The 144,179-nt window shown below is 37.5% G+C and overlaps 6 protein-coding genes, 2 non-coding genes and 1 pseudogene across 10 annotated transcripts; 5 read left to right on the forward strand and 4 right to left on the reverse strand.

The window, feature by feature from the left end:
• Positions 1 to 3,709: 3,709 nt before the first annotated feature.
• Positions 3,710 to 18,834, forward strand: LOC149811289 (putative protein phosphatase 2C 39). 2 transcript variants are annotated; one of them, XM_089993319.1, is made up of 4 exons: positions 3,710 to 3,802; positions 16,395 to 17,693; positions 17,797 to 18,061; positions 18,374 to 18,834. In XM_089993319.1, the coding sequence occupies exons 2-4, from the start codon at positions 16,425 to 16,427 to the stop codon at positions 18,499 to 18,501; spliced, it is 1,662 nt and encodes a 553-aa protein (XP_089849445.1). In that variant the 5' UTR covers positions 3,710 to 3,802; positions 16,395 to 16,424; the 3' UTR covers positions 18,502 to 18,834. The 2 variants fall into 2 exon arrangements, with proteins under 2 accessions (XP_089849445.1, XP_089849444.1); XM_089993318.1 differs by lacking the exon at positions 3,710 to 3,802 and having other exon boundaries at positions 16,368 to 17,693.
• Positions 18,835 to 20,182: 1,348 nt separating this feature from the next.
• Positions 20,183 to 20,899, reverse strand: LOC149811290 (pentatricopeptide repeat-containing protein At2g01510, mitochondrial-like). The gene has a single exon (XM_089993844.1). It carries the CDS (start codon positions 20,897 to 20,899, stop codon positions 20,183 to 20,185), a length of 717 nt encoding a protein of 238 aa, XP_089849970.1.
• Positions 20,900 to 39,267: 18,368 nt separating this feature from the next.
• On the forward strand, positions 39,268 to 43,899 carry LOC149811291 (uncharacterized; annotated as a pseudogene).
• Positions 43,900 to 44,595: 696 nt separating this feature from the next.
• Positions 44,596 to 55,331, reverse strand: LOC149811292 (NADH-ubiquinone oxidoreductase B8 subunit). Its single transcript, XM_089993840.1, has 3 exons — positions 55,130 to 55,331; positions 54,892 to 54,998; positions 44,596 to 44,977 (listed from the first exon to the last, which is right to left on the reverse strand). Exons 1-3 carry the CDS (start codon positions 55,213 to 55,215, stop codon positions 44,877 to 44,879), a joined length of 294 nt encoding a protein of 97 aa, XP_089849966.1. The 5' UTR covers positions 55,216 to 55,331; the 3' UTR covers positions 44,596 to 44,876.
• Positions 55,332 to 64,870: 9,539 nt separating this feature from the next.
• On the forward strand, positions 64,871 to 67,723 carry LOC149811293 (large ribosomal subunit protein uL16-like). Of its 2 annotated transcripts, none has more exons than XM_089993841.1 (2): positions 64,871 to 65,287; positions 66,930 to 67,723. In XM_089993841.1, exons 1-2 carry the CDS (start codon positions 65,201 to 65,203, stop codon positions 67,611 to 67,613), a joined length of 771 nt encoding a protein of 256 aa, XP_089849967.1. In that variant the 5' UTR covers positions 64,871 to 65,200; the 3' UTR covers positions 67,614 to 67,723. The 2 variants fall into 2 exon arrangements, with proteins under 2 accessions (XP_089849967.1, XP_089849968.1); XM_089993842.1 differs by having other exon boundaries at positions 64,875 to 64,927.
• LOC149811294 (small nucleolar RNA Z159/U59) lies at positions 65,475 to 65,559 on the forward strand. The gene has a single exon (XR_016428644.1). It is a non-coding gene; the product is annotated as a small nucleolar RNA Z159/U59 (small nucleolar RNA).
• Positions 66,273 to 66,355, forward strand: LOC149811295 (small nucleolar RNA Z159/U59). Its single transcript, XR_016428646.1, has one exon. It is a non-coding gene; the product is annotated as a small nucleolar RNA Z159/U59 (small nucleolar RNA).
• A 26,752-nt stretch (positions 67,724 to 94,475) lies between the features above and the next one.
• LOC149811296 (uncharacterized) lies at positions 94,476 to 95,700 on the reverse strand. The gene is made up of 3 exons (XM_089993701.1): positions 95,559 to 95,700; positions 95,369 to 95,444; positions 94,476 to 95,189 (listed from the first exon to the last, which is right to left on the reverse strand). The coding sequence occupies exons 1-3, from the start codon at positions 95,580 to 95,582 to the stop codon at positions 94,585 to 94,587; spliced, it is 705 nt and encodes a 234-aa protein (XP_089849827.1). The 5' UTR covers positions 95,583 to 95,700; the 3' UTR covers positions 94,476 to 94,584.
• A 41,071-nt stretch (positions 95,701 to 136,771) lies between these two features.
• Positions 136,772 to 138,728, reverse strand: LOC149811297 (putative BOI-related E3 ubiquitin-protein ligase 3). Its single transcript, XM_089992586.1, has 4 exons — positions 138,452 to 138,728; positions 138,266 to 138,351; positions 137,841 to 138,172; positions 136,772 to 137,713 (listed from the first exon to the last, which is right to left on the reverse strand). The coding sequence occupies exons 1-4, from the start codon at positions 138,505 to 138,507 to the stop codon at positions 137,156 to 137,158; spliced, it is 1,032 nt and encodes a 343-aa protein (XP_089848712.1). The 5' UTR covers positions 138,508 to 138,728; the 3' UTR covers positions 136,772 to 137,155.
• Positions 138,729 to 144,179: the final 5,451 nt, after the last annotated feature.

A 144,179-nucleotide genomic window follows, 5' to 3' on the forward strand; every position in this document is an offset into this window, starting at 1 on the left:
TCTTCGGAGCCATGCTTCTACAAAGAATGTCGGATCTCTCCACACTGGTTGTCGAATCCTTGCTCCAAAGCTTCAACAAGGCTTTGGTACTAACATGTCACTGGCTTAAAAATGAAGGCCCATGCGATGTTGCCTGGGTAAATCTTAACATCGAGAGCAGGCCTTTCAAGCACACAAGCGAGCTCTCAACATGTGCAAGAGCAGAAGCAAAAATACGTGCATGAACAAACACATACTGAGATCAAGGAGATATTAAGATATAAACTTATTTATAATAATTGTGAGTAAATACAAAGAGAGAGGGAGAGAGAGAGGAGGAGAGGGACCCGTTACTAAAGTATAGGGGGATTCTTAGGCCAAAGGCCATTTATAAGCATTGGAGATTGCCAAAGAGTTATATACATCATATGCAAAAAGCAAAAAGCAAGGTGATCCGGAACAATAATATTGTTTGTCAATAAAATTATTTCACATTATTCATCAAAAAATAAAAAAGATATTGCTCTTTTATGCACTTGCTTTCACACACTATCATTAAAGCTCCACCTTCAATTTTAAGGTGAGCTGGATAAGTGGTTTTGATCTCAGTCAGAAATTGGGTTAAGCAACAGTGTCGTGGTTTAGTTGGTCATCACGTCAGTCTAACACTCTGAAGGTGTCCAGTTCGAGTGTGGGTTTTAGTATTGCTCCCCACGATCGGTAGAGGTGTGAAAATAAAAAAAAAGGAAATAAAAGTGCAACTAGCAAGCATCTGTTGGCAATTTGTTTAGTTAAAGCTAATATTATATGCAAGATGACGTCATTTGAAATTATGTCATTTTCCAACTCCATTTGTTTTTGGCATATTGCACTTTTTCTTTCTGGTCCTTGCCAAATTATTGCATCATACGGCAAAACGTAGGTTTGACAAAGGAGGCAATCTTTTCAAATCTTGCAACTCTATAGCGACACCTAATATTATTAAATCCCGTGGTAATTGTCCTTAGCTCATTTGATTTGTTTACAAATATTTTAGTAGCCTATGACCATCTTTTCATTTGTCAAAAAAAGGAAGAAAAGAAATAACTTATCACCATATTTTCCTTATTTTGCTAAGCATGGTTTTCAGATCTAAATCATGACATCCAAATTGTGCCCACTATCGTTGAAATTGAAAAAAGAAAACGCAGTGTCACGATTGTAGGATCTCACGATACACTCAGCCTTCCGTTTTCTCCACGCTACCGAATGGAAGTAGCCACTATAGAGCCGATTCTCATATATCGTAGATGATAGCCCACTTTACACGCTCCTATATGGATCTTTAACTCGGGAAGCCTTCTGTTCCGTCTTTCTTTCTTTACGAGAACTAGGGGTGGGAATCGGGTCGGGTTGGCGGGTCAGCATACCTCAACACCAACCGGCCCATTTATTAAACGGGTCGGCTGTGGCAAACACGAACCCGACCCATTTATTAAATGGGCAACCCGACACGACATGGTTAACCCGTTTAATAAACAGGTCGGGTCGGGTAAACGGGTTGGCGGGTTAGCGGGCGGGTTGGCGGGTTGGGTTTGGGTAAACGAATTGACCTGCCTGCCTAACCCGTTTATTAAACGGGTCAGTCGGGTTGGCGGGTTGGCATACCCCTAACACGAACCCTACCCATTTAATAAACGGGTTAGGCGGGTCGACCCGTTTATGACACAAACCCGTTTAAGCCAAACCCGAACCCGCCTAAGAAGCGGGTTGGCGGGTTGTGTCAGATTTTGCCACCCCTAACGAGAACCTTGTGACATATTGGGTCAGTAGCTGATGCTGGCTAGAGGTTGATGCATATCTATATGGTTTTATTTATATTTTTTAGTACATACTGAGATGTCAACCCAAATTGCGGGATATGGACCAGGATTTTAGCAATATGGATCAATGTGCGGACCAGAAAAGTGCACCTTGCATTGATCCAGGCCTAAGCCACAAAGAACCGCAGAATGTGATTCCTTTTTATTCCACGTATCTTGTTCTTTGGACTTTTGAGTTCCCAATCTCATATCGTTGAGGTAGAGATGACCCGGAGATGAGATGTAAATGGGTACATGCTAAATGAAATATACTAAAAATGAAACGTGCTAAATGGGTTTTTCTACTCTTCAGTGTTTTTTTTTTTCAGTTTCCACCTTAAAAATGCATTGGGCATGATCGATTTACAAAGAATCCACACCTGGATCATGTAAATTTTTTTTTATAAAAAAATGATATTTAAAGCCTAAAAAATTTTACAAAGATTTTGGACCGTTGATTTTTCCAACATTATAAAAATCCACTTATATGTCGGAATTGAACAGTTCAGGAGCTGATCCCTATAAAATCAAGTACTGTATGGTCAAAATTTAAAAAAAACTGAAAAAACTTAATTAGCATGTTTACCCATTACTCTCTAAACTTATAGATGTGAGAAGGGAGCCCATATTATCTGTGCTCTGGAGATGGGATTCTCCAAGTGAACGCGGATGAGGTGGCAGAGTGGACCCAGAAAGAGCCATCAGAGGCACAGGAGCGTGGAAAAGAGAAGGAATCGGGCATAAGGGAAGGGTGAGGGCCCATGGATAGCTCACACGTGGACAGAAGATACGGGGTCGAGAAAGAGCAACCAGCAGTTAACCCAAATGTGGGGGCCCGTCCGCCGCAACCAATGGGGCTGAGCTCTCCCGGGCCGTGGCCCACCCTCCCTCGCTTCGCTTCTTTTTGGCTCCACACCCTGGGACTGGACCAGGCGGTCCGACCTGTTCCCCAACATCCATGCCACAAAAACTTTTTTGTTTTTCAATAACAAATCTTCATTTTCGAATTGGCACTAAAATTTTCAACATAATTCAAGAATGCACCTATGCAAAAAAAAAAACCACCTAAATATTGTTGTGGTTAATAAAAAAAACAAATGCAATTTTGGAATCATATTTATAGAAAAAATCTCAAATATGACGTTTAAAAACATATTAATCACTTTTCTTCTATGAAGTTCAATCTCTCTTTCTCATAAGTTAACCAATTTGCTGTGGCATGAAGATAATGATGGTGATCTAATATCGAGGTTTTTTTAAGAATAACTAAACAGCAATAGATTCAAAGATCGAGAGAGGAATATATCAAATCAAAAGCCACATTTGATAAGCCATGTAAACCCACATTGCACATATAAAACTAAAGACATCTTCTAAGTTTTGGAAGGTAAAACAGCAGTATCCTTTTGCCAACCCCAAGATAGGTTAAGGGTGCCTTTGATTACCTTGGATCTCTGAGGAGAACTGAGGTTTTGTGGATCGAGGCATGGGGTCCATACCTTGATCCAACCTCCATACAAACAGAGGATTCTAGGCCACCTCCGCCCCCTCCCTCCAAATCCATGGATTTGAAGTTGTATTGGGGGGGGGGGGGAGAAGAGGGGATTATGTCAGACTTGAGAACCTTGGAATCTTAGATCCAAGGTAATCAAACACACCTTAATAGTGATTTCAGTTAATTTTATAAGTCTGTCTTAGATCCACCTAAACAAAACTATGTTTACATTTGGAAAATTTGAAAAATACTTGGGTCCTTTTGGAGCTATGCCAGAAAAGTTGGGTGCCAATTTGTAAACTCTCCTGACAATAATTATAGAATTATTAAAATAAGAATTATAATATTATTTTCCTTGTTTTTCTCCCCACCCCCTTGTTCTTCCAATTTTTTGATTTCACATTAATGAATGCCGTTAAATACCAAACCCTGAGAGGAAGGTCAACTCACTCTCCTCCCTCTTCCACTCCTTCCTTCCTCCCCAAAGGTAGTTTCTTTATTTTTTATTTTATTTCCTTGTGTATTTTCTTCTTCTGCCTTTCTTTGTAATCTTTTTGAAACTGGGGCTGTTTGAGATCGAAATCGGGGCCATTCTTCTCTTTACGGTGAATTTTCTTTTGGTTTCTTGTTTTTTTTTTTTTACTTTTGTGATCTGAAAGACGATTATTATGCGATGCCTTTCGTTGGTGATGTCTTTAGTGAAGTATCGTCGTTTTTCTTATCTTGATCGTTTCTTGACGAAGAGTTGTATCGGAGGAACTCTTCGGGATTGTGATCAGGAATAGGGCGTGTGCGGATCTCTGTAGGGGGATCGAGATTGGTGATGAATCTTAAAGGAGGCTGTGTTGGAACTTCTACTGTGGTAGTTAGTATTAGGTTCTGATTCAACGTACACAGAGAACGATGTGTGGAGGCTTAATTTCTTTGTTTCTACTAAAACTTCTCATTTTTATTCTCCTTGGAAATCTTCTTAAGAAACATTGATCTTTGGGGAGGAAAAAAACTTATAATGTTCATTTACTCATTAAAATGAAAAGAGGGATTAAATTGATACATTTATATGCGCTAAATTGAAGCTTTTCCTGTTATAGGACAGGAATTTTACCTTGTAAAAATGTTTAAGAAAGATCAGCCACACTTAAAATCTCAGATATTTTAGCGAGAAACCAATGACACCTTGATCAAAATTGTCTATTTTTTTTTTTGTTTTCTGATGGTATGACTATTGGCGTTTGTGTGCAGCGGAAGAAGACTCCGCTCAAGGGTTTCTGTGGAGTCTTCTTCCGCTGAAACACAAACGGACTCCCCCCTCACGTTGAAAAGGAAAGAGAGGGCAGTGTTTGCGTAGCCATGGTGGGGCCCGCGGAAATGCTTCGTGCTTTGTGCATTTCTGCGGAAACCCCCCTGTTTCCGTGGGACGCAAACGTGCCCTTGATTCATTTAATTTTGAAAATTTGGGTCTTTTGGGTGTACTTCAGGCCAATCATAAGCATCTCCATCTATAGCATTGGCTGTTTTTTGAGAGAATGAATGAATCAGAGAACACAAAAGGGAGAGGTGGGGGCTGACAAGTTGCCTTCGACTTGGATCACAAAGAATGAAAGAAAAGGGGAAAAGAAAAAAAGTGAAAAAGAGGATAGAAAAACTAGGCAGAAACTGTAATAGAACCTTTAAACACAATCTATCAGATAGCAATTTTAAGAGAGAACTTCCTTCATGGATCATTAGTCGGCCTTCTATCTTGACCACCTTCATCTGACTCTGGTTAGTGGAGTTGTGGCATCAGTCTGTTGTTGATCTGACTTTGGTTAGTGAAACTGGATCATAGGAACAGTTTCTCCATGGTTTGATCTGACGGTTCTGCCTGCATTATTTGCTTGATCTTGTTGGATCTCAATAGCATAGTTTCCCATGTGAGTCATCCACTACAGACTAGTTGGTTTCCAGTGAGGGCTCTATCACATACATCTTCTCACAAGACGTTTTGCCTACTTCATTACATTTGCAAGAATCATTATTATTTTTTCTTCTCTCAGACACTTTCAATCACTTTCCTTTCCTTCATTAATCACTATTGGCACTTGTATCTTGACCACCTTCATCTGACTTTGGCTACTGATAGCTATGGCTTCATTTTGTTGTTCCAGATGACTGGATCATGGGAAACAATCTCCGTGGGTTGATCTGACCGCATATGTTTTGCTTGATCCCATTGGAATATTGATAAGTAATAGAGATGCTATAGTACTTTTGATTTGTAGTTGTTGCCACTTGAGAACGAGGACTCTGTCTCATGTCCTCTTGTAAGATGGTTTACTTCATGTTCCTTTGCTTGCAAGCAGTCACAGTCTGGATTAAGCCTTTAAGCCTTTTCAAGCTATTGCTTCAGTAATTATATCATAATATTCTTTCTCGAAAAAAGAGCTATGTTTTTGTATAATCAGCTATTTCATGCAGCAGGGGAATTCGTTTGTCATGCTGCTTGCATACACAGCATGCAACAGTTTTCCTGATTTGGTCAAAGATGGTGCAGTTCCTGCATACTGCATCTGAACTATGTTACTTTAAGATGCTGATGTCGCAATCAGATTGTTGGGCTTTGTCAAAGCAGAAAAAATCTGTGATAAATCAGCAGGTGTGGTGGGTGAGTTCTTGTGCATTACAAGAAATGCCCATTCATGAAAAATGGCTGGCCATGCTGGCATTGAATAATGGCCAATGTGGCAAATTAACCATTGGTCAACGTTTTTGATTGTTACCTATCAGTTGCCAAGCTGGGAACAGGCAACACTTCTCAGAGTATTAACTGGAATTTTTTGTGCTGGTGAGCATTACAAGTATCTAAGAAGGAAAAAGGATAAGGTATAAGCATTTGAATAACATGAAAGGCACCATTTTTAAGTTGTATTTTTTGTTATGAGTTGGTTTATAAGGAAAAATTGGTGTGAGATGCTATTTTGGTGGCAACCAACCCAGTTAACCCACTTGAATTGAAAGTTTGTTTGGTGGGGTTGGAGAGTTGGGTGGTCGGGGCATGTAGATCTTCTCCCACGGGGTCAACCTGTTCCTTCTTTTCCTTCCTCACTCTTATCTTGTTCACATAAATGCAACCACCATTCAAACATAGGGTGGCAAAACAATAGCTGAGAGCAAGTTGAGCAGTGCCATCTGACATGGGGAGTACCACCCTGGTCAGTATCTGGTGTTTTCTCTGCCACCAAAAGCTGGAAAGTGGCTGTGGTTAGCTCCATCAATGTGTCCAAGAGGGACGGAACCACCCCAGCCACTGAGAGAGAGAGAGAGAGAGAGAGAGAGAGAGAGAGAGAGAGAGAGAGAGAGAGAGAGAGAGAGAGAGAGAGAGAGATGATAATCTTAGTGATGGTGAGGAGGGGGAAAAGAAAAATGTAGATAATGATGTTGAATTGCAAGAAGAAGAAGAAGAAGTGATGATGATGATGATACAAAAGAAGGCGATGATCATATGATGATGAATAAGATGCGACAGAGGTAGTGGTTGTCTTTGATGGAACAAAAAGTGGTGGTGGCGTTTGATGGAACAAAAAGTGGTGGTGGTTTTTGATGGAACAAAAGAAAAAATGTTGATGATCGTGATGATTATAATGTGTATATAAAAGAAAGTTAGAGACTATAAAACATGGATATGTGTCATCTGAACAATCATAACTGTTTACTCAATATTCTTAAAAAAGTACCCGTCCATAAATCCCATTATAGGGTAAAAAACTTAACTTTTGTGTCATCAAAATGCACCCTAGATTGTTTTTTGGTGGTTATCCAAAAGTTGACCAACTTAGTTATTAGGTTTTAAATTTGTACAACTTTGGTTTCATGATCCTCTATTGTGGAGTTTTGCATCTCATCCATACGATCATGGTTTAAGCAATTTAAGGAGCTTAAAACCCCATGCCAAAAAATGCATAGAAAATTTAAAGTTACACAAATCGAAGGCAATGTTGTAGTTTACCTTCAATTCTGTCAAAATATGAGATTCTCTAACAACAATGGTTTTATATTTTCCGACCATTATGAGCCATTTCTTACAGTATTGTATCTTTTGAGTAAGAAGAAAAATGGACTGTGTTATGTTTGTAACCAAGAAATAGTTATATGGTTTTTAAGATTGTAGCAAACCGTATGTTCAGTTAGGTTCCTCCATATGATGCAAAAGGAGGTAGATTGTGGAAATTAAGATATACTTTAAGTCATGAATCTAATTAATTATTTGCATTAACTGTTATGAAAGGCTAATAGTTGTTCTAAACATATCTCATAAACTGCATATACGTATATATCTTTTACATATGTAAAACTTCAACAAATAATCTATTACACATATTTTAGTTCAGAAAGCTATTCTTTTTTAAATTGATTACATTCTGACCATGCACATATATACAAACTTTTGGGGGTTTTCTAGAGCAAAACTTGGAAGTTAGAACCCCCCTTATTTGGTATAACTACTTTAGCCTGATGAGTGGAAACCTTCTCATCCGATTTCTAGGGTGGGGGGGAAAGGATCCTATAGGAACCTATCCTATTTTTTCTTTTGCTAGGCTCATAGCTAAAAAAACTACTATCTTAAACGGAACTGGGAACGAAAAATAGGAATGCCCAGCGTTAGTATTGCTATTCACCATTAAGAAGTTGCGGCACCACTTCTAGCCAGATGGGTCCTACTTCTGAGCTAGCTATCTCCAGCGCAGAGGAAGTGTGCTACCGCGCACTCCTGCTATGATGCCTACAACTGGAGCTACCCAAGCTGTAACTACTGATGAAGAGATTGAAGCAGCTTTTGTAGTCTCTGAGCCTAAGCACAAATGCCTTTGTTTAAAAGAATAATTTTGGAGCAGGAAGCATCGAAGTCAGGGTCTTTTGCTGCATGGATTACTTGGAAAGTGAAGTCATAGGCACATAGATTCAAAGCCAGACCAACTACCCCAAAAAACACTCGTCCATTAATTGGTGACTTTTGTACGTATATGAGAGTTGTTAACTTCCACTTTACAAGTTCACCAGTCACCACCAATTTAAACCTTTAACATATTTGAAATTGACTTGAAACTTTGATGCACTAATTGCCACATACCACCGTAGGTATTTTTATTATATTATGTGAATGCTTCATAGCATGTGTATCTTGGATGGACATGACACACCATGATACTTCATGGACACAGACAAACGTGTGTTAGACTTAGACACAATCAACACCATGTTTGTAACTTCTACCTTTTTGTGATCTTGATGCTTTAATTTGTGGTTACTTGCATTTTTTACCTTTAAGATGTCTCAATGATCACATTGTTAAAATATATGTAATCAATATATATATATATATATATTTATCCACCTACCCGATAAGGGGTAGTTCTGTAAATTTGCCCAATAGGGGCATTGTAGTCTTTTTCCCCTTTCTTTTTCCTTTTTTTCTTATTTCTTTTTTGTTTCTTTTTTGTGCATTAAATGCACATCCATTGGGGGGCCCAACAAAGAGTCGTTGGGCCCCCAACAGTCACAATTGTGACCGTTGGGAGCCCAACGACACCTTGTTGGGACTCCCAATGGTGCCTCTATCTCTCTCTTTTCTCTAACTCTCTCTCACTCCTCTCTTGCCTATAAATAAGTGGGGTCTCCCCCTTTGTAATGTGTGGCTTCTTCAAGCCTCTTTGTGCCCTTATAAGATTTTATGCTTTCTAGCCATTATTGGCTTTTGTATATGTCCTCTTTTGGACTTGTTCTTTGATTTCTATGTGTGAATGTCTATTGTAGGACATATATTTCTTTTCCGCATATTTCATTACATGGTATCAGAGCCTTGGTTATGCTCTTGATTCGTATAGCTAGTTGACTAGTTATACCTCTCTCTTGGTTTGTCCTCCATTCTTGATTCTATGATGGAAGGAGAACAAAAGATTGATCTCTCCTTCAAGCTTAATGGTACTAACTACATGATGTGGGCCGCCGCCATGGAGCACAATCTCAAAGGTAAAAAACTTTAGGGATATGTTATGGGCACCATTAGGGAACCTCAACTTCAACTTACGAAAAATGGATGGTGATCAAGAAAAAACTCTAGAAGGAAATGCTCGCATGAAGGCTATTGAAGATCACCAATCTAAGGTCGAAGATTGGGAAAGTAAGCATGCAAAAATTCTTGCATGGTTCATGAACAACGTGGAGCTAAAAATTTGCGCCAACATTGCTAAATTCCGCCTAGCAAATGAAGCATGGTTCTTTATGAAAGGTATGTATACTCAAAAAGACCTTGCTCGTCAATTCTTTATCCAAGAAAAAATCCGTACCATTAAGCAAGGTGAAATGAGTGTAAGAGATTACTATAGCACTCTTGGACCTTTATGGGGATGCACTATCCATTCTAGAACCAAAATGGGTGTCTAGTGAAGATGTGGAAATGAGAAGAGAACAAATGGAAAAAGAACACTTTTTCCAATTTTTACATGGGCTTAGGCCCGAATATGAACAAGTTAGGTCCTCCCTTCTTCATAGATCTAAACCTCTTCCATTGGAAGATGCCATAGCCGAAATATGCCAAGAAGAAACGCGTCTTGGCATGATTAAAGGAGGAGATGAAGTTCTAGCCGTGTCTAAACCCGGCAATCATATGAAAGTTTATAAGCCTCCACACTTTGGGAGGCAAAATAACTATAATGACAATTATAGAAAAGCCATTTGCCGTCATTGTCAAGAACCAGGTCATATAAGACCTAATTGTCCGAAGATAAATGAACCTCCAAAAGGTAAAGTTGCTATTATTGAAGAAACCTCACAAAAGAAGGAGGAGCCAATGAAAGGGAAAGAGTCATTTCCCCTTGCTCAACTATCCGAAGCACTTCAAATTCTACTCAAATCGCCGTCAACTTCGGGAGCCGCCATTACCTCTTCTTCTCCTCCAGGTATGTGTTCTGGGATTCTTGATTTTGGAGAATCCTTTCATATGACCCCTATTGAAAATGGACTATCCAATTTATATATCAACTCCAAAAATTCTTTTGTTTTCACCGCCGATGGTACCTCTTTACAAGTTAAAAGTTTTGGAACTTTAGACTTTTCAAAAGATTTTTTTGTGCCAAACGTAAGGGTAGTACCTCAACTTAATTTAAATCTTTTATCTGTTTCTCAAATATGTGATCATGGATGTGAAATCTCCTTCTCAACCAAGGATTGCTCTATACAGGATCTCCAGTCCGGGAAGCGGATTGGGCAAGGCCACAGGAGGGGAGATCTCTACTACATGAACAATTTGAAACTTCCCACTAACTCATTTTGTAATCATGTCCAAGATAAAAATATTGAAACTTGGCATCAAAGACTTGGACATCCAAGCTTCTCAAAAATGTACTCCTTTCCCTTTGGAAAGAAATTTTATAATGAGAAACATTTTGTTTGCAAGAGTTGTAATTTTGGAAAAATGAAATCCACCCCTTTTCCAAATAGAACATTTGTGTCCAAAAGACCCTTTGAATTAGTCCATTAGGATGTTTGGGGTCCTTCTCCGGTCATATCAAAAGGAGGATACTCCTTTTATGTTACTTTCATTGATGACTACACTCGATATGTGTGGATCTATTTTCTCAATCTAAAATCCGAAGTTTTTAATTTCTTTAAAAAATTTCATATGATTGTCAAAAATCAATTTTTAAGTAATATCTCCATTCTTCGATCCGATTCCGGTGGAGAATATCTATCAAATGAATTTCAAGAATACTTGGAAACCAATGACATTTGTCATCAAAGGTCATGTCCTAAGACTCCTCAACAAAACGGTCTAGCCGAAAGAAAGCATAGACACATTTTGGAAACCACTAGGGCTCTTCTCATTTCCAAAGAAATTCCAAAGTGCTATTGGGCTGAAGCCGCCTTAACTTCCACTTATTTGATAAATAGAATGATATCCTCATCCCTACAAAATATATCTCCATATGAAAAACTTTTTGAAAGAACACCCGATTTTAATAGATTAAGAATTTTTGGGTGTAAATGTTTTGTCCTTCCACATAAAAGAGATAAGTTATCTCCAAAAGCTATCGAATGTGTGTTCTTAGGATACGGAGAAAATTAAAAAGGTTTTAGATGCTTCGACCCCAAAAGCAACAAACTATATATATATATCCAAAGATGTTGCCTTTTTAGAAAATGAGAACGGCTTTGAGAAAAATAAAGATATTGATGAAAGCGAATATGCTTTCTTATTTGATCTTCTCTCTCAAGAAAATGTGACTCCTCACGAAGAGGAAGTTCCTAATGATTTAGAGGATACTCCTCTTAGTAATGTTGAAAATGAAAGTAATAATTTTGAGAATAGGTCAATTGAAACCTATGCTAGGCGTGGTCAAGAAGCTCCCATAAGTGCTTTAGAAAAATATTCTCAAAATTCCAACATAGAAGAAACCTCTTTAAGGAGATCTAGCCGAATCTCCAATCCTCCTAATAGGTTTAATTCCTATGAGTCCCTAACACCTAAATATAAGGCATGCCTAATTGCATTACACTCTTATCATGAACCATCACACTATAATGAAGCAAAAAACATTCCTCAATGGGTTGAAGCCATGAAACTTGAACTTAGTGCCCTTGAAAAGGCTAAAACTTGGGAAATAACTTCATTACCCACTGGAAAGAAGTCTATTGGATGTAGATGGGTCTTCAAAATTAAAACTAAAAGTGATGGGTCATTAGAACGTTGTAAAGCTAGGTTGGTAGCCAAAGGATATGCTCAAGAATATGAAATAGACTATGAAGAAATTTTCGCTCCCGTAGCTAGAATGACTAGTGTTAGGACTCTTATTGCGGTTGCATCCGTTAAAAAATGGCCTATCTATCAATTAGATGTTAAGAACACATTTCTTAATGGTGAATTAAGTGAAGAGGTTTATATGGATCTTCCACCAGGAGTATCTATTGGTGAAAATAAAATTCTTAAACTTAAAAAGACACTATATGGGTTAAAACAAGCTCCAAAGGCTTGACATGACAGATTTAGCAATGTAATGACTAGCTTAAATTTTCGTTCATGTTATACTGACACTACGTTGTTTGTGAAAAGTGCAGGGTCCTCAGTAGTTATTCTACTACTATATGTTGATGATATGATCATCACTGGAAGTGATGAGCAAGAAATCCATGATATTAAGAAAATTTTAAAAGAAAATTTTGACATGTCTGACCTTGGTTTCTTAAGATATTTTCTAGGTATTGAGGTTGCATATTCTCCCCGAGGGTATATTCTCTCTCAGATGAAACTTGCCGCTGACATTTGTTCCAAGTTTGGAATTTTGGATGATAAGAAGACAAAAACCCCTGAGGTTATCAATGTAAAGTTAAGGTTGGAAGATGATACACTTCTCGAGAATCCTACTCCCTACCGTCAACTTGTTGGGTCTCTAACATACTTATCCATCACTCGGCCAGACATAGCTCATGCAGTTCACTCCGTCAGTCAGTTTCAACATGCACCTACAACTGTGCACATGAGTGCAGTCTTAAGAATTGTCAGATATATTAAAGACATCATAACTAAGGGAGTTTTTCTTTCTTCTTCATTATCTCTTGATTTAATTGCTTATACTGATGCTGATTGGGGAGAAAATCCCAATGATAGAGTCTCAACTACAGGTTTTTGTGTTTTCTTAGGTGACTCTATGATTTCTTGGAGATGCAAGAAGCAACACAAAGTGTCATTGTCCTCAACAGAAGCAGAGTATCGTGCAATGGCCACTACAACCATGGAGCTTGTGTGGCTTAGAAGTCTCCTCAGTGATATGGGCATAGTCATCTCAATTCCTTCGAAGATGTGTTGTGATAACAAGAGTGCTATCTATATTGCAAGCAATCACACCTTCCATGAGCGTACTAAACACATAGAGATGGATTGTCACTATGTTCGAGATGAATACCTAAAAGGAACCATAGCACTGCCCTACGTCACATCTGAGTACCAGTTGGCGGACTTATTCACCAAAGCCCTTGCTGCTCCTCGTTTCATGTTTCTTCTCAACAAGCTTTCGGTTGTATCCCCGTAAAGCTTGAGGGAGGGTGTTAAAATATATGTAATCAATATTTATATATATATATATAAATATATTTATCCACCTACCCGATAAGGGGTAGTTTTGTAAATTCACCCAATAGGGGCATTGTAGTCTTTTTCCCCTTTCTTCTTTTTTCCTTTTTTCTTATTTCTTTTTTGTTTCTTTTTTGTATTTTTTGTGCATTAAATGCACATCCATTGGGGGCCCCAACAAAGAGTCGTTGGGCCCCCAACAACACCTTGTTGGGACTCCCAATGGTGCCTCTCTCTCTTTTCTCTAACTCTCTCTCACTCCTCTCTTGCCTATAAATAAGTGGGGTCTCCCCCTTTGTAATGTGTGGCTTCTTCAAGCCTCTTTGTGCCTTTATAAGATTTTATGCTTTCTAGCCATTATTGGCTTTTGTGTATGTCCTCTTTTGGACTTGTTCTTTGATTTCTATGTGTGAATGTCCATTGTAGGACATACATTTCTTTTCTGCATATTTCATTACACACATATGTTTTAATCTTTAACTTGGATTCATTATTTAATATCTATTTATCATAACCAATTAGAATTATGTTCCAAGAATTTTCTGTTAAGAGATAACCAATGAAATCAAGAAAGGCAGTTGGCCCAGATGGTATACCTATCGAGGCTTGGAAATGCTTGGGAGAGAAATTTTTAGAATGGTTGAAAAATCTTTTTAACAAGATTTGGTGGACAAATAAGATGCCTAATGAGTGGAGGAAGAGTACTTTGGTGCCTTTTTATAAGAATAAGGGTGATATACAAGATTGCACAAACTATCGTGGTATAAAACTCATGAGTCATACTATGAAACTTTGGGAGAGGGTGATTGAGTCTAGGTTGAGGAAGGTTGTCATGATATCGGAGAATCAATTTGGTTTTATGCCTGGAAGATCAACTATGGAAGCTATACATCTTCTTAGACAACTTATTGAGAGAAATAGAGAGAGGAACAAAGATTTGCATATGGTTTTTATTGATTTGGAGAAGGCATACGATAGAGTACCTAGAGACGTTCTCTGGTGGACAATGATGAGGAAAGGTGTTTCTCTCAAGTACATTAGTATAATTAAAGATATGTACGGAGTAGTAACCAATGTCCGCACTTGTGGAGGGGTGACAACCAATTTTCCTATAACGGTTGGGTTACATCAAGGATCTGCTTTAAGCCCTTTCTTATTTGCTATAGTGATGGATGATCTTACGAGATCAATTCAAGAAAATGTGTCGTGGTGTATGTTGTTTGCTGATGATATTGTTTTGATTGATGAGTCTAGAGTTGGGGTTAATGCTAAGTTAGAATTATGGAGACAGACATTGGAAGCAAGAGGTTTTAAGTTGAGTAAGAGTAAGACAGAATATATGGAATGTCGGTTTAGTAAGCAACAAAGTAGTGATAGGAGTGTAGTGAAGCTTGGTGAGCAAGAAATACCAGTGGATGATTGTTTCAAATATTTGGGATCTATCATTCAAAAGTATGGAGAAATTGATGGAGATGTAAATCATAGGATAAAGGTTGGATGGATGAAATGAAAAAGTGCAACTGGAGTGTTGTGCAATCGTAGAATGTTATTACGGTTGAAGGAAAAGTTTTATAGGACGACTATTAGGCACATTTTACTATATGGTACGGAATGCTGGGCTGCCAAGAGACATCATATTCAAAAAATGAGTGTAGCTGAGATGCGTATGCTTAGATGGATGTGTGGAAATACAATAAAAGATAAGATTCAGAACAAGGAGATACGTAAGAAGGTAGGCGTTGCACCCATTGAAAATAAGATGAGTGAGAATCGTTTACGGTGGTTTGGACATATTCGGCGAAGGCCTAATGATGCTTCAGTTGGAAGGATGGAGAAATGGAAAAATATATTAGTTAAAAGAGGTCGGGGTAGGCCTAAGAAGACATGGATGGAGATGATAGGAAAGTATATGAATGCTTTGAACCTCACCGAGGACATGGCATTGGATAGAAATGATTGGAGGAGAAGGATTCATGTGGAAGACCCAGAATGATTTTCTTTTTTGGTTCATATCGCCGACCCCAATTGTTTTGGGATGAAGGCGTAGTTGTTGTTGTTGTTGTTGAGATATTCATTCTTATTGCTTTAGATCATAGATTATATGTGTGTGTGTAATTCACAATCATATCTCCATGTCCTAGTTTCACTAGACTTTTCTTTCATACCAAGTGTGTCCATGTTTGTTCCCTATCAGTATTCCTATCTATGTGAAATATGTTTCAATTACAAAAATTACTAAAATACCCATAACTGGTGATAATTATGCATTTAAGTGCCATGCCATTTTGAAATTTATTAGGGATGTAAATTCATGGTGAATCTGTTAATATTCATGAATAGTCACACACATACACACACACACACATATATATATATATATATATATATATATATATATATATATATATATATATATATATATATACACACACTTTGAATTTGTGAAGGGAATTTTCAGTAAAGGATAGTTATCTTCGCCATAATGGACATTCTGAAACTGAATAATAACATTATTGTGAAAATGTGGAGAAAGGGTAATAACTTTTTATCAAAGTTGCCAGTGAAGCAGGAAATTCTGATAAGTGGGAGCTTTCATTGACATTAGTTAAAGCACCAACCTGCAATGCATTGGGAAAAATATTAGCAAATTTTCTTTTATTTGTATTATCTTGTATTTTTAATGTTTCAAAAATGCCAAGATCACATAGATCTTCTAGAGGACTATAGGCAAATGTATTGTATCACAAGAAATTGTCTTGCAAAGATATAGCTGAAGCCAATATTGGTGACTAATTCTGAAATATTATGGAATACTCAGATGTCTAATTGGTTACATGCATTACACTTAGTACCTCCTGCAGACATGTAAACCGTACTAGTTCAGGTTCAAAGAGACATCTTAAAGAATGGAAACTTTAAAGTACAATATGTTTGTACAAGCTAGTGACTGTCTCTTTTGGTCATCTTTTACATGCAGTCAATAAGCCCCTTCGACTCTGGATGGAATATGGGATCAGGCATTTATATTGATGAAAGTACAGACCTTACTCAGCACAGAAAGAAAAAAGTTTCATCCTTCCTGTCTGAAGAAATGTTAGGATTTGATGATACTTTTCAGCCATCAGCTGAACTGTGTGTTAGTTTTGAATACCAATGTAACGTTTATTCTAAAGACACCTCTGTGAATTTTGATGAGCTTGAGAATATAGGGATCAAAATCCCAAATCCCATCAGAAGGAACAGCAGCTTTTCTTGTTTGTCTGGTGCTGCACTAAGTGCTAATGCCACTTTAGCAAACACAAATATGCTGAATGGTCTCATTGGGGAAGAAATATTACCTGGTTTGGATTCCCCAAATTCATTTCGACCACTGTCATCTTCTCCATCTCTCTCAAGGTTGGATCCTTTATCATCTTCGCAAAGCAATATCTCAGCCTTTCTTGGGAGTGTATCTACTGACAACGATTTCCTTGAAAGCGATAAAGATTTGTCAAGAACTATGAGTGTTCCTGCAAGTGTTGAGGCGTCAAGCTTTCTAAATGCTATGATGGATGTACAAGTGGCTGGTGGAGCTGCAGGTGAAGACAGAGTCCAGGCTGTTTGCTCTGAAGATAATGGATGGCTATTCTGTGGAGTCTATGATGGTTTTAATGGACGTGATGCAGCTGACTTTTTGGCTGTAACCCTCTATGAAAACATTGGGTTTTACCTGCATTTGTTGCAGAATCAGCATCAAGGGGATATGTCTTTAACCCTGAAAAGCTCTCTTGAAAATTTAGAAGATAGAAACATGAAAATCAATTCTGCTCTTAAGGTCCACAAACTTGAGGCTTCTGATAATGTTCTGGAGGGGAAAACATTTCCACAATCTTCTGAAGAACCATCATCAGAGCCATTTCGTCAAGGTGTCATGGATTGCTTGAGGAGTGCAGTTGCTCAAGCAGAGAATGATTTTATGCATATGGTTGAACAGGAAATGGAGGAGCGCCCTGATTTAGTATCTGTTGGATCGTGTGTGCTCATTGTACTTCTTCATGGTAAGGACCTATACACACTGAATCTTGGTGACAGCAGAGCTGTACTGGCAACCATCGATGCATCTGGAGATGGTCTATTGAAAGCTGTGCAACTGACTGAAACACATACAGTTGATAATGAAGCAGAGCGTGATCAGCTCTTGGCTGACCATCCCGATGATCCATCAACAATAGTTGGGGGAAGAGTGAAAGGCAAACTGAAACTAACCCGTGCTTTTGGTGTTGGTTACTTGAAAAAGGTCAGTTCAATCATGTTGATCTCATACTAAGGCATTTTTATGTTTTGAATATTTGAGTGCTTTTACATTCTCTAAACATTGATATTTGTTTTTTCTTTTTCAGAAAATATTGAATGATGCACTGATGGGTATTCTTCGAGTTCGCAATTTGCGCAGCCCTCCATATGTTTCTATTCAGCCATCCATAATGAACCATAGAGTGTCAGATAATGATCTCTTTGTTGTTATTGGAAGTGATGGACTGTTTGATTTCTTCACCAATAATGAAGTTGTTAATCTGGTATACCTTTTCATTCGGAATAATCCATTTGGTGATCCAGCGAAGTATCTGCTGGAGGAGCTGTTACTAAGAGCTGCTGAAAAAGCAGGTCTGTTCTTTACTCACATTTTTCTTGGGGTGCATTGCATCATTTTGAATATGAACTTTTTCCATGTGCTCAACACACATAAAGGGGATGTGCATTTTCTAAGCATTCAATGAGCGGCTGTGCTGATTTATTTTGTTCTTTTTGTTCGAAGCAACTCAAATCTTTGGATCTTGATCTAAATGTTTGCTATTCTATATTACATTCACTGTATTCTGTCCTTAATTTCCATATATTTTTAGCTTGTTTGGTTGATTCACACCATTATAAATTTCCTTTACTGTGTGTATCATCATCCTTGTTTTTCTCTTTTAGGTATGACTGCAGAAGAATTGATGAGGATTCCTGCAGGGAGAAAAAGAAAGTATCATGATGATGTCACAGTTATCGTTATAATGCTTGGAAATGCACAGCGGACAATGACTGCATCAACAACATTGTAGATGTGCTTGTGTTTTAGATGCTATCAATATACCGAAAGATGACATGAAGTATATTGATTGTATGGTTCCTGGAACTAGTTAGCAAAAGGTATTTGGATAGGATCAGATAATGGAGTGCTTAAAGATCATTTTGCCATTACATGGATTAAGTGGTGTAAGAGGAGATGACTGTATATGTGCCATATGTACTACTTTTGGTGTAGTAGGATAGCACTAAGTTTGAGCAAAAAATCGTGTAAATGTTGTTGTGAACTGCACTGTTGGAATTGAGATTTATGTAAGTTGACTCCATCCACTTTTACTGGACAATAAACAGTCAGTTTTTTCAAGAAACCAAGAGGGGATCCTCCTCCATCATGGCTGTAAGCAAATTTGTGAGTTATCGTACTCTTGAGGCAACTATCTTGATGCTTTGGCATTATTTGAAAATTTTCATTGTGTCAATATCATAGTCGCTCTGTAAAAAAAATCATATCAAATTATGAACAGGGGACCACATTGAGATGTTGGCAGCTGTTTCAGAATATAAATGGGAAAATTCCCTTTCTCAATGGTTGAAAGTTTTATGGCAATACTCTAGAAAATTGTTTAAGAGAAGTGTGCATTGATAACGATTTTATCAATGCATTTGAAATGTTTTGGACATATTTTGAGATATCTTATTCTTTGGTTCTCTTCAACAATAAATTAATTGTTGGGGATGGCACCGTCTGCTCACGATTGTCAGTCTCTGGCCTTGCTACGGCGATAAACTACATGGCATTCCTCTACTGGTGCTGGACGACGTGAAGGGGTTGGAATTGGGACCTGCTGTGAGCCCTCCGCCCGCCAATTGAGTTTTCGACGCTAGTGAAGCTGGAGGGACTGACACTCTCCTGGTCCAGAAGGATGCCATCACCAGGTTTTGGTTTGAGTTTTTTTAGTTCAGGTGTTGGGGAGGGTAGTTAATAATTTCTTTGCAGTTCTCTGCCGTGGTTACGGTGGGTTCATTCTGAATGCATGAAACTCATCGTGAGTTACTCCTTGTCTTACATTTTTACCTTTATCCTAGATGTGGATAGACAGATCTTATTTGGAAAGAGGGAATCGTCGTAACTAAGAGCAATGTGATCTTATCTGTTTTGCTATGTTGGTATGATATTAGTTGCAGTAGTAGTCGGTCACATATTAGTAAGATATTAATTGCAGTAGTGGTCAGTCACATACTTTTGCATATATGTGAAATACCACCATATCGTTGTTATCTCGGATTTGCTTTGAAAACTACGCACAAGTTGGAATGTCTCAACCCATTCTCTTGCAGTTTCCTCGTCTACATTACATGGGTATTAGTGAGAGCCTAACGTAATCTGTTTCTAAAATATTAGTAAATTGAAATTAGCATCGGTGCTGAATGGTAGGAAAAATAGTAGTATATTGAATAAGGAATTCATTCCAGAACAGTGACTTCTTTAAGTTCTATTGTACATACTTCCCATTCACTGGACTTGGGATGTTATATGTCAATGATGCATCACGGGTGACAATGAAAAACCCCAATAAAGAATGAAGAATGGTCAAAGAGAAAAATAAGAAAGGGCCATGGCCGAGCCATCTTGAGCAAGAAACTCTGAGAACCGCACAGCATAAGACAGATAGAATTCCGGTGTCAAAAGTAGCGAAAGGCTAGACAATTTGAGTCTTAACAATGGTCCCTGCATGAGCAAATACCATTCTCGAAATGATGGAAACGGTTTGCATCTCTTAAGGTGATCTTACTCCTGTACATGTCCGAAATAAACTTGAAAGCAGAATGGCAATCACAGCAAACCTTGAGATTGTTGGTTACCTGTATCGGTGTTCCAGGACTTGTACGCATTAAACCAAAGGCAAGAGCTAGCTTCTCACTGTGAAAGCTGAGAATATGTTCTTTATCTTCCTCAACATCATGCAGTACGCAGCTTGGCTCTGGCACATATCCGAGCTCTCTTATTTCGGTGATCAACGTCTCTGTTTTTCTATACAGCTCTCCTAATTCAGGATGAGTACGATCTGATGAATAGAATGCATGAACTTCACCAAACTCAATCATGCTACTCGCAGCTGGTTTCTTTAATCTTTTATACTTCATCAGTTCTCTCAGTTTCCCCACTTCGTCCCATTTCCCAGATGCAGCGTAAACATTAGACATGAGAACATAATACCCAGGCTGTTCTGGCTCCACATGAAGCAGATTACTTGCTGCATATTCTCCTAGTTCCAAGTTCTTATGGATTCTACATGCACCCAGCAAGGCTCCCCATACCCCGTCATTTGGTTCTGATTGCATCTCTGATATCAAGTTGCAAACTTCGTCCAAAAACCCTGCACGGCCAAGCATGTCGACCATGCAAGCGTAATGCTTCACTGTAGGTGTCATGTTTATATGCTTCATGCGATAAAAGCATTCCTACCCTCATCCACAAGCCCAGAATGGCTACAAGCAGAAAGGAGGCAGGTAAAAGTAATGTGATTTGGTTCAAACCCTTCGTCTTGCATGCGATAGAATAATGCCACCGCATCTTTCCCATATCCATGCATTCCATAACCTGAGATCATCACGTTCCGCGAGGTGGTGTTTATTTCATGCATGGCTTTAGAAGTTTTTAGGTCTCCACATTTTGCATACATGTCCAGAACTGCATTCCATAATGTAGTATCAAACTCGATTCTGCTATCAACGATAAACTTATGAATTTCCTTGCCCAGGTGCAGAGATCCAAGGCATGCACATGCAGATACCACAATCAACATAGTGACCGAGTTGGGTTTGACACCAGAAAGCTTCATTTGATTAAAAGAAACAGGGCTTCTTTGGTGTACCCATTTTGAATTCTCGAGTGTCAACAATTTTGTCATATGATAGTCCTGACCTGTCAATAATATTTGAAGCAAACTTTGTTTGTCACAATATGTACCCCTGTTAGAGTATGATACTTCTATACCAAGAAAGTATTTTAGGAACCCAAGACCTATCATTTTAAAAGAATTTTTTAAAAACTGTTTTAGTTTCTTGATTCCTTCTTTGTCACTACTTGTAATCAACATATCATCAACATATAAAAGTAAAATTAGAATACTTGCAAAAGATTTCTTAATAAACAAGGCGGTATCAGTGTAGCATAGTTTAAAACCATATTTTGTAACGACATTGTTAAAAGTATAAAACCAAGCTTTAGGTGCTTGTTTGAGCCCATACAATGCCTTTTTTAATTTAAGCACTTTTCCTGAAGGAATTATTAATTCAGGTGGAATATCCATATATACTTCTTCATTGAAATTTTCATTTAAAAATATATTTTTAACATCAATTTAAAATATATTCTAATTTTTAATAGCTGAAATAGCTACAAGCATTCGAACAGTGGTTATCCTGGCAACAGAAGCAAAAGTTTCTTCGTAATCTACTCTGTATTCTTGAGAGTATCCTTTGGCAACTAACCTGACTTTATATCTTTTCAAGGATCAATCACTTTTAGTTTTTATTTTAAAAACCCATCTACAACTTATGGTCTTCTTTCCAATGGGTAAAGTTAGAATTTTCCAAGTATTAGCTTCTTTAAGAGTATCTAATTCTATATGCAGCAAGTACAACAGTCAATTAATGACTGTTAAAAGACTGTACAGAAAAGACAAAAAAGACTAAAAACCATAAAAACAAAAAATTACATAAATAAATAAAAGACAGATTACAAGAATATACATATATACTTTTAAATATGTATTTATATACACATGCTTATACATATACATACTCTTGTATTAAGAAGAATATATATATATATATATGTATATATTCAAGTATATACATATATGTATTATTTTTCTAACAGTTTTATGCTATGGGTTTTTGGTAGCATTTGTAGAAGCGTGTACCTGCTGTTAATGGTAGCCATTCTTCCTCATTTTTTGGTCGAATACGTGTGACCATGCTCACCTTTTTGACCAATGGGATATATTCAGGCTAATTCATTGGAAATTTTTTATGCAAGTGGCATGCAGACTATGTAAAATCTGCTTGGGGGGGTTACAAGATGGGGGGTTTCTTTTATGCGTGCACATTTTTTTGTAAAGTGGATGTGTTTTCCGACAAGCTTTCTTTTCCGGATATTATCTACAAATGTCTTTAAGTTTTATCTTTCCCCATAAACCATTGTGAACTTAATTCAAATATCGGCACTTTTTTTTTAATTTTAAGCAATGAATAAAAGAAGAGATTTACTTTAAAGAAAGGATTTGGAACCTAGACCTGTTTGCATATTGTGCATTGTGAAGAGTGAATGGCAGTATATGAGCCTTTCTGTCACAAGTTTGTGACCTTAGATACCATAAATATTGGAAAAGAACTACCTATCACTAGCTGGTGGTTTGGTCTAGTGTTGTAAGTATCGTATCTATGGGATTTTCCGATACAATACACACACATATCTTGATACGAGTGTATCTTTCGATACACTCCGATATGGGGCATATCTTAGGATACACTATAAATGCAATTTAAGTGAACTCATTTCAATTTTTTTTCAAAAGCATAGAAGGTCCCTTGGGGCTATTTCATATTTATCCCTAAAGAGCTTAAGAGTGACTTAAGGAGAATTTTTTCAAAAAAAAGAAGAGAATAATGATGATGATACTTGACATTATCTAATTCATTTTCTTTTTTTGAATTTTAAATAAATTTGGTTATGTAAAATTTTTAAGTATTAAAAAAACACTTTATTACATTTTTTTTATGTAAACACATTATTATGAATCTTTTTACTTATTAGCTTAGATTCATTATTTAATGTGCATATTAATTCATAATTTACATTGTTCTGGTTAGATATGCATGCCATTTATAGCATATTATTTTGATTATTGAATCTTCGATGCCTTATGCGTGTCATTCATTGCACATAATTGTTTTGATATGTGATATTGTAGTTTTATCTTATATTATTCATCATTGTTTCTTGTGTTATGAATTATTTTTAAATTTTTCCTGATTTTTTAATTTTTTTTATTTAAAACATACAATTTTTTACTATGTGCTACAATACATATCTTGTTTGGATTAATTGAAAAATGCTATTGAGAATTTCCAGTCTCTAATAGTAAAACATGACTAGCATTAGGGTTGTTGCAGAGAGGAAGCAATTGAGAGATAGATAATCTTTGTCGGAGTCGAAGAAGAAGAAGAAGAAGAAGAAGAAGAAGAAGAAGAAGAAGAAGAAGAAGAAGAAGAAGAAGAAGAAGAAAACTGAGATGAAGCAATTGGGACCAGGTGAGATACCTAATATCTGTTGGAGAAGAAGAAGGATATGAAGCAGAAAAAAACTTTGAGATGAAGCAATTGGGAACATGTAAGAGATTAAAGAAGAAATTGGGAGTAGGTGAGACACCTAATTTCTGTTGGAGAGGAAGAAGAAAACTCTGAGATGAAGCAATTGGGAGCAGGTGAGGGATACCTAATTTCTGTTGAAGAAGAAGAAGAAGAAGAGTCCTTTCTTTCTTCCGCTCAGTGTTTGCACTGTGTTGGAGGGTGTTTCATGCTATGGGTTTTTGGTAGCATTTGTAGAAGCGTGTACCTACTGTTAATGGTAGCCATTCTTCCTAATTTTTTGGTCGAATATGTGTGGCCATGCTCAACTTTTTTTTACCAATGAGATATATTCAGGCTAATTCATTGGAAATTTTTTATGCAAGTGGCATGCAGACTATGTAAAATCGGTTGGGGGAGGTTACAAGATGGGGGATTTCTTTTATGCGTGAGCATTTTTTTGTAAAGTGGATGTGTTCTCCTACAAGCTTTCCTTTCCAGATATTATCTACAAATGTCTTTAAGTTTTATCTTTCCCCGTAAACCATTGTGAACTTAAAATATGGGCACATGTTTTGGGATAAAAATGACAGAAAAAGTCATCAGAGATAAAAAAAACTCAACAATTGTGTAGAAGGGATTTTGGGGACTGTGAAGAACCCTAGATTTTGTTCTTAAAAAAAGCAAAAATTTTGAGTCACTGGTACCAAATCGAAAATAACCATGAGAAAAAATAACCCTAATCTAGACCTGGTACTAGCATCTCAATTGCAGAAAAAAGATGCACGTTTTAAATTTTAAAAGACATTCACAAATTTTTTATTTTATTTTTTTATGCAAAGTAACTTAGGTATTTACACAGTTTCTTGGTTTGAGTTAAAAAAAATCATAGATTTTTATGCGAATTTAGGATTTTTTTATGTGAAGTAACTCCAGTATTTGTGATGTTTGGAGGTTCGAGATTAAAAAAAAGTTCGCTTGCACATATTTTATGCGACATTATTACATTTTTTATACGAGGTAACTCAAGTATTTAAGAGGTTTGAGAATATGAAATGACTATACAATCCCTTTTAGACTGTATTTATTAGAGGATATAAAATGACTAAAATGCCCTTAATATACCTATATTGAATAAATATACGTACATCAGCTATATACAAAAACATATACACTATATTTTAATAGTGTCATGTGTCAATAACCAATATCGTAACTGTCATAGGCATAGAAATTTTTGCAAACCCACGACGCATCAGATTGCCTAGTGTGGCCAGCCTAACGGTCAAGGGTCGCGCACCAATACTTTTTCATGTGTTGAATTATTTCATTAGCCCTGTGCACTACTCCGTGCATAGTTGCCTAGCAAAAGCTGATCAAGCGCATCTCCAAATGCGTATTCTACCTGGTCCATGCCACTTCCGTGCATAGCCATCCCATACCGACTAGCACCTCCAAACAATGCACAAATGCCTTAGCCTCACCTGTCATGGAGCGTATCATGACCCCATAGGCACGCCCCCAGCATATCCTTACCATCAAAGGGACAAGGCCTTACGACCTCCAGTCCGAAGACCAATTGATGATTCCATGTCATAATGAAGAGCACCACCTAGACCCGTTTGCCGGTGCCTAGGCATTCACTCGCCTAACCTCCAAGTCACCATACTCGGTTGGAACCACCTAAGGTGATCTCTGAGAAAATTATTCCTAACTCACATGCACCCCCGTGCGTCCAAACACTACAGGTGGGAGCAAGTCAAGAGGTCCTTAACCAAATTCTTAAAGGCAACATCCTCTAATCCGCTGGCACTGCTTAACCAAACAACGCTCCATATTTGTGTTGTCACACGCCGTCGCACCAATGACGAAACTGCTGCCTATCTCATGCCATGCTACCACCTCACGTCACCGATCAAGCCAACGCATACTGTACCTTCCTATACTCGATGCATTTTTCACTCAATAGAGCTCCTCACTGCACATGCCCCATTTCGAAGGCTCGGTCTGTGACAATAACTGTCACAGGCTTAAAAGCAAAGGCCCTCATGACATAGCTTTGGGTAATCACAAACATCGAAAGTAGGCCTTTTAAACGCACAATCAACTCACAACACACGTAGGAGCAGAAGCAAGAGTATGAAAGGAAATAGAGCCTCAAATGGAAACTCTAAAAGCAAGCTCACAAAGGATCTCTTAATGAACACAAGAGTTCATTCAATATACTCACAAAGAATACTCAAAAGAGTATATACACTAAGAGGAAAAAAGAAAATACTTCATTCAAGTGGGGAAAACCCACATTCAAAAAGAATACAAAAGCATGGGGTGTTGCCCTATATTTATACAAGTGTTAAAGTGGCTTAGAGAGAGTTGTTGGACTCTCCAACGACTCTAATAGAGCCGTTGGAAGGTTCAACAACTCTTTCTTGAATTATGCTTTTTGACTTAGTCAAAAAGCATAAGTTTAAGTTTGTCTTATTTGGCTTTTGCTTTTTGACTTGATAAAAAAGCATAAGCTCAAATTAGTCCAAAAAGTAAAGAACTAAAAAAAAACTAAACTACCTATTAACTAGTTATCCTATTGTAACTAAAGTGGAAAAAGATTACATATGATGGGATTTTAATATATGAGATTGTCTATGAGATTATAGCTTGTAACACTCCCCCTCAAACTTACAGTTGGACAACCGAAAGTTTGTCCAAAAGAAAATGAAACCGTGGAGCAGCAAGAGGTTTGATAAAAAAAAGTCTGCAGTTGATATTCTGAGGAGACATATGAATACTCAATGGTGCTATGTAAAAATTTCTCATGCACGCAGTGGCAGTCCATTTTGATATGCTTGGTTCATTCATGAAATGTCCAATTACTGGCAATGTAAATGAAACTTTTATTGTCACAACATAGTCGTGATGCTTTTGTGCTCTCAATACCCATATCTTGAAGCAGGCGCCTCAACCAGACTACTTCCATGGTGGTTGTAGCAATGACTCTGTACTCAGTTTTGATTGATGAAAGAGAGACCTTTTGTTGCTTCTTATATCTCCAAGAGATCAAAGATTCTCCTAAAAACACATAAAGCTCAGTAGTTAAGTGTCGATCATTTGGATCACCTCTCCAATCTTCATCAGTATAAGCAGTTAGTTCTAATGAGGAAGAAACAGACAAAAAAAGTCCTCTACAAGTAGATGTTTTAAGATATCTAATAATTCGCAATACTGCTCCCATATGAACAGTAGTGGGTGCATGCTGAAATTGACTTACTGTGTGGACAACATGTGTAATGTCAGGTCTTGTGATGGAAAGGTAAAACAATGCTTCAACAAGTTGTCTATAAGGTGTTGGGTTCTCAAGAGGTTTCCCATCATCAATTTTCATTTTGATGTTCACAACTTCAGGAGTTTCAATATGTTTGTCATCTGTGATTCCTGACTTGTCAAAAATATCAAGTGCAAATTTAGATTGAGTTAGTAAGTAACCCCTAGGAGAATAAGCTACTTCAATACCAAGGAAAATTTTACAAAACCTAAATCACTCATTTCAAAGTTGGTTTTGAGAAATTTTTTGATATTGTCAACTCCCTGTTTATCACTTCCTATGATAATCATATCGTCCAGATAGAGAAGAAGAATGATGATCCCTGCATTAGATTTCTTAATAAACAAAGTTGTGTCAGTAAGATAAAATTGAAAGCCAAAATGAAGCATAACCTTACTGAATTTATCATACCAAGCCTTAGGGGTTTGCTTAAGACCATATAAGGCTTTATGTAACCGAAAAACTTTTCCTTGGAGAATGTCTATGCCAGAAGGTGGTTCCATATAAACTTCTTCTGCTAGACTTCCATTGAGAAATGCATTCTTGATATCCATTTGAAAGATATGCCATTTCTTTATGGAAGCAAGGGCTATTAGAGTTCTTACAATGATCATTCTAGCGACTGGTGTAAAGATTTCTTCGTGGTCTATTCTATATTTTTGAGAATAGCCTTTGGCGACTAGTCAAGCTTTAAAGTGTTCAAGAGTGCCATCACTTTTAGGTTTAATTTTGTATACCCATCGACATCCAATGGGCTTTTCCCCAAGTGAAATATCTTGAACAGTCCACGTGTTTGCCTTTTTCAAGGCATTTAACTCAATTGTCATAGCTTCGACTCATTCTGAATGTTCTTTTGCTGAATTATAGTTTGAAGGTTCTATATAGGAGTCTAATAGCCCAATATATGCTTGATGTGTTGGTGAAAAAGATTCATAGGATACAAATTTTCCAGGCACTCTTGACACTCTAGAAGATTTTCTGGTTTATATTTGATCATGTGCTTTAATATATTTTTCTAAAGCACAAGGTTGCTCTAGATTTCCATGCCTAAAGTATTGAATGCAATCTGGATGAAATGTTTCAATGTTGATTATACTATTTTGATCTTCTTGATCAACTTTTTCTTCATTAATTTCTAGAACTAAGTCCAACAAGAAGGATTATTCATCAACCTCTCTAGGGTTTTTAGTTTTAAAGAAACTTTCATTTTTAAGAAAAGTGACATTTCGTGAAACATATAACTTCGTAGTTTTGAGTTCAAGGCATCTATAGCCTTTCTAATTGCTTGCATAACCAAGGAATGCACAAGGAATTGTCCAAGGGGAAAGCTTGCCATTTTTGTTGGAGAAAATAAAATATTTGCAACCAAATACTCTTAATCGTGAATAATCTAGAATTTGTTTGAAAAGTTTTTCAACAAGTGATATATTTTTTAACAAAGATGATGACATTCTATTAATGAGATATACTGCGGTTAGCGTAGCTTTGACCCAAAAAATTTTAGGAACTTGATGAGTATTGAGTAGAGTTCTTGTTGTTTCTATAATGTGTCTATGTTTTCATTCTGCTAAACCATTTTGCTGTGGAGTATATGGACATGACTTTTGATGTAAAATACCATGTAGATTAAAATAATTGCTAAATTTTTTTGACAAAAACTCTCCCCTTGAATCATTGTGAAAGATAGAGATATCATTCTTAAATTGATTCTTAACTAGCTTATGAAATATTTGAAAGTGAAAAAATACTTCAGATTTATTTTTTAGAAAGTAAATTTAAGTATGCCTTATAAAATCATCTACAAAAATGACATAATATAAAAAAAAACCCTTCAGACATAACTGGTGTAGGACCCCATACATTTGAATGCACTGACTCAAAAGGTCAAGATGAAACAAAATTTCTTCCTTGAAAAGGTAATCTCTTTATTTTTCCTAAAATATATTCTTCACAATTAAATGTTTTAGATTTACAAAAATTTTCCATATTTAGAAACAGATGAAGCTTGGATATGCTAGGATGACCAAGTCTCCTAAACCATATATTCAAGTTCATTTTCTGAACATTACAACAAAATATATTCTTGAGAATTTCCAAAAAGTCCATGTAGTATAAGCATCCTTCTCTATGACCTTCCTCAATCAGCTTCTCTGACTGGTGATCCTGCACTCGACAACCACGAGAGGAGAAAGAAACATTATATCTATGGTAAGATAGCTGAGAAACAGACAATAAATTGAGATTTAATTTGGGAATATATCTAATTCATGGAATATGAAATCCTTTTAAGTTTTGAAAAACTTTTTCAAAATTCCTTATTGCTTCAATTTCTAGTGATGTTCCATCGACAATAAAAACATTGGATCCATTTGAGTTATGACATTCAGATAATATTTTTATATTTGGAGTCATGTGAAAATAAGCGCCTGAATCAAGAAGCCATAGAGTACCTGGATCAGAGGTGCTTATGGAAGAGACTGTGGCTCCTATACATGAAGATGCTCTCTTGAGTAGAAGTCGAAGTGCTTCCACCAATTGAGTGAACATACTTTCAATTGAGGTTTCGCTATATTCTTGTGGTGGTCCGACGTAGGCAATTTTTTTCTCATAAGGTCTCTTTAATTTTGGACAGTGAGTTTTCACATGTCTAGGTTCACAACAATAGTAGCAAATGATTTTTTTTCTCAAAATCATCATTTCCTCTTCCATAGTTGGGAGGTTTGTAAGTCTTGACAAAGTTTTCAGGTTTTGAGATGGCTAGAACTAAGTCGTCATCGCCTTTAGCAATTCTACTTTTTAGTCTATTCTCTTCTATACTCAATTCCTCTATTGTATCTTCAATTGAAGGTACTTTTCCACGATGGAGAAGAATAAACTTAGTGGATTCAAATTTTGATCTTAATTCACTAATAAAATGAAAAAAGTGTTCTGCATTGATTTGGTTTTGGCGGAGTTCAATATCTTGTGGGCAATGCCACTTTGGTTCAAGAAGAGCTAATTCTTCTCATAACTCTGACAAACCATTATAATATTCTCTAATGCTCTTGTCTCCTTGAACCATATTTCTTACTTTAATTTGAAGATTACACACATGTGCAATATCCTTAAGAGAATACATTATCTTAAGATAGTCCCATGCTTTGTTTGCATGCCCAAAATTTTCTAAACTTGAGCATTTCTTTATATCAACACTTGAGATAAGCCAAGACATGATTTTGGCATGTCCCATACGCCATTCTTTTCATATTTTCTCGTAAGTAGATATGGCCTTAACTTTTTCTACTTCCGTGAGAGGTATTTCTCTTTCCCCCTCATATTTTGTAAGAATTAGAGTAGGTTCATCATTGGTTCCATCTACTAATCTCCACAAACCCTTTCCCCATATAAGATGCTTCATAATAGAAGCCCATGTGACAGTTGGAATCATTTAGTTTGATGGGCTTGATGGTGACATTATCATTGTCATCCATTTTACAATATTTGGGAAAATAAGTAAGAGAGAAAAGAGAAGAGAAAAATGGAAGGATACTCTACCATGAATGGTGAGTATAACTATTTCTTTAAGCTTTTTATGCCTCCACACGATCACTACTTCAAGGAAAATCACCTTCTTGCAAGAAACTCATGTGGCATAATTTCCAATACATCGAAACAACTTGCTTCAACCTTGCTTTGATACCATGAAAGGAAATAGAGTCTCAAACGGAAACTACAAAAGCAAGCTCACAAAGGATCTCTTAATGAACACAAGAGTTTATTCAATACACTCACAAGGAATACTCAAAAGAGTATATACACTATGAGGAAAAAATAAAATACTTCATTCAAATGGGGAAAACCCACATCCAAAAAGAATACAAAAGCATGGGGTGTTGCCCCATATTTATACAAGTGTTAAAGTGGCTTAGAGAGAGGTCCAACGACTCTTTCTTGAATTATGTTTTTTGACTTAGTCAAAAAGCATAAGTTCAAGTTTGTCTTATTTGGCTTTTGCTTTTTGACTTGGTCAAAAAGCATAAGCTCAAATTAGTCCAAAAAGTAAAGAGCTAAAAAAAAACTAAACTACCTATTAACTAGCTATCCTATTGTAACTAAACTGGAAAAAGATTATATATGATGGGGTTTTAACATAAGAGATTGTCTATGAGATTACAACTTTTAACATAGTACACGCATGCACAATCACAAAGATAGCAAGGGGCTCGATACATGGGGTTCTTAAGCCATAAGGCCTTTTGGGGACACTTGCCAAAGAGGTATATACATCAAAAACAAAAATGTGAAAACATGGCAGTTCGAAACACGCTCCTCTGCCTAAGTTGGTGCTATCCTCGATATCAATTATTCATAGTATTCCTCCACAAGCTGACGATTAGGGGTGGCAATTTCTAACACGACCCGCCAACCCACTTCTTAGCGGGGTTCGGGTTTGGCTTAAACGGGTTCATGTCATAAACGGGTCGACCCCCCTAATGTGTTAATTAAATCGGTCGGGTTCATGTTAGGGGTATGCCAACCCGTTTAATAAATGGGTTAGGTGGGTGGGTCAACCCGTTTACCCAAACCCGACCCGCCAACCTACCTGCTAACCCGCTCGCTAACCCGCCCGGTAACCCGCCAACCCATCAACCCACCAACCCGTAAACTTTTCATTGTAAAACCCTGAACCCGACCCGCCAACCTGCCTGCCAACCCGTTTACCCGACCTGACCCATTTATTAAATGGGTTAACTGTGTCATGTCGGGTTACCCGTTTAATAAATGGGTCGGGTTCGTGTTTGCCACAACCCACCCGTTTAATAAACGGGTCGGGTTCATGTTGAGGTATGCTGGCCCGCCAACCCACCGACATGACCCGCCAACCCTCCAACCCGACCCAATTGCCACCCCTACTAACGATGTTGAAACATGTGGGTAGCTTTCTCTCAGGTGGCTTCACATTCTGGCAGACCTTTCCACTGCACTAGGTACTTTTTGACTTCACTGAGATAGTTGTTGGAGTAGTTGAGGATGACTTTTGGTTCTCTGCTTGGGACGCTGACCGTTGATGGTGTACGATATGGAATGGGAGCATGTTGAGACATGCTTTATTGAGGGTTTCCTTCATCTTCATGAAACGACTTCAGGTTGCATATGTAAAAGACCGGATGTACTTGAAAGTTTGATGGCAAGTCCAGCCGATACGCCAAGTTCCCAACATGCTTGGTGATGGTGAAGGGGTCTTCATACTTGTGAATAAGACATCGGTAGTGGACCCTAAAGATAGTTGTATGATCGGGAAAGAGCTTTGCCAACACCTTGTCTTTAACATAAAATTCTGCTGACTGATGTTTCTTATCTGCCCATTTTTTCATGCGCTTGATCGCCTTGTTCAAATATGTCTTCGCTAACTCTATCTGATCTTACTAGTTCCTGACGAATTGGTATGCATAAGGCACTTTGCCACGTCCTCACACAGTAAGTGAGTGTGGAGTTTGTGGCTATTGTCCAGTTGTAAATTCGAATGAACTATGCCCGGATGACTCACTCTTTTGGTGGTTGCAGTAGAATTGAGCAGCATCAAGTAAATCAAACCAATTTCTTTGACTGGCACTAACAAAGTATCATAGATATTCCTCTAGCATGCCATTGATTCTCTTTGTCTGCCCATCAGTTTGGGGATGAAAACTCGTGCTGAATGCAAGTTTGTTCTAATCAAGTGAAATACTTTTTGCCAAAATTTGCCAGTGAAGTGGGTATCACGATCATTGACGATACTCTCAAAGATTCCTTAATACTTGATTACATTTCGCATGAACAACTTAGTAGTATCGACAGCTGAGCAGGTGGCAGGGGCAGGCACAAAGATAACATACTTTAAAAACCTATCCACAACCACATAGATAGAACTGCAACCTTGAGCTTTTGACAAGCTCATGATGAAGTCCATGGTAATGCACTCCCACAGGCAGCTTGGCACTGGTAGGGTCTTCAGTAGTCCACTGGGTCTTTAGTTGATGGGTTTGTCTTACTGGACAAGCAAATCCGCATATAAGCATCCACATCATTGCGCATCTGCGGCCAATAGAATATATGTTCCAATAATGCCAATATTCTTTGTTGTCCTGGGTTACCCGCCCAAATGGTATCATGGCACTCGTGCATCAAACGCCTTCACTGAGTACCCTGTCGCGAGATATATAGATGATCGCCCGTTGAACGAAACAAATCGTCCTCTAACCAAAATCTTTGCATCTTTCCTTCTTTTACCAACGTGATCAACTGTTGGGTCGTTGGATCACTCTTTAAAGCTTCTCAAACTTGCTTGAGAAGGTTGCTCATCGGTTGGCTAACATTGATGTCTCAAGTGAGCAAAGCCGCAAGCTCCACCTTCCGACTCAAGGCATTAGCAACAACATTGGTCCTTTCAGGCTTATAGTTAAGGACCATATCAAATTCTGCCAAGAAATCCAAGACAGCAAGCATGTCTTGGACTCGGCTTCTTCTGAGTCTGGAAGTAGCTTGTCGCAATATTGTCAGTGCACACAATGAATTGTGACCCCAAAAGATAGTGCCTCCATGTGCAGAGACAATGCACGACCGCCAACATCTCGCGCTCATGCACAGTGTATCGACGCTCGACGTCGTTCAACTTTCGACTCGCAAACGCAATGGGATGTCCTTCCTTAAGCAACACCCCTCCGATTGTGAAGTCAGATGCATCAGTTTGCAATTCAAACGACTGCTAACAGTCGAGCAACCTTAGCATTGATTCTTCAGTCAAGGCACACTTTAACCTATCAAAAGCTTTTTGGCATGCATCAAACCACAACCATGTTTATCTTTCTTCAGCAGATCTGTAAGCATCACAACGATTTGTGAATATCCCTTGATGAATCACTGATACTAATTGGAAAGTCCCAAGAAAGAGCATAATTTAGGAACCTTAGTAGGCGACTCTCAAGCTTGAACTAGATTTTGAGAATATACCAGTTTGAGCACTTGATTTTGAAAATGAACTCTTTTTTTTTTTAAATTAAGATTTGAATTTTTTTGGAAAAGACCGGCGCTCTCAAAATATTTGAGAATTATGACGAGAATGATTGTCGGGGTCTCAGGATTTATCCCTTATCCTGAATGGGTAGTTCAAGTTTATCCCTTAATCTGAAGGGTAAATGAATTTGATGCAAATGAATGTGAATGAATGCATACAAATGCAAATGAATACAAAATGATGTAAATGAATGCACATGCATGCAAAATGAGAGATTTGTTTGATCCTGCCTGCATACAGGATGTTTTGAAGATAATTTTCAAAATAATGCCCCAGTATAATAGGGGAAAGAAATTTGGATAAAAGGAAGATATTTGACAAAGCGACTGACCTCTTGATTGATTAGAGAGACACCCTGAGAGAGGCCATTCCTTACAAGAGATATTTTGCAGAGAAGAAGAACAAGCTTATGAGGAAAATTGATAATTTTATTAATGCATTGAAGGAAAGATGACAAATCAAGGAAAAATAAATGGGATTGTATTATCCCTTCAAAAGATGCTAGCATTGTCAGCTTCTCGACTGATTGAGAAAAGAGCTCAGTCAAGATGACTAGCTCTCCTTTTCATTTTCAACGAGGAGATTCATATCAATGTAGTCTTGAACGATATTCTTAAAGACGAAACAATGCTCGGTGTCGTGACCCATTGTCTGATGAAACTTGCAGAACTGATCTTTAAACCTTCTGATGGTCACAGGAGAATCCGCTATCTTGGGGAGTCTAACCATCCCTTTGGCTATCATGTATTCCAGAACTTGCTCGAGCGGTTGTTCTAAGAGAGTAAAATTGTGGTCGTATCCCCAACTATCATGCTTTGGTCTCCCTTGGGGTTTTAATTCTAATTGGATGCTGGCAGGAGGGTTGTCATTCTGCCTGTTGATTCGGTATTCTTGCCATGTATGATCATCTCTGCCAGGATTTGAGTTCCCTGATCCGCCGGTGTGGTTCTTTCTGCCACCTCTTTTGCTTTTGTCATTGTTGTTGCTGGTAACATTCACAGAGAATGTGAAGTTTGACTTCTTCTTGGTATCTGAATTGCTCTTTGAGAGTGTGAGGCTTTCATATACTTCATTCTCTATTCCCATCTTGAGCCATTCAACTCATTTTATCAATTCAATGAAAGATTGTGCTGGGGAAGTAGAGATCAGGCCTCTCAAAGGTTGGGAAAAATTATTCAGGATGACCGACAATGCATGCCCTTCTGATATCAGATCCTTCATTTGATTGCAAGTGGATCTCCATCTGTGGATAAAATCTCTGGTCTTTTCAGTGTCCTGCTTCAGATTATAGAGGTGATTCAGGGTGGGTAGCACCTCAGTATTGAACAAATACTTTTGCACAACACACACTTTAATCACACCTGTGATCACTCAAGTAATGGTGCACGTGCCAAATGCATCAATTTAATATATGCATAACATATAATCATAAAGTGCAGCCTTGAAATGTGAATTTGAGTAAGCATGATATATAATATGCAAGATGGTGAAACCGATTGTTCTTTTGCATGCATACTGCCAAGCTCATCCACAAGTTTGAGAATTATTCACCTAACTGACTATGCTCACGTTAGGCATGTACTCGAAGCCAAGACTTAAAATGACATACTGTTTGTGCACATGTTACCTAGTTAAAGCATATGAAAATCCATTTTTAACATGCATTGAAGTACACAATTAATAAAATCTGAGAATTTAGAAAACACACACAACACACACACACACACACACACACACACACACACACACACACACACACACACACATATATATATATATATATATATATATATATATATATATATTAAACATGTGACCCCGTTGATCGGTTGGGTACGGCACGCAGCCAAACCCCACCCAGCCGACCCGATCAGCTGGGTCAGTGCCTCAACCCAGCTGACTGCAGGTCGACTGGGCCCCACTGTTTTAAAACCTATTTTTTTTAAGTGCACATTCAGCTGCACCCAGCTGACTCAGTCGGCTTGGGTCGACTGCCTCGCGACATATAAAAAAAATTATGTATCATGTTTTTTTTTAAAAGCCTGCATATACACAGTCCTATTGAAACAACATATGTATGTGCAAATTTCCTGTTTCATGTATACATTAATGCGCATCATCATAAACTGCTATGCATGCATGGACCGATTCACTCCTCACACATGTATATATGCTCTTATGCTCAATCAAGACACATGCATAATCAAAACTTCTCAACATGACATGCGTGCATGAACAAAACAACAACATCCAACAGTCCTTCAATAGGATATTCATGAAAAACCAAATCTATCATGAGCAAACACATAATAAATTGTATTTACCATAAAATAAAATTTTGTTTTGGTGTAAATATGTCATGCACAAAAATTTCTTTGTGGCTAGGAGTGTAAAATTGAAAATACCTCCATGAAAGAGGATTTACAAAATCTCATCCATGTAATTTAGAGTAAAAAACTAGATTTACTCCTTTCCCATGGATTTTTCTCAAAAACATTAAATGGAAATCCAATCCATGTTCTTTTTCTCATCCAAAATAAGAGAGAAACCCGTACCATACATGTAGATTAAAAAGAAACATGGATTTGATGGCTGAAGAAGATTGAATCTCCTTCTTCTTCTTCCTCTCTTTTTCCCTCTTTTTCTCTCTTTTCTCTCTCTCTTCCCTTTCTTTTTCTCTCTCTTCTCTCTTATTTTTTTCTTTTGTTTTGTTATAAATAAAAAAGGTGAGAGGGGGTGACACCCCCCCTTCTCCAGCTCATCTAAAAGGGCTGGAGAGAGAGAACTCTTATAAAAATAAAACTCTTTTATATGAGTTTTCTGAAAATTTTAAAACTCTTCAAGTTTGACTTTTCAAAATTTTGTTAAAAAGAACTCTTAGTCTCTCAAATCCTCTTGAACTCTTCCATAGGTATTTAAGAGCTCTTTCAAGAGTCCTAATGTGCATTGAAAAACATGTAAAAGTAATGCATAGTGGCATATGGTTGATGATTTTTGCATATAAATGCATTGATGATCAAATGGATCATCATGGGCTGTGTGAGCCTTGAGCATATGTTGCTCTTTGTTTTAGTTGTTAAATGCATTGCAAAGATCAAAATGTGTAATTATTGTCTTATTGCATTATTCTATATTGCCACGGGTTGTGGTCACATGAAGAGCTTTGCATGTTGATTTGCGTTATTAATTCTGCATGTTGAATTGCAAATTAAAAGAGATAAATTAATAATAAGATAAAAAGAATTTAAGAACAATGTAATCTATGTTTCCTTGATGTCTCTTCTTTAGTGTGAGAATCTTGGATATTGCGGTTTTAGAAAAATCGTGAGAATACTAAGACTCTGTGTGCGTTGTTGTTGCCCCTGAACCCGATATTGAGGTTCTTCTCCTGGTTACGATTTTATGGAGAGTTCGCCACTTTGCTTGGAGATGGTGTGTACACACAGTTGTTGTTTTGGTATACCAAGAAAAGTGGCATTATGGTTGTTGATTTCTATGGTGTCCTGACATTGGTTGTTGATTTCCAATGTTTTGATGAATAGTATTGATTCTTGATATCGGTCGAGGGTTAAGTTTGGAACCCAATAATAAAATACTTGTGTGCTAAGTAACTCTAGGGACTGTACTTGCCCTCAAAATTCTTACCGTTTTGAGTATCCATGGGCAATGGTAACTAAAAAGAGAAACTTAAATTGTGTGTATTTAATAGGGACATGCATATAAAAAGAAAACTCTGATAAAAGATAATAATTTATTCATGCATTGCACTAAAATGATGCATATTCCTGTTATGCATTAGATCATACATATTTACTTGTTTCCTTAATTGTAAAATATTGCTGAATGCATAATGTTGTTCCTTAATACATGTTAAATGTCTTTATTGCTTATTTTGTGGTCCCTGATGTTATTAAATGTTTCTTCATGCTTAATGATTGTTTCCTATTGCATGAATGATTAATTGAACTATGAATTTGTTATAATTATGTCCCACTAAAATATTACACGAATCTTATTTATGTTCTTTTTACTTGCTTGATTCATTAGAAGGATTCCTACACAGGATTCTTTAGATTCTGACACTCTACTTTTTATATTTTTTGCAGTCTCGGATGCCTAGTGGAGAGGACTTGGTTTTGAGAAGAGTCGCGATGGACTACTTGACTTCAGGGCAGATTCTTGGGACGGTGTGGCTCTTTCTTTTTGCTTTCTTTACTTTTATTTACTTATGTCTCAGACTCTTTACATTTGAATAAATAAAGTTTAGTTTGATTTTGGGTTTGGTATGAAAGATGAGTATAAGATCCCTTGTGGTGGTGGTTGTATTTAACTGTAAAGGCCCCAGGTCTCTGAGATTGTTTTTGCAGTTGTTTAAAAAAAAATCACTTTTTCATGGGTATGAGTTGGGGTCGTTACAAACTAGCCCACATCGAACATCAAGTAAATGACGTCTCTACCAAAGAGTCGCTTCATCCGCAGAGTACATTGTTGTGGTGCACAACCTATCTATGTCTTCATCTATTCTCGCAACTTCTAAAAATTGATCCATTTCATAAATAAAATTCTCAAGATTCCTCAAGTCTCGAGTGTCCTTATACTTTGTGAAATCAAGTCGCCTCTAACATGGACTATTCACATGCACTGCAATAGCACCACCTGTTGGGACAATCCTCAACTGTCGCTCCAACTAATCATTCTTCTGTCAGACAACATCCAATTCAACAGCCATGATGTTGAACCGACCTAGCAAATCATCCAACTTGGTGGCAAGGTCATCCACCGACTCTCCAAATCTAGTGGCAAGACTTTCCACAGAGTCTTCTACCCCGTCTACCGTCGTCTTGATCTCTATGTTGAGATCTGTAAAAGCAACACAAGTCCCATTGACCAACTTCTCCATATTGGTCACTATCTCAGTCAACTCAACAACATCACACGAGATGGCTGACACCTGATCATCGTCCATGAAGTCTTCTTCAAAAGAAATCATACTGCCTGAAGGAGTCATAACATTATTCTTCAGTGCCATTGTCAATCCCAATGTCGATAAAGCTCTGATACCAATTTGTCATGGGCTTAGAAGAGAAGGCCCCAATGACGTAGCTTTGGGTAATTGCAAACACTGAAAGCAGGCCTTTTAAGCGCACAATCAACTCACAACACATGCAGGAGTGAAAGCAAGAGTACGCGCATGCACAATCATAAAGAGAGTGAGGATGCAAGGATGCATAAAGCTTCTTTTATAGATACTTGAAAGCAAAGTACATAAAGAGGGAGAGAGAGGGGCCCGGTACACGAGGTTCTTAAGGAGTAAGGCCTTTTGGGGATACTCGAGAGTGCCAAAGAGGTATATACATCAGAAACAAAAAGGTGAAAACATGGCGGTCTGGAACAATAACAATGCCTTATTAAGAACCTTTTTTTTCATTGATTGAATGCCATAACAGGTTGCACTTTTCTATGAAGTTTATTATATTTTTTCAATTAACCACCTTTACATGGTAAAGCAATTATCAATATGGATTCTGTTAAGGCTTTATTTTTGCTACTTTGGATGTTCTTCATTGACTAAAGAACTGTTTCCTTCAGTGTATATTTGTCTAAATTTACCTTATCACGGCATTGTATTCTTATATTTTACTGATACTAGTTGCTTTCTATTATTCATTCTCAAGGTCGGTGGCTCTTGTGATTGCTGTGGTATACATGATACTTCTGTATGGATTATACGTACCTGATTGAGAGTTTCAGATGCCAACAGGTGGTTCTTCCATCCACATGGAGAAATCCTTTGTAATTTCTAATTACCTCTCAACCTGATTTTTCTGTGCCACTTGGTATAATTTTTGTAGTAGGTACCTCTTACATTGGTCTAATTTCTTTCACAGATTCATGTGATTTTTCTGTGGTCACCGACCGTAGACATCTGGTTTGGATTTTAGGTGAAGTGTGGAGTTAGAGGAGATACTGGACCTTCATGTAATGCTGTTGGAATGATTGATCATATGATTTTGGGCATAAATCATCTCTACACACGACCAACATTCAAACGCGCAAAGGTATGGTATAAATGCTGTTTCCAGAGAGGGAGTAAAATGTGATTATGGTGACTTGTTATCAAATGCGTTACTTTGGTTTTTCAAGTTGCTGCATTGACAACTTCTTAAAACTCACATTTTAGATCTATCCTTTTTTCATACTTACCTGAATACTGACTTTTCCAATATATTACCATTTTTTGTACATTGATAATCATTTGTCCTTCAAGCCATTACTTTCTTGGCAGCTTTTGCTTCACTATCACACGTGTTTGTCCAATGCTCTCAAAACTGTTCAGTACATATCATTTCTCCGGTTTGGACCTTTGGAGAGGCATGTTTTTGTGAAGTTCATGATGTTTAGGGCTAAATGAAATAGCTTCTTCATTGCAACTATTGGGTTATACGGTGTACCCACCATGTATACAAGTCTTTACAATGGTTATGAGCTAAAAGACAAAACACCCCTAGACAAAACGTAATGATACGAAGAAGAATCAAAGGATGAAAGAATGGCAATATTTCCCATGCAGGCATAAAATAAGACAGACATGGACTTACATATACATATACATGCACGTATACAACTTAACACATGATAACATTGTCTGTTTGGAACCTTTCTTGGACTGGGAGTCATTGACTTCACTAATTGTTTGTCAAAAACTGAGAACTATTTACTTCACCTGCTTCAACTTGTTAAGCTGTCTCTTATCAGTTTTATGTTGATACTTCTGTAGGTGATTTAGATATATGCAGTTAGGCATGGTTCTTTTTGTTTTGAGATTCAAATTGACAAAGTAATATCCAATTTGGGAAGTCATGCTGTGTTCTATCAGCAATATAGTTACCACATTTTAGTCATTTTGAAAAATCAGATTGGTTGAAGTTTGAGGCATCATTTCGTTGAGTTTATATGTGGTTTGAATCCTTTTTGGTATGCCAACGGAATTTCAGGAATGCAGCATATATTCTCCTAAATACGGCCCACTACACCATCCCCCACCCCCCAATGCTCCTTCATGGTGTCATGCACCTTTTGATCCTGAGGGACTCCTAAGGTCGTGACATTTTCCCACTTGTACTTCTAGTTTCATCATATTTTAATGTTCATTCTATATGAAATTTATTATTGCAGAATGGTTACAGATGCAATTGTTCATCATCTTTTTATGTTCATGGACCATATTTTCTTGTCAAGGTCTGTCCAGTTCACGCCTTTGCAAGGGGTTGGCTGGTATTGGAGGTTTTGGATCCCTGCCTGTGAGGAGTTTGTCATGCTGGGATTGTTTTCACTTAAGTACCCCCTGGTGTAGAATCTGTAATGTCAAGTACAAAAACTAAAAAAAGAATAGCATAGCAAAAAAGAAAGCACCCATCCATTCATGATAATGTGTTTGCAAAATGTCACATGGTTTATGGCTTTATATTTTATGCTACATTACGTGGATACAAGTTGATTTAGCTGTTATCAATTTTCTTTCATGTTGGTTGACTACATAGGAAATTCCAACACGATACCTTTGTTAATTCCAAACCCATCATTTGCACTAGTTCTTCCTTATATGCATGTGTTTCTATTGTCTGATCCGGATTCCTTTCTTGAATTATATCATCACCTTTTCTTCTCTTGTATGTTCTGCAGTTCAGTGATGACAATTGTGACATGCTTGATTGGTTTGCACTTTGGACATGCTCTTGTGCATTTCACGGTAATAAGCTTAAAAATCTTGCCTACTAGCTTTATAGCTTGCTTGTGCTTCTGGGTCTAATTAGTTTCCACCAAAAAAATATTCTTGAAAACACTGCTCCATGCTGCTGCTTGTCTTTTTTTGTTCTCTTGTTGCATTCCTTATGTACTCCCTAAATTCTTCCTTGAATCATGGACTTCTTCCTTTACTCAATTCCATGACATGCTTATTGCCTCTGACTCTCAATTGCTTCCTCAAATTGCTTTTGAACTGGAAACCTAGCATCATCATTTCCAATTCTTTTTCTGATCTAACATTAATTTTCCTCTTTTTTTACCTCATTTAAATTCCCTTTAAAACTTTTAGGACCATAAGCAAAGGATTTTGCAGTGGATGATCCCATTTTGCCTTTTGTTGCTTGGCTTTTCCTTGGATTTTTGTGGTAAGCAAGTTTATCTTTCTTCAGTTGATTCAAAGCAAAGTTTAAAAAACTCGCTAGGTCAACCCAATGACTCAGTTGACTCAGCCCGGATCGCCCAGTCACTAGGTCAAAAAACTGGTTGAACTTGGTTTTTACAAAACTCGGCTGAGTAATGGCCGAGCCGTGCATATATATACATTTATAGTATATTTTACATATAATTACATATATTATATGAAATATAATATAAATATTTTGTATATTATATATAAAAATATGGTTATACATGTATTAATAAAACTATACATTAAATATATTATAAAAAATATCATATAATGCATATTATATATAATATATTGATAAAATACTGTAAAATATAGATAGTATATACATATATTTATATATTTTATATAAAATATAAAGTTAACATGACCCGGCCGAGTCACCGAGTTGACCCGGCCGAGTCACTCAAGGACGAGCCGAGTTACTGGGTTTTAAAACCATGATTCAAAGATGGCGCTTATTTGAGTTATATCTAAGTTCTTTATTTTACTGATTGCAGGAATGCATTTGAATAAAGCACTATACTCTTTCAGTTATATGTGTGTCACTGCTGGTGCTTCAGGAATTCTGTTAACTGGAAATTATGTTCTGGTCATTCCTCTCTCATATTTCTGTTCCTTCCAGAAACCAACTTTTCGGCTTTTGTTTTCTGCTGAGCCCAGCATTTGAGATTTTTAGGGTGCAAAAATGCCATATGAGGTTAACTTTTTAAATGCCATAGTACTATGGGGGAACCTTTTCACTATATTTGCAGCAAAAGGATCATCATGAAACTCTTATTTGAGCATCCTTGGCATGAATAGCAAGAAAGACATGAATTTGTATGAGCAATACTAATGGTCCTCATGATTTTCTTATTCATTCTCTTTTGTCCTACAGGTTGATGTGTATGGTTGTGGGCGACCGACAAGGTTGGCTGAGTGGATGTGGATGAATGCACTTTTGATATACATTTTGGTGGCCTGCAACGCATTTGTTGTCATACGTCAGGGTTTCTATTGGAAAACCCTTGAAAACATCGTATGCATCTTTTTTATATACTATTTTCATGATAATTTCCTCTATTTATAGCACATGTCATGGCATAAACCTGGATCCTTAGAACTATGAAGTTGTTTTCGTTGTGTTGAACAAAATCTCTAATTCAGAGTGAAACATCAAGGACTGTCTATATTTGGTTGATGTCAACTTTTTCTTAATTGATTTGGTTCCTAGTCAAGATTTGGCTGAGTTCACCAAGTCTTTCCCAATGAAACCTTAGCCCTATCACAGGGTAGTTTTCTCGTTCAAACCCATCTCAATAGAATTCTATATAGCTTGCCAGATTTGGCTAATCTTCAGCCAGGTTTCACTAGACAGTCAATCTCATGCTAATTGTTGATACTGATCTTTTCATTTTTACCAGCTGAAGCTGATTGCTTTGAGTACTTGGATTTTGGGTGAGAAAGACACATTCATTCTATCGCTGGAGAGGGGCTTTTTGCTCCCTAGCGATGATCTTCTGTGGTTCTAGCACCTATGTTTTTCTCAAGCATCACCGCTGGAGTCATTTCCTGGTCTTTGATTATTGAACAGCACCTCCAGGTGCTGCTTTGGGATGATAACTGATCTGACTCTCTCTCTGAGCGTCCACGTGTTGTAAATATCAGGTTCGTTGCACTGTTTTTTCTATTTTTTATGTAATGTCTAATGGAGACTGGTTGATGTAATCGCATATTTTTGCAGAGAAGCTAGTTTATCAGTGTAATCTTTTATCATGCCATGGTTCTGGTGTAGTTTTCTTGTAAACCATGCAAATTAATATCCCTCGCTGCAGTCTTTAGCATGTTGAAATCGTAGCATACAATGCATGTTTTCTGATCTTTGTGTTCTGCATTGTTCTAGACAAGATTAGGGAATCAAAAACTGCTCCCTTGAAATTATGGTGACCATTGCAGTTGTTCCCTTATTTTCAAACCATGCACGATCGGTTGGGTGCTACAAGGTCATCCGAATTGCAGCCCAGAGAACAGAGGTTTCTGCAGTAAGCGCAGATATAAACAGATGAAGGTCCAAATAACCATGTACTTTTTCACACATTTGAAGTGGTGCTTGAAATTGGGTTTTTATCTGTGTTCATTGATTGATAATGCAAATACAACTCAGCGAAAAGGCTTTGTTACTGGATTAAAATTTGTGCGGCTCCCACTTCATTGCATTGCTCCCTCGATAACAGAGCACTTAACAAGCCATCACCATCACTGGTTGATGCTTTGGAGATAATTAAAACAATTTGAGAGCTTACAATTGTTCGCAGCTAGTTGAATAAACATTCTCCAACTAGTGAAAGTCGATAAATCAATCCAGTTTCAGCAGATTTCATCCAGCAGGATACAAGGAAAATTAAAAGTTGCCAACATGATATAAGTCAGATTGAGGCACCAAAATAAAAGAAAATTATTTTATTGGCATGTGCGAAATTGAGCAGGGAACTTGGTAAGCACAACAGAATTAGGTCTTGAGTTCTCCTGCCTTGACAAGTTCTTCCAGCTTTTTGACAATCTGTGGTTCCGTCAAACCGTTCAACCTAACGTATCTTTCAACACCCATTTCTGCATTAAACAATAAAAAGTATAAGCAGATTTGCATATCTAATAAACCATCATTCAATCAACTGGGTCAGGTAAGTGCAAGAGTCACAACTCTCATGAGCCAATTCCGTACCTTTGAAAAGCTAAGTCAAAACATTTATTATCAAAGTAACAATTTAAGAGAAGAAAAACATAAGCAACAAACCCAGTCAAATTGCTTTAATCGTTACCAGGACGCACACACATGCAAACAACTACTAAAACAGTGCCTCAACACAGAATTGGCCAGCTGCCAGCCAATCGTTACCAGGACACACACACACACACACACACACATGCAAACAACTACCAAAAATGACGTGCAAAAAGAACCTAACTGCTCCCAACAGCCAGCTGCTTAGCGCTTTATCTTTTAAGGAAATGCACTAAGGCAGCCTTTGTCTTCTTGTTGATGGTGGAATCTGAGGGACAAGAACAGGATTTCTGTTGTCTAGAAGACAAAAGATCCCTTTTCTGCAGGGATAACCATACAAAAATGTGGAAAACCTAAGCCCATATTGAGCAGTTGTAAAGGCATCAGCCATTTTGGTATAGCAAGGTAAAACCAGTGGCCAGCTGGTAATAGCCGGACTAGAGAAGGGGATGGTGGGGGATCAAGACGATGGAAGGAGAAGAGAGTGGTTAGGGATTGGGGAATGGAACCCCCGATAAAGCTGGTTAAAAATTCTGAGGAGGGGGCGAGTGGTTGGCATAACCAAAACCTAGTTTGGTGGCATTTAAGCAAAGCTAAAACCTGGTTTTGGGTGTCATCCAAACAGCAGGCTACTAGTACATGAATCATGATAAAGGGCAAATATGAGAATTGATAAACGATGTCTTATAAAAAAAAGAGAATTGATAAACGATGACAATACAAACTTTTCAATACTTGTATCATTAATAATAATAATACAAGGGCTCTGCCCTGCTGGCTAGGAGTGACTGTAGTTTGTCACCTAACATAGGATGACCATGGTTTGAAACCCACAGGGCTGTCCCTTGCGGCAAGATCGAATCTAGGTGTTCTCCTTAGTGGGCAGGGAGAACCTCAAGGGTTTTATGAACCGGAAGCCTGCCAACGTGCGGTCAGTGATAGGGGCATTTCCTCCCTTGGCCTAGCTGACAAAAAGAAAACTTTTCCAAATAACCATTTGACACCCCTTGGCGTGTACTAGGTGTAGTAAAAAGATTCCAACATGGACTCCACAAAATTAGGTGATATATAATGCTTAGCAGTGCAAGTTGACAAAATAGACACAATGTGATTGTCATTATTAAATATGCCTCGATGCATAAAGCAGAATAGTCATGGAGCATCAACTTTCTTTTACGGTGGTCTGTGGTGCATGTTCAACCATAGTCACCAGGTTCACTGGTTGCAGGTTGTGGATTACCATGACTCAAAGACCCTGCATGTTGAGGCAGGATTATTTCAATTAAAAGGATTCTGGTAAAGTTGGAGCATGGAGTGATTGGTTTTGCTTTTCTTCTCAAAGTAGAGAACCAGAAAATTATGTGCTGGCATTGAACCTAAGTCACATGGGTGCGGGTGCGGGGGTGCAGCACTTTCAAAAACCTTGGGTGCGGGGGTGCGGCAAAATATATATATATATATATATATATATATATATATATATATATATATATATATATATATATATATATATATATATATATAGGGGTCCGGGTTCCCCCGACGCGGGCCCTGGGCAAGGCCGTTCTGTTCCGAGCAAGGCCTAATCAATACCACCACCAGCTACGCTCATGTCACATTCTAGCAAAATAATTAACTGGCCGGGCAAGGCCTTAGCTGCCCGCCCTTTCCCCTCTAACCCACAAACCTCATTTCACCACACCGTCAATGGTCAAGTGCTCACCTCATTTTTTTTATTGTAATGATTATAAAGAAGATCAAACCAAGACCCATTAGTTTAATTTAAGTAGAATACCATTGTATCTCCTTGGTCAGGATGTAATTACTCGGGCTTTAAAATCACTAGTCAATATCTTATTAGTTTTGACCTCTGTTTCCATGACCATACCTCCTCCAGCCATCTTCTCTTCCTTTACATTTTTAGATTTCTTTATGACATATAATAAGATATTGGGAGATTTTGTGTTTTGCGCTTTTTCCTTCTGGAAGTGGAGGGGGGACTAGTTGGGGGCAATTAGTTAGTGCATCACGTGAAGGAACTTTGGTTAGAGTCCCCTGTTAAAATATATGTAATCAATATATTTATATATATCTATATCTATATAAATATATTTATCACACACTACCCGATAAGGGGTAGTTCTGTAAATTTGCCCAATAGAGGCATTGTAGCCTTTTTCTCCTTTCTTCTTTTTCCTTTTTCCTTTTTTTCTTATTTCTTTTTTGTTTCTTTTTTGTACTTTTTGTGCATTAAATGCACAGCCATTGGGGGCCCCAACAAAGAGTCATTGGGCCCCCAACGGTCACAATTGTGACCGTTGGGAGCCCAACGACACCTTGTTGGGACTCCCAATGGTGCCTCTCTCTCTCTCTTTTCTCTAACTCTCTCTCACTCCTCTCTTGCCTATAAATAAGTGGGGTCTCCCCCTTTGTAATGTGTGGCTTCTTCAAGCCTCTTTGTGCCCTTATAAGATTTTATGCTTTCTAGCCATTATTGGCTTTTGTATATGTCCTCTTTTGGACTTGTTCTTTGATTTCTATGTGTGAATGTCCATTGTAGGATATATATTTCTTTTCCGCATATTTCATTACATAGTATCAGAGCCTTGGTTATGCTCTTGATTCGTATAGCTAGTTCACTAGTTATACCTCTCTCTTGGTTTGTCCTCCATTCTTGATTCTATGATGGAAGGAGAACAAAAGATTGATCTCTCCTTCAAGCTTAATGATACTAACTACATGATGTGGGCCGCCGCCATGGAGCACAATCTCAAAGGTAAAAAACTTTAGAGATATGTTATGGGCACCATTAGGGAACCTCAACTTCAACTTACGAAAAATGGATGGTGATCAAGAAAAAGCTCTAGAAGGAAATGCTCGCATGAAGGCTATTGAAGATCACCAATCTAAGGTCGAAGATTGGGAAAGTAAGCATGCAAAAATTCTTGCATGGTTCATGAACAACGTGGAGCTAAAAATTTGCGCCAACATTGCTAAATTCCGCCTAGCAAATGAAGCATGGTTCTTTATGAAAGGTATGTATACTCAAAAAGACCTTGCTCGTCAATTCTTTATCCAAGAAAAAATTTGTACCATTAAACAAGGTGAAATGAGTGTAAGAGATTACTATAGCACTCTTGGACCTTTATGGGGATGCACTATCCATTCTAGCACCAAAATGGGTGTCTAGTGAAGATGTGAAAATGAGAAGAAAACAAATGGAAAAAGAACACTTTTTCCAATTTTTACATAGGCTTAGGCCCGAATATGAACAAGTTAGGTCCTCCCTTCTTCATAGATCTAAACCTCTTCCATTGGAAGATGCCATAGCCGAAATATGTCAAGAAGAAACGCGTCTTGGCATGATTAAAGGAGGAGATGAAGTTCTAGATGTGTCTAAACCCGACAATCATATGAAAGCTTATAAGCCTCCACACTTTGGGAGGCAAAATAACTATAATGACAATTATAGAAAACCCATTTGCCATCATTGTCAAGAACCGGGTCATATAAGACCTAATAGTCCGAAGATAAATGAACCTCCAAAAGGTAAAGTTGCTATTATTGAAGAATTCTCACAAAAGAAGGAGGAGCCAATGAAAGGGAAAGAGTCATTTTCCCTTGCTCAACTATCTGAAGCACTTCAAATTCTACTCAAATCGCCGTCAACTTCGGGAGCCGCCATTGCATCTTCTTCTCCTTCAGGTATGCCTTCTTGGATTCTTGATTCTGGAGCATCCTTTCATATGACCCCTATTGAAAATGGACTATCCAATGTATGTAGCAACTCCAAAAATTTTTTTGTTTCCACCGCCGATGGTACCTCTTTACAAGTTAAAAGTTTTGGAACTTTAGACTTTTCAAAAGATTTTTTTGTGCCAAACGTAAGGGTAGTACCTCGACTTAATTTAAATCTTTTATCTGTTTCTCAAATATGTGATCATGGATGTGAAATCTCCTTCTCAACTAAGGATTGTTCTATACAGGATCTCCAGTCCGGGAAGCGGATTGGGCAAGGCCATAGGAGGGGAGATCTCTACTACATGAACAATTTGAAACTTCCAACTAACTCATTTTGTAATCATGTCCAAGATAAAAATATTGAAACTTGGTATCAAAGACTTAGACATCCAAGCTTCTAAAAAATGTACTCCTTTCCTTTTGGAAAAAATTTTGTAACGAGAAACATTTTGTTTGCAAGAGTTGTATTTTTGGAAAAATGAAATCCACCCCTTTTCCAAATAGAACATTTGTGTCCAAAAGACCCTTTGAATTAGTCCATTCGGATGTTTGGGGTCCTTCTCCAGTCATATCAAAAGGAGGATAATCATATTATGTTACTTTCATTGATGACTACACTCGATATGTGTGGATCTATTTTCTCAATCTAAAATCCGAAGTTTTTAATTTCTTTAAAAAATTTCATATGATTGTTAAAAATCAATTTTCAAGTAATATCTCCATTCTTCGATCCGATTCCGGTGGAGAATATCTATCAAATGAATTTCAAGAATACTTGGAAACCAATGACATTTGTCATCAAAGGTCATGTCCTAAGACTCCTCAATAAAACGGTCTAGCCGAAAGAAAGCATAGACATATTTTGGAAACCACTAGGACTCTTCTCATTTCCAAAGAAATTCCAAAGTGCTATTGGGCCGAAGCCGCCTTAACTTCCACTTATTTGATAAATAGAATGATATCCTCATCCCTACAAAATATATCTCCATATGAAAAAAAATTTGAAAGAACACCCGATTTTAATAGATTAAGAATTTTTGGGTGTAAATGTTTTGTCCTTACACATAAAAGAGATAAGTTATCTCCAAAAGCTATCGAATGTGTGTTCTTAGGATACGGAGAAAATAAAAAAGGTTTTAGGTGCTTCGACCCCAAAAGCAACAAACTATATATATCCAAAGATGTTACCTTTTTAGAAAATGAGAACGGCTTTGAGAAAAATAAAGATATTGATGAAAGCAAATATGCTTTCTTATTTGATCTTCTCTCTCAAGAAGATGTGACTCCTCACGAAGAGGAAGTTCCTAATGATTTAGAGGATACTCCTCTTAGTAATGTTGAAAATGAAAGTAATAATTTTGAGAATAGGTCAATTCAAACCTATGCTAAGCGTGGTCAAGAAGCTCCCATAAGTGCTTTAGAAAAATATTCTCAAAATTCCAACATAGAAGAAACCTCTTTAAGGAGATCTAGCCAAATCTCCAATCTTCCTAATAGGTTTGTTTCCTATGAGTCCCTAACACCTAAATATAGGGCATGCCTAATTGCATTACACTCTTATCATGAACCATCACACTATAATGAAGCCAAAAACATTCCTCAATGGGTTGAAGCCATGAAACTAGAACTTAGTGCCCTTGAAAATGCTAAAACTTGGGAAATAACTTCATTACCCACTGGAAAGAAGTCTATTGGATGTAGATGGGTCTTCAAAATTAAAACTAAAAGTGATGGGTCATTAGAACGCTATAAAGCTAGGTTGGTAGCCAAAGGATATGCTCAAGAGTACGGAATAGACTATGAAGAAACCTTCGCTCCCGTAGCTAGAATGATTAGTGTTAGGACTCTTATTGTTGTTGCATCCGTTAAAAAATGGCCTATCTATCAATTGGATGTTAAGAACGCATTTCTTAATGGCGAACTAAGTGAAGAGGTTTATATGGATCCTCCACCAAGAGTATCTATTGGTGAAAAAAAAATTCTTAAACTTAAAAATGCACTATATGGGTTAAAACAAGCTCCAAAGGCTTGGCATGACAGATTTAGCAATGTAATGACTAGCTTAAATTTTCGTTCATGTTATACTGACACTTCGTTGTTTGTGAAAAGTGCAGGGTCCTCAGTAGTTATTCTACTACTATATGTTGATGATATGATCATCACTGGAAGTGATGAGCAAGGAATCCATGATATTAAGAAAATTTTAAAAGAAAATTTTGACATGTCTGACCTCGGTTTCTTAAGATATTTTCTAGGTATTGAAGTTGCATATTCTCTCCGAGGGTATATTCTCTCTCAGATGAAACTTGCCGCTGACATTTGTTCCAAGTCTGGAATTTCGGATGATAAGAAGACAGAAACCCCTGAGGTTATCAATGCAAAGCTAAGGTTGGAAGATGATACACTTCTCGAGAATCCTACTCCCTACCGTCAACTCGTTGGGTCTCTGACATACTTATCCATCACTCGGCCAGACATAGCTCATGCAGTTCACTCCGTCAGTCAGTTTCAACATGCACCTACAACTGTGCACATGAGTGCAGTCTTAAGGATTGTCAGATATATTAAAGACACCATAACTAAGGGAGTTTTTCTTTCCTCTTCATCATCCCTTGATTTAATTGCTTATATTGATGTTGATTGGGGAAGAAATCCCAATGATAGAGTCTCAACCACTGTTTTTTGTGTTTTCTTAGGTGACTCTATGATTTCTTGGAGATGCAAGAAGCAGCACAAAGTGTCATTATCCTCAACCAAAGCGGAGTATCGTGTAATGGCCACTACAACCATAGAGCTTGTGTGGCTCAGAAGTCTCCTCTGTGATATGGGCATCGTCATCTCAATTCCTTCGAAGATGTGTTGTGATAACAAGAGTGTTATCTATATTGCAAGCAATCACACCTTCCATGAGCGTACTAAACACATAGAGATGGATTGCCACTATTTTCAAGATGAATACCTAAAAGGAACCATAGCACTGCCCTACGTCACATCCGAGTATCAGTTAGCGGACTTCTTCACCAAAGCCCTTGTTGCTCCTCGTTTCATGTTTCTTCTCAACAAGCTTTCCGTTGTATCTCCGTAAAGCTTGAGGGAGGGTGTTAAAATATATGCAATCAATATATATATATATATATATATATTTATCACACACTACCCGATAAGGGGTAGTTCTGTAAATTCGCCCAATAGGGGCATTGTAGCCTTTTTCTCTTTTCTTCTTTTTCCTTTTTCTTTTCCTTTTTTCTTATTTCTTTTTTGTTTCTTTTTTGTACTTTTTGTGCATTAAATGCACAGCCATTGGGGGCCCCAACAAAGAGTCGTTGGGCCCCCAATGGTCACAATTGTGACCGTTGGGAGCCCAACGACTCCTTGTTGGGACTCCCAATGGTCCCTCTCTCTCTCTTTTCTCTAACTCTCCCTCACTCATCTCTTGCCTATAAATAAGTGGGGTCTCCCCCTTTGTAATGTGTGGCTTCTTCAAGCCTCTTTGTGCCTTTATAAGATTTTATGCTTTCTAGCCATTATTCGCTTTTGTGTATGTCCTCTTTTGGACTTGTTCTTTGATTTCTATGTGTGAATGTCCATTGTAGGACATACATTTCTTTTCCGCATATTTCATTACATCCCCAACCCTGGTTGGGTGCAACACTCAAGACATGTAAAGGGTTAGGGATAACGACGGTGGAGGGAAAGCTACTGCCATAGATGGATGTAGACAGGTCAAGACTCAAACCATACTCAGAGAGAGTGAAAGATGTACTGGTGTTTAGGGTTAGAGAGAGAGAGAGGTTTTTGCTTTGAATTTTTTATTATTGCAATAGAAATTTAACATGTAGGGTGTGATGTGATTTAAAGTAATAAGGGGCAGCAGCGTTAGCTTTACTGATTTGTCCCAAAGGCCGAATGTTGGAAGCATGGGAAGCAGCGAAGGATGAAAGGGGGAGATTGGTTGTGCATCAGAGACCGGGGCAGTAGTAGTGCAGGCACAGCAGGGAGCTTTGCAGGCGCAGCAGCAGCAGCCATGGTCGTGAATGATTCCCTTTAGGTTGGTGGCTTCAGAGGGGAGCTGTTTTCCGTTTGTGGTCTGGTTTGCTGACTTTTGATAAAAAGAAAAAGCAAGGTTTTTTTGTGTATTTTCCTTAAGAAAAAAGTAGTATTTTTCTTCTTTTTTTGGTGGTTTTAATGGAGGTGGGTGGTGGTGTTCTTGAGATGGTAGACAAGAGAAATGTTTGTGTTGGTGTTGATAGTGGTGGTTTTGAGGATGGGGAGAGAGGAGTTGGTGGTGAAGAGAGGGAAGGTATTAGTCCGGCGCGTCAAAAGCTGTCTCGCACCGATGCGCTTCCCTTTAGGATGCCTCCCTTCTCCCGTTGTGATAACAGCCCCACCTTTTATAACAGTGAGGGCAGGTCGAGCGATTTATACGATGTCCCCGGTGGTGCAGTTGCAGCAGGAGCTGCTGCAACAAGGACTCTGCAACCTTTTCCTATTGCCTTCAAATCCCCAGGTATCAACTCTAAAACAACACCCCTTCCAAAACACCCTTTGCACTTCTTTTCCAGCACCTCTGATTTGTCCAAAGAATCATCCTTATACCATTTCATAGGGCAAAGTTAAAAAAAAATAAAATAAAAAAAAGTGGATCAAAATGACCCTGGGTGCGTTGACCGCACCCAGGATCGGGTTGACCGCACCGGGTGCCGCACCCGCGTCGCATTGACGCAGGTGCGGTACCTGTCTGGCCGAATCCCTGTGACATAGCATTGAACTCATCTCATGGATTAAACTTAAAACTGTGCAATAACTAAGGCAGGCAACCTAATCATGTCTTCTTTGTAAAAGGCCGTTTGTAACCCAATCTTCAAAGGCTAATATAACTTCGTTGACAAAGGCTCTGAGAAAGAGAGGAGTTATGGTATGGAAAGAAAAGACTTCCACAGTAACCATTTCACTATGGAAGTGGAGTTAAAAGTTTCAAAAGACTGTTATAGTGGTGAGACGGCTTCACATACTCTTGACACAACCCATTCAGGTCTGAAAAGAAAATTGTGATGCTTGTTTATCCGGAGCTGGGAGATTCCACATATAAGAACAAAACCAGAATGCCACCAAGTTATGAGAAAGCGATATCAAACACACAAATGCAGAGAAAGGGGTATATTCCTTAGCGGAAGCAGATTCAGCAGGGTCCATGAGGAAACCTAGTTCCATCTTTTCAAACAGGCTTGTGGAAAGAAAGCTGGTCTATACGGTTCTCAGGAATATTTTTGCATTTTCCAATGCTGTATGGGTTCTTTAATGGTTTATATCTTATATCCATCCTTCCTTCCTCACACTAAATGAGCACATGGAGGGATCAATGAAAGACAATATTGAAAACAAAAAGGAGTGTGGTGATTGCTTAATGAATTTAGGTTTCCCAGTTAGCTACAACAAGTGGAAAACATATAATAGCCTACCTCAATCCAATCTTTGAAGGAAGCAATTAAGTAGACCAAAATAACAACTAGAAAAAATACCCTAGCAAATTTGATTTGAAAGTATATGATTTAAATTGCAACTGACTTAAACCTAGAGAGATAGACCATCTTGCTTGTGTGATAGTGAGTGACTTCATGCACCGACTTCGGTATTCAGAATATGAAACAAAAAATCATACTTAGTGCACTAGCCTAACTGATGCCACTCTTGTTTTGGGTAAAGGAGGAGAGCAACGACTGGAAGGCATCTGGCTGCCTAAGATTCCTGTGGGATCAAATTTTGATCTAACTCAATAGAAGGCATGATCACAATGATGTTTTTTGTAACAGCCATCAGGTTAGGCATGATATTATGTAAAGCTATCCACAAAATTTAGAGGTCGGAGTTAATTTTGGCCTTCAATGTGGTAGAACACTTGGGGTTAGTGGATTGCTGATAACTCAAAGGGGAAGCATGCCTGCCATCACAAAATACATCGAGAGAGAGAGGGAGAGAGTATGTAGGAGTCGATAGAGCGTACCGTATCTGGCCCAAAGTTGGGGCTCAGTACCGCTCCATTCTCTGACGAGGATGGGGAAGGTTGGGTTGAGCGTCTTCAAGTCTTTATAATTCCGAACCACAAACTCCCTGCACAAAATCAGGCAACTACTGGATCAGATATATAGGCAGTAATGACACCACCAACATCACAACCTGATCAATCGATCGATCCATCATGCGATAAAGAGGAAGGGAAGAATAAGGGGGGAATGACCTACCTTGCAGCAGCGCTAGCGGGAGAGGTCTTGCAGAAATGGAGACGGAGCTCCTTCAGGTTCCGAGATAGATGCCCTCTCCAAGCCATTTGCTTGCCTCTGCGCCTCTCTCTCTCGCTAATTAGGGGGGTCACCACTCCACTTACCAGGGCAGGGGTTCCTGCACCTTCGCAAGCCTAATCGTTGAATATCGCTTGTAACAAACGAAAGGGGGTTTTTTGTTTAATTTTAACGGATGATAAAGAAACGACCCACAAGAGAATCAGCAAACCTTACGTGCAGGTTTAATTCGTTTTTAACTTTAAAAAATTAAGGTAATAAAACAAAAATATGTATGATATTTTTCCTTGAAAAAATAATATAGGACATAGAAACTGCATGATTCAGATTCAAGAATCATTGTGATATGGACCCAAGATCTGATTCGATTGGATATATAATGGTATTTTTTAAAGTTTTATTTTTTTACGAGGAGGAACTAACCCAGATGGGGCCCCACAACCACCCTGCCTTACATGGCCCACCTCTGGAAACCACAAACACACCGGCGGGGTTTGATCCAGCACCTTCATTTTAAAGTATTTTTATAAGGTGAATTTTGATGTTCAAAATGTTTTTCTAAAAAAACACTTTTTTTCTTTTGAAAAAGGCAGAGTTCCTGTTGTTTTATTAATTTCAATGTTTTTTAATTGGCTTGTTTTCAATGTTTGATTGAAAAAAGACATGATTTAATCAAAGGTTTGCTAACTATGGTGGTGATAACGCTTGTTGAAAAGAGAGGTGCAAGATTGTGCTCATCCAATAACTGGCATTCTCACCTCCTTTATTTAATTAGGAACACTTCTTTTTTTTTTTGCAAGCTGGGATTAGGCAAACCCTTACCAGTTATACAACTATACCAATTGGGTTTTGAACCTGCATCATCTCAACACAAGGTGACGCCCTCTAGATGCTCTTACCAGACAAGCGGAGCCCCGTTGGTTAATAAGGAATGCCTCTTATTCAAGGTGCCACTCCTAAAAATTGGTTGAACTCGACTTTGACGAATTGTAAACTCATATGGAAAGATAAACCTCCAATTGGTCCCCTACTATCATTAACTTGTAACCTATTAAATAGTTGGAACTTTCAATATTCCATAGCAGGTTCAAAGTGCAGTATTGTAACCCTTTTGATTGACAGGCTTCATACTTATGTTGAGGCTTGGAGCGGATTATCTGCGGCAGCCAGGATTGTTCTCATAAAGACAGTATTATCCTCATTTTCAATTTATTGGTTCATGTGTTTTCAACTTCCTCGATCTATGATTCTTAAACTAGCTAGAGTCTCACTTATCCGTGATTTTCTTTGTTATGACTCCAATTCTCAAAGTCATATACACTCGTTGGACTGGGATCAGGTATGTAGAACAGTGTTGGAAGGTGGGTTTGGTCTTAAGAAGTTACATGATCTTAATCTTGCCCTCCTAGGGAAATTGGGATGGATATTGGCTTTTAAGATAAGCAATTCTTAGACTCTCCCGATTCATTCCAAATATTTGCGATTTAAATTTTGTTTGGTTTCATTGGAGCCTGTGCCAATTAGATAATGGTAGATTTATAGACTTTTGGTTACGGTGGAACGAGTTGCTTTCTCATTTATTTCCATCCTCTAAGTTATAGTTGAGTCATCCAAGACCAAGTCTAAGCACCCCATATATCCTCATGGATATACGCTCAAAACATTCAGGAAGTCATATCGCACTCATTTGGCAAAATGAGATAATTTTGCAGAGACAATCTGCTTTGTCTTGTTGAGACGAAAAGACTGGTATAACGACTTTTTTGCAAAAAGTATTGACGGAACCCTGAAAATGTGCAGACCTTACATAAATATATTGCGAACCCCACATAAATATCTCACCAAAAATATTTTGTGAGCCCCAGATAAATATCATATGAAAATATATAATTGTGCCCCATAGAGGACACATCCATATCCTTATCAAAAAATGGTAGTGAGAAATCGATTACAAGGGGCATGTTTATCCCTTGAGTGGGGCCCACACCCAAAGTTTATAAATAAGACCCTCCATCCCCTTTTTAGAAATCGCCCCCCCCCCATCTCTCTCTAGTTTTTTCTCTCCTCTCTTCCTTCACTCTCTTGGTTCTAGCTTAGGTCAAGCCTACTTGACCTAGATCAAGCCCACTCGAGGTGAGCTTAGTCTTGTCTGACCTAAATTGAGTCCACTTGGGAAGCCTACTTGACCTATTAGGTTAGCTTTTCTCTCTTTTCTTTTATTTCTTGGTCTTATCCTGTGCCAAACCTACTTAACCTAGATCGAGCCCACTTTAGGTGAGTATGAACTTGCCTGACTTAGACTCGGCCCACTTGAGTCAAGACTACTTGACCTTGACAAGTTGAATTTCTCTATCTCCTTGCCCAGGTCCAATCCATTTGACTTGGACCGAGCCTACTTGAGGTAGTCTTGAACCTAGTTGGACCTAAGCTAGGTCTGATCCGTTCTTGGCCTATATCTCTCTATTTTTTCGCATCGACGAGTTCTACACGAGACGCTCTTGGTTGTGACCGTACCAGACATAAGGACGTATTGGCCACGACCTAGGAGTGCCTCTACACTTGCATTGAGCCACCTCTACCAATTTTTTATAGGTTTGCACGTTGCTCTCTATTTCAAGTTATATTTGTTGAAATAACTACTGTATGCGATAGGATTTTTATTACCGTACATCTTTTTAAAACAATATCGAGTTCTAGTACTTAGTTCACGACCTCTATACCACTGCAAGCTTGCTTCGGTGTTCACGCACATATCCTTGCAACTACTTCTCTATATTTATGGTGAAATATGTGTTATAAGGTTATAGTTCTTGGTTTACGCTCTCTAGGCCACCGCAAGCTTGCTTTGGTGTTCACACACGTATTCTTGCGACTATTTTCCTACTTACTATATATATGTACATTCTTTTATTCAAGTTACTTAGCTCGATGCGTGGCTTCATTCATCGGGCCTTACTTTATGCTATTTACTTTGTCATCACATTGTTATGTGTACATGCTTCTGTTTTTAATAAATATAAATGCACTATAATAAATATACAAATGGTGACTGATCCCTATTGCCCAAAGTGATTCAAAAGCTTTATCGCATTCAAAACATGATTTGACAAAAAAACCTCTATTGAAAAGGTTTCAGATTTGTGCGAAACCGCATTTACATAAACATCTAAGTCACTAGTGTAAGGTCTAACTAAAACCTAGGTTTTCGATAAACCATGAGAGATGCAACGTACAAACAATGGTGGGTCATGTTTGCGCTGTATCAACTGAATAAGTCTTGAATGGTTGTTGCTTTTTTCTTGTTTGATTGTGGGGCTGTGAGACCCACCTTAAAATTTCAAGAAAAATTAAGTTAATTTTGTTTTTTAAATAGAGCATACAACGAGAAATCAAATATTTATTTCTTTTAAATATTTATTCAACCTTTTTTTTGCAAATATTTTCTAGCACTAAGGAAGAACAAAGATTTTTACAAAAAAAATCATTCCATTTATGTATTCATCCCTGATTACAAAATTCAGGGGGTGAAGTAATACTAAGTTTCACAAAATTATATTCAATTATATTTCTGATAAAATACCAAAATACAGAGCACTCCCAGGAAGAGAAGGGTCCATGATCTAGCTCCAAAGATACTCCAGTTATGCGCATCTTTCGCCACCAAGCCCACCTACTCGTGGTTTCCTAGAAAAAAAGAAAATAAGAAGGGGTGAGACAAACCATAAGTCTTAGTAAGTAACATGACCACCTACTACGCAATAGCAAACATGGCTAGGTCACCAAGACAAATTGGACTCCAACTAAGTCCAAGGCTAAAAATGAGTCTCAAATCCTGACTCAGCAGGATTTGACTCGACAAGACCTCTAACTTGAGAGGTTAAACAAACAACTAAACATAACCTAAATGCATGCATGTAAAATTTGCTTTTCTTTTATTTAAGTTCATATGTTGCTCTCTACCAATGCACATTATAATTTTTCTTAGTTCTCACTTTCATTATTATTTTCACGAGGGTACCACTGCCTCAGGTCGCTATAGGCTTGTCGATCGATGTGGGGATCTACATTCATGAGTGATTTAATATTTTATTTTAAACCCCACAAAAACACTGGTCACTAGCACCAAGGTATAAAAATCCTTCATCAAGGAGTTATTTGCCTTAAAAAAGAGTCGTAGTGCACTACCGCTAGCGTACGTAGCTGGACCTCCACAACAAAAAAAAATCATCATCTCCTAAGCCACCATAGTCGAGGACTGGTCTACCTTAGTGATCAAAGCAGGGCCCATAAAAGTGATACGCCACTGCTAGTTGAGAAGGAGTTCATCGACAACTTAGCATAATCCCACAGAGTTGGTGCAAGCTCGCTTTTAAGGTGAGTAAAGAGTCACTCAAGATAACAAGTTATCCCATCTTTCAGAGCGTAACCAAAATATGTGTATCTTGTTTATTTTAATTTTTGATTCATTATCAAATTCTTAATTTCTCAAAGTACTCTTTAGGTACTCATGGCCTTGCCGAACAAGGCACACTAAAATTTATTTTCATAATGAGATTTTATTTTCTTAAGATAGTGTAAACATCTCATTGCACTCTAAATGAGTTGTTATTGTGCCTAGCAAGTAAACTCTCACTTGAAAAAATCATTTCCCAAGGTCCATACCAAGAAAAATAAAAAAAATGAGGATATTAATAAATCCACAATTTACGAATCCCAAATCTCATATACGACCCCTAGGGCCCATATATAGGTTAAATGTTCTTTCTTCTTTATTTTAAATATTTTTTCTAGGTCTAATTCATTGTTCAAGGCTTTAGAACAACTGAAAATATAGTTTTAAGTTTTCTGTTTTTTCTCTTTTTTTTTCTTCCTTTGTGATATATATATATATATATATATATTTTTTATTTATTTATTTATTTATTTTTTCAAAATCCCTAAGGGATGAATGCATGCCCATCTCTAGATTTACTTATTTGTATCTAGATAGATTATTCGAAGCATACCCATTTTTTGATCATTATATATATATATATATATATATATATATATATATATATATATATATATATATATATATATATATATATATATATATATATATATATATATATATATATTTCTCTTTTTTTTTCATACACATGAACTATATGGGAATCAAGTATGCAAAAATATTAATTCCAAGTGCAATATGACATGACTATTCACCCATGGCAAAAATTTATTTTTATCCACACGTAGGGCACAAATGCAAGAATTCTCTCTTCTTCTTTTTTATAACCATGACTAGTCATACAGTCTTGCTATATTTTTTACTTAGCATCTAGCCTATTCTGCAAGTGAGGTCAACATATAAAATGTAGACAATTTTGTTACCTTTATATTGAGCTAAAATTTAAAAAATTTTCACCATTGGTTATCGAGTTACGGCTCAGACCAGAAAACTGGTTATGAACATAGGTTTTGTCCAACTTGGGACAGACCTATTAGAGACAGTCCTGAATGAGGCTTAAATTGACAGTTTCTATCTATGGACATAACATAAAAGTTGTAGATATACTTGTTAGCTGTCAAACAAAACAGAATCAAAATTTTCTTAGTCTGAACAACTCAGAAATGAATTAAAGAGTTGGCTAGACCGATACAGACCTGGATAGTCACCCGAGTGGTTGTCCTCTTTGTTTTAACATGTTTTCGATAGGGTTAACACCAAAATTTGAAATATGCTACAATATAAAAGTTTTAGATATATTTGTTAGCTATTCAATGCCTTAATAATCAATTTTTATTTTTATTTTGGATGACTCGATTATAGATTAAATGGTGATCCAGACTGACACAAACTTGGACAATCACCTGTGTGGTTGTCCTCTCAGTTTTGAAAAGTTTTTGATAGAGATATTGCTCGAATTTGGAAAATAGTAAAACACAAAAAAATTCTATAAAATTGTTACTCATCCAACACAATAAAAATTAGAATTTTTTGAGTTCGAAAGACCCAGATACAGACTGAATGGTGGGTTGGACTGACACAACCCTCGACAGTAACCTGAGTGGCTGTCCTTTCTATTCCGGCATGTTTTTGATAGGGTTAACACTAAGATTTAGAAAATGGTAAAACACAAAAGTTTTAGATATAGTTGTTAGCTATTCAATGTAATAAAAATCAAATTTTTTGACTTTGGATGACTCATTTATAGATTAAATGGTGATCTGGACTAACACAGACTTGGACAGTCAGCCGTGTGGTTGTCCTCTATGTTCTAGGAAGTTTTCGATAAAGATAACACCAGAATTTAGAAAATTGTAAAATACAAAAATTTTAGATAAAATTGTTAGTCATCCAATGCAATAAAAATCAGAATTTTTTAAATTCGGAAGACCCAGATACAGACTGAATGTTGAGCTAGACTGACACAGCCTTAGACAATCACCTGAGTGGTTGTCTTTACTGTTTCAGGACTTTTTCGATAGTGATAAATCCATGGGAGATGAAATATGCGCATAATGGTGAGCATCTATCCAAAAACAAACGTAGTTTTTTTCCCGTTAAACAGGAGAGAAGTTGCCAAAATTTCTGACAATGTGCTCTCTAAGCTAAAAAGAAACATAGTATTTTCCTATTAAACAAGGTAGATGCTATAAAAAATTTTGGTAAATTGCTCACCCAAGCTAGTATGGATGGCACGATGATGCCCTCATTATTGAAACTCTACTAGGATGGTTCATTTCATCTTTGCCTTCAAGGGTATCGTACTCGTAAGGACTGCTACACCAGAGTAGCTATTGTACCTTGTTGGGCCAATGCTTGTTACAACTAAATACGCTCAAGCAGTTGATTAAAAGTGATCCTTAATTATGCATACCTCTATAAACTACTGTACAAGAGTAATACTTGTAAGCACCATTTTGTCAAAGTTGGTTATCCACCTACAAGGGGTGAAGCACTCATGAAGGCATAGACACTAAAAGCGATGTCTACATGCATATAAACAAATATAACGATACTCTCTGTCCACACAGAAACCAACCCGTGCTTTAAAAAACTGAATGGAGTTGGGTTCATATTTTTCTTTATGCAAAATGTACTTGATTTGCCTATGTGGCACTAGACATTCTAATAATGAAGATTATGTTGTCAAACCCCTTCAAGACTTACGCTCATCGAGGTAGACGATGATAGTATCACCTCGATTGACATATTTTATTTGATAAACCAAAGAGTTCAAGTGATCTCTCAGTCACTCAAAGGTTGAGAGGCTGGGTTATCCCTAAGACATAGGGATTGACTTTGCTACTGCAGTAGTAGTATGCATCCAGAATGGTCTAGTGGGGTTTATCCCGATAAAAATCTGTCGCTTCGCTATGAACAAGGTCACTCAGGCTTCTCGGCATAATAATATATTGCATAATAAACACCTAGATGACTTCATTTGATGCCAAAGTTAAGTTCTCCTACGTACCCGAGGGTGAACTCGTAATTATCAAAATAATGCATTAGTTATTGGTACACTAACGGATGAATGAATAAATGAATAAATGTACGTTAGAACTACTCATGCATCACCTTATGTAATGTACTAATCTCTATAAACTATTGGCTCGGTCGAGCAAAGGACCTAAACTGTATCCGCATGGCTAAGCTAGGCTCGAGGAGCTCTTGCTTCAGTCCATGGGATACCTATACGCTAAGTTATGGAGATTCGACCTACGATGTTTTCAACTGTGACCTTGGAGTGACATTTTGTGTCTTCAACAAACTATACTTGTTAGAATTTGAATACTTTTCTACCAGACTAGGAATGGTTCTGAGTCCATTTTATATCGGATATAGGTACTGAACCTGCGATGTAATATGCGGAGTAAGGTGACATCAATATCTAGGGTTTATCCTTTGTTAGACATTTCTTTTACAAACCAAATTTATATAATACTGTTTTACTAAGCAGTTTGTAATAAATAACTCATTTTGGTCTGCTTAAATGAAATATTTTAGTGGACAATGAGTGATTGACCACATACTTGTGACTTGCCCGACATCTTCTAAAATTGATGACTAACAATATTCTATTTCTACTGTTAAAGTCTTTTCTAAATTTCGCTGCAAAAAAAGAAAAAAAAATCATGAAATTTGAACAAAGTTTTGTTTTGAAAATATGAGACGTTACAATCCGTTTAACCATCTAATGTTGAGTTAGCTGGTTCCTAGTTCGGATTAGTGGTATAGCAAAGGCGATTTGGTTCTTTGACTTCACCCTATGTTCACACTTGGGATAATTTCTCGAGGCAGATTGCTTCTCAAAACCTTTATAAGCTATTGAAAATGATCGAAGTAGCTGGTTAGAGATCTTGGACTTGATCAGGAGGACTCTAAGACTTTGGTCCAGACCCCGTTTTATAGAAAATATAGGTACTGAACCAGGGGTGTGATATGCAGAGGAGGGCAACATCAAGATCTAGGATTTCTCTAGACTTTGATAGACATTTCGTTTACAAACCAAGTTTATCTAGTATTGTTTTACTAAAACTACTGTTTATAATAAATAACTCATTTTTGTTTGCTTAAATGAAATATTTTGGTGGATAATAAATGATTGACCACATACTTGTGACTTGCGTGATATCTTCTAAAACCGACTACTGACTATCGTCTATTTCTGTTGCTGCTAAAGTCTTTTCTAAATTTCACTGCAAACAAGAAAAAAGAAATTCATAAAATTTAGACAGTTTTGTTTTGAAAATCCAAGGCGTTACAGTCTGTTTAACGATCTAACACTGAGCTAGCTGGTTCTTGGTTGTATAACAAATGAGATTTGGTTTTTCGGATTCATAGTAGGTTCACAGTCGGGACAATTTCTCAAGGCAGGCTGCTTCTCAAAATCTCTATCAGCTACTGAAAATCAATGTAGCGGATGGTTAGAGATTTTGGACTAGATCAAGGAGGACTCTATGGCAATTATTGAATCAGGTCGTTTTGAGTTAGTAAACTCTCAAAATTTTTGTAAGGTAGATCCTCAGCATTGGATATTCTTGCTCAATTGAAGGTTAAACTGTATAGTTTGGATATAATTTTTGTACTAAAAGTCAAATTCTTCTCTAATCATATTGCTAGGCTGTTAGTTCACGCCAGCGGGGAGGCTCAAAAAGAGCTGGAAGGATCATCCCTAGATTGGTTTCCCTCGAAGGAGGACTTATTGTTCTGTCCATTAATTAATGAATATGGTAGGGGTCCGCCTAAACCCTAGCTTGCCTTTCAAAAAAAAAAAAATCTAACGCTGAGCTATCAGCGTATATTCATACAACGAAAGTTTCATGCAGTCTAAGGGACAAAGTAACAAACGGGGGTTGAATGAGATAGCTGGGATGGTTGAGTTGAGGCTCATATTAATCTAATCCGATCATCTGATTAAAAGAGTTGGGGAAAAGCAAAATCCAACATGAATTGATGATGACTCTCTCGACTCCATACTGATATCCGAAAATGAACTAAATGGATTCAGTACGAACGGATATCCGATCCGTATGCACACTATCGGATTTGAAACCCCCACCCGACCCAACTCTTGCGAAAGAATCGATTGGAGCCGCCGATTTAGACCACATGACGATATGATCCAACGGTGGAGGAAGAAAACCTAACGAAGAACGACCCCTATATAATGAAACGAGGCTTTCTTGCGTTTTTCCATCCATTCACTTCATTTCTTTCATCTTCCCTCCCCCCAGGAGATCTCTCACCAGGTGCCCCCTCGCTACTTCCTCCCTTCTTCTTCTTCTTCTTCCTCCGTTATCGTCTTTCGTTTATGCTCTTGAGTTGCATGCGAATCGATCCGTGTATGTGTGTGTTTGTTGATGGTTCCCCTGATCATGCATCCTTTATTTTTTCAGCTTCGGGGTCTCCCATGCTGTTTTTCATATCGTTTTTCTTCTGTTCGATTCTCGCATGATCTTCCTCATGGGTTTTTCGATCTATGGCCGTCATGCTCGGATCGTGTAGCATCAAAGTCTTGACTGATGCGATTGCATGGGTTCGTGACGGGTTTTTCAATATCTGTTGCTAATTTTGCATCTACTGTAAAGATGCTATCGGTGTGTTACAAGGTGTTTTTTTCCTTTTCTTTTTGTCTGATGCTGCTTGATGCATATGAACGTCACGTCCATCGTGCAGTCATCCACATGAGTTTATTTCTTCTTTGATGCCTGAATATTTAATTTTTTGATCCATTCTAGTTGCTGTTCTGGTTCATTCTCGCATGCGTGCCGTTTTCTTTTCACGCTTTGTTCCGAAGGCTCTAAGGATGATCAAAACATAACTTTCGTTCTTCTGAGAATTACCGTGCGGAAGAACATATGGAGACCTGAACTGAGGAGCCTTCTTTGTTGTATTTCCTGTTGTTGTTGTTGTTTTCCCCGAAATCTTTATGGTCTTTCCCCTCTCAGTGATTGTGGACTTGTTTGTTTCCTTGTTGATCTATTTGGTTTTTGAGTTCATTTGCTTAACTGCAAGAATGCCTGGATTGTATCAAATCGCCAATTGAGAAAGAATTAAGCGAGTCAGGAAGAAGTCCACTTGCCTGGATTATGTATTCTTTGGTAGCTGACATCTCGTGGCCTTCACCATGCTGTTATATTTTTACATGGATTTGTTTTGACGTGGTTGTGAATGAAATGGTTGGATCATATTCTGAATCAATATGATCTCGTGATTATTCGTCTCTAATTCTGGGTACTATGTCCTGGTTCTTCACTACCCCATTTTTCTTCCTCCTGCTCTTCATTTTTCTATAGGAGGCGATTTTACCATAGCTCCTTGTGTGTGTTGTTGCAGTTATCCCGATGAGGAACATTTAGATAATTAAAAGTAGTGGGCTGATCGTATGATTGATGAGTTTGTTATTACCTTCTGAGGGATTCTGTTGTTTTCCTTTATTCACATACCGTAGGGAAAGCTTGAGATATTTATTGTGCTTTCTTGGTTTTCTTTTTTGCCTTCTTTATAAGTTACTCCTGAGTCATCTTGCATTACTGTTTTCTTTGAAGTCCCTCACTTATAAACCATGGTATCGCTTTACTTGTTTTTCCTGAGGACTCTAAGGACGAGCAAAGAAAAGTTTTGTTCTTCTGAGGTTTATCCGTGCGGAATCATATGGAGACCTGAGCTGAAGAGTCTTATTTTTAACGTTGTCTTCTAATGTTTTTTGATCGGTTTATTCTGTCTCTTTATTATTTTTTACTTCTGTGACCGTGTTCTGTGCATTTGCCATGTGCATGCTGTCAACCATAGAATTGCTTGAATGTCATTTCATTCAACCATTTTCTTTACAGTGAGGCACTCCCATACAGTCTCTGATGCATCTGGTTTCTTCTACATGGTCTTTATTGATGTGTACATTTTTTTAGACTGATGTTGTTTAGGCGCCATTCTTCTTTTTTTTCTTTCTTGCAATCATATACTTTTGGTGTATCATGCTTGTACTGTGTTTGCCTTCGTTTGGATTATCACTGGAACTCCCTATGATTTAACAAATAATGAATGTTTCAGCCTTGTCTGAACTAAATTGTTGAAGACTATGACTGTTTCTGAGGGAGATCTCACACATGCACAAGAACGTGGCCCTATGGACAGACATGCACACACACACAAACACTAATTTCGATGATTAAAATTTGAAAAAACTCTCACCCCCATCTTTACTTTGCTTATGGAACTTGCTGCTGCTTTGATTTCACCTTTTTGTTTCAGCGAGACAAAATGGGGCGAAGGCCTGCTAGATGTTACAGGCAGATCAAGAACAAGCCTTACCCAAAGTCCAGGTACTGCCGTGGTGTTCCAGATCCAAAGATCAGGATCTATGATGTTGGTATGAAGAAGAAGGGCGTGGATGAGTTCCCGTTCTGCGTTCATCTTGTGAGCTGGGAAAAGGAGAATGTGACCAGTGAAGCTCTTGAAGCTGCTCGAATTGCGTGCAACAAATACATGACCAAGTATGCTGGAAAAGATGCCTTCCATCTCAGAGTGAGGGTTCATCCCTTCCACGTTCTGCGGATCAACAAGATGCTTTCATGTGCTGGAGCTGATAGGCTTCAGACTGGCATGAGGGGTGCGTTTGGGAAGCCACAGGGAACCTGTGCAAGGGTTAGCATTGGCCAGGTATTGCTCTCTGTGCGCTGTAAAGACAACAATGGCAATAATGCCCAGGAAGCTCTGCGCAGGGCCAAATTCAAGTTCCCCGGTCGTCAAAAGATCATTGTTAGCAGGAAGTGGGGTTTCACAAAGTTCGGCAGAACCGACTACCTGAAATGGAAGGAAGAGAACAGGATCACACAAGATGGTGTGAACGCCAAGCTTCTGGGCTGCCATGGGCCTTTGGCTAATCGAAAACCTGGAAAAGCCTTCCTAAGCGGACCTGTCTCATCTTCTGCATGATATCTCATTTGAACTTTCCTATTGGAAGGGAAGTAGATTGTTGTTTAGGTTGCAGGATTTAAAGGATACCTTTGATATGCTGTTCTCAGTTACTGGTTTTGGGGTTTCAATTTCGTCGTTTCTTTCCTCGTGTTTGCTGTTGCTTCGGTTGGAATGTGTGATTTTTCACCTGGTAAAATAATATGATTGATTGCTTGCTTGCTTATTCGAACGTTGAAGTCGTGTCGACGAGCCAAAGGGATCAAAGGGTGTATGTATCTTATCGTGGAGATTTGAAACTAGAGTTTCGAGTTTTCCGGCTATTATGATCTACTTTTGAAATATTAGAGTTTCTGTTTCTGAAAACTGTGAAACTCCTGTTTCCAAAAAGAAAAGAAAAATTTACAAATACCCACAGGGGCAAATTTTAGAAACTTTAGTTTTCTATATTTTACAAATGGGCACTGGATTAGGAAAACGATTCTCGAACACCTGTGTGAACAATCATTTTATTTCTCTGCCAATTGCCAGTCGCCGGAGTCGTTGGCTACTGCGAATCTGCGACTGAGAGGAAGTACTGCGGGTGTATTTTAAACGTTTGTTAAGAATGCACTTTCCTGAGCTTTCGTGTGGGATGGCCAATATTGGCAAATTCTAGTGTTCTGCCTTTCGCATTTATGAACCAGGAGCATAAATCGTGAATCTAGACTTTTATTTTTATGGTTCGGCATCTTTTTTATATGTTTACAAGCCATGGTCTCGGTTGGTGTTGGTCGTTAGCAGCTTCGTGATTTGAAGATACCATGTTCTTTTCAGCTGATCAGGAAATTTGAGAAACTTAATGACTGATAGATGAGCCACTCTATCCAATAGTGATACACGAGGTGAAAACGACAAGATATTCGGTTGCCGGAAAACTCCGTGTGAAGGTTTCTACAATTGGCACTACTGCCTCTCTCTCTCTCTCTCTCTCTCTCTGGGTGAATATCTCTTATAATATTAAGAGTGGTACATAGATACTGGCTCAAGGTGAACCTTCCGGTGCATTCTCTGTGGATCCGTCATTTTTAATTGGGCACCATTTACTCTCACTGATTCATGCTACCACGGGGACTGTCCTCCCAATCAAGAGGAAACCAGACGGCCCCCATAAGCTTGAGTTGGGAGCTTGAACTTACGGATTCAAATGAATTGCTTCTTCACGACCGATAACAGCCTTTGCTTAAGAGCTGGATCATGTGAAAATTGAAATCAACCAACCTAGCGTTCCGGGTGACATGACCCACGCAGCAGCACGAATGAGTTGGCTGGCTGGTGACCTTATAAACAGGGTTTAAATTGGTACAGATCGGATATCTGCTCAACCCAAATTGATTGATTTTTTTGAAAGGCAAGCTGGGGTTAGGCAGACCCCTACCAGTTTACAACTATACCATTGGCTTTTGAACCTGCAACTTCCCAACACAAGGTGACGTGCAATAGCTGTTGGGAAGCGACTACACACAGATCCGAATTTACAGCGGGATGAAGGCTTCGCAGTTACGTTTAAAATCATCAGGGAGTCCGAACTCTCAACTTTCTTCTTCACTTAATGCTATAATGCTATGAATTCTTGTGTATCTTGTGTTGTATTACAGCGGGATGAAGGCTTCGCAGTTACGTTTAAAATCATCACTTGCATTTTATAGACTACGAAAAAGGTTCAAGCTTTGGGACACAACCCTTGAGAGAAATCCCTTCATCCCTCAAGAGACTCTTCTCTTGAAATGTGTCATGCTGAAATGACTTTCAACCTCAAGAGACACTTCTCTTGGAACGTGACGGTTGGAATAGCCACTCCAACAATTACTTATGGCCATATGATCTTACATCTCTCACTTGGCCATAAGAGACTTATTGTATTTATATGCTTGTTCTCAACCGGAACCTTGCATACATACTTTCTGAGTAATCTTTACTCACCCTTGTGTTTATATGCTTCTTCTCAACCGAAACCTTGCATACACACTTTCTGAGTAATATTTATTCATTTACCACTTAGACATATCCGAGTCCCATCTGACTTACATGTCTAGTTAAAACATCCTCAGTTACTGCCTTGGTTAGCGGGTCTGCTACCATGTCACTTGAAGAAACATATTCGACTTTCATTTTTCATAAGCATATCATGAATATATTGATACTTAACTTCAATATGCTTACTTTTAGAGCTATCTGCTCCTATTTTTATTAGTCTTATAGCAGTTTTATTATCACAATATAGTTAAACTGAATCTTTTGGAATGTCCAATTTCAACTCATTTAAGAAATGATTTATCCATACACCAAATGTAGCCGCCATGTTACAGGTTATATACTTAGGTTCCTGGGTATTTTGTGTCACACACCCTTGTTTATTGCAAGACCATGCAATTGCCCCACCTCCTAACATAAATACATAACCAGAGGTGGACTTTGCTTCTTCCCTATCACCAGCAAAGTCAGCATCTGAGTATCCTACAAGCTTTAAACTATCTGACTGATAACATAGCTTAAGTTCCTTAGTTCCCTTTAGAGATCGAAAAATTCTCTTCACTGATTTTCAGTGAGAGAGCCCAGGGTTACTTTGATATCTACTTACTAGACTTACAATAAAGCTTAAGTCACGTCTAGTACAAATCATTTCCTACATCAGACTTCCAATTGCCTGAGTATATGGAGTATTCAACCTTTCTTGTTCATCCTTTGAACAATCATTCTTACTTATTTTTTGGCCTTTTACTACAAGGGTACCTTTTGCCTTGGTATTTTCCATTCTAAATTTTTTTAGAATGTGGACAAAATATGTTTTTTTTGACTCAGACATAGCAATCTCGATTTTCTATCAATGTGGATTTTAATTCCAAGGATATATGAAGCCTCACCCATATCCTTCATTTTAAATCGAGAACTTAACCATAATTTAGTCATATTTATTATGTTTATATCATTCCCTACAATTAATATATCATCAACATAGAGGGATAACATAATAAACTTACTCTCACTTTTCTTGACATATACATAGTGATCCAGACTATTTGCCTTATAACCCAATTTGGTTATAACATTATGAAAAGTCAAATACCACTGTCTTGGTAACTGCTTAAGTCCATACAAGGATTTATTTAACTTGTATACTTTATCTTCTTAACCTTTAATTTCAAAGAAAGCAATTTTCACATCCATTTGTTATAGATCAAGATCAAAATAATCTACTAATGCCAAAATAATATGAATAGATGTCATCTTGGATACAAGAGATTAAGTTTCTTCATAATCAATCACTTCTCGTTGAGTATAGCCTTTTGCTACTAATCTAGCCTTGAATCTATCAATAGATCCATCTGCTATGAGTTTCTTCTTGAGAACCCATTTGCTATCAATTGTCCTATATCCATTAGGCAAGGTAGCTAGTTTCCAAACTTCATTTTTTTCTATGGAATCCAACTCATCTTTCATTGCTTCCTTCAAGAATTCAGACTCATTAGAAGCAATTACAACTTCAAAACTCAAGTTATCAAGAGTTTCATCCAAATCCATGGAATAACATAATTCCTCACCCAAGAATGTATAATAATCATTCAAATACGATGAATGAGTTCTTGTTCTTTTCTGTCCAGTTATTGTTTGTGAAGTTTGTTCATTATTTACAACTTGATCGTTATGCTCTAAATCTTGAATGGGTATCTCAGGATCATTTATGATATCCAAAAAGACATCATCATCTTCAGGATCGAAAACGCTTTCTTGAGTTTCCAAGAATTCTATCTCTCTACTCTCTATAAATCCTTTTTCAGGATTATATAGTCGATATCACTTTGATCCCTTTGGGTATCCCATGAAGATGCATTTGATAGTTTTACTATCTAACTTGTTTCTCATTTGACTAGGAATTAATACATGAGCAGGTGACCCCCACTTTCGTAAATAACTCAAGTCTGGCTTCCTACCAGTCCATAATTCATAGAGAGTAAGGTCTACAACTTTAGAAGGAACCTTATTCAGGATATACATGGCAATACAAATTGTTTCTTTCCCGAATTTTTTTGGAAGATTTGCATGTGTCAACATGGATCTTGTCATATCCATTAAGGTCCTATTCCTTCGTTCTGCTACACCATTCTGTTGTGGCGTATAAGGCATCGTTGTATGAGGAGTTATATTATTATCACTGCAGAAGGTCTTAAACTCATCAGAGTTATATTCACCTCCTCTATCAAATCTGATAACCTAGATTTTTCTTTCTAGTAATCCTTGAACTTCATGTTTGTATGCCTTAAACTTTTCTAAAGCTTCTGATTTCTTAGAAATTAGGTATACGTATTCATACCTAGAGTAATCATCTATAAATATGATAAAATATAATTTTCTTTCATGTGTTTCTACGGTTAAAGGTCCATAAACATCTGTGTATACAAGAACTAACAAATCACATCACCTACTTCCTCTAGGAAAAGGTTTTCTTGTCATTTTTTCTGATATGCATGATTCACATTTTTTAAATTTCACATTTTTAAGGGAAGGTAGTAAACCCATGCGAATTATTCCTTTCATTTTATTGACATTTATATGCCCTAACCTTAAATGCCATAAATATGCATCTACATTAAATGCACAATCAATATAACCAGAAATATTTATTGTATTACTTATAGAAGGAGTTACATTAAGATGAAAAAGACCATGGTCAGCATCATAGCGACCCCTAAGCTTCACTTTTTCATCTTTCCCAATAGTGACCTTGTCACCTCGAAAGTGAATTTTGAAGCCCTTTTTAACAAAATCTTTCACTGCTAAAAGATTCCTTCTCATGAAAGGTATATAAAGTACATTTGTTAGTAGGAGACTGGTCACTTCTACCTAAAGCCTATAGGTCCCTATCCCAACCACATCACTATAGATGTTATTTCTCATATACACCTTATGATCTTCAGGCTTAAACTCTTTCATTTTCACAAGTCCTTTCTTTGTTTTAGACACATGTCGCGTCGCCCTTGAATCTATCCACCACTCTGAGAGATCACTATCTACGATCAGTGATTCAGATACAGTGCATACTAATTCTCGTTCTCCATTTGCTTGCTTTCCTAGAGTATCTTTCTTGGTTCTATTTGGGCAATTATTCTTGAAATGCCCAACTTTTTTACAAGAAAAACATGCTCCCCTGATTGCAGTCTTGGAGTTCTTGGTTTGCACTGGACACTTGTTGAATTTATTCTTCTTAAATTTCTTGAAGAATGTGCCTTTAGGCTTGAACTTGTGAGAATTTGCTAGAAAAGATTCTTGAGTATTCATAACTTCTTCCTTTTTGTCTTTTGACATGTGCTCTTCCTCAAGAGCTAATTGCAGAGGGAGCTCTGTTAGAGTAAAACTTTTCTGGTTTAACCTCATGGCAATCAACACCATCTTCCATATTGAAGGAAGACTATTTAATATGGTGAAGATTTACATACACTCGAAAATATCATTTCCTGCTATGGCTAAGTCCTTAGCCATTACCAACATTCGATTCACATGATTGACTACGTTATCTGACTCTTTCATCTTACAAGAATTGTACTGCTCTAGAAGAAGTTGAATATGGGTTTCTGAAGTCATATCATACTTTTCTTGACTTCTTTTATCATTCTCTTCACAGTGTCAAAATCTTCAAATACTCGGATGAGATCATCTTGCATAAATGTACGAAGAGTTGCTCGAGCAAGTTGATCATCTTCAATAAACTTGTTGTAAGCTTTCTTCTCTTCTTCAATTGATTTATCAGTTAATGAAGATTTCACATTGTTCAATACGTATAGGGTCATGTCATGTGTCAATAGATATTCTATTTTTCTTCTCCATATTCTAAAATTCGTCCCATTGAGTTTTTTTATTTTAAACAACTCAGTCATGACTACTCGATTCACCATTTTCCTAATTATAAACAAATATAAGAATTAATAAAGTATATTCCAACTAATATTTATAAATATAACTAGTTTCAATCCTTCTAAACTAGTTTATCATGCAATACAATCTTTAAGTATACAAGAAACTCACAAAAATTGCTCAATTTAAGCACTTTTTGACAAAAATAAGTAACAGGTGGTTTTCTAAAACTCAGAACCACTTATATGTAATTTTCAGAAAGTATTTAAGAGGGGTTCTATGTAAACAAAACACAAAAACCTATTTCTGTAAGTTTCTGAGTTAATCAGAAAGTTCAGACACTTTTCTGTAATTTCTAGAAAGCCAGAAGCTTTTTTAAGCAAAACTAGAAACAGAAACCCCAAAAGAAACTTTTTGAGTTAAACAGAAAGATTTTATCCTCTTTCTGTAACTTTAGAAAAAATCAATGCCTTTCCAAAATTAAAAGATTTTCTAATTTTAACATAAAAGAAAGGTACCACCCTATTGAAATTTTTGAAAAGTAGGAAACATTTTTTTTTGTTTTTCAAGAAAAGGTAACCCCTTTTTCAGAATTTTCAATAAATTTCAGGTTCAATATGAAATTTTCCCTTTTTTTTTATTAAACCTTATATGTTAAATGAAAGGAGAACCCAATTAGGGTTTCTGATTTGTGTAAAGGGAAAAGAAATTTCTGAGGAAGAAGAGGGAGCCCACTGCTGCTCGTCGATGCTGGAATCTCCGGCAAGGGTTCCTCCAGCCTACGCAGGTAAGGCCCTACTCTTCTCCCTTCTCCTTCCTCTTTTTCATTTTTTCCCTTTCTCTGTCATTGCAGACAGATCAAGGCGGCAACTCACGGTGCCCACCTCCGACGACTCCCTCTAGCCTGTCCGACGATTCCCAGGTATGCTAGAAAACCTTTTCGCCTTATTTCTTGCTCTCTTTTTTTTTTTCGGTTTTGATGTCTTTGCAGACAAAAAATAGGGTTCGGTCGGTGTTCCGGTGAGTGCTCACGACACTCAACTATCAACTGACGGTAGGATGTCGCTTGAGATCAGGTGATCGACGGTCGACGTACGTCGCTGCAGACGTCCTGTTCGGCGGTCGTCGCACTCTGTAGTACGCAACGACTAACCCCGACAACCTTCCTCCACCTGATCACCGGACAGGGTGACTGGTAGTCACCACACGTCCTCAGAGTGTGAATCTTTCACCGACGAGAGATTTTGAGGGCTCGAAAGAAATCCTTGGCAACGATGCCACTACCGACACCTCGGTGGTGAATATCGGCAGTCAGCGCTCTCTGCCGCTGTAATTTCTCTCCGATGAGAGGGCTGATGCCAAAAGGAAAGTGGGAAGAGGGCGTCGACTGAACCCTCTTCCTCTTCCCTTGTTTTTTTTTTTGAGTTTATGCAAATTGGGTTCACCGATTTGTCTAAATCATAAAATAGAACTGACCTCCCTTTTGTTTTATTTTTTTCTTGATTTTCTTTATGTGCCTCTTTTCTGGCAATGAGTCCCTGCCTTCACGCACAGGCTGCTTCTGGCAGCACCGACATAGGTTTTTATCGAACCTGCACAACCTGGCTCTGATACCAATGTTGAGAAGCGACTACGCATAAATCCGAATTTGCAGCGGGATGAAGGCCTCACAGTTACGCTCAAAATCGCCAGGGAGTCTGAACTCTGAACTCTCTTCTTCACTTAATGCTATGAACTCTTGTCTATCTTGTGTTGTATCACTATACACTGTTTCACTTACATTTTATAGACTACGAAGAGGGTTCAAGCTTTGGGACACAACCCTTGGGAGAAATCCCTTCGTCCCTCAAGGAACTCTTCTCTTGAAATGTGTATGTTGAAATGACTTCCAACCTCAAGAGATACTTCTCTTAGAACATGACTGTTGGAATATCCACTCTAATAGTCACTTATGGCCATATGATCTTACAATAGTTGCTCCTACCAGACAAGCGGACCCCCCCTCAACCTGTTGGTGATTGACAGTCATATTTGGTAAAGAGTCACGGTCTGATATGTTAATCACGTCAGATTCAATTTAATGATCTTAGATTCAACTTGGTTGAGGTGCCAACATATCTGCGGTGAAGTTTTTTTTTTTCCATTTTTTCTCACTGGATTCAAATCCGTCTGGCTAGCATAAAGAAGCATGATATTGATAACATGAACACAATAAATTTTTTTTTTGTATATTATTGATTTGCTTTATTTTTGTAAATATTTATTTTTTCTATTTTAGTTGATCTTTTCTGATATTTTGCCCATAAAAGAGCTCAATAAATAAAAAAACAAGTTTGAATTTTTGAGGGGAAAATGGCCACGTTATCTTCCCGTTTTAGACGATGCTGACACGTTTGCAGCTCCGTTTAGTCCTGCTCCTGGTGGTGCGGTAAGTTTGAGAATTTCCAGTCTCTAATAGTAAAATAGGGCTAGCGTTAGGGTTGCGGTTGGGTAGAGTCCGAGTCTAGTCACGCCGCCCCGAACCAAACCAAGTCTGTCTAGGGAGTGGTGGGGACTCCCAGCAAGAATGTACAAACTTGGGGGGCGGAGTTGCAGATGTCGCGAACTTTTCCTTCTGCTACTCCAGCAAGAGAACGAGGGCCTTCTTCACACGAGAGAGAGAGAGAGAGAGAGAGAGAGAGAGAGAGAGAGAGAGAGAGAGAGAGAGAGAGAGAGAGAGAGAGAGAGAGTTGTTCTTCTAGGGTTATCAAATAGAGAGGGTTCAAATTCAAATTCAAATTCAATGGGAGTAGGGAAGCGGGATATGATTGAGGCATCGGCTAATGAAAATAAGAAGGGGGCTTTGGGTTTGCCTGCTCCGGGCCCCATAACGCAGCTGCAGATAAGATTTAAGGATCTGGAGAATGGGTTCAGGAGCTAGTTGAGCAAGCAATCCCTCCCCGTCGAAGCCACCATCATTGCCGTCTCGAGCGCCGTCCAGGGTGGCGCCAGTGGTGCCATCATGGGTACCCTCACCGCCGACGTCTCCTCGTCGCTCCCAACCCCACCACCCGAAGGTTCTGCTCTCAACCCCCAAGACATGGCATCCCTTCAACAAGCTCAGGTACCATACACACTCTCCTCTCTTTCTGCATTTTACCTTCTCTCCACATGAATTACAGAATCTTCTTTTTGTTGTTAAGGGTGCGTTTGGATAAATTCTTGAGACTTATCATGGGATTGAGAAACGAGCTTGTTAAGGGTGGGCTGGTCACTGGTGGATGGTTTTGGGGGTCTTTATGTTGTCTTCCGTTAGGGCCAAGGAGAGACCCTCTTGTTTACTGCATCACAAACCAAGCTAAACCGAAACGAGCCGAGCTGAATTATGCAAATCAATTATGAAAACAAAAAAAATAACTAAGAAAATACTTTTTCTTAATTATAATCCAAGTAAACTTACTGTTAACTCTTTAAAAAAATAAAACTTATTTTAATTTAATAAAAACTACTTTTAAATCTAATACATAAGTTCAATTTCTATTACAAATGAACCAAATGTCAAAAATGATCCAAATACAAAAGATTCAAATGATAAAAATATTCAAAATATGAATATAAATCAAATAGATCCTTAGAGGTTCGGGTCTTCTGCACCACTCTGCATCAGTGCGGCATGCATGAAACTTGTTGAGGCTTGTCAGGTGAGCTTGATGGCCTGAGTTATAGGCAACAAGTGAGTCAAGTAGGGTAAGCTCACATAGTTTTATGCTGTCAGGACAGTGTTCGTATGTACGCCCAGTAGAGCCAGCGAAACTAGGTCTTTGATTTCTCCTTGTAAATATAAGAAAAAATAAGTAAAATATGAACAATAGATATGCTGCTCGTTTATATGAATAGGCACTGTTTTTTATGCAACAGTGTTAGCCTACGCACTAATGATGCTCTAGTTAGAAGGATGGAGAAATGAGAAAATATATTAGTTAAAAGAGGTCGGGGTAGGCCTAGGAAGACTTGGATGGAGATGATAGGAAAAGATATGAATGCTTTGAACCTCACCGAGGACATGGCATTGGATAGAAATGATTGAAGGAGAAGGATTCATGTGGAAGACCCAGAATGATTTTCTTTGTTGGTTCATATCGCCGACCCCAATTGTTTTGGGATGAAGGCATAGTTGTTGTTGTTGTAGTGTTAGCCTACGCACTACTTTGCTCACCATCCATCTCAACATTCTCGAGATGGACAATGCACTAGTCTCTATAAATGCTAAGATGGGTGGTTGTTCGATAGGCCGCTGCATAGACGTAGTACTTACATAATCGGTAAAGTGGACATGTTAGTTTAACTAATTGCGCGACATGCTGAAACTCGGCTTGTTGTATACGTGATATAGCCCGTGGGCATCGAGACAGTTCAATGGACCTGAGTTATTTATTAATTTTGTAATGATATAAAAATTAAAAAAATTAACTGTTGCATAATAACTTGGTAACTATTACTATTTACCTAATTAATTATATTAATTTTATAAAAACCAAAAAGATAATTAGTTGGGTGCATAGAAAGGTTAGAACTTGTTAATTATTACTATTTACAAATGAATTTGGGCTGGGTCGGGTTAGAGTCGGACCGCTTTACATTATTTCTGATACATTTTACATTTTTTCCATGAAAATCATTGGATCCAGTGCCTCAGGAACTTGAATCATGGTTGGATCTTGGACTCCATTGTAAGATCTAAGTTTCGTCTAGACTCAGACCTGGACCATTGTCCAAAAAAAGTATCCAATGCTGGGTCAAGCATGATGTGATCAATATTCAACACATTTTCTCTCCACACTCAATGCAATTGCTGGACTTAGGGACCCCTCAAGGGATCGGATTTGGAACCGACCTGGGCAACACTCAGGCATCCTTGATGAGTAAGGTCCTAACGGTTCTGGTTTAGATGGTTTTGGTTTTTATCCGGGTTTGATTGGCAACGGATTGTGAATGGATCCTCATATTCTTCGGTGAAACTCCCAACCAAAATTAATCAAGAAAGTTGAATTTTGTATAGAACTCAGCTTGGATCTGAGTCCATACCGCGAGAAATGCACAAATAGATCAGGGTCTAAAAGCTATTTGAATCTTCCTATCCAGAGGATAAGCTTATTTGATCTTCTTAACTGGATATGGGTCCATTTAACATCGGGTCAGAATTGGTTTGGATCTGCAAATTAAACCCAACCTGTTGTCTAGGGCTATAAAATTTTCAGAATTGGCCCACCGGATTCCTTTTAGTCTGATCAGGATCCGGCCTTAGGATACCTTTAATGGGTCCAGCTCAGGTTCTAGCAATAGCTAGTCTAATCCAAATATTACCATTCAATCATATGATATTTTCTAAAGCCGATATATTATAACCAAAAGTGTTTTTCTTTCAAAAGATCACCTATCTTGAAAAAATCATGTTTTTATCATGATGCAATTTCTTTTTTCAATATCTTCTAATCTTCTTTACAATTATATGTCTTTATACTTATATATAATGTTTTTTGCAAGTTTTTTTTTATTTTTTTTAATTTATCACAACAATTTCTTCATTTGGTCAAAGACACAATTGAGATAGATTAAATAAATATAAAATCTACATTAAAATGAATTCCTTCAAAATTTAAACTAAATTTTTTCCTCTAAAAATTGCCCATAAAATAGAAAATACATAAAATTTAGTGCTAAAATTTCACAATACATAAAATCTAATAAAGAGAATTCCTTCGTTTTTTTTTGGGTTACCTTGGAAGTATATTGCGAATTCCCAGCCTCTTGTTTGGATTAATTGAAAATGCTACTGAGAATTTCCAGTCTCTAATAGTAAAACATGGCTAGCATTAGGGTTGCTACAGAGAGGAAGCAATTGTGAGATAGATAATCTCTGTCGGAGTTAGAGGAGGACAGGAAGAAAAAAAAAACAGATGAAGTAATTGGGACCAGGTGAGACATTTCTAATATCTGTTGGAGAAGAAGAAGGATGTGAAGCAAAAAAAGACCTTGAGATGAAACAATTGGGAACAGGTGAGAGATTTCTGCTGGAAAAGAAGATGAAAAAGAAGCAATTGGGAGTAGGTGAGACACCTAATTTCTGTTGGTGAAGAAGAAGAAAACTCCCAGATGAAGCAATTGGGAGCAGGTGAGGGATACCTAATTTCTGTTGTTGAAGAAGAAGAGTCCTTTCTTTCTTTCGCTCATGTTTACACTGTAATAGCTTAGTTTGGAGGGTGTTTATGAAAAATCTCACAAATAATCAAGTTTACAAATAACTTGATAAAACAAACATTCACAACATGAGCTAGAACAAAATATCACTTCAAGTGCTCTACGACACAAATGTAAGCAAAATGCATCAAATGCACTTATATTTTGTATTGACTTGCGGGTGAAAACCCTCCTTATATATTTATTACATTGGGCTGTATTGCCCTTATTTATAAATATATAAGGAGGGTTTTCACCATACAAGGTTGAAGAATCGTTGGGCTGTTCCCAACCACTCTAATTAGAGCCGTTGGAAACAACCCAACGACTCTTACTGACTGTGTGCAACAGTCAGCAGGTACAACAGTCAATTAATGACTGTTGTACAAAAAAGATTGTAAAAAATAGATAAAAAACTAAAAATTATAAAAATAAAAAATTACAAAAATAAATAAAAAACAGATTACAAGAATATAGATATATATTTTTAAATATGTATTTATATACATATGCTTATACATATACATATTCTTGTATTAAGAAGAATATATATATATATATATATATATATATATATATATTCAAGTATATACATATATGTATTATTTTTCTAATAGCCTCCCTCAAACTTATGGTGAAATCATCAAAAGTTTGTCAAGTAAAAAGTTGAATCTTGATGAGCACAACACCTTGGTGAAGAAATTCGTAAGTTGGTATTATGATGTTACGTAGGGAAGATCAATAGTCCTCTTTAGATATTCTTCATGAACAAAATGACAATCCATCTCTATATGCTTAGTTCTTTTATGAAATGTATGATTTTGAGCAATGTATATGGAACTCTTGTTGTCACAACATAATCTTGTAGGATTCTGAAGCTGAAATCCCACATCTGAAATTAGTTGTTTAAGCCATACAATTTCCATGGTAGTAGTCGTTATTGCTCTATATTCGACTTCTGTAGATGATAGTTACACCTTTTGTTGTTTCTTGCACCTTCATGAAATCAGAGATTCACTTAAAAACACACAAAAATCAGTTGTTCAGTGCCTGTTATTTGGATCCCCTCCCCAATCAGCATCAGAGTATGGAATAAGATTTAGGAAGGAAGAAGAAGATAGAAAAACTCTCTTATTTATTGTGCCTCTGATATATTTAATAATTCTCACGACTGCACTCATATGAGCTGATGTTGGAGCATGTCGAAATTGGCTGGCTATATATACAACATGAGCTATGTCTGATCCTGTAATATTTAGATAAGAGATCTTGTAACGTCCCAAATATTTAACTCAAAAATTTTGAAATAAATTTTTTTTCTAAAACCACAGCGAAAATATTTTATTAATCCCTCGGTCAAATAATTTGGGCGGGTTACAGGTGATAACACAAACTCAATCTTATTAGGCGTATTAAAGCCTTGCCTTGAAATATTATAAGTCATAAATACTACAATTAATGAATTTAAAGTCAGAGTTTCTTAGGACATCCACAGAAGATATGGTATCATGGCACTATCCGCAGCGACGACCGTAATTGCCCTGATTTCTTTATATGTTTCTTGAAAAATAATGATTAAGATGGGGTTAGGCTACACCCTGTCTGAGTAAGAAGCATAATATCAATATGAATGTGCTCAGTGTCATGTGTACAAGTATATGTGCAACACATTCGAATAATGATATGAACCAATAAAATTAATGTAAGTTCCATGAGATTCACCCATTGCAAAACAACTCATTATTTAGTACATAAAGGAAAACATTAATGAGAGACGCATCATATGAATGAATGTTATAACAATTTGAATATAAAGGAAAAATATTATTAAGCTTCACATCACATCAAGAAAATCACCTTTATACTATAACAATTGCAATATTAAGGAAAACATGAATAAACTATGCATCACATAAATGAATCACAATCATATTATAACAATTGCAATATCAAACATTGATGTATGTATACTTGAAGACTCTCAAATGTGTTCTGACTTTATATTTATCTTGTTAATTACCATGTGGGTACGCATAAGCATTCGATATCATAGCAGACCGATATCACACGAGGGTCTATTATGCTTTTTAATTTAATACCCCGTATGACTTGCCATACAGATATCCAAAGTGGATGGTTCACGATCGAGAGAGTACTCTCCAGCAGCTAGAACTAAAATTAGGATGCACCCTAGTAACTTCTGCAGAAGACTTGGATCTATCACCTACAACGTATAGGTAGTCCTAACTCCCTAACACCGAGGACTGGCAACCGGGTGAGACACCTAACTCTCATAAAAACATAACTGTCCCACAAAGCTTGTACCATCTACCCTCTCTAAGGTAGACCATGGGTCCGATAACATACATCATCTTTCAGGTGTACCCCAAACCCTGAGAAATCAGTAACATATACCGTTTTCAGGTATACCCAAAATCTCAGAAAATTGGTAACATATACCATCTTTCACGTATACCCAAAATCCCATAGTTAGGTTATATGTGCATATATTAAATCTTGTTTATTTTTTTGTGCGAGTCATTGCACCACAAGAAATTTCTAAAATCCCAAAGTCATACTCGTGGTGATCAAGTGTATGCACATACCAAATCAATGCCCAATAGGCACCAACAATATTTCTTCTGAGTTGAGTACTTATATTCACAATATTTTAAAATATCATTTCTAAGCTAGGGTGTACGTTTCGTATCCTACTGATCATGCACTCACATGACATGTCTCAAGTATAACTTCTCATAAGTGCTCATATGGCACTATAAAGGTTCTACGAAACCCCAAGCTCAATTTTGAGCTTTCACATGATCATGACATGGCAAATGTCCTTTATTAGGCAAATTTTTGGCAGAACAAGCATATATCAATCGGCACAAAACATGTTATAACATTTGCATGCAAAATTTATATGTGAATCAATTAATATCATAAGTGCCCTTATGACACCACAAGGGTTCTGCATGCTCAATTTTAATTTTATACTGTCATGTTTTTGTAGTTTTTTCTTAATTATGCAATTATAGCAAAATTTGCATTTAACTTGTGGTTCTTGCATTGAACATTGGCCGCAACATTCATATGTCAACTACTTAAAAAAAACCATGTGCAACATGAATATATCATTGATATCTCATTCATTTTCCACATTCATAAACACATAACATTCTTTTTATAAGCATATAATAAAAATCATCATGCTATTTAAACATATGCACTGCAATGAGTTTTGCCATAACCAATGTATGTGCACATTAGTAGGTTTTCTACCTACTCTAAGTATGTGCATGATAGTGAATCTCTCACGTAATATATTTTTCACTTTCAGGAAAGTAACAAGTACAATTGTCATTTTCTATACTTCACAAACTCAAGAATGAGATAAACATATATTTTGGGAACAAATAGTGAAATGTGCAACTTTTGCAAAAGTGTGTTTACATATACTATGACAGCCAAAACCATCCAAATTTCTATTTTTCTTTAGATTGACAAATAAAACAAGAATATATATACAATTGAGGTTTTGTGAACTCGAGCATTTATCATTTATAAGGCTGTACCGAACCTTTTGTCTCTCAAAAGATTTTATCATATATATATATATATATACTCTTGAGACTGTGGTCGGGTTGCGACGAGTCATTGACATATTGCAAATCCACTGCAACCACCACTAGGCAAAGGCAAATCTCTAAAAGCCTTGTCCCTGCATTTGTGAAGACTACACCAAGCCGCAGTTGGGGTCAATGTGACCCATCCAACCATGCTCAATGGAAATACAAATTATTCTGCCATGCATAGTGGCTGTCAGCCACGGTAGTGCACGACCAGCAAGCTAGAAAATGACAAATCAATGATGACCTTACAACCACCGCAGTCATGAAATTGGTGTACCAACGAAATGGTATACCTTGTTAGTCGCCATGGTACAGGGCAAGCAGAGCTGGGATCAGGTTGACCCCAGTCTGCTGCACCTATATAAGTTGCATCGACTGCGGCCCACTTTGTTCATTTCCTACTATGAAAAAATGACTTCTCGAAGTCACCATTTCAAAACCAGGATTGATTTTTCATTTCTGTAAATTAGAGTTGTTTTCTGATTTATTTGATCAATTTCTTCTACAAATTTGAAAGAAATTGAGTCGGTTTAGCCTCTGAAGCACTAAAATTACAAAAGCTTGTCTGCTAAAATCTAATTCTGTATTTGTAAAATTAATTCTCTAATGTTTTAGTCATATCTCAAGTTTTAACAATGATTTTTAAGTTATGTAAAAAGGAGATGTTTCTCTGATGTGTTATGAATCCATGTATTCATTTTTAGATCAATTTGAGTTGTTTTAGATCTTCATTCACCAAAAATTCTCTGACACACTTTATTTATAAATCCTGATTTTATAAATTCCTGTTTTAACTGGATAAAAAAACTTAATTCGAATTTTTCTGCAATCTTTTATGAAAAATTTCAATTTTAGAGTGTCCATAAGGTTGTTACAAGTCATTTGATCCTTCATTCATTGCATTTTTCAAAACTGATTTTATTAAAAAATATTTTCTTTGATAAAATGAAGTTAAATTGGGCATTTTTAACATTTTGAAATCTAATTTTCAATTATAATTCATATATTTTATAAATTGAAAATATTTTTCATCAACTTAGAATGCCTTAGCTTCATTTTAACAAGTTTTGGAGTTCATTTGCCATTATTTTCAACAATTTTCAATGTCAATTTTATAAAATCTTCAATTTCAAAGTTAAATTCATTTTAAATTCAAATTTTAAAGTGAATTTATATATTTCAAAACTCAATTTTGAAAATTTAAACTCCAAAAGAACATTTTTAAATGTTTTATAAAGTTATGCATCATTTGCACTTATTTTGTTAAATTTTTTATTTTATTTTACGGCATAAAAGGCTAATTTTGGTTATTTTTTAAATTTTCCAATAATTAAAAGACATTCCATAAAAGCCTACATTTATTTTTAACGAGTTTGCTCATTTTGCATGAATTTTTATTTTGTTATTTTTTTCTTCTAATTATTGTATTAATTCAAGGTTGTAATAAGTTAATTAATGAAAATTTTACTTTATGCTTAGTTTAGAATGAATGAGCATATAGTTTAATTTTAATTTTCATGATTAATTGTTATATATTTTTATTTTATTTTAAATACACTATGGTGAAACTTGAATGACATGTCCACCACTTTATTAAAAGATATTAAAACTAAATAAAATTCATATTTGTGGCCATAGTCAAAATATGAATAATATTTAGAATTATTGCTCTTTATTAAAAAAAATCCAACCTACACTCTTAGGTCATTTTAAAAAATCATCAATTCTCCAAAATCAATTCCCTTTTTCTTTCTTTATTAAAATTCAAATAAAGACTAATTCAAAGTATATTTATGGCCATAGTCATGAATATATAAAAATTAATCTTGTTTTAATTCTATAAAGGCATAAATTTTTTTTTCTTTATTAGAATTTAAATAAAGATTAATTCAAATATATATTTATGGCCATAGTCATGAATATATAAAAATTTAATCTTGTTTTAATTCTATAAAAGTACAAAATTCTCTTTTAATATAAATTTCAAATAAATCTCAATCAAATTCCTTCAAATCTTTTTATAAAATAATTCATTCATCACTTAGGATAGAATTGCATCATTCCATTATTTTCTATTTTTCAAGATTATTCAAAATATTATCAATTTCCAAGTATTTTCTAAGTGATTTTGGAAATCCATTTCAATCCATTTTCAAAACTAATTTTCAAAAATCAATCTCCATTTCAAAGTTATTTGAAAATCATTTTAAAATTCAAAATCATTTACAAATATCAAAGTGTTTTTCGAAGTTATTTTCAAATCTTAAAGCAACTTCAGTTTTAACTTTAATTTGGAGTTCAATTTCAAAATCCATTTTTAATTTCGAATTTCAAATGCCATTTCAATTTTAAACTTTAATTTCCATTTTCAATTCCAACTCCAAAGTTTAATTTTAAACTCCAATTTCAATTCTGATTTCAAGTTCAAAGTTCAAACTTCAATTCCAAATATGACTTCAATTTCAAAGTTCAAATTTCAAATTTCAATTCTGATTTCAATTTCAAAGTTCAATTTCAAATTCCAAAAACAATTTGAATTCTAAACTTTAATTTGAACTTTCAATTCCAAATCTTAATTTCAAGTTGATTTTGAAAACCATTTCTATCTCCAAATTTATTTCAAGTTATTATTTTTCTTTAAAGATGATCCAATTTCGAAGTATTTTCAAGAATATTTCATTTTTCTAAATACTTTTCAAGTTTATTTGTCAATTATTTCTGAATTATTTTCCAAGTTATTTTAATTTAATATCAAGTCATTTTTAAAGTTAATTCTAATTCAATTTTAAAGTATTTTCAATAATTACTTTATTCAATTTTCACACAATTTTCAAATTCATTTACAATTATTTTCAATCACTTCTCTAAGTTACTTTCAATTATTTTTTCCAAACATTCTAAAAGCAATTTCAGAGTAATTTTCATTTCAAAGTGATTTTGAAAATTTCTAAGTCAATTTCAAAGCATTTTTTTATAAGGATTTTTTTGAATATTTTCTAAAGTCAATTTTAAAATTCACTTGGAAATTAAATTCTGAAATAGTTTCAAAGCATTTTCAAATCAAAACAACTCTTCAAAGCATGCATCATTATCATTTCTCAAAGTTCATAGTACAAACATGATTCCATGTGCATTTAGGACTTAAAATAATTTCTTAGGCAAATTTAGGCAAAGCAAAGGCATAAATTCGATCCTTGGTTCAATTACCACTATTAAGGCGCCATAAACGGTTAAACTTCATATCGACGAGCGAGCCCTGTCTCCCAATTTTCCTGCATATTTCAAAAATGAAGGCGAGTTATTTCTAAAATCTCTTTTTCAAAAGGTCAAGTGAACCTTGCAAGAGTTTCCTTTTCTTAAAAAGAAGAAATTTTTTTGCAACGATCACACCACCTCCAATCTTGATGTCATTGACGAGCGTACAAAAGAAGACAAAGTCTTCAAAGCCTTGGCTGGACTTAGCAGTGATTTCGAAGGTCTTAGAAGTCAGATTCTTATGACTACTCCATTGCCCAACTTTAATACGGTTTGTTAAACTATCCAACGAGAAGCAGCCCCCAAGAAAATCATGAATCCAGATCTTAAACCTATTGAAGAACAGGGGGACCAAATGGCGTTCAAGTCCCATGTCGCACCTTCGTCCTCCATGGTTTCCACCAGCAAAGGATACGATGGTCAAGGCAAATCCAAGAGCCGAAGTTGGCTCACATGCTCCTATTGCAAAAAACTGGGCCATACTCGTGAACGTTGTTGGGATATAGTTGGCAGACCACCTAAGGAAAAAACAAATATGTTTCAGAAGCTGCAAACTTTGTCACCAAAGATGACCTTGCAAATTTTTTTGAACAGTTTGTCAAGACCAACCTTGTTTCCAATCAACCCGTTCAGCCACACGATGAAGGTATGAATCATGCTCTTACTCTCTATGACAATAATTTCAAATGGGTTGTGGATTCTGGAGCTATGGATCACATGATGAATCAATCTAACCGTCTGGATGAGCTGACCTTGTTGAGTAAAAAATCAGTTTTTACAACAAATAACTCACCAATCTTAGTTAGAGGAGTCGATAGGTATAGTTTATTAAATCATGAGGTAAAATCAGATGTTCTATATGTACCTCAAATCATGTCAAGTTTATTGTTAGTTAGTAAGCTTACTAAATCTCACAATTGCTTGGCTATTTTCTCTCCCAAGAGCATGATATTTCAGAACATGAAAATGAGGAATGAGATTGGTAGAGGATCGGAATGCAATGGTCTGTACGTGTTTAATCAAGTCGATGCAACAACTTTCATAACTCATGGTGATGATTCTTTTTCTCGATGGCACTCTCGTCTAGGACATGCTTCCAGCTGTGTCATAGAAACCCTTTTTCCTGATTTGATTCCTACCTCATTAGCATGTGATGCATATGAATTCGCCAAAGCTACAATACTACCTTTTCATAAAACTAGTAGACGATCGGATGCATTATTTGATCTCATTCAACCTGATGTTTGGGGACCAACCCCTACTGAGTCCAACTATGAGTACCGGTATTATGTTTCCTTCATAAAAGATAAATCCCGAACTACTTAGATTTTTTTTTTGAAAAATAAAAGCGAAGTGCCAAAACTTTTTGAAGAATTTTATAATATGGCACTTGCACAATATGAAGTTAAAATAAAAAGGCTTTGATCTGACAATGAGGGCAAATATATCAATACCGCTCTACATGATTTCATGATTAAAAAGGGGATCAAGCCACAAAATACTTGTATGGGTACTCCACAACAAAATGGAGTTGCCGAACGAAAAAACCGTCACCTCCTAAATGTGGCCAGCTCACTTATGTTTCACATGAATGTTCCTCAAAGTTATTGGGCTGATGCCATATCCATGGCTTGTTATATTATAAATAGGATTTCAAGTGTGAATCTTGATAATAAAATTCCTCTCAAAATTCTATATCAAAGGCTGATTTCGATCAAACATATGAAAGTCTTTGGATGCAAGGTGTTTGTTCATATTCAAGATAAATTTCAGCACAAGCTAGAAAAACGAGTTGCCAAATGCATCTTTCTTGGGTACTCTACCACTAAGAGGGGATATAAATGTTATGATCCCCTTTATTTTTTTTGTTACAGAGATGTGAATTTTTTTGAAGATGAACCATACTTTCCATACGATTTACATCATAAGGGGAAGATTATAGCTAGTCAACCTAAACCTATTTTTCTCATGCTTCAGTCTGACGATATAGTCAGTCTGCCCTCTCATCCTCAAAATTCTATTAATATTGAGACACCCAACCTTGACCCGAGTCCTGAAAACCAAGACCCCTCGATCATCCCGGTTAATTCACCTAGTCTTGGTAATGCGATCATCAATCTTCCCAACCACCGCAGATCCTCTAGGCCTACTCAACAATCCACTAAACTAAAAGATTTTTACACATACCTATCAACTCAGTCCACCAACCATCCCATAGAAAACTATATATCTTTTGACCATTTTTCACCCTCTTATCAGTCCTATATATTTCACACCTACTCATCTCAGGAACCTACTACCTTTGAAGAGACCTCAAAAGATCCTAAGTGGAAGATAGCTATGGAGGATGAACTAAATGCTCTGAAAAAAAATCAGACGTGAAAAATGGTTCAATTGCCCAAAGGAAAACAAACCGTGGGGTGTAAATGGATATACAAAGTCAAGTACAATAGTGATAGTAGTGTTGAAAGGTACAAGGCCAGACTCGTAGCCAAGGGGTATACCCAAAAAGAAGGGATTGACTACAATTAAACCTTTGCTCCTATTGCAAAAATAAATTCAATTCGTACTTTACTGTTGGTTGCCTCTATTAAAAGGTGGAAAACTTTTCAATTAGACGTAAAAAACTCATTTTTACATGGAGACTTAGAAGAAGAAATCTTTATGGATCCACCTCCTGGTATTGAAAAGAAAAATCAGGTTTACAAATTAAAAAAATCCCTTTATGGTTTAAAACAATTACTGAGAGCTTGATTTTCAAAGTTGAGTATAGCTCTCATCAACTTGGGGTTTCAAATGAGCATTGCCGATTATATTATGTTCTCGTCCATCAAATCTACAGGTATCATGATTTTGTTGGTCTACGTAGATGATATCATCATGACAGGAGATGATTTATGTTTTATGCAAAATATCAAGTCTCAGCTGCGTAGACAATTTGAAATTAAAGACCTTAGAAAGTTGAGATAATTCTAAGGAATTGAAGTTGCTCATTCTGAATAAGGGATGTTTCTATGTCAGCAAAAATACGTGTTTGACTTGTTGAAAGAAACTGTCACATTGGAGGCTAGGAAAGATGGGGGTGGCATCATTCAAAACATTGAACAATTTCAAAGGCTTATGGGAAAACTTATATATCTCACTGTGACCCGACCGGACATCACATATGTTGTCAACCTTGTCAACCCATTTATACACTCTCCTCGATCGACTCATCTAGAAGAAGTTCATAGAATTTTAAGATATTTAAAAGGTAGTTTGGGCAAAGGTATCCTTATGAAGCGAGATTCAACTCTAAACGTTGTTGGCTGCACCGATGCTGATTAGGCAGGAGACCCAAATGATCGTAGGTTAACCATAGGCTATTGTACTCTCGTAGGAGGAAACATTATGTCTTGGAAGAGCAAGAAACAAACAGTCGTTGCTAGATCCAGTGCAGAAGTTGAATACAAGGCTATGGCTACAAGCACATACAAACTTGTTTGGATAAAAGCCTTACTCAAAGATATGGACATCATCATTACAAAGCCGATGAAATTAAGGTGTGACAATATGACAACCATCCACATTAGAGAAAATTCAGTATTTCATGAGCGAACTAAGCACATTGAGGCAAATTGTCACTTTGTTCATGAAAAAATCCAAGACCATACCATTACAACTCCCCATGTGTCAAGCAGTAACCAATTAGTAGACATATTTACTAAATCTCTTAGTAAAGAAAAACATGGAGATATCACGAGCAAGTTGGGGAAGATTGATATCTGTTCTCCAACTTGAGGGGGAGATTGTTACGGTTATCTAGCGTGATTTTTTCCTATATTCTGGCTAACCGAATATTGATATCAATGACAGGATGATGTCATTACCTTTTTTGTTTTTCAGCCTTGGTATCTCTTGATCCTTATAGGATCATGACACTTTGTATATATATGCCTGCTCTCGTCCTTGAGAATATATAAAAAGATCATCGTTGAGTTCCTGTGGCCGTAGGCCACATTGGCCGAACCACGTATGCCCTAGTGTCTCTGCATGTATGTGCATATGAATGTTTCGGTCTATGTATCTCCATTTGATTTCAACATTGGCTTTAGTTTAACCAAACTAAAAAAGTTACTATATTTCTCATTTAAATGTTTTCTATATTATTCTTAACAAAATTATATTTGCTTAAAAGGACAACGAATAGGATGGAGAATCAGGTGCAATCACATTGCAACTGATCTCAATTCAACGAATAGGCTCATCCATTCTCTGGGTAACATTCTATGATCAAATTAATGCCGTCGGCATCTAGCTTTCCACACTTCCAAACGTGAACTTACCAATTTGTCAAAGGACAAAAGTAAAGCAAGGATAGAATATACACCCAACAAGAGATTCACTTTGCATGGACATCTTTTGTTAGACACACTGAGTGCAAATAATCATATCGAACTAAAATGTGGGTCTTATTCTGCTTAAAGGTTTTAGGAACCTTAGAACTCTCAATCATATGTCTAAAGTGCATCGTTCAATGTGGAAGGATTTATACCTCATCGCTTGGCCCTAGATGCCTACTTCTCATGTCTCGACTGTGCAACCTTCAAAAACATAAGCCAAGCAACTTCACTGATGCAAAAGACGGTGCTGGTTACAATCAGGGCATTGTTTTGAGCACTGCATATTGAGTCTCCGTACATCCCAAAAAAGTAGAAGAGAAATGACACAAAAACGTCTGGCATCGTTTAGATTAAGGCATGCTTGCCATCATAACAAACACACGGATGCTAAATATATAGGGGTGTCAACTGGTTGGGTTTGACCCGGACCTATCTGTACCAAACCCTATAGGGTCAGGGTTTGGTGATAAATAAGAAGACCCGATTAGAATCCGGGTCAGATCCGAATGGTCCGATTAATACATGGAGCCGGGTATGGTTTGTTACGAGACCTGGGGCCAACCCGAGTTCCGATTAAGATCCACAAATTTTCAATGTAAAATTGACAAAAAAATATTATTTTATTGGGTATGGTCCGAGTCTGGTTCATGTAGTCCTTATAGGATCCGGGAATGGTTTCTCTTATGGCGGGTCTGATTAGACCTGGGTCCAGACCCAGTATCATCATCTCAAATCTGGTTTGAGTTTGGTTCCACCGGGGTCCAAAGAGCCGTTGACACCCCCAATGCTAAAGCATACTAAGCTGATCATGCTTTACATGAACTGGAACATATTCTGGAAGCTACAGACCATGTATATCCTTGCCATGTTGAGGAGGAACAAATTCAAATGAATTGCAGTTCTCATTTTTTGAGAGGTTTAGAAGGGTTCCTTTATCTTCTTCTTTTGGACCTTGTCAATGTAATATCAATGACGTGTTAACAATTTGTTTTTCAACAAATCAAATGCATTTACATTGATTTCATAAAATTCATTTTCAAAATCAATTTAGAAGATGTCATATGTCAAGCCTCGGTTGTCCTTCTCCACAAGAAAGCTACGTATGGGCAACTCGAAATTCAATATAAGGAGAATCTAGATTCAGAATCCAAACTCATGTAATTTAGATCGAGAGTATTCAAGCACCTAAATGAGAAATAATGAAAAATGAATATAAAAGCAAGAGTAAAGCATAAAAAATTGAATAAATTCAAATATTCTCCTTTTCGGACTCGGTCCGTTAGTCTTTTAGGCTTTCTCCAACGGAACCCCCTCGTGTATGGTAGTCTAAAAGCTGCTTCTTTTCAGTTTGGTAACACTTCCACATAAATGTGATGGTTTAGAGGATGAATCTAGCAGCACCTCCGTGTACGGGGCAGTGAGGACAATATTAAGAAATTATCACTCTAAGGTCAACACTTAAGTATTGTTCGCTTAGATAGTTCGGGTCACTCCTATTTATATGTTCTAAGAATGGGTTGTGAGTTTTGAACCTTGACCCTAAGGGTCTGGATTTGAATGTTGCTCAATCTAAAACCAATACCAAATTAAATAATTACATAAAGGTCCAAATAATAAAAATGGATCCAAATAGATCTTGTAGCCCCGAGTGGCATCCACTCCAGTTCCCGCATCAAAATGCCAAATAAGTAATACTAATAAAGAATTCCTAAAAAGGTATCTAAACGGTAAGACTAGGCAGAGTTAAATAACGATTATTTAGTGATCATCCACAAAGCTTCTAGAGTTTTTTAGGTCTTGGTTCGAATGACATCAGTGGTTATTCCACAGCTTGGCGCTCCAAAAAATTGAAAAACCCACAAAAATCTCCTGTTATAATATCGATTTGCATATCGCAGGCCATATAAAATAATCGACCACCAAACTGTCGGCTTTATTTGATTGGTCCTCAACCAAAATTCTCCCAATATGTACTGCGATTGGACTAAATAATGGTGATAAACTATAAAAGCAACTGACCAAGGAAACGGATCACATCATTTGAAATAGGATGGGTTTCATTATACATTCAATCCTAGCCATCAGCCGAATAATTTAGCCATTGATTGGATGGTTAGGATTGAATGTATGATGGAACCCATCCTAATTTAAAATGATGGGATCCGATGTTCTCTGACCAAGCTCTTGGGATTTGTTGAAAGCCAACCGAAACAGCAGATCCACGCAATACAAGTAGCCTATGTCTAATACCATGTTTACTAAGTGGAGGAGAAAAGTGGAAAAAGAAGGTCAGATTTAAACAAAAGGAAAAAGGAAAGTATTTTTTCCCTTCTTTTCTAGATTTATTTTCTTAGCGAGCAAGCTGCCTACTTTTCAAATTCACCGCAATATCCTAATTGGAAAACTGCACCTTACAGCACAAATGTAAGATGGTATTGTCTCTGTAATGCGATACAACCATGGCGCTAAAATGTCATACCTCTCGATGACAAGTGGTTTCCGAATTCGTGGGGTCACACTGCCCATGTCAATTTACAAAATGGGTGCCAACGTTTCTTGCAACGCACAGTAAAGCTGAAGAGAACACGCCTGCGCACACACACATACGCTCGTGTTCGTGTACTTACCTTTCACTTGCACAGATGCCCTCTCTCTCTCTCTCCTCTCTCTGACTAAAGAAACATCAACATTACTAATTCATGGGAGGCAAAACATAAAAATAGAAGAACACAGAGATCAGCCATGGGAGAGAAAGCAAAGTTTGATTTTCACTACATGTTTATCGTAGCTGGAGAAACTCGAGTAAAGATTTACGAAACAAGAGCAAATGGAGCTGAAATGTAAACCCAAACGAATCTCTGCACTACGTGCAACAAGTTTAGCTTATAAGGGTGATGTACTGAAGTCTGAACACGCCTAGAAACTTGATCTGGCATCGACTCCCCTGTTTTCAGTCCAAAAAGTGTGCTCGCTCCAATAACGAATGGGCATCCAAATTCTTGACACAGGAAACAGGTTTAGTGTTTTAAAACATGAACTTTGAGATATCTTTTAGGACAGATGTCAGAAGCCTTGATGCTTGAGGCAAAACATCAACAGCATTCTCGTTTTCAAACGGACTCTGATCGAAACAATGGGAATTTGTTCGGACAATCAGAAAACAGTGCAAGTCTCGAATCCCCACCTCGTCTTGGCTTATATCCGGCATAACAATGACATTAAGTAGGGTCCGATAAACGACTTTTGTGGTCCTATGCCACTGTAAAAAGCCTCAAAGCTATACCCGGCTCGACATATGAACAAAAAACTTCACTTTGTTAAGAACTGTCCATCTAACAGATAGATGGCAGTTGAAGTTTCATCCTAGTGTAAAAAACCTTGATTAAATTACACAACAAAACAAATGCAACCAAGGCAAAAATAAAAAAACTTCGGGCCTTATTCTTGTATCAGTTAATTATGCAGTCACCAAGGTACAAGGAGACCTCATGGCCCCAGCTCTGCTAGTATTTTTACTTGACCTATATCTAAAACTCTCGCTTTTCTGGTTGCTGGTTCTAAAATACAAAGTCGTCCTGATCTCTCCGAATATAATTAGCCTCCAGTGTGACGACTCCCTCACATCAGCGTGCAGCTGTGGGTGTTCTCGTCATTGAACATGTCCGTGTTGAACTGCACATTGTGGGGCGGATAAGAGCGCCGCATCTGATCATAGTAATTTGATGACTGCCCTGGAGTGTAAGGGCGCACCGCGTAGGGATCCACCGTGTGATACCCTACCGTGTAGTGAACCACGCCCGGGTTCGAAGGGTACATCATACCGAAACTCTCTGGTGGTAGGGGATGGCTCAGATCCTGTCTAATGTCTGCAACGTAGGCACCCTTGGCTGCTGCAACATCAGCACTACCGTTGCTTCTAGCTGCAGGAGCAGAGGTGGCGGCATTGCCGCTTCCACCACCATCTTCCTCTGCTTGCTTCCCTGCTTCTTGTTTGTTTCCTGCGTCTTCTGTCTTCTTTTTCTCTTCTTTTTCGCCACCAGCCTTCTCGGACGGCGCTGCCTTCTTATCGTCATTGGAAGGCTTCTGCTTTGGATCCTCGGGCCATAACTCGGCAGGCTTTCCCATCTTGGTCAACTTCTTGATTAGGATATCGGAACTCAATTTGCTTTCGCACTCAACCGTCACCTTCTGCTTTGCTGAATCCACACTTACCCTGTATACCCCTGTTTCAAGTTTCAACCACCACCAACAGGCACCAAAATGTTTCAGGCTCAAAATTTACTTCTATGAGGCTTTCTTCCAAGAATTGGAAAAAAAAAGTAGGAATTTCTTTCAGGCACCAATGCAAGAATTTCTTTTTCTATCGAATTTGGAAAACTTGGTTTCCTCGGGAAATGCTTACCGTCGATGCTTTGCAGAACCTTCTTCACTTTCCTTGCACAACCATCACAATGGACAGCTACCTTTAATTCCCATTTCTGAAGTAAAGCATCAAAACAACAGCAGTCCATCAAAACCCAGTTTAGAAAGATGAAAAAAGGAAGAAGAAGTAAAAAGAAAGATTGCATCAGAAGGCATGTTAAAATCTGTACCTTGAAGTCTTGTGCTTTCTCCATGGGCTCTCCTCGAGAAAGAAATAAGCCTTTTCTCAGAAGCCGAAGGAAGTTAAGAATCTAACAATGACGACGAGCTTTGAGTACACGGCACAATCCCTGAGAGAGAGAGAGAGAGAGAGAGAGAGAGAGAGAGAAGCGGGGGGTTTGATTTGGTTGAGGAATGCGGATGGCAAGAGACTGGGGAACACCCTAATAAACAAACTAAACCTTGCGGGCAGAACACACAGATGTAGAGTAGAACTTTGGGTTCCCCCTTGCTATTTATACCCACGACTTTGCTTTACTGCGTCCCCACGCATAGGGTAATACGTGAAGAGGAAATCTCCAGGCTGCCCCCTATTCTTCTCTTCTTTAGAATTTTGATACACAATGACAGGCACGATGACACGTGGCTTAAGAATAGTTAGACTAGTCAAATAAAATGATGAAAAGCATCGTTACATGTCCCATCAATGTATTGTGCAAGGCCATTTTAGGGAATTTGTTACTAGGTGGTGGATCAGCTGTAGACCTCTAGCATTACAAAATGTCAGTTAGAAGCAACGCAGAGGGCCCAATGGCCATAAACGACCCCTTGGTCCACTCTCTTTGTAACAAAGTAAAGCTAATAACATTTGACAAACCAACGGAGCAGTAGTGATTAATACGTGGCAATTAGTCACCAAAAGATTTATAAGGATTTGTAGTTGAAAGTTGATAAATATCAGCTTCGTGTAGTCAAGGGTGAAATTTGGAGTCTTAAAAGGATGAGTTTGTTTGACTGCTAAAAGGTCATTGATCGCTCACCATAGTTGATTGTGTGGGGGGAACAACACTTTGACCTTAAATCCTTATTCATTAAGACTGCATCAGCCTTAGTTAATTCAAATTAATCAGTTAATTGCCGTGTTTACACTTAGTAGCCCAATATTCGTATTTTAGGTTAATGACGATAATGACAATGGTATCATTCAAGGCGTGAATCAAGGACCTGCTAAAAGCCATACATGAGAGGATAAAGGCAAGCACATATCGAAGATAATGTTGATAAAGGCAATAACAAACGAGAATCTCGTTCACCTCATATCTCTCAATGAGATTTATTAGTGATTGGCTGTTGTGATTTTTGTTAGTGTATATATATCCTCCGTATATCGTTCAAAATAATAAGATGAGATCAGAGAGCTTTAGTGCTCTTTTTAGACCGTGGATATAGGTTCAACTGTTGAACTGAACCACGTTAAACCTTTGTGCCTCTCCACTGTTCGTTCCACATCTTCATTGCCTTGCATTTTCTACATGGTATCAGAGCTTTGCAGTAGTTTCTGATTCACTGCTCATTTAAAGATCCTCTTTGTTCTTTTGTTGGATTCTTATCCAGCTTCTCTATGAATTTTCCATGGCTCAGTCATCAGGTACAACATATCCATATCCAACCACTCTGAACATATCAAATTTTATCTCTTTGAAATTAAATCATAGCAACTTTTTGCTGTGGCGCACTCAAATGCTAGCTCTGGTCGAAAGCCAAGACATGCAAGGCTTTCTAGATGAACAGATTGTCAAGCCTAGTCTTACTGTTGAGAATGCTAAAAAACAAACTGTCCCTAATCCCAATTACATCTCATAGAAGAAGTCAAATCGCCTTCTAAAAGGATGGATCATGGCAACTCTTTCGGAATGAGTCTGTGGTCTTGTTGTAGGGATTGATACATCAAAAGAGATATGGGAAACATTGATAAATTGGTTTGACCAAGATTTGCAAGAAAGAGAGTTTTGCCTCATACAACAACTCTCAAACCATTAAGAAAGGTACAAATTCCTTGAATGATTACATCAATCATTTTAAGAATCTTTGCGATGATCTAGCTACCATTGAAAAATCAGTTGAGAATAAGGTGAAGGTTTTCTGGTTGCTTCAAGGTTTAGGGCATTTTGTTATCAGCATGCTCAAACCACCCGTTCCCTCATATCAGAAAAGAGTCTCAACCTCAAGTTGCACATTTTGGAAATCGAGAGTCCTTCAATAATAAAAGACGAAACAACTATCAGTTCAATAGCAAAGGGTGAGATTTCAATCAAGGAGAAAATTCTAAGACTTTTAATAGTCATCAAAAACAGTCTCAATCGATCGATGAACGAAAAAATAAATTTCATGGTACAACATGCCAAATTTGCCGCAAGAAGAACCATTCTGCCTTAAACTGCTATCACAGGTTTAATCACTCTTACCAAGTAGATGACATACCTCAAGCCCTCGCTGCCATGATCATTTCTGATCCGCAAGAGTCTGAGTGGTTTGTTGACACTGGGGCATCATCGCACAACACTAGAGATGCCAGTAAGCTATCTAATCTTAAACCCAATAAAGGTCAAGATTTTGTTATGATAAGAGATGGAAAAAAATTACCTATATCGCACATTGGAGACGCTACTTTGCAGTCTACCTCAATTACTGCTCCTATTGTTTTAAAAGACATCTTATGTGTGCCCAAAATGAAACATGATTTGCTCTCTATCAGTCAACTCACATCAGATTTACCTTGTTCTTTTGAATTTACTGCTGCTGGTTGTGTGGTTAAGAACAAGAGAACATGGAAAGTGATGACGACGGGAAGTAAGAAGGGCAATCTCTACTCGATGGATCAAGGGCCAATGGCATTTTTTTCAAATCGCAATAAGCAAGCTTTATTTGCACAGTGGCATGCTCGCTTGGACCATCCACAATCAAGCACGATCTCCTTTTTGCATTCAAATAAGATGATTGATGTCTTTAGAGTTGAAAGCAAAAACTTTGTTTGCTCTAGGTGTCAAATGGGAAAGGCATGTCGCCTTCCTTTCATTTCAAATAATTAAGTTTATCATGAACCTCTTTTTAAGATTCATTCAAATAAATGGGGGCCAGCCCCGATTACTTCAAAGCAAAACTTTTGTTTCTATACTATTTTTTTATAGACGACTATAGCATGGAAAATACTTGAATAGTATTTTGAATGATTTTGAAAATGAAAAATAATGATGCAGTTCTAGACTAAATGATGAATGCATTATTTTATAAAAAGTTTTAAAGGAGTTTGATTGATATTTATTTGAAATTTATATTAAAAGAGAATTTTATGCTTTTATAAAATTAAAACAAGATTAAATTCTCATATATTCATGACTATGGCCACAAATATACTTTGAATTAATCTTTGTTTAAATTCTAATAAAAGAAGAAAAGAGAAATTGATTTAAAAATTAATGATTTTTTAAAAAATGACCTAAAAGTCTAGGTTAAATTTTATTCAATAAAGAATAATAATTCTAAGTATTATTCATATTCTGACCATGACCATAAATATGAACTTTACTTAGTTTTATTTATCCTTTATTAAATAGTGCATGTGTCATTCGTGTTTCACCATAGTATATTTGAAATAAAAAGATAAAATTCAATAATTAATTATGAAAAATTGAAATTAAACTATATGCTCATTCATTCTAAACAAAGCATAAAATAAAATTCTCATTAATTGAATTATTACAACCATTGAATTAATTACAATAATTAGAAAGAAAATAAAAATTCTTGCAAAATAAGCAAACTTGTTAGAAATAAATGTAGGCTTTTATGGATTTTCCTTCAATTATTGAAAAATTGAAGAAAATAACCAAAATTAGCCTTTTATGCCCCAAAAATAGAAAAAAATAAAAATAAATGCAAATGATACATGAACTTTGCAAAAATATTTTGAAAATATATTTTTAGAGTTTCAAATTTTCAACATTTAGGTTTGAAATATCTTAATTCATTTTAGAATTTGAATTTAAAATAAATTTAACTTTGAAATTGAGGATTTTATGAAAATATATTGAAAAATGATTAAAATAAAAAACAAATAATTTCTAAAATTTGTTTAAGATATAGCTAATGCATTCTAATTTGATGAAAACCATTTTTAATTTATGAAATATAGGAATTATATTTGAAAATTGAATTTAAAAGGTTAAAATGCTCAATTTAACTTTATTTTAACAAAGAAAAGTGATTTTTACAAAATTGGAATTGAAAAATGCAATGAATGAAGAAATAAATGACCATAGAAATTAGTAAAAATTAATGTGGAGACTCTTAAAAACCTTAAAAATGTTCTAAAATTGAAAAGTACAAGAAAAAATTGGAGAAAAATTCGAATTAGGGTCTTTTATCTAATTAAAACAGGAAATTGCAAAAACCAGGATTTACAAAGGAACCTGTGAGAGAATTTTGGGTGAATGAAGGTCTAAAACAGATTAAATGAAGTTCAAAATTATTCCATAGATTCATGATACATCATAAAAATATTTCTCTTTTACATAACTTCAAAAGCATTTTTAAAACTTGATATATGACTAAAGTATTAGACAATTAATTTTGGAAACAAAGAATTGGATTTTAACAGACACATTTCTATAATTTTAGGCTTTTAGAGGCCAAACCAACTCAATTTCTTTCAAATTTATGGTATAAGTTGCTTAATTCAATCAAGAAACAACTCCAAATTATAAAAATGAAAAATCAATCTTGGTTTGTAAATGATGACTTTGAGAAGTCACTGTTCTATCTCAAGAAATGGTCCTGAGTTCTATAACTAGTCTCCGTTTTTAACAGAATTAGAATATCAAATGAATATATAAGTTTATGAAATTTAACATAAATAAACTAGACAAAAAATGAAAGGAAACCCTTTTTACAGATTTCAAAATTGATTTTTTATTAAAGAGAGTTAATCTAAACAAGTTGGGATAAAATTTAAGTAATGCTTAATAAGGCAAAATGATAGAGTTTTGACTTTCGATCAGAATCAAATATGAAATATTTATAGAAATTAATAAAAATTACAGAGTTAAACTAGACATGTATAGAAGAAAAATCCTTTTTATAGATCTTAAAATGATCTCCCATTGGGGAGATCCGATCCAATCAAGTTGGTTCAAAACCTGTGAAAAGTCTATCAAAGAAAATTAATAGGGTTCTAGTTTTTTATCCAAATGGCAAACAAAAAAAATGAAAGTTTATGAAAATTGGCATGCATGAACTAGAAATTTTAAGAAATAAACTCCTTTTTACAGATTTAAAAAATAATCTCTCATTGAGGAGATATGAATGCAACAAGTCGATCATGGGTCTGAGCAATGCCTGGGATTGCAAATAGACAGAGTTTCAACTTAAAATGCAAAATAAATAAAATTCCTCTATAAAAATTGCTGAAAATTTACAAAGATGAAATAAACATTCAGATGAAGAAAATCTCATTTACAGATCTAAAAAATAATCTCCCATTGAGAAAATATGACTCTGACAAAATGGGCTAAAAACTAAACCATTAAAATGACACAGTATAATAGGGTCATGGTTTCCAACCAAAATCAGGCATGAAAATACTATAGAAATTGTTGAAAATTGGAATGAAAAATCCTGGAGACATCCCATTTTACAGATTTGAGAGATCACCTCTGGTTAAGGAGAAATCACTCCGACAAGTTGGTCTAATTTTAGGGAAAATTTGGGTGGCCCAGAATGACAGGGTCCAAATCCAAAAATATTTTGATGAATCAGATCAACTCAGAATAATCTCATTTTTGGTAAAGATCTCAAAAACACATAAAGGAAGATGCAGTAAACAAATCAAATTAAAATGATGCCTAATTATATGCGAATCGATGAAATAAAAAATAGACAAAAATTGAAAATATCATCTAAACATGATTGAATGAATAAAACTTGATTAATGAATTGATCGAATGATCAAACATGAGATCTATCATTTCAAATCATGGATGATGACAAAAATGATGTAAAAATAAAAATTAAAACATCTAAAATAACTTTGAAAGCATTGAGGCATAAATTAAAATTGATTTAGCCCATTAGAAATGAGATTTGATCTATTGAAGATCAAATCTCATAATCTCAATGGCTAGAATAAAAAATACACAAACTAAATAGCAATTTGAATGAATCAAAAGGCATAAAAGCAAGATCAATGCAAAAACAATATAAATCTACATTGTCATTCATGAAATTGAAAGAAAATTGCAAGAAAAAAGAAGAGAAGACGGGGGCGACATTTAGAGAATTTGTAAAAGAATTAAAAGAAAAGAGGAATTAGAAGAGAGGGAGGAGATGGCCTACCTTAAGGGATGGAGAAGGAGTCATTTTTATTCACTTCAGCCACCAAGCAAGAGAACACAATTAGCTATAGAGAGGGAGAGAATTTCTTCTTGGAAAACTCGCCCCCCTAGATCTATTTATAGATAGATCTAGGGGCATTGTGGGCAATAGAAATTAAGATATTTTTGGGAGCCTAGGGCTGAGGTGGCAAGAGGCTCACATGGGGGAGGGGGGGGGGGGGGGGGGGGGGGAGAGGGGGGGCGCCTACCCCATGTGGGTAATTTGATATTTTTCAAATAGGCAAAAATGTCATTTTGCAAGAAATCTTGACACATGGCACCCCCTTGCAAGTGGGTGCCCATGTGTGTCTTTTTCAAATTTTGTAATTAGGTAAAATAGGTATTTGCTTGAAAGTTTGACACATGGCATCACCTTGAAAGTGATGCTCATGTGTGTTTTTAAAAGCAAAAAGGGTTTTTAAAAGTAGACTTTTAAAATGAATTTGAAAAATGCCAAGTGGCACCGTCTCTTTGAAAATGTATTTTTTTTATTTTTAAAAGGTCTAAAAATATAAGTGAAATAAAAGATGAAAGATAAAAGGGGAATTTGAAAATAATGGATTTCAATTGAATCCAAGATCCAATTTAATTTTTGAAATCCAAATTGAGTTAAAACAGGATCCAGATTGAATTTTGAGAAATTTTTGCAAAAATATTGGATTTGGAATTCAAAGATTATTTTTGAAATTAGGATAAAAAATAGATTTTGATTTGAATTTGAAATTCAAGAATTGATTTTGAATAAAAAATTGGATTTTGAAACTAGATTTGGATTCATTTTGATATTTCAAAATCCAGATTGAATTATGAATTGGATCTAGGGTATTTTTCAATTTTTTTTTGTAAAATGATGGATTTGAATTTGAAATTCGAGAATTGGTGTTGAAATTAAAATAAAAATTGAATTTTGAAAAGGATCTAGATATGAGGTTTCAAATAAAACTGGATCTGGATCTGGATCTCGATTAAAGGAAATTGATCTGAAATGGCAATCAAACCCTGAATATGGATTTCTGAAAATTGAAATGAAAAAGCCGAATTCATGATGAAAATTGAGATTCTGGATTTGGATCTTGTATCTTAAAGTGTTGTAGGATCGATGCAGTGCACACTAGAGGGGGGGGGGGGGGAGAATAGTACTTTTAATCTTATTCTTTGAAATTTGAATATTGTAAAGCAATCACACACAAAAAACACAAGAATTTTATCCTGATTCGGTCTTCCAGACCTACATCCAGTCTCCAAGCAAAACCCGCTTGAGATTTCCACTATCACATTTGTGCCACCACAAGATCAAACAAACCCAAACCGTTCTCAATTTCAGCAACAACCCTGCTGAAAGCAAACTTCTCCTTTAAACCAAGGTGATTGTCCTTTTACAGAAAAATTAAAATAACCAACTTACAATCAACCTACAGGCTTTTCTTATGAATGCAAATAGAGTGAAATAGGCTTTTAAGGTTGCTGAAATACTCAACTCACGATTTCACTAACACACAAAAAGAATTGGAGTGAAAAACTAGAGTGAAAATACTCAGTGAGTGAGAAAATGAATACTTGAATGAATATGAGTGAAAAATAAAGAATTTGATGTTTCTCTTGATGATTTTGAGTGTAGATCTCATTCTTATTTATAGCTAAAGAATTCAAGACGTTGGTAGTACAAAGGGGTGTCAAACAGAGATTTTTGAACAATAAAAATTGTTTGAAAAATGAAAGAATGCAACTTCTGAAAGTTTCAGAAAATGACTATATTAGTCGACTGAAATAGTTATTAGTCGACTAAAATTAAATATTAGCAGACTGACAAGATAAAGTCATTCGACTACTGTGTCTAGCCAAATAGATTTAAATTCCGGTTTTTGAAACTTAGTTGACTAAAGAAAAGTTAATTGACTGATAAAAATCATCAGTAGTCTGGAAAAACTTTCATTCGACTCCTGCTAAAATTTTTAGAAAATGAACATTCTGGCAGGTCGACTAAGAAAACTTTCAGTCGACTTCTATTAAACTTTTTCAAAAATCGAATTCTTGGGTTGGTCGACTGATGAGTCTATTAGTCAACTAATAAACCTAAAAATATGGGTAAAGAGCTTTCTAAAATAATTTTCGCCAAGGGTTCTTTTAGAAAAGTTTTTCTTAAGTATTTTTAGGTGAAACACAAGTAAGATATACAATCAAAGTAAGGCTCTTACAAGAATCTAAGACTTTTAAAGAGATTTACATTTGCACACTTGTCTTCACAGATTCTTCAATGAATTCTTCAATTCTTTTCATCATTCTTCATTGCCTTAGCTAAAATTCAGTTGTTCCAGTTGTTCATCATCAAAATCTTGTACTTAAATTACCGTGCACAACTTTCTTGTCTTAACAATCTTCTCCTTTTTTATGATGTCAAACTAGTCACAGATAGAGCATTGATAAACAGATAGAAAACTTACTCCCCCTATCAATATGCTGTCAAAACATAAGAAGTTAGCATAATATCAACACATTGTTTTTCTTCTCATGCATATTGGTTTGCTTCTCCCCCTTTGTCATGATCAAAAGGAGTAGGTAGAGTCAGAGTATCAAAAAAATGCAGATACAAGTTCAAAACATTACAACAAAAAAAAATGTTATCAAATCAATATCAATAAACAAAGTTCAAGAGAAGTGTTGCTTGAGCATCTTCCTGATTCCAGCTATATCAGACTGAATAGATGAAAGCTGTTGAGTAACATCCTCACGAAATGTATGTTGTTGAAGTTCCAAAGCTTTAATGTGTTTCAAAATTTCATCATCATCTTTTCCAGTAGAGAATCTCTTCCTTTTGCCTTGAGATGGAGGCGATATAGGAGATGGTGATGGTTCAAGAGATATAGGAGATCCAGAGAATGAAGGTACTAGATAGGAAAGTTTCATTTGTTTAAAAACAGTTTCATCAAAGATTTCCTTTTAAGAAACAAACTTTTCATTATTCAGAGGCACTTTAAAATATTTAAAGATTCGGGTAAGGATACACCCATACGGAAGAAAAGGTTTTTGTTTTCGTAACGTAGTAAAAAAGACGTGTGCCCAATTTGCAGATATATTTCCAAATAAGACATATAGAGTAGTAGAAAGATCAGTTGAAAAATATTCAAAAGATCTTGTTTTGGGGAGGACATTATGAGCGAGAATTCTTTTTGCAATTCAAGCGCAAGGTTGAAGGTTTGTATTTTTGAAAGCAGAACAATGCGGAGTGCCTGAAAGTAGTATTTGGTAGAAAATCTTTTCATCCTCAAGTTCAATGGAATTAAAAAGAGTGTCAGAAGATGAAACATTAAGAATCTTTCCAAAAAGTTTGTAATCAAATTCGATTTCAACATCTCTAACAAGAGAAGAAATAAAACCAGTATCGTGATCTATTTGCAAATTTATGTAAAACAAATGGATCAATAAAGGATAATAATCACGATCAGAAGAAGCATAAAAAAGATATAAAATCCCTATAAATAATGCCTCAAGATCATATCGTGGATAAACGTGAAAAAAATACTTCTATAGGGTAAGATGGGAAGGGCAAAAATAGAGCCAAATGTGTCTGTGGGTGTGGATGAGGAAGGGGAAGCATGTTCAGAGGCAGTTTTCTGATGAGGCATCATCGTCAAGAAAGAGGAGACAAAGAAGATGAAACCTGCAGAAGATGGCATTGCCGTAGTGAAGGACGGGACATTGTGAGGAATCCAGCGTTGCAGTGACGACGTCCAACGAGTAGAAGAGGGATTGTTCAGCGCTGCAGAGGTTGTCATCGCCCGACGAGTGGAAGAGGAACGTCGATTTTCCAAGGGTTTTAGAAAAGAGGGAAAAGGATGGTTGAGGAGAGGGAAAGAGAAACATGGGGGTTTTGTAACCTAAGTCGACTACCCTTAGTTTTTAAAACAAGTAAGAAGTCAGTTCCATTTTTTTTTTTAAAATAACCAACTACCAGTCGACTAATCGTCAAATGTTAGTCTACTAAAAAATTCAGTTTTGAAAGTTGTCAAGTAAAACAAAGATTTCAAAAACAAATTATAAGTCTAATAATGGGAAAATGCCTAATTCTCTTCTAATTCTCATAAAATCTTCATTTTTGAGTGGTTTAATAAATATGTCAGCATGTTGTGCATTTATGAGTATAAAATTTAAAGAAGTATCACCTTTTAAAACATGTCTCATAAAAAATGATGTCTCACTTTAATATGTTTAGTTCTTGAGTGTTGAACAAGATTTTTTAAAAAATTTATAGCACTAGTGTTATCACAATAAATTATTGTTGTGGAGTAATTCAAACCAAAATCTCTTAAGGTTTGCTTCATCCATAGTACTTGTGTACATGCTAAACTAGCTGTTATATATTCTGCTTCAGTAGTTGAGAGTGATACTGAATTTTGTTTTTTACTAAACCAAGAGACTAAGAAATGTCCTAAAAAGTGACAAGTTCTACTAGTACTCTTGCGATCAGATTTGCTTTCAGCAAAATCTGCATCACTATATGAAACTAAATTGAAGGAAGATGATTTCGGGTAAAACAATCCAAAGTCTGAAGTATCTTTCAAGTATCAAAGAATTTGTTTTACAACAATTAAGTGAGATTCCTTCGGATTAGTTTGAAATCTAACACACATACAAACACTAAACATTATATCAGGTCGACTAGTAGTTAAGTATAATAGAGATCCAATCATACCTCTATAGAGCTTAGTATCTACAGTTTTACCATTTCCATCTTTGTCAAGAGAGGTAGTTGTGCTCATAGGATTTCTTCTTGATTTAGATGAGTCCATGCCAAATCTTTTAAGAAGTTCTTTTGTATACTTGGTTTAGTTGATGAAGATTTCTTCTTCACTTTGCTTTATTTGAAGTCAAAAGAAGTATTTCAATTCACACATCAAGCTCATTTCAAACTCTTCCTGCATGGCTTTAGCAAAATCTTGGCAAAGAGAATCATTAGTAGAACCAAATATTATAGTATCAACATAAATTTGCACAATAAGAATATCTGAATTTAAATTTTTAATAAATAGAGTGGAGTCTACCCGACCGATGGAAAAACTAGATAGTTCTAGAAAACTTTGTAGTCTTTTATACCATGCTCTTGGTGCTTTTTTGAGTATGTACAAAGCTCTTTTTAATTTGTAGACTCTTTCTGGATATTTCTCATCTTCAAAGCCTGAAGGTTTTTCTACATAAACTTCTTCATTGATGTATCCATTCAAAAGTGCACTCTTAACATCAATTTGGTATAACTTAAAATTCATATAGCTAGCAAAAATAAGCATTATTCAAATTGACTCCAATTGAGCTACTGGTGCAAAAGTTTCATCAAAATTGTAAACACCCCACATTTTCCTCATTCATTTTTAAACATTCCCTCTCGTGCAGTGTTAACCCTGATATGTCAGCGTAGGAGTCAAACCCTAAGTCTGTTTCAGAAAATCACCACTTTACCCATTTTTACTAGGAAAATTATCATTTTACCCCCAGGTCATCCCAGACCCCAATCAGTCGGAGTCAACCAAGCTCATTAGTCAGTTCAGAACAGTTAGAATATTAGTCATTTCTAGCTCATCTAAGCTCACAATGAACAAACTATATTCATTTCTGACCATTCCTGCCAAAATGAGACCATTTCTTCAAAAATGAGCTTATTTCTCACTCAAATCCAAGTCAATTGTCTCTGAATCAGTCATTCACAGTCACTCACATTCCTCTAAGTCTAGCTTGAGCCCATCAAGAGTTCAAGCACTCCAGTTTCAGTTCAAAACCATTTCCAAGTGTCCAGGAGCCCATTTTAGCCCATTTCAGCTTTTTTCAGCTGAAATTGAGTTGAGTTCAACCAGTTGAGCTAGTGTTCGAGCTTTAATTTTAGTCCATCTCAGTATTACTGACCTTTGTTTCAACTCAAATTCAGCTCTGGTCCGTAATTCACTTCACTTTAGTGACCATTTCTCTAAAAATGGCAGTTTTTCTTGATAATTCAGTCGAGTCAGTGTCTTGTCAATTCTTTTGAGTTTTGAAACCCTAAAACCAAGCTCAATCTAGTTTATTTTAGTTCAAATCAGTTTAAACCCAAATTTTCAGTGTCACTCTGGCCTGGTAGAGCCCAAAAACCATTTCTTGAATCATTTTGAAAATTTTATCAATTTTAACACTTTTTGAACTGGTATAAGTGTCAATTAAAGTCCAATATTCAAAATTCTTCATTCAGGGTCTGCATCTCGCATAGCATTTCATGTCATTTCTCATCATTTCATATCATTTTATAACATTTCATTACATTCTATTTTATTTTCGAGATCCAGAACTCCAGTTTTATAAATTTCAATCCAGATTGAGTTTTAAAAGTTTTCAGAAATCAATTTCAAACCCTGGGTCTCTAATATTGACATTTTTACCCCCAGGATTCTAAATTTGGAAATATTTTCTCGAGAAAAACAATTTGGATTTCTTTAAAACTCAAATTTTCAAATTCTAAACTGGATTTGCTTCGCAACGGGATATGAAACTTCAAATTCTGAGTTTGTTTCAAAAACTGCCAAAAATAGCCCATTTCGTTCGAAAGATTTCTAAAAGACTGTTCTACCCTTAGGATTCTCAAAATGAATTTCAAATTTGGAAAGTGAGCCTACTCTAAAATGGTTCCTTCATTTACATCTACATTTTCATTTAAAAAAAATTTCTTTTCTTTGTTTTCTTTTGTTTTATTTTTTTTTAATTTGTTTATTTTTTATAAGAGGAGGTGGGACCCACAAGGGGGTCGACCCCCCCTTCCTCCTTCTCTCCTTCTTTTCTTTTCTTTCTTCCTTTTCTTTCCTTCTCTTCGTCTTTCCTTCTCCTTCTTTCTTTTCTTTTCTTTCTTCTTTCTTTCTTCTTTCTTCCCTTCCTTTCCTTCTTTCCCCTTTCCTTGGTCCAGCCACCATAAGACCCCCGCCTCTTTCCTATTCTCCCATTCAAGCACCATACGATGGATGCCTTTCACCTCTCTCATTACCCCTTTTCAAACTTTAGCCCTAATTCTATCAAAACCTAAGTTGGGTTTTAATTAAAAAGGAAGAGACCACACAGTTGTGCTTCTTCTCCCATTCAAGCCTTACCTCTCTCTCTCTCTCTCAGCCTGATCCCTCTCTCTCTCTCTCACCATGATCTCAGCAAGTCCATCTCCCTTGAAGCAGTTCAGCCAGCAGCACCACCACAAGCCATAGTTCCAGCCACATCTCCATCATCGCCCAACTACAGCAACCTCGCTCCAACCGTTTGCTTCAGCTCCAGCCAATCCATCCCTTGTTCCAGCCACAACTGCAGCATCTTCAAATACCTCTAGGCCTCCCATTGCTGCAGCCATTTACCTCAATCCAACCGATCAGTACAACTGCCATAACCATCTCCATCGATCGGTTCAAGTGTTGCATCCTCTTTCAACCAGTGCCAACGGCTTCAACCCCAAAGTCTCTAGCTCCAACCTGTGTAACAGAGTCCTCTTGCTTTTCCAGTTTCTTTTTTTTTTTCTTTTTTTTTTCTTTTTTTTCCTCTTGTTTCCTGCTTTTGTTATTGAGAGAAAAGGATCCATCCAAACAGTGGACCGGATCCTCCCTTCTCATAGCCAAATATATATATATATATATATATATATATATATATATATATATACGATTCATATCTCCCTGTGTTTATTTTCTTTTCATGATTAAATATGCATTTAGGCATGTTATTAAACTGTTTTTTTTTATAGGTAGTTTGTTCAATGTCACTAAGGTTTGCTTATTAATTTAAAGTTTTGATTTTAAGCGTCAGTCCAATTGATATTTCATCTGAGTATTTTTGTTCAAAAATTCTAAAAATTTCATTTATGAATACTTATGTCTATCTGTAAGACCCGCAATTTTTCAGATAACTCTGAATAAATTCCTGAGGCATTTTTCCAGTGAAAAATAGCGTTTTTATCGTAAAGCGAATCAAACTGATTTCTGTGATCCAAATATACTTAGGATATTCGTATCTTCACGAATATATGCTCAAACGCTCTGGAGATCATAACTTCCTCCCTGATCGAAATCAAGAGATTCCTGCGAGCCAACTTTCTTAGTTGCATCAATACGAAGATAATGGCCTACTCAGATTTTTTCGGAAAAAAATGCCGAAAACTCAACTTTTTTGTGGGACCCACGAAAATGTTGGTGGGACCCACAGAAATATTCTTCAGAAAATATCCGGTGGGACCCACAAAAATATCTCATGGAAATATCTCAGATGGATAAGATCAAACAGTCAGATGGATAAGATCAAAGAGAATTTCTGAAAAAGCTATGGACTAAAATGGAAATTCTGAAACTTGGGGCTCAAGTTTCAGAATCTATAAATAGAGGAGCCTCCCTCCTTTGAAAAATCGTCTAGCCCTCTCTCTCTCCTCCTTTTCCAAACCTCCCCTACCTAGCCTAGCCCACCTGAGCCCACCTGACCTGGTCTGAGCCTGCCTGACCTGGTCCTAACCCACCTGACCTAGGTCTGAACCCACCTGACCTAGCTCAAACCGAGTTGACTTGACTTGAACCTAGTTGGGTTAGAAGTCAAAGTCAAAGTCCTTTTTGGTCCAGCTTTTGGTTTGGATTTCTGAACCCAGACTTAGCCTACTTGAGCTCAGTTCGAACCTGCTGAACCCAGTTGACTTGAATCGAAGCCTGTTTGGTTCAAACCACTTAGGTTGAGTAGCTTGACCTGCTCTACCTCTTTCTCAACTAAGTCAGCTTCATCTGACTTAGTTTGACCTCTCGAAAGAAGGCTCGAAGCCAAAGAAGCAACCCGGAGTCGTTTCTTCCACGATTTGAAGTAAGTTCGCTTCATTAAACCATCTCTCTCAAGTATTTGATTGTTTGTATATAGCATATACTTTCTGAAGTAGTATCTTACTTTAGTTCTTGGTTGAGCCCTCTAGGACACTTCGGTGTTCACGCGCTCGCCTCGTAACTATCGTCGGATATATATGTTCGAATACGCAGTATATGCGTTCTTCAAAATAGTATCTCACCCTAGTTCTTGGTTGAGCCCTCTAGGACACTTCGGTGTTCACTCGCTCGCCTCGTAACTATCGTTGGATACAGATCTAGGTGTATATCTGCTGATACTGCCGACGCGTCTTATATCGCACAGGCCATGTAATTTACCTTTGCCGTCGCGTCGTATGATGCCAAGGCTCCCTGCTTTCTGTACTTCCGATTACTGCACTTCCGATTATGCATTTACTTACGCCGTCGCGTCGAACGATGCCAAGGCTCCTGCTTTCTGCAATGTATTTACTTACGCCGTCGCGTCGAACGATGCCAAGGCTCCTGTTTTGTTATATATGTAGAATATTTCGTTCAGTTACACACCCTGAACAATAGTATATGCATTTCTTTTACGCCGCCGCTGTATAAAGCACAGGCTTCTGCTTATATTACATATATGGCGCGTAAGTGAGCGTTCAAACGGAGATCAACTCCAAAATCGCCCATGCGATTCCCTTACCGCTCCTCGTACAAGATTCTGCTTGACGAATGAAGCCCCTATTGGAAAGGCTTCGCCTTTTGGCAAAATGCTCTTTACGTAAAGACTAAATCAATTACGTATGGCCTGGCTATGACCCAAGGTTCCGGTAACCTTGATGGATGCAAAGTACGCACAACGATGCGCATCCATTTCCCGAGTTAAGCGTAGCGATTTCCCACCAAAGAGGGGAGATGCTGCTGAAATGGATAAAAGAAAACGCACGCTTTCTCCGTTAAAGAGAGGAAGTGCTGCTAAAATTCCTGAAGGGCTAAGAATAGCTTAGAAAGAACGTAGCAGAAGTGCTACCCAGTTATGGAACGCCTTCTATGATGTAGAAAGGTTCGTCGCACCACTGCCGGTAGAGCAGAGAAGGTGTTGACAGAATGGTTGGCAGAAGAGCTGCCAAAACCAGTTAAGTGGCACAATAATGTCCTTTGTTGGAACGATGTCAGAATGACTCGTCTCCCTGACACCTGCAAGGGCATCATACTTGTAAGAGCCGTTGCGCCAAAGTAGTGGTAGCGCCTTGACAAGGTCCTGAGCTCGTTGCGTAAAAATACGCCGAGTAGCCGATCCGTAGAGATCGAGTCATGTGCATGCTCATTGAGAATTATCAGACAACCAGACTCGTAAGGGCCGCTGAGCCGGAGTGAGTTGTTTCCACCGAAAGAGGTGAAGTGCTCGTCAAGGCCGAAGTGCCGAGAGCAGAGTTAAGCATGCATATGAATAAAACATTTGTTCCACGGTGAAAACCGTGTGGTTGATTGGGGTCGGGTACATACTTCTCAAAGGCTGCCCTATAGGCATGCAATGTTCGTCAAGTAATTGTAAGACCGGCAGGCCCCTTTCAGAATTTCTCACCGAGGAAGACGGTGATGGCGCAGCCTTGAGTGACATATATTTCACCCGAACCTGATAGAGTTCATTGATGGCCTTCGTCACTCAGAGGTATGGAGGTCGTGGTTATCCTTAAATATCTAAGGATTGAACCCAACTACTGCAGTAGCAGAATGCATTCGGATACCTAGTAAGGATCTCTTCCGGTATGCTGTACCGTCCTACTAGGGGGATGGGGTCAACAGGCCTCTGGGGTATCTAAAATACATAGAATAATCAACCCCCAGATCGTCGCGTTGTCGCCCAGATATGAGTCCCCTAAGCCCAGGGGGAGGTGCAATTATCGAAACAAAGCATTAGCTTAGGTACAACGCTACTTTGAATGTATGAGTGAATGACGTTGTTGAGTCAGTCCTGCATAACCTTTGTGAAGGTATCATGGTCGGTATACTACTGGACTGATTGAGAAAGAACCCCATTGATATCCGTACGACTAAGTGAAGCTCGGAGAGCTGTCCTTAGATTCGTAGGATACGGATGTGCCAAGCATAAAGGCTTGAGCTAGACATCCATTCGTGACTCTGAGGAAGTCAAGGCTAAGTCGTAAAGACTTAAGAGGTTATTCTAACTCACAGCCCTAAAGAGGCTTATGCGAAGTCATGACGACTTGCGTGGATGTTCAACTCATAGCCCTGATGAGGCTTTTGCGATATACGCTAAGTCATGGAGGCTTGAGCGTCGTATTACGAACTGCGACCCTGAGTGGTCTATGCATTTACTTGAGTTGAATAGATAGGTGTTTGCCTACTTACCAGACCATCAGTGGTTCTGACCCCGTTTAATGGGGATTTCAGGTGTTGAACCTGCGTGGCGATATGCGGAGCAAGGCGGCATCAAGTTCCAGAGTTTCTCTAGACAGAGTTGTACTGCTTCCTTTTTATTGAACCTTCACTGCTTTTCTAAGCAGTAGTGTTGTAATAAACATGTGCTTTCGATAAAATGGAACACTTTGGTGGTCAATGAGTTGCTTGGCCACATACCTGCAACGTGCTCGAAGTTTTCTAAAACCGACGACTCATTATCGTCTTATTCCGCTGCTAAAAGCTTTTCTAAGTTCCGCTGCAAAGAAAAAAAAAAAAAAGAGAAATCCATGAAAATTTTAACTTAGCTTTGTTTTGGAAATCCGGGGCGTTACACTATCTGTGACATCCTTTCAAAAATCTAGGTCTATTTGGGTTTCGGAACCCCTCTAAAAAAATCGGATTCCAAAACTGGGATTTTACCTTTCTGGAAATTCTAGGTTTTGTTTTAGCAGACAAGAATCTCTGAGATGTCCCAGATGGCCGATCCAAATTCCTAAAAAAAAATACAGTGGGTCCTTGTTAGAACCTATTGTTTCTCAGTATTTTTTTAGATTTTTCCAATAAGATTTAGTTTATGCTAAAAATCGATTTTTCATGAAACCTGTAAAAATCTCAATTTTCCTTGTCAGGGTCTAGACCAACCCTAACCTGCTGTGATGCTTCTATCTGTAGGTTGGATGCCAAAACTTCCAACAGAGAAATTATTCCTCACTATTCCCTCTGTCATTCTCCAAAATTTAAGAATTTTAGGAACACCCTAGGTATTTTCCCGAAATTAACTTCCCTGTCTGTCAAATTCCAATGTCTGAGAATTTCAGAGATCTGGATCTCTGATAATCCTCTGCTCTCTCCCAAACCATAACTCGAATTCTAATACTGTAAAAAGTTGAAATTTTTCTCTGTTTGCCAGGGACATTTTCCTAGAATTTCAGTCATTTTCTCAACTGTTTTCTATTTTTCCTGTAATGTTTCCCGAAACCTGTCAGTTTGCCCTAAATCCTAGAGTCGCCAGATTCTGATTCAACTTGCCAAAACTGTCAAGCTCCGACCATAGGTCAAAACCAGAATATGTAAAAGACAAAAATCTTTACCTAAATGTATAGGTCTAAACAATGCATTTTATCTGCTCCTTCAACCTTCGGGATGAGGGCTGGGCTATGTTGGATAAAACAACTTGCCCCACAATGTGCCAGTATTTCTCTGATAGAAAAAACTTGGGGACCTGTTCGGGCCAGGAGCAATATTGGTAACCATATCAAAAATTACTCCATTGATTTCCTCTACGGTTACCTCATTTTCCTCTGGTGTAACCCTTGGTTTTGTGTGGCCTGGCAGCTGGCACCTCATATTCACATTTTTTTGGAAGAGCCGAGGTTCACTCTTTAAATCTAGTTGATAGTGTATTGTCAATCTATCCTTGAATATTAGGCCACTAATCTGATTCCTCTGAATGTTTTTATTGTATAGCAAGTGGAAGGAGGAGGTATTGTGATCCCATTCCTCCAACCAACGATAGCAGGATTTTTGCATCAATTTCACCTCTTCTATTTCTCGTAGGACCTGTAGCTCATCTTGCATATGCAACTCCCCTTCCATTTCTTTATTTCTAAATTTCGGTTGTTTATGATTCTCTTCCTGCTCTGTTTGGAGCACTTTGATTCTAAATGTGATGTCACCCAGTGTTGATTTGGCACATCTGGTTAAGTTCCTTTTTGTGTCCCCCAGCTTTATGGTTAAAATAAACATTGGACATCCCCTAATATTCGCCCCCAACTCTTCTTTACAACTTATTCACATTCCTCCTTGAGTGACCAAAATTTAAAAAACTTGAAGAGGACTATTTGCAGGCTTTAAATTGAGGAAAACCTTTAAAGCAATAGAGTGTAGCATGATTATTTATGTTTGAGACACTAACTCAATCAAACTGGATATTATGTTTAGCTCGGATCAGTTAATGATGGTCTTAGTAGAGAACTAGAAATGTCAGAGATTTAGAATGAGTAAGCTTGACAGAGTGTTAGTGAATGAAAGATGGATACAATACTTTCCGAACATAGAAGGAAAGCTAATCCCATGGATGGTTTCAGACCTCAATGGCATTCAAGTAAATGTGATGACTGCCTCGACTAATAGGTGCTTCTTTTAAAGCTGGATTTGAGAGGACTGAAATGCATACCTCTTTGCTAGTTGTCTCAGCCTGGCTCCCATGTGTCGTCTCCTCTACTTTTTCCTCAGGATCGATGCCCCTTTTCCTGCCTCTGGCTCCATATATTCATGATCAGCGTTTTACCTGCAACACACCAGGCTTCTGTCTTGGTGATGATCCAAAATTGTTCCTTTGATGTTGCAGAGATGAGGAAGAGTCTCTCTCTCAGTGTCAAGAAACTCAACCCTTGCATAGGCTGCCACTGAGCTTGTAAGACTTCAAACATATACCTACAAACCTCCTAGAAACCCTACAATTACCGTCGACTTAAGTGGTTCCAGTAGCGCCTTGTATCTGCTCTTCGAAATCTTGATGTTGGGTCGCTCTTCAAAAGCCTGCTTTTATGGCATCACTGGTTGGAGCGATGTCCTCTTCTCGCCTTTAACTATGCTCACCCAGGTCCTTGAAGGTTGTGGTTTCACGGTAGCTAGGATCTCCTTTAGATTACCATTATTGACCTCATATTGCATTGAAGAGGAGATTTTCATAGAGATAGTTGCCTTCAATGTTGGTCATCCATTCCCATCATCCTCCATCTCTCCCTCGTCTATTTTTTACATTCACTCCAAAAGGAGTAGAAAATTATCAAGAAATTTACTCCCCTTTGAGTGAGTTATAAATTGGTCATTGAGAGGTCATTTCGATTTCAAGATTCCTTTGGTCCAATATTCATTTTTCAATCCATCAATCCCCCAAACCCTTAGCCCTAGGGGGTTTGTTGCAGTGAAAGGGGCCTTAGCCACTACACAAGTGGTCAGGTTCCATTCTCATAAGTGTCAAACCACTTGCATTAATGAGAGCAAGGGCTAAAAGTCAAGGTGTAAGCCCTTGCTTATCCCTTGCTCAACCAAAACTCCAAAACTGGGTGACTCCCTAAGGGCAAGGGCTGCGCCATGGGTTTACACTGTCAGTAAAGAAACTGTAAGTATGGCAAGAAGCCAACAAGAGCAGGTTAAAATGGCAACTTTGACAGGAGAAGAGGAGCATACCCCGAAGGATGGCCGCCTTTAGGCAATCTTCTGTCGTCCTCAAGAGAGGGTAATGCCCCGCTCATGAAACTGTTGACAGAGGGGTGCACTTTTTTGACATCCAAGACTGAAGGGTCTGCATGCAACACCTGGGCGAATGTAGTGGAAGGACGTAAGCGAAACAATTCCTCCCCGATTACAGCACATGAGAAAGGCCCCAATAACAACAACCAAAAGATTATCATCCCAGCTAGTTGCTACGAAAGACTCTTGGAACCCTTGAGATGGTTGGCCATAGCAGGTTCCAGGGCAATCTTGGTGACAGAGGCCTTTCCTACAACTATATGTTTGAGGGACTTCTTGCTTAATGGCCTCTCATGGTTGGTCTCAGTCTTTCTACTCTCAAAGACGGCCTCTTCATAGTGGTAGTACAGTTGGAAGAACATTTTAAGATCATCTTCAAGAAGGGTGCTTGCAGGGTGGCATACAAAACCTTAGTCACCAATTGGTGGTGGCCAGGCTCTCCCATTCGCTTGGAGGTCAATAATTCCGTCCCCTTGTGGTTTCAGTTGACGAATCTTTCCGGCGTCATGTCTGCGCTAAGGAGAGAAAGTAGAAAACTACACAAAGACTAAGGAACCACATAATTTTGCCTGCATTAAGATGGAAGTCCCTTTGGACTTTCAACCCCAACCGACGGTGACCATTGAGGTGGAAAATGGTGGTTACTTTTTGTAGGAGGTGGTCTATGAGATCATCATCAAGTTTTGTCCAATGTGTGGATCGATCTCACTCGTTGGAGAAATGCCTCAAACGGTCAGTAGCTGAGCCCAACATGGAGACAGACAACATGCAGGGATGGACTCAAGTCCGTGTCTTCTGGCAAAGCCAAAAATACACCACTGCCTCTCCAGATTACCCAAAACCCCAACTCCTTCAGAGCCTTGCAAGTTTTTGAAAGCACTCATCAGCACATCTAATCATTCAGACTCCTCTTGAGGTCAACTGACCTTGACTCCTTCCTACAAAATGACAACACTTGATTGCCTGATTCTGCCCCCTAAATGAAGAAGAAGGAGTTGTGTTGGATATTTTGGGTCTGGGTCCAACCCATAAGGTGATCCTATTCAACACAGTTAGTGGGATGTTCAGAAGAAAGTTAGTAGATAGTTAGTGGGGACCACATTCATATAACCAGGGTTTTGGGTTGTACGTATGATGATAGACATCAGCCAAACACTCTCATTGCCTACATTCAAAAATTTTTTTATTGGGTTCAGGGTCCTACTCACCATCGACCTAAGGCTTGGGCTCATCGTGGGCATCGATAGGCTTAGGAGAATGCCGAGCACCCGCACATCACTTCATGGCATCTATAGGTACACATTTACATTCTGGCTCTATATTTACAAATATGCCAACATTGAGTTATAGGCCCACACATCGCGTATTCCGCTAAGCGTGTGGGTGCATCGCGAGCTTTTGGTTTTTGCTTGTATGGTCTATAGCCATTTTGACCGGTTCCTTTCAATTTTTCACCGGTTCTGAAATGTAGAGACCCTGTTGTCATAAATTTATAAAAATGCAAGGATTTTCTCATTCGGTTCTACGGTTTATGAGCTTTTGTTCATGTTTTGCACCAGTTCAAACCCTTAGATGATCAATTCAGAGCCATTTTAGATTGGTTTTAGATATTTTTAGACTGGTTCCAGCTTGAGAACCCTGGGTTTTACCCATATGAGCTTGCTTTTATTATTTTTTATGCTTTATAAGTGTTAATTGTTAAGAAAGCATGGCTTATGCATATTAATTTATGTGTTTTATATTGGTCAAATTATGCATAATGTTTTTAAGCATAAATTATGACTAAATTCATGATATTTTATCATCAAAATTAGTTTATGCATATAAGTTGAAGCATGAACTTGTATTTTGATTATATAAAATATATTTTGTCATGAATATACATGCATTAATATGTGTGCATGGGCATGTTCCATAATACGAATATGTTTTTCGGTAAAAGATCTTGATTGACTGATTCATGTAATCATCAAAGTGATATGAGTTGTGTTGATTGAGGATTCTTTAAACCGTATTAAGATTCATTATTATGATTGTGTGTGACTTTATGAAACAATGATTATACTCAAAGGTAGGTTGTTGTGTTCCAAATTCACACAAGGTATAATAGTAGATATGTATTTCAACCCATGAAGCATGTTCGTACCCAAAGATATAGTGATGAATTGCCTGTGGTTACATTATCTGCTAGTTTCATCAACTGAAGTCAATTCTTTGTGAATTGAAGAGACGAAACAACTATGAGTATTGTCATTTTCACCAAAGTAAAATGATAATGGCTCAACTATATATGCTTGTCTCAGAAAAGGTGAATAATAAAGGGTTTCATTTTTTACCTTTTCATCACAAGTCTCGTCTGAGCAATAATAAAGTTTTATCTTTCATTCCTTGTTGTATCAGGTTCTTTTCTTATCGACGGTTCTAGTAACATTCTCCTTTTAAACAAATCTAATTTTTCAAACTCAAAAGAAATAGTGTTGTTCACTCTAGGTTATATGGATCTTGACTTGGTCCTTAAAACTGAGAAACCTCCCGCTCTTACGGAGCGGAGCAGAGCACAGCCGAACAGAATGTTGCCTCTGAGAAGTGGGAGCACTCGAACAAACTCATCCTATTTTTTTTGCAATCTCGAGTGGCTAAGAATATTTGAGGCACCATTTCTCACTGTAGGACAATGAATGAATTTTTTAGAGCCATTGAAAATCAATTTGTCAATTCTAATAAGGCAAGAGCTAATACGCTCATGTTCAAATTGGTATCTATAAAATATATCAGTGATAGTTACATCTGAAAACATATTCTAGAAATGAGAAACATTGTATCTCAGCTAAATGACATGAAGTTTATCATTTCTGATTCTTTCTTGGTCCATCTGATTTTGACCTCGTTGCCTACTGAATATGGACCTTTCAAAATCTTCTACAATACACATATCAATGAGTGGTCTTTTAATGACCTCTTGTCCAAGTGTGTTGAAGAAGAGGAGAGATTGAAGGGTAAGAGGATGCCAAGTGCACATATGACCTCTTATAAGGAAAAATAGAGGTAGGGGCCAAAGAAAAACTTCTTCAAAAGGAAGAACAAGAAAGCCTCTAGAGAGAGTTTTAACTCTCAGGCAAAAGTCAAATCTCAGGCAGGAGGTTTTTCTATAAAGTATTTTTTCTGCAAGATGAAGGGGCATAAGAAAATGGACTGCTTGAAGCATAAGAAATGACTAAAAAATAAAGGTAATAAGTCATTCGTTTCTCATGAGTCCAATTTGATTCATGTTCTATTGCATAGTTGGTGGATTAATTATGGTGTCACGATGCATATTGTCAACTCTTTACAAGATTTTTTGAACAAAAGAAAATCAACAGAGCATGAAAGAAATAACTTATCAAAAAATAAGATACATTCACATGTCAAGAATGTTGGAACCTATAGAGCAGTGTTGGAATCAGGATTCATTTTGGATTTGGTTGATACATTTTATGTTTTATCCTATAGTCGGAACCTGATTTCAATTTTGAAACTTGATAAGTTTGGTTTTAAATTTAAATGTAAAAACTCTAAGCTTGTTATTATAATTTTTTTTATTAATATAGGTTATAGATATGTGTGTGATGGTTTGTATAGGTTAAAAACTGAATTCCAAATTCAGGAATCTCATTCTATTGAGAACACATTGATTGACAATAAATATGGTCTGAAGAAAGATCAATCCTACTTGCTTTGGCATCGAAGATTAGGACATATCTCGAAAGAGAAAGTCCAAAGACTTGTGAAAGAAAGAATCCTTGGATCTCTTGATTTCACTGCTATAGAGCCATGTATTGACTGTATAAAGGCTAAGCAGTCTAACATATATAAGAAAGATGTCAAACACAACAATAAAAAGTTGGAGATAGTGCATACAGATGTTTGCGACTATTTTTTATCATATTATACAGGTAAAAAATATTTTGTCACCTTTATATGTGATTACTTATGATATATGTATCTCTACTTATTATTTAAAAAATTAGAAGTCTTTCAAGTTTTTAAGAACTTCAAGAAAGAAGTAGAGAAACAAACCAGTGAAGTTATTAAGGTTGTCAGGTTTGATAGAGGTGGTGAATATTATGGTCGTTTCACTAAGATGGGACAAAAGAAAGGGTCATTAGTGTGGTTTCTAAAAGAGGAAGGCATTGTACCTAAGTATATCATGCATGGTAGTGCTTACCAGAATGGTGTATTTGAAAGAAGAAACCGTACGTTTAAAGAAATGGTTTAAGCGATGTTGAATCACTCAAACCTTCCCTTGACCTTGTGTGGTAAGGCACTTAGGACAACAATGCAGATTTTGAATAAAGATCCTACAAAGGTTGTTCAGAAGTCTCCTTACATGTTATAGACAGGTAAAAAACCTTCTCTATCATATATATGCATATTAGGATGTCTAGCTGAAGCTAAACTATATAACTCACGTATAAAAACCTTTGATCCTAGGACAACTAGTAAAACTTTCATTGATTATTTAGAAAGATCAAAGGGTTTTAGGTTTTATTGTCATTCTCATACACCATAGATAGCGAAAACAGATAAAGCAAGATTTCTTAAAAATGTGATAGATGCATATCAAAATATTGATTTTGCGAAAATAAAGGATTTAGGTTTTATACCTACTAAGGATAAAGACCTAGTTTTTTTTGTCATTGTCCATTTGGATAATGTTAGAGAAAGTCTGGTCATTTTTCATCAATCCCAAATAGAGCCAGTTGTTGATGAGGATATACAACAACAACAACAATATGATACAAAAGTTTATTTTGAATCACCTATAGCACATGTATGGAGGTCTACTAGGACCAGGAAATCTGCTATCCATTTGAACTATATGGTGTATTTACAAGAGCCTAATAATTTCATAGATATTGATGATGATCCATTCAACTTTGCAGAAGCTATTGAAAGTGAAAAATTAACACACTAGATCAATGTCATGAAGAAAGAGCTTGACTCTATGGCAAAGAACCAAGTGTGAGATCTTGTAGCTCGGCCTAATGGAGTTAGACTTGTTAGTTGTAAGTGGGTCTATAAGAGCAAATCAGACTCTAAAGGTTAAGTGAAGAGGTATAAGGTTAGGCTTATTGCAAAAGGTTTCACATAGATAGAGAACATTGATTATAATGAGACTTTTTCTTCTATCTCAATTAAAGAATAATCATGGCGCTTATAGCTCATTTTGATTTAAAGCTACATTAAATAGATGTAAAAACTGTCTTCCTGAATGGGGATCTGAAAGAGAAGGTATACATACAACAACCTCTTGGTTTCAGTATAGATGGCTCAAATCATTTAGTTTGCAAATTGAAAAAGTCAATTTATGGACTTAAACAGGCCTCCCGCCAGTGGTATAAAAAAGTTCAATCTGGTAATTATGAACTTTGTATTCACTAAAAACATTGTTGATCAGTGCATTTGCATTAAGACTAGTAGGAGTAAGTTCATAATTTTGGTTTTATATGTTGATGATATTCTTCTTGCAACTAATGATTTGGTCTATCACATGAAACAAAAGATTTTCTTTTCTCTTATTTTGATATGAAGGATATGGATGAGATCATAAATGTCCTTAGAATCGAGATCCATCATGACAGAACTAAGGATGTCTTTGGCCTCTCTCAGAAATCCTATATCCTTAAGGTTCTTAAAAGATATGGGATGGAGAATTGTTCTCCTGGTTCGACACCCATAGTGAAAGGAGATAAATTGAGCTTAAAGGATTGTCCTCAAGATAATAATGAAAAGTCTCATATGGCAACTGTCTTATATGCTTCAGCAGTTGGGAGTTTGCAGTACGCGCATACCTGCACACGACCTGATATAGCATTTGTTATAGAAGTGTTTGGTAGATATCAGTCAAATCCAAGCATTGTGCACTGAAAAGTAATGAAAAAAGTCATGCACTATTTATAAGGAATGAATGACAATATGTTAACCTACCGAAAAGCTGACCATCTAGAGGTCATTGGATACTCTGATGCAGACTTAAGAGGATGTCTCGACAGTAAAAAATTCACTACTAGATACATATTTCTATTAGCAGGTGGTATTGTCTTATGGAGAAGTGGAAAGCAGTCTACAACTGCTACTCATACCATGTAGGCAAAATGTATTGCTCTATACGAGACTTCGTCTCAGGCCATTTGGATAAGAAACTTCATTATAGGTCTTGGTATTGTGTACTTTATTGAAAGACTACTAAAGATCTTTTGTGATAATGAATCAACCGTGTCCTTTTCAAATAACAACAAGAGCTCAACCTCATGTCAATACATGGAGTTAAAATATTTTATTGTTAAAGTAAGGACTCAGAATCATCTGATATGTATTGATACAATTGATATGAAGAAAATGACTGCAGATCCCCTTACTAAAAGGCTAGCACCGGAATTGTATTCCCAACATGTAAATGTGATGAATCTTTTTTATTTCTTCTGATATATGACAATACATTATATGTGATCACATTTGTGAAAATGAATTGATTCTCTATGACTTTGTGTATTGTTGATTTTACATAAAGGATCTCTCATATAGTTAGAGAGAATAGCAAAATAACAATATTAATGAGATAGTGTATTGTTGATTTTGCATAAAGGATCTCTTATATGGTTAGAGAGAATAGTAGAATAATAATATTAAAGGACCAATAAAATGGCTTAGAGACTGACCTATTTATAAATATAATTTTAAAATGCTAAAGCACTGATAATGAATTGTATTGTAGTATATGAAAATATGATATTTCATAAAGAGGTGTTCATCTTCATGACTCATATAATTCATTCTTGTGATACAGGATAGCATGTAAACCTACATAAAGAATTAAATAGAGATAATGGTATAAACTTCGATTTAGAGCACTTTTAGTGTCAATGGGTCAAGTAGGAGAATATTAGATATTTTAGGTCTGAGTCTAACCCATAAGGTTACCTGGTTTTACAAAGTTAGTGGGTTATTCAGAGAAAAGTTAGTGGATAGTTAGTGTGGTGGGAGTTACTTGAATGTGGAGAGACTACGTTCACGTAACCATCCCCTATCTCCCATTATATAAAGGGGTTTGGGTTGTACGTATGATGAGAGACATCATTCAAACACCCTCATTGCCCACATTCAGGAAATTCTCTACTCACTATCGACTTAAGGCCCGGGCTCATCATGGGCGTCGATAGGTTGAAGAGAATGCCGAGCACCCGTACATTTACGAATAGGCCAAGAAGTTGGATTTCCAGATCCTCCCTGACATCCTCCCCTAAGTCTACTTCATCCTCTACTCACCAGCATCATTGGCAGAGGCCGAAAGCCGTGTTGGATGCAAAGTCCAGCAATCCGTTTACTCTTTCTCGATCAATCCAGTCAGGCACCGCAAAGGTAGGAGGGCACACACATAAGATCCCCTCGAACAACCTCACCACGACAATCGTCTCCTCTAACAAATAGAACCCTCAGAGGAAGCCGAAAGCAGAGCAGGTCAGTGCTATGGAGATGGACTTGGTGGCCGGAGACACACCAGTAGTGTTGCCCTCGTCATCCCGGACATGCTTTTCCGAAGGCAAAAAACTTGGTGCCCGGATTGAGGTCCAGCTGCTCGATAGGACTTCGGTCGGCAAGGCCATAACACCTGGCCTCCAAGTACATTCCTCGGATTCCCTCCCAATTTCTCAGTCCTATCCCAATGCTTTATCTTTATTTAGAACTGAACCAGATCTTTCTCCTCTAAACCTACCTGCTGGTAAGTCTTTGGGTTCGGATCTGTCCTTGTCTTCCCGTTCTTGACCTAAACCCTCTAAAAGGTTGACTTGGTTCTATTAGATGGGGAAAGAAATTATCGGTATCGGCCCTCCCATGCCCGCCTCTTTCAAGCATGAAGCATCCCCAACGAGCGCCAAGTCGTTGGTTGTGTCCTCTTCTGGCCTCCTTCCCCTCTCTTGCTCGAAAACTGCTCTGGTTCCCAGACTACCAAAGGTTCTCAAAGCTCGGGTTGGCAGATCTCAGGCAGAGTAGATTCCTAGGAATTCTACGGATAAGCCTGTCCGGTACCCTTCAGACTGGTTTTCCTTACTCTCATTGAATTCTAATGATAATGCTCACGTGAAATATTAGAGGCCTCAGCCGGTGATGGGGCCACCACCAAATTTTTGATGTTCTGAGGGCTCAGCGAGTCGAGCTTGCCTTTCTGTTGGAATCTAAGGTTTTCAGAGATAAAATCGAGTCAATCCAGTAGGAGTTCCCAGGTCTGGAGATGGTAGGAAACTGAGATTAGAAGAACAATAGTTGGATCATCTGCATCTGGAACCCTGGGAGAGTGAAGGTGGACGTTATGTTCAGTTTGGATCAGCTGGTGTCAGTGTTAGTAGAGCAGCAAAACAATATTTTTATAGCTGTACGACAACAATGAAGTCTCCATCACAAGGATCCTATGGCAGCAACTTCAGCTCATCCAATAGGCACCCTGTGGTTCGTGTCGAGGGATTGGAACACCACTCGGAGCATTCTGGAAAGAACGGGTTCAAAAAATGGTCACCATGACAGTGACCTATTCAAACAAATGATCTTCAATTGCAGGCTTTAAGAAATCTGCACGTCGAATGCCTCCACCATGTGGTCCAATCAGCAAAAGGGTATGGGCTTTAGATCAAGTCGTCTTGACAGATGCCTTGTCAATGAGGAGTGGGTACAACAGTTCCCAACACTTTAGGCAAAGTCATTCCAAAGTTGGTGTCTCTTCCTCGATGACCCATATCAGGCCAGTTGTCTCTTTTAAATTCTTTAAGGGATGGGCCTGCAAACCGGAATGTGAGCAGCTGGTGGCGAGATGTTGGGATCTACCCAGTCGGGGTTGCGCTATGTTCTTCCTCGTAACAAAATTGGATGCTACCAAAAGAGCTCTGCTCAAATGGGCCAAGTCTGAATCAAGAAAATTATCTAAGAGTTTGATTCATGACAGCAATGGGTGGAAAGCGAGCCCCTCTATTCTTTCTCCCAAGAGTTGCAACTCTTAAGACGAACTTCAAGCCCTTCAAGAAATTGAAGAATCTATGTGGCGGCAAAAATCTCACTGTAAATTGCTCAAGGAAGGGGATCGCAACACCGCTTTTTTCCACTCTTGGAAGATGGTTCGGAGGTTACCGACCAGGCCTCCATCAAAGAGGAAGCCATGAAGTTCTTGTCTAACATTTATAAAAAAAACTTTGTAGCCCCCGCCCCCTTTGTAGGGGAGAGTGAGCCAAAAGTCAACAATGTAGACAATACAATGCTCTTAAAGGAAATCACTGATGGGGAAATCAAAGACATGGTTTTTTTATCTCGTTGGTCATGACGTTAGCAAAGTTGTTAAAAAAAATGTCTCTCAGGTAAGCTTCTTAAAAGAGTGAACTGCACCAATATAGCCATGTTCCCGAAGATCGAAGGAGCTAACAATTTGTCGCAGTTCCTCCCCATCGTTTTATGTAACTTCCTATATAAGACTATCTCCAAAATTATGATAAACAGAAAGCATTCTCATGGCGAATGAAGTGGTTGACACCATGTTTTCTAGTAAAAAGAAAGGAGTAATTTTGAAGACAGATTTGGCCAAAGCTTACGATAGGGTCGATTGGGATTTTTTTGAAAGAGACCCTACTTCTTTTTGGTTTTGATAGAGGTTGGATTGGAAAAGTGATGGAATGTGTTAGAACTCCATCTTATGCAGTTATCATCAACGGGGAAGCGAGCTAACAATTTTGGGTCAGCAGAGTTCTTAGGGTGACCCGATTTTCCTGTTCTTCCTGATTATGGAAAGGCTGTCAAGGTATCTGAACCTTTCAGCATCCTGGGGCCTTCTGAAACCCAATAGGGGATCTGGAATGGCATCACTTGTTCTATGCTGACGACACCCTGTTTTTCGCAAGAGACCACGGCCATTCCATAAAATCTTTGATTGTTAGTTTGAACCTCTTTGAAGTTGTGTCTGGGCTTCAAATCAGTAAGGAAAAGTCAATCATCGTTTTTTGCAACATTTATCCTAGCAGGGAGAGAGTCATCTCACTATGGTGTGGTTGAAAAATAAAAAAGCTTCCATTTATTGACCTTGGTCTACCGTTATTCAGAAGCAGACTTTGCAGAGAGTTGTGTGAACCTCTAGTTAACAAGTTTAGATTGAAAATAGAGAATTGGCAAGGGAAGCTTCTTTCGATGGCAGCTAAGGTAGTCTTTTATTTATTCAGTCTTACAATCCTTTTCGCTATATTGGATGGGAGTCTTCCATCTCCCTGAATCCATCACCTCTGCTCTGGAAAAGATCACCCGAAATTTTCTGTGGGACGGGGCTGCTGGACCCAAACATGCCTACCTTGTGAGCTAGGACATAATCTGCAAACCTCGAAAGGATGGTGGCCTAAGCATCTGAGACCCAAGAGAACTTAACGAACTTAGCATTGAAAGTTGCTAGCCATCAGATCTCCCCCTGGGTGAAGTTGGTCTAGGAAAAATATCTTCGCTTGGAATCGTTATGGGTTCCTCTTCTACTCGGTCGTGGTTGGAAGGGGTGAAACAAGGGGCTGCCATCATTTTGGATCACATCTCATGGGAGCTAGGGGGAGGTTCCCAAGTTGAATTTTGGTTCGACCCATGGTGCTCCAAAGGACCTTTAATCAACCTTTTCCCGACAAATACAAAACAGGTACTATACCATTCTCTGTGTTCTATCAAAGTAAACGATCAGATTGAGGTGGATAAAGCCCAAGGCTGTCATTACAAGGAGTCAGATCAATCAGACAGATTATATGCAACCAGTGATGGTGCCTGGGACTCCGGCATAGACTCAGCTGGAATTTCAACTTAATCAGATTTCCATCAAGTCGATCTGGCATACCATTCGGGTTAAGGGTCAACCTAACCAAATTTTTGCAAGATCTGGATTAAGAAGGGTTCCCCAAGGGCCTTGCTCACCTTACGATGGGCAGTGAAAGACAGGTTGCTAATTAATTAATAAATGACTGGCTTCACAAATTGGGCCACAGTTTTCCCAGCAGATGTTCTCTATGTTTTTCGATTGCCCAGTCAGTAGGGTACTGTGGGTTGAGAACGACTGGCATCCTTCAGGGGATGTGAAACAGAATCTGCACTCATGGTTCCTTGTAAATTTCAACTCCAAAATCCAAAGATAGAGTTGGGAAAGAGCATGTCAGACTCTGGTTTGGTTCATTTGAAAGACTCGAAACAGGTTGGCTTTTGAAGGTGTGTGAGACTCGATCCAAGTCTGCATCCATGGTATTTACCATGGAAGATGGCATTTTGGCTTCACGGTTCATAATCATGCAGGCCATTTTGATTGGGCAGGGAGTTTCTCAGTCAACTGTTGTATGGAAGAAAGGAATGGTGTGGTTGGTCGGATGTGTTAAAGCTTATCTACCCATGTTCCTGCAAGGTTGTAATGGAATCCAGAAGGGTAGATACTATTGTTCAAACCCGTCAATTGCTAGAGGGAAGGTACATTGGGTACTAACATATCCTGGCAATTAAAACAAATTTTGTTTAGTTTTGAAAGTTTTAGTGTACAGATATCGAAAGACAGCTCTCTGAGCTCATACCAAAACAGCTCGCGGAATTTGCGAGGGGAGGGGGGGTATCCAAAAATCCTGGAAGGATCACCCCCGGGATTGACTCCCATCATCAAGGGGAGATGTATAATCATACACTGTGTAACATTTGTGTTCCTTTAATTGAATCCTGGTAGGGGTCTGCCTAACCCCAGCTTGCCTTTCAAAAAAAAAAGAAAGTATGGCAGGCTTAGACAGCGCGGTTAGGTCTCTGATCCTGATGGTGGTTTTCCAATCATTAATATTTAAAAAAATAAATAAAAACCCAACCTCTCTCTCCTTTGTTTTTTTTGGACGTGCTAGCATATCCACCCGTCATAAATAGCAGTCCCAAGGACCCCAAGTTGGATCTTCATGCTATACAAAAACTGAGATTATTTATTTATTTTTTTTGCTACAAGTCAAGTCTGCGTAAGACATTTTTAGACTTTACCTAGATGAATGGAACTTAAGATTGAGAAGGATAAGCGTCTCAACATCGTCTCGTCACCTCTTTTTCTCAAGTTAATATATATATATATATATATATATATATATATATATATATATATATATATATATAGTGCTCCTAGAATTTCTACTCCTACCTAATAAAAGCTTCAGATTTTAAACTTTTTTGTACATTCATAGATTATTACGAAAACCGCGAGCAAGAAACAACTGAAGAAAACAAAAACACAGCAAGAAGATTTACGTAAAAAACCTCTCCTCAAGTTCAAGAGAGAGTAAAAAAACCACGACCGCCCAGCGAAAAAAACTTTATTGCTCTTTCTCGACAAATACACGAGAGAAAAAAAAAGAATTTATACAAGGCAAGAGCGACAACCCTAAATCTAAACAAATCAGGTTTGATCCATAAGAAACCGGGCCTCAAACATGAGCTCAAAAAAAAATTCTTCTGAGGGTGTAACCCTCCCTGACCCCGCGCTGGAGGGGAGCCCCCGAACCCTCCTTTCTGCAAGGGCAAAAACTCTGAATCAGGCTCCACAACTCATCATAGATATGATCTACAAACATTATTTAATAGAAAACATGTTTTGGATCATGTGATTATAGTATATAAGTAGGTTTTTTAAGATCATAAAAAATCAATGGCTTATAATGTATCAAATTTTATGACTTAAAAATTTTTATTTGATGTCCAAAAAGCTTGATCTAAAACTTGATTCCTACAAATAAACTATGTTGAATATATCTATATGGTCTGATTGAGAAGATACAACCTGCAACTATGATTTATAGTATGTGGGAGTAGGTGCTTGAGCACCATAGCATTACTTTATATATATAGATAGGGAAGTGAGACCATCCAAACAAAGGAAGGTCTAAAATCTACAATAAATTATGATAAGACGATTTTCCTTCTCTAATGCTTGAGCATCTCATCAATCGGATCACATATATTTATTTTTGATAATTTATTTAGTAAAAACATATGTTTTACATGAAGATTTTATGACATATAGATATGTTTGTCAAAACGTGAAAATTTGATGGTTCACAATTTCATTAAAACTTTACAATACAAAGTATTGTGGGCCGTTGTTTTTTAATATTTTTAAAAATGAATCTAAACATCGAAAATTCATAATCCAAAACACGTTGTTCACTAAATGAATGATAAAAACCCAATATGTAAACTCTGATTGATGAAAAACTCGATCGTTAGAAAAGAAACACATTGATTATCAATCGGTGGTAGATTTTGGACCTTCCTTTGGTTGGACAGTGCCCTTTTCATATATATATATATATATATATATATATATATATATATATATATATATATATATAGAGAGAGAGAGAGAGAGAGAGAGAGAGAGAGAGTTAACTGGGCTCTTGAAGGGTTTTTTTCATGTATTTTTTAAATCTGATCATACAAATGTGTTGTATATGTTAGATTTTTTAATAACCTACTCTTGGGTCATCGAATTTTGATATGAAAGTAGTTTTTTATAGGATTTAAAAAATCAATGATTTAAGATTTTCATAAATATTCAGGGCTTAAAAATTCATTCCTTTAACAGAAAAACATGATACAAGTGTCGTTCCCCAGTGTCGGACACACACGAGCAGACAGATTTAAGAACATGACAAAAACTTAACTAGTGATTAGAAATTATCAATTTCTCATATATATATATATATATATGGGGTTAAAATTTGTTATAGTCATTTGTATGTGCAAACGACCTAGCAAATAGGACCAAACACCCTTGTTTGGTGTTTTTATCACATCTAACACCATAGGTGTGATGTACATATTTTGTTTAGTGGGAATCAGCTCTTGGATATCTGGAATCCAATCTATATATAGGTTTTCTGGCAATCCAAAAATCAAAAGATATGATCATTGTTTTTTTTTTACTCATAAAAACATATTTTTTCATCAAAAAGGATATGATCCAAGAGTAAATTTCTACTAATTTGAGCATGTTGAACACATCTATGAGGTGAGATTCAAACTAGATTCTTGTTACAAACAAGTGTATCAAATATAAACCCATATATATAAGGCCACATTTAGTCATGTAGTCATTACCTACAAACGTTCCTTTCTATTTTATTTTATTATTGTTTCTGTTGTTTTTCATAAAACCAACCTTACAAATGTGATCTACATGTTTTACTTAGTGGGGATCGGCTTTTGAATCGTCCGATTACAACAAACAGGTAGGATTTTATAAAGCTTCAAAAATCAATGGACTACAATGTGTGATACTTGCTCGGAGTCATAAAAATCATGTTTTTTTCATCCAAAAAAGCATGGTCCAATTTCCACTATTTTGAACATGCTGAATCCATCCATGAGGTCAGTTTGGATCAAAACTGCTTACTCGTAGGAGATCTAAACTCGTTTGTAAGTAATGGCATTATTATCAATCATATATATATATATATATATATATATATATATATATATATATATATATATATATGTGTGTGTGTGTTAGTTATGTACCCTGATAATATATAGTTGTACACCTTGTTTGCATGGTTCTGGCCACCAAATGATAGTTCTCATTGCACAGATGTGTTTAACATAGTTTATTTAGTATGCTATAAGGCTTTATCTTGTCTAATACACTACAAGATTCCATTTTTAGATGGTGAAAAATCAATGGCTCACAATTTTTTAAAATAATGATAATTTAAAAATTATATAAAATATCATCTTTGAGTCAACTTCAACCCATAAAAGTGGTAAAAAGAATATGCTAAACATGATGAAGCAGTTATATTTTGCATTTGGCTCTTAGATCGATGTAAATCAAACGTGGATCACCACAAGTTATGGTGGTACAATGCCATTGTAGAAGCACATATATACATATTATATATCATAAACAAATTTTGAATTATGTAATTTTAATGTTAAAATAAGAACTACAAGAATCAATGGTTGGTTATGTATTGTAACCTCACAACTAAAATTTATGATTTTACTGAAAAAAAAAAACCTAATGCAATAAGGAATCTATGTGAACACATTTACGTTGCCAGATTGAGTTAGAAAGAGATTGTTGACCCGGGTGCACACAGTTTGTGCACACCCGCGCCAATTGTTGGATTTGCAGATTTTTCAGGTGTCTGTGTATATACGTTATACAGAGAAACGGTTCAAACCTGGGTGACAAGAAGCCACGCCACACAATCAAATTAAACAGGCGAAACTTTTTTCTTTTTTTTTACCGACAGAGAAAGCTGGGGTTAGGCAGACCCCTACCAGTTATACGACCATACAAATTGGGGTTCGAACTTGCAACGTCCCAACACAAGGAGCGGAGCCCCCGTTGGTAACAGGCGAAACTTTGGTTGAAGATATGGCAGCGGATTCTAGAAAGATTGATTTGGAGAAATTGGTGTGCCCGCTTCGCATAACTCCCAAAACACAAAGTCATCAAATACGCACGGCATCACGCGACCGACTCTCTCTCTCTTAATAATTTTTGTTTTGTTCTCGAGCAAGAAATAAGGTATAAATCCCACATGTAGTCACGGATTTTGACTTTGAAGCAGAGACTAAGATATTATTATTTCCCGTGGGAACCAAATTCAAAGTAGTATGATTTCCCGTGGGATACGTTGATCATGTATGAAATTTAATAGTCAATTTCAATTTTCAAAGAGAGGAATTGGTGCGTGTATCCATGTAACATGCCCCTACTGGCCTACGGATCAAGAAAAGGTTGTTTGTGCATTTCGTGGAGTCCCCACCATCGCATCTCCATTTTCTTAAAAGAGTTGGTTTTCCCACGTTTCATGCATCACGCTTTTCATATTTTAGTTGTCCCCTTGTAAAATGCATCCATCGACCATCGATATCCAATTGTTTAAGCAGGTTAACATTATGTCACTAGAGGCATTATTATTATAATGCATGAGAAATCTAGAAGGTGGGAATAAAATTATAGGCGGTTATAGGTGGGAAATAGAAATCCAACTCGGATGTCACACTCTCTTGGTGATAGTGCCGCCCCTCTCCACCCGCTCTCGTTTTCCTGTTCTACCAAAACCGTCCACATTGAAAAAGATATACACGAGAGAGAGAGAGACGTCGGTGGTGTAGCTACCGTGGAGCAAATCTTAACCCCAAGCTCGCCGCCCCCCAATCCACACTCGACGGTGAGGATGCCAAATCACTTGATATTATCTTCCCTCATCACTCCCTGTAAAAGAAGTCCATGTGACACCCAATATCGTCCTTAGAATCCCAGTCTCACGCAACCAATCATGTCAAAAGGATTTTTTACCACAAGACGACACAGCTCGACAAACACACGCACACACACCACGACACAGCTCAACAAAGCCACCAAGGGCTAGGGATGGCAGTGGACTGGGGCGGGGACGAAAGACACTCCGCCTCATCTCAAAAATTTGCCATCCATTCAGGGTTCATCCCCTCTCAAATTAGTTGTATTCTTATTTTTAAAAAATAAAAAATAAATAAATAAATAAAGGGTTTAAGGTTATATATATATAAATTTTACAATATATAAGACTCTCCCTCAAACAGGTGCATGAAGATTGCAGACACCTAGTTTATCGAGAAGATGAACAAAAGCTTTTGTCTCCAATGCCTTGGTGAAAATGTCTATTACTTGGTCTTGACTGTTAATATAGTAAGTCTGAATAATGCATTGAACCAACTTTTCATGCACCACGTGACAGTTAATATCAATATGTTTAGTGCGTTCATGATATACTGGATTTGCGGTAATATGCAGAGCCACTTGATTGTCATAAAATACAGTGTCTGCTTATGTGTGCACAACGCATATATAGGTCATTCAACAATAACTTAAGCCAGACAACCTCACACACAACATTTGTCGTAGCATGGTAATCTAACTCAGCAGATGAATGAGAAACTGTGGTTTGTTTCTTTGTTTTTCAAGAGATAGGAGTGGGACCCAAGAATATGCAATACCCGGTTAGACAATGCCTCGTTTGTGGGCATGTTGTCCAATCTGAGTCACAGAACGCAGTAAGATAAAGAAAATTATTGCTTTGCAGTAATATACCTTGTCCAGGTTGTGACTTCAAGTACCGAAGGGCTGCTTAGAAATGTGGGAGTCTCGGTTGCTGCATGAACCGACTAAGAACATGTACTGCAAAATGTATATCCGATCGTGTGATACTCAAATATATCAATCGCCCAATTAGACAACGATAGTAAAGAGGATTATGTATGAGGTCTCCCTATTCTGGATTCAGTCTGTGTTTTTGCTCCATGAGAAAGAAGACGGGTTTGGTGTCAAGAAGTCTCATCTCGATTATGATATCCAAGGCATACTTTTGTTGGGACATATAGATTCTCTTGTCGAAGCGGACAACCTCAATGCCCAAAAAATACTTTAAAACTCCTAAATCTTTCATATGAAAAAGCTAAGAAATATGTAGTTTCAACTTATCAATTTCTCTCGAACTGTTACCTGCGATGACTAGATCATCCACATAGATTAAAATCGCCACAAAGACATGATGTTTAACATAAGTAAAGAGTGAATGTTTTGCATGAGATTGTTTAAACCCAAAGCTTTCAAGAGCATTAGAGAGTTTGAGATACCAATTTCGCATGACTGTTTCAAGTTATACAGGGATTTTTATAATTTACACACAAGATTCTCTTCTTGTTGAGCCTATCCCGAAAGAATCTCTCTCTCTCTCTCTCTCTCTCTCTCTCTATATATATATATATATATATATATATATATATATATATATATATATATATATATATATATATTATCATGTAAATCTCCATGCAAAAATGTGTTCTGAACATCTATTTAGCAAGTACCCATTTGCGAGCAGCCACAACCGTTAGTAAAGTTCTTACCGTGACCATTTTTGCAACAGGTGCGAAAGCCTCATTATAATCAAGACCCGCTTTTTGGGTGTACCCTTTTGCAACCAACCATGCCTTATATCGTTCAATTGATCCGTTTGATTTATGTTTAACTTTATACACCCACTTATAACCGATGGGATTCACATTGTCTGATAAAGTGGTGATGGTCATTCTCTTGCAAAGCACATATTTCTGAGTGCATAGCATCCTGCCAGACTTTATACTGGATTATTTCCTCAAAGGTGTCAGGTTCATGAGTAGAAGCAAGATAAGCTAAAAAAGAAGAATGTTTACTTGAAAATTTTTTGAAGGAGATAAACATTGATAACGGAAAATGAGTACTTAACTTGGGCCATTGTGTTGAAGATGTGTTTGGGCTTGGTGAAAAAATTAACGAGCAGTAGAATTCCTTTAGCCATGTATTGGGTTTTCTTGGTTGAGATGATCTTCTGATGTCACTCTCGAAAGAAGGTATGAAAGGCACGGGTTTAATGATATTAGGTCTTTCATTCACTGTTTCAAGTTGAGGCATTGTGAAAGATTTTAGAGTTTCATGGGTAGGCACTTCAGGTATTGAATCCTGTAACAGATGTGGTATTGGTAATGGTTTCTTAGCTTTCGGCATGATCTATAGGCTTAGGCAACACAATTTTATCTTCATTTTCTTTAATAGATTTACAAGGAAATATATTCTCATGAAAAATCATCTCTACTGGTAAAACTTTCATGGTTTTCAAAATCGTATACTTTATATGCCTTTTGCATTTCAGAGTATCTAAGAAATATACAATGCTGGGCTCTTGAGTCAAATTTACTTTTGTTTTGGCCGTTGTCAGTTGCATAACATAATGAACCAAAAACACAGAGATGTTTATAATTTGGTCATTTTTGAAATAGTTTTTCAAAAGGCATTTTTTGTCAAGTTTAGGTGTCAACGTTCTATTGATTTGATAGGGTGCATCTAGAACACACTCATCCCAAAAACGTATAGGCAAGTTTGATTGAAATCGAAAAGCTCGAGCTACTTCAAGAAGGTGTCAGTGTTTATGCTCAACTATCTCATTCTCTTGGGGAGTGTAAACACAACTATGCTAATGTATTACACCATTATTTTTGAAAAAAAATTTAATCTCATTTGAAAAAAATTTAGACCCATCATCAGAACGAAATACCTTGATTTGCTTGCAAAATTGGGTCTTCACGTGGCTAAAGAAATATTTTATAAGAGTAAACATTTCAAACTTGTGCCTCATGAGAAAAACCCAAGTGGTTTCGGTGAAATCGCCTACTATGCTTAAAAAATAGTGTGCACCGAACAAAGTAGACTTCGAGTAGGGTTATCATATATAGTTTTGGCTTAACTGCAACTAAACAAAATCTAATTCGGTCAGATATTGGATAAAATCCGATTGATTGACAACCCCAGAGAACGGTCAACACGCACCGTCGTCACAATCCCAGATTAGATTCTTAACCTTCAAAACCATATTCTTTGGAGTTGCTTTTGTGCCTCATATTCTTTACTTGGTTGGTCACTTTCACCATCAGCCCAACCAAAACATAGCTGTTGCGGCCATAAGATTTTCGTGTAAAAATCTGATGGGCGACCAATTGTCGCATGCGGACCAAGACCAAATCAGGCCCGCTCTTGCCGAACGTGTCAACCAAAAGAATGACATCACATTGCTTTAACTTTGGACCGGGTACAGAGACCCACATGACTTTATTTGCAAATCGGTACTACTACTACTACTCACGAAATTCCTTTCTACCATGTGTTTGGATGCCGTGAAACTGGTGAATCTGTGAATTTCCGATTCCCCGCAGAGGGCCGTGATGAAGAGAGTTGATGTCAAGTGGGAAAGCTGCCGTCACCCAAAGAACCCCAAACAATATATTCGGAGGTAACCCAAGCCCAAGGCATCCCCTGCCGAACCACTCACGAGATTTGACCACGGGATCCACAGAATCGAAGATGACCGAGGCCACCATAATCACCGGGATACGAACACCAACCGCAGCGGCAACCAAGAAAAATAAGTACAACACACCAATATGAACCCGGGTCGGCTCAGGATCGTCAAAGTGCAAGATTGCAACAGACGGGTCGGAAGCAATGCATAGGAATCGAATTGTTGAGACTGGGGCTGCACAACCACCGGCGGAGATGATGCGGCCAGCCTATGGGTCCGGCCTGCGGCAGTAGTGGTTCGTGTTGCCCAATCTAAGAAACAAAGCGGCCCGTGCCGCTCAGCAGACTCTCTCTCTCGTTCATTATTTCAGGAGAACCTTTCAGATCGCAATCGACAGCCGTACCACTACCAAACTACTTAAGTATTTTCTCAGCACCCTCCCCTCGCCATTTCCCTCTTCTGGCAGAGCTCAGTTTTCGGGAACCAAATCATGAAAAAACTGCATAGTATGTCAGTAGCTACAACACCCCAAATAAGTAAATCGCCAGGACAGGAGGATATCTTTTACCACTACCCAAAATTATAAAAAAACAAAACCGAACGTCCCATAACCGATATGACCAAAAGAGGTAGACCGCGGGTGAATTCTTTGAACTGGTGATTTACATTAATATATATATATATATATATATTAAAAAGAAAATAAAACAAAAAAAGTGGGAACAGTTTGCACGAGGACAAAGTGGTTGCCGGCCCTACGATCGATCATCGGTAAACAGAACAAGCAAGAAAAAATATCTATATTTTTATCTACTATTTTGCTTGTTCTTTTTTTTCTAAAATTGAGAGAAAATATATCACATGAGAGAGACGGTTATCGTCGTTACGTCTCACGCGCACGACTCGGCGAATTTCCGTTCCAAAAGATCAAACTGCGCCACGCTTTCTTCTCTCCAACGCCGACTCGCCGGAAAACTAAACCGCCATAAAGAAAGAGAGGATTCGTCGGGCTACCGTCGGCCGGAGGAAAGATGATGGGTCACAACATGAACACCTGAAGGCTGGCGTCCTTCTTGGCATTGCAGATGGGGCAGTAGTCGATCCTCGACTCGCAATTCTTGCAGAGGCAGAGGTGGCGGCAAGGTAGGAGGAGGACGGACGACTCGTTGCCTCGGCAGGCCCTGCACGTCCTCCGGTGGCGGAGTTCCTCGTTTTCCATGAACGTCCTCTCCTGCACGTCGTCGGCAGCTTCAAAGCAGCACGAATGCGCGTCGTCGGCGGCGGCCGGGGAAGGGACGGCGTCGCTGTCGCCGAAGCCCTCCCGGCTCTGGCCCATGCTCTGCAGAAGCACGCGCTCCAGGCTGCTCTTGAGATTCACGACGATCGCCTCGTTGTTCATCGCCACGTTCTGCCAGATCTGGTTCTCGAGGCCCATCTGCTTTAGCTTCTCTTCGAGCTCAGCGTTCCGAGCCCTCGCATTCTCGAGCTCCATCTCCTTCTCCCTGAATTTGCTCGCGATCTTCTGATCCAGGAAGGACAGGATCGATCGGCAACGCCTCTTCAGTCTTTCTTCCAATCCCAACCGGAGCCGCTCACCCTGTTATCCGTTTCGCAAAAGCCAGATCAATCGATTAATGAGACGAGAACCGAAGACGGCAAAGGACGGAGAGTCATCGTCGAAAGAGGAACATCAAATCGTGAAATTTTTGCTCCCTTCTGGTTACCTGAAGACGTATGAGAGCGTCGACTTCATCCTCCTGCTGGCAGAGATAGGACATCAAATCGTGAGCGACGGGCAGAGATCGGCCGCTAGTCGACGTGCCCCCAGAATGGTTCATCCGGTTGTCTTCGTAAGAGAGCTGCAACCCGGTGGAGATGGTCCCGGGCTTCTCCTGAACCTTGTGTTGGTTCACGAACCGAAGCTGCTGCTGCTGAAGGGGCGTCTGGGTCATCGGCTGCGTCTCACCTTGGTTCCTCTTCCTCGACGCGGATACGTTGCACGTCAGTTCGCTCTCTGGATCGCTAAACACGGTGTTTCCGTTCAAGATCTGCCCTGCTGCAATCAACAAAGAAACGACAAGGAAAAAATGAATCTCCCGATTCAAACACGCAGATTTAGATCAAATTCACCGGGGAGCATTTGCCTCACCGCAATTGAACCCTCCAAGAAAGACATTCCCGCTCAGCTCGTGTTGTTGCTGTGACTGCAACTCTTGGAGCAAATCATCCCTCGACCTGATTTCAGAAACAGAAAACACAACTAAGCGAAAAAAATAGAGAAGAGGAAAGGAGTGGTAAGATGAAGGAAGGATTGGATGGGTGCGTTGGTATTTACCGTTTTCGAAAGTCCGGCATGAAAGCGTTGGACGGATAATGCGCTTGCACCGCCATTACAGGCGAGAAACCGCTACGCTTTAAAGGAGGGAGAAGAGGATGACAGAGAGATGAAATGAAATGAGAGAGCGGAAGAGGCGAGAGCGCAAAAAGAATCGGTGGGATGGTGTATTTAGAGTAAAGGTGCTGCAAAAGGATGGGAAAGGAGCGTCTGCTCCACTACACCAAGAAGGGCCAAAGGCGAGAGGGAAACTCGCATATGAGACCCTGCCCCTCTCTCACTTTATTCTTGAAGTGATTATAAAACGACGCTCCCTTCCCTTCTTTTCTCTCTCTCTCTCTCTCTCTCGTATTTTTTTAATGTTTTTTTCCTTCTCTCTCAGTTTTTCTCTTTATCTGCTCATCAGTGTGAAATAGGTAATCAGTCAAACGAGAGACACACGGGTAACGAGTGGAAAAGTGCGTCCCCTCTCCCCCTCCATCGCCAAAGATGGCAGGCACCCTCTCCAATTCCTTCACCGTCATACGCGCACAATAAAAAGTCAGTGCCACCTCACGCCCTCCCAGAACGGTAGACCCCACCTCACTATTCCTTCGGGCCCACCAACTCACCTTATGCCGCTCTCTGACTCTATCCCAGAGTCATTTTCTTTTTTTCTTTCTTCCACTTTAATCCTTCCTCTCCTTTTTTATAACACGCTCTCTCTCTCTCTCTCTCGTACATAGGCACTGCCGCCACGCTGGACCACTACTGCCACATCAGACGCATTCATTGACCCACCTCTCTGAGCCCACTAGCTACGAGCTTACCACCAGCTTGATGGGACGTCTCCCGGGCCCGGACTCGAAAGAAAAATAACTTCGCGCGAACCCAGGGGTACGCTAATCACGTCGGCCCCTCAGACGTGGACATTTTTTTATTGAGTGAGGAGATGTTGATTTTTTTAATAATACAAAAAAATATCGAAAATTTATGAATGTCGGCTTCTGACATGACCAACGGCCGCTGACACGCTCTGTCCAATTTTCTGCCATCAATAAATAATCCTGTTTGAGAGCGAGAGAATCCCTATTCTTGACCCCGTCCGGACACGGATGGTGATGTGGGTATAAATCCCAAGGATTATGGCCCTCTGGTCCATTCAGCCAACTGCCTCGGGTTACCTATTTGGACTCCTCCCCTCTCTCTCTCTCTTTCGTTTATTTATGAAGGCAGCTAGTGGTCAAGTTGGACATAATGACCCCACCAAACCTAACCCAGAACCCGACCCCGAACCTTCCGTCCCATTTTCTAAATTTCTTTCTCTACTTTGAACGCCATGATGGTTTGGCTTAAAGATTTAATGTGTGCGGGTTGGCAGTCGGCTTTCCTATACGGCTCTAGCTGTAAGCGACCGCTACTAACCCTTTGCCTATCTGTCTCTCCTTGGCCTTGCCGCACCACACACCCCCCTTAATTCCAGCATGTATTTACCTAATAAATCGTGTCTTATTAATTCTTATGCCTTGAGAGAGGGAGCGTAGGGGTGTGTGTGGGGAAGTGTGCCTTTTATATAAACATTTTTTTGTTTTCTCTTCTTCTGTTTTTCGGGATTTTACCACTGTTCATTTTGCGGTTCGTACGATACTCGTTGCACATCCCACTCATGCCTTGAATGACTTGCCCACCGATCAATTTCGTGTACTGTTTTTTGTTTTGTTTTCATCCTACATCTGGCAACGAATGATGGCCTACTTGGGTGAGCCCTCCTAATGCTTCCCCTACTCGCGCTGCTCGTCGATAGCGACCCCTCAGCCGGTTCCTTGGTGAGCCCAGCCCATCGTTTCTCCGGCACCTCCTCCCTTTGGAACAACTGCTCTCTCTCTCTCTCTCTCTCGGATTGAATTAGGAAAGGCATCTTCAGCAATTACAGTTACTTTCCTTATTAATAGATAAAGACAATGTCGTAAATGCCCTAGAGGCCCGAGTTTTGCCTCCTCTTTTTAGATTTTTTTTTTTTTCTTTCTCCTAATCCAGACTCACATTTGCCATCCCATAGAGGCACTTGTTCCTCAAATCCTTTTAATAAAAGGCAGTGTTGGTGGGGATGGTGAGATGGCGTGTCTGGGAATTCGAGCATCTTCTCGTGCTGCTATCCCATATTTTTCACAGGTGGACAAGCCTTGTCAGGCTTCTATTTTTTTTTTTTAATTATTATTTAGCAATAATGCTATACTTGTCCTTTTTTTTTTTTTTATGATCAAGAAAACCCCCCTAATTCATCCCTCAGACCCATCGATCTCGACTCAACCACCTTGCGTCCCTCCAACCAATAATTGAGGCCAACAACATGTTGTTGCTTGAGCATGTGAATGTTGAACTTATCGCTAGTTCAATTGCACCTGACGCTTTTTCTTATCTTTTTTTGAAAGATAATTAGTATTTTTAAAGTTTCATTAGTTGTTTGATTGAATTAGCAAACACATCCCCATGATATTAAAGAAATAATTATAACTAATGATGCAAACAGATCCATATTAGCAAAGCATGAACATGGTCAGGATGACCTCCTCCAAATGTGTCGTGATGCCCACATTTTCTTTTTTCTATGCTTGATTGACCAAGACTTTTTAATTCTTTTCGAGATATGTTATTGGATCTCAAAATCAAACGCAACAAAACCACCTTCGCATCTATAAATGAACTTGGTGTGCGTGCTTCTCTCCTTAGAAATTTTGAATACAATAATAAAAGGAAACTTACAGAACTTGCCATATGATGATGAGATTAGTAGTTTAATCTGCTACCCACTTTTAAAAAATGTAACTTGGGGTGTTACAATGTCCATTATCCATCCACCTTGGGGCTTAATATCTTCCTTATCAAGCCTATCTTCAGCGTGATCGCTTGCTTTGGTTGACACCACCCACAAAATAATGTGCGGATGTTGTCCTTAATTCAAGGTTACCATACTCTTGACAACTAAACTTAGGGAATGAATATCAATTCTCTCTGTGAGGCTTACAAACTATCTAACACAAAAGTTTAGAATACAGTGAATGAAGAATTTTAATTTATTGCCGACTAAGAAACCACCGCTAGGTCCTTTCATTAAAAAATTGTTTTGATTTACACGTAACATGATTTCGGTCTAATGTCCATGTGAACTTCAACAATACAACGTGCTAACTTTTTAAAACTCTGGGTGGAGGGGATTAGTTGTTCCCTTATTTGAATTCTTTTCCCCCTGTTTTCTTACTCACAAGCATACCGATTGAAGCGTCGTTCGTCCTACCCGTCGGGCCCGATTTCGTTTCCATCTAGAATCTCAATTTTGCCAAGGGTGCGACAGTATCAAACTCAATCTTGACGTAGGCAATAATGATTAGTGATTTATATAGCGATCGACGGCTAGCTGTGGATATACGGTGATATATATATATATATATAGCCATATTTTTTTTATGAAGTTTTCAAAAAGACTAGTAGTATATGTCTGATAGGACAGAGAATGGGTGTCCGTCTGGCTTGCATTGGTACACCAATTTTGATTTATATGATTTAAGAAACCGTATCCAAACACTGATTTCCATGATTATAAATGAAAATGCCTAACCAAAAATTCCTACTTTGACTAGCTTCTGGGGTCTTGTGAGATAAATGTCCATTTCCGCAGCTTGCTTTTTCCCAAAGTATTGACTTTTAAGTTCCTAGGGCGTCCAATATTTCTTTTTTAATCTTTCCCATGGGTCACATTTTACCGTTTCACATACTTATTTTTACCCAAGGTAAAAATATTTTGCCCGAAATTAGGTAAGAAGGACCCTCACACATATTTTTGGCTGCAAGTAGATGATGCATATCAGAATTTCAGATCATGACGTTGGTGTGAAGTGAAATCCTTGGATGGATTCTAGATTCCGCCGGGTTCAAAGGGAGTTCCATCCTATCATTCAAATTTTAAATATTCATACATTGCATAAGAGCACATCCATAATATAGAATATAAGGGTCATCTAGTAAGCCCAAAAAGCCAAGGCATGTGAGTGGCAGATACATAATAATATTGTGAGGATTTTATTTGTGGGTTGGCTGTTAGGGTGGGATTGGGGGACCACACCCCCCCATCATTCAGGATTTTGGTTATATCAGGGTGGGGAGGCCCACATGTCCTTTTTATGGAGTCCAGTCATGAACGTTTGGAAGAGAATTCCCATCCGTTTAATTTATATATATCACCAGAATTCTAATGTCAATGCTGTCCCACATGACCGATCCACCTTTCTACTTTTTTGCTTGGTACGTGTCCATGTCAATGGGATTTGTGTTTCATCCTAGTGGAATTGGATGTCTTTGGATTTACGTGTCCATCTATGATTGGTACGCTTCTTTTTTCAAAAAAAAAATCTTGAAGGGCTTCCTTTTCATGAGTCGAGTCACCCAAGCACCAATTTTTTTTTTTTTTTTTTGCATCCATGTAGCTTGGTGATCCATCTATGTCAACATTTTATTTCCACCACCTTTTAATGTTCAAACAACTCATTAATGGCTCCCACATGAATCCCATTCCCACACAAGATTTCACTTTCATTGACCCTTTTTTCCTTTACTACAAAATAAATATCGAGTTATTGGCAGGGGACCACTATTGTCTCAAGTTAGGCATCAAAGATTGCATCAGTATCACTTTCTTTCTCCTAAAGTAATGTTGCTACCAAAGCCTTTTATCTTTTTTAACGTATGAGCTGTCTATAACTTTTATATAAGGTCCCCTTGATAAATAATTTACCTTTAGCATTAGAATCAAGGCGAGCTTTAATCTTGATGGTGGATTGCCATATCTTTACCTGATGAATAGTCTTAAATATTTCAAAACAAAATATGTTAGAGAGAGAGAGAGAGAGGGAGGGGTCTACAAATTTAATTAAAAATTTATTTACGTGGGCCATGTTTTATGATCTCTGACTCAGTGACCACCCACACGCACTGTCACACGAAGCAACAGTCGGTCACATTACCGTGACTTTCTTTTTTTAAATTACAATGTTGGAAAAGTCGCCCCCCGGCTCTGCTCTCTGCGCCATTATAATTTTGTTGCTTTGCAAATTGCAACCAAACCAGTAAAATCGCAATCAATCCTTATCTTCCCACCCTATAAGAATAAAAAACTATTTTATTTTTATTTTTTCCTTTTTAACCCCCATCATACCAAGAAGCCCATACGCATACCAAAGAAAAGGCACAGCAAACACTACTACTACTTTCCCTTCTCTACTACTGTTTTTGTTGAGATGAATGAGTACACACACACATAATATTATATGTTCCTCAACAACGTGGAGTGCTGTGTTCCCCCATTTGGTGTGCGTGAGTTTGTTCACATGTGCTTCATTTTTTTTTTTTTTTGAAAGTTACGCTAGGGTTATAGGCGGACCCCCCAACCAGTTCCTTCCACTAAAATTGTAAGCTTTATACAGTAAAACTATACCCTTAAAGGTGCTTATCAGGGGGGGTGATCCTTCCAAATTCTGGTCATCCCCAACATAGCGAATTTAGCTATGTGTTTTTGGCCAAAAAAAAAAAAAAACTGTAATATGACAAGATTTAAATACAAAGATATTGACTCTACCGTACAAAAAATTCTAAGACAGAAATTGAGATTGAGTTACCTGATCTGGTTCCTCTAGAGTCACCTGCGGTTTGCCTACTTGCCCAACACTTCCTTTAATCCTCTCACACTCGACGCCAC

The sequence above is a fragment of the Nuphar pumila genome, chromosome 17 (assembly GCF_984573655.1).
Source record: "Nuphar pumila chromosome 17, dmNupPumi1.hap1.1, whole genome shotgun sequence".
Taxonomy (NCBI): Eukaryota; Viridiplantae; Streptophyta; class Magnoliopsida; order Nymphaeales; family Nymphaeaceae; genus Nuphar; species Nuphar pumila.

Excerpts from the sequence above, each read along its gene's own strand:
- LOC149811289 (XM_089993318.1), top strand. The coding sequence starts at position 16,389 with ATGCAGTCAATAAGCCCCTTCGACTCTGGATGGAATATGGGATCAGGC. Across the intron at positions 17,694-17,796 it reads GTGTTGGTTACTTGAAAAAG|AAAATATTGAATGATGCACT; the intron begins GTCAGTTCAATC and ends TTTCTTTTTCAG. Across the intron at positions 18,062-18,373 it reads AAGAGCTGCTGAAAAAGCAG|GTATGACTGCAGAAGAATTG; the intron begins GTCTGTTCTTTA and ends TTTCTCTTTTAG.
- LOC149811290 (XM_089993844.1), bottom strand. The coding sequence starts at position 20,899 with ATGACACCTACAGTGAAGCATTACGCTTGCATGGTCGACATGCTTGGC.
- LOC149811292 (XM_089993840.1), bottom strand. The coding sequence starts at position 55,215 with ATGGCTTGGAGAGGGCATCTATCTCGGAACCTGAAGGAGCTCCGTCTC. Across the intron at positions 54,999-55,129 it reads CCCGCTAGCGCTGCTGCAAG|GGAGTTTGTGGTTCGGAATT; the intron begins GTAGGTCATTCC and ends GATTTTGTGCAG. Across the intron at positions 44,978-54,891 it reads CCAACTTTGGGCCAGATACG|AAATGGGTGTTGAAAGATAC; the intron begins GTACGCTCTATC and ends TGTTTAATGCAG.
- LOC149811293 (XM_089993841.1), top strand. The coding sequence starts at position 65,201 with ATGCGATTGCATGGGTTCGTGACGGGTTTTTCAATATCTGTTGCTAAT. Across the intron at positions 65,288-66,929 it reads TGCTATCGGTGTGTTACAAG|CGAGACAAAATGGGGCGAAG; the intron begins GTGTTTTTTTCC and ends TTTTTGTTTCAG.
- LOC149811296 (XM_089993701.1), bottom strand. The coding sequence starts at position 95,582 with ATGGAGAAAGCACAAGACTTCAAG. Across the intron at positions 95,445-95,558 it reads AGAAAGCACAAGACTTCAAG|AAATGGGAATTAAAGGTAGC; the intron begins GTACAGATTTTA and ends GCTTTACTTCAG. Across the intron at positions 95,190-95,368 it reads GGTTCTGCAAAGCATCGACG|GGGTATACAGGGTAAGTGTG; the intron begins GTAAGCATTTCC and ends AACTTGAAACAG.
- LOC149811297 (XM_089992586.1), bottom strand. The coding sequence starts at position 138,507 with ATGGCGGTGCAAGCGCATTATCCGTCCAACGCTTTCATGCCGGACTTT. Across the intron at positions 138,352-138,451 it reads ATGCCGGACTTTCGAAAACG|GTCGAGGGATGATTTGCTCC; the intron begins GTAAATACCAAC and ends TTCTGAAATCAG. Across the intron at positions 138,173-138,265 it reads TCTTGGAGGGTTCAATTGCG|CAGGGCAGATCTTGAACGGA; the intron begins GTGAGGCAAATG and ends TGTTGATTGCAG.